Below are 106,421 nucleotides of genomic sequence, written 5' to 3'. Positions count from 1 at the left end.
ATTTCTTGAATTTCTCTTCTCATCCTCATGGTAATGAATGAATTAAATGCACTGACAACACAGAAAAATATCTCTCATCTGTGGAAGCCGTGACCAATTATTTTGTTCTACCCACACAAAACCATTGGCCGGACGACCTGCCTGTCAAAGTACTTCCTCCTTGTGAGTGCCAAGAGTAGTGGGTTTGGAGAGAAGTCAGAATGAAAGGGTGGGATGTCTTCAGTTGTTTACTTTAAAAATTGAGCTTCTTCTCGCTGGTTTTCCAGGATCGCTTACCATATTTTAACAGATTACCATTTCACCTCAAAGGGCCCTCAGAATTGAATTTACTCTGACAAACTTGCAAAAACAATACATCTAGGCCTGCTGGTGCCATGCCCAAAAGTTGACCTCTACTGCTGCCCAATGAGCAAAACTTAATTTGTGGAAAAGTGAGAGATTAGAGTGGGCAGAGAGATTACTGTGGGAGAATGACAAGGGTGGAGATAAGTGTGATCACTTCCTGGAACTGCTCAATTATCACGGCTCTCTGTTTGTTGTTACTTATGCTCTCAAACGAAGTCCCATGAAATTGTAAATCCAAAGCTGTTGTTTCAGTTTGCTGTCACTTATGTCTCGTGCTTTCATGTCACATTAAATATTTGCTTCATTTGCATAGTAATCACATAACAATAGCCTACTTTCATGCCAGGTAATGATGGTGATACATCACAATTTTATATGATATTTTCATCAGATCTTATTCATGTCTGTTAGTGATGAAAGTGCCAGTTAAATCCAGGACAGCAGTGCCAATGCATTACATATTAGTTTGTGTAAGAAAAGAAACTTATATACACTATCCATTCAGTACTTCAGCACCGTCTATTTTGCTTCCTCTTTTCTCATCCTGCCTGCCTCACTTGTTCCAAAATTTCTCTTCAAAGCACTGTAATAAATCTAAACTCACTTTCTGTAGCAATAAAGCCAATTACAGCCAAAGTAAACCCACCTTCCTTTGTAATAGCACTGTAATTCATCACGTATTCAACATGGGTTTTTCTAAAGAAACTGGGACAGTGTGTTTTTTTTATTATGCCATCTGATTTATTATGTCATCTGCTTTATTGTAACAATTCCAACTAATACATAACCAGAATTTTATCAGTAATGATCAGTAATGAGGGTCTTTAATAATGCAATAGATTTGAAATTACAGAAAATGTGTAAATGCATAAGAAACTGAACAAAAGTTGAAAATTAAAGCATATTTTATACAATTATACTTTATACGACTACTATTAAATAACTGCATTTAGGCGCGTAGGATCAGTAACACCATCATTTTGCCAGAAAGGCATCTAATGCAGAAAAAAGCATGACACTGCAGAGGATGACTAGCTGTTGTTAAATACTGTTGGTCTATGCAGAACTAAATGGTTTAAGGGCCAAAACATAATTCTGATCTTCTGCTATACATTATGAACTGCCCGGACCTCTCAGGTAATTTGGGAAATGTCTGCTTATTCTCCACAGGGTGGAGAAGCAGTATTCAATTATTATGCAGCACATGCAGTATCAAAGCAATCGCTCAAAATATCCAAGTTTTAGTTTGGTCCTTTTTTAATCAAGACCAAAGATTCTGCCTTTTATTAAACTATATTTTCCTGCTTTATGTTGTATTCAATTTATCTTGTTTTTTTATTTTCTATTTTAGTCAACATTTTAAAACCTGCTTTGGCATTTTTATACACTATAGGTTAAATGGAGTTGCCTACTGTTCTGTTCAGTCTTCCAGTAGAGAATAACAGTTAAAAGTTAAAATGCAAAAGTCTGTTTTTTGAAGCATCACGTTCATTCAACCTGTTGATCAAATCTAATATATATAAACACATTTGTACGCGCGCGAAGCTTCTAATGACGCAGTCCAGTGTCAGCGCGAGGAGGGTGCGTGCCTTCATATTTCTCTGGCGTGAGACAGAAACTTTCAGAGGAGCAAGAAGTCAAGCAGACAGAACCACTGCATCTAAAACAAACAAACAAAGAAAGAAAAACAACAAAAGATTAAAAAAAGAGAGAAGAAAAGCCGGTGACAGACAGAGATGAAGACCCTCCAGAGCCAAAGTCAACCTGCGGAGCGCGGAGCCTCCAGCAGCAGCGACGTGAATTCACTGACCGCGGCTAGGCTCACCCTCGCAGCCCTACTCATCCTCACCATCCCAGTCTGCAAAAGTAAGTTATGGGAACTATTTTATTTGAACTTGTTTTGCTGTTTACCTGTGGTACCTTGTTAAATGAGTGGGACAGAAATTGTAAATTTAATCTATCTATCTATCTATCTATCTATCTATCTATCTATCTATGGAATTTCTTATTTTTGGTTTGTTTTATTTTACAACAATAATTAAATATATAGGTAAATATATATATCTATATATCTATATATATATAGATATATATAGATAGATAGATAGATAGATAGATAGATAGATAGATAGATAGATAGATAGATAGATAGATAGATAGATAGATAGATAGATAGCTTTAGTAAGGCTTTTACCCCTGCTAATGGACATCTACTGCATCTACTCCTGTCAAGGCAGAGTCAATAAAACAGTTACTCAAGACATGCAGCCAGTGATTAAACACAGAAACAGCACCACTAACCTGTGGGTTCTACATCATCATCGTCTTGTTCCATCAGTTATTGTCTGATCTACATCTTTTAAGAGGATGACATTAAAATTGAGGCATATATCTTGAAATATCGTATTTTCTCTGTTGTATGAAACAAAAGGTGGTCCAGCAGAACTTCAGAAAACCACAACAGATCAGAGGCAGCTACTCAGCCAGGTATGCAGCTCCATTTTATCCTTTCTTTCTCTCTCATTCTTTTTTTCTCACTCATCCTCCATCATCCTGTGTGATGCTCAACAGATAGACGCTGTGTGCTCTTTGTACCTCTCTGGAGACCTGAAGTTTTGGGTGAGTGAAGTGCGATTCTGTCTTGTTTCTTCTGTAATTCTTCAAACACAAGCTTATAATTTTACTCATGTTTAATTCCCTCTGGTTATTTTTCCAGGCATCTGATGTCTTAGGGGAACTCTGTGTCTTGATGCTGGTTCAGAAGTCAAAGGTACCTCACACTTTATACTCTTACTGCAATATCATCGAGGATTTTGCACAGGGTGTTTGCCTCTACTTGCAAATAAGAGATTATTTCACACTTCATTTTATTTTAAATGACATAGTGAAATGTAGTAGAGTGACATTTTGTTGTTTTCCCAGGGACTAAAGGTGCAAGAAAATAGTAAAAGGGTGAGTAAAGCCTCTTTTTATTTCATTCCATGAAGTAGTTAGAGCCATATCAGACTATGTATGAGAGTTTTTTTCTTTCTATGTCACTGTCACAGTATGCTGCTTGATCCAAGAAAGCATCTCAGTTTGTTTTACAGTTGCACATTGGGTTTAAATGTGGTACTTTTGACTTTGTGTAACACAACAGATAAGTAAATCTAACAGAGCTATTATTTGGTAGATATACAGTACAAGTAGCCACACATTACTCCCCAAACCAAATATTGCTACATAGACATGCATAGTCCTCCCATAACACAAACAGAAAATGAAACATTATTCTAGAACTCCCTTTACTGTTTCTGTGCTCTGCATGTCAGAGGCTTACTCCTACAAACCAGCAACATGTTATGTAGGACAGCAACTGTACAATTTCAATAAAGAAGCAAGAGAAAAGTTGCAGAAGCATAATACTATATCTTGATTTTTTTTTTATTTTTAATTAATTACCCACTGAAACCACAAGAGACCTCTAAAACATCAATAATGATGATGCAGAGAGCTTTCTCTGCAGCTGCTATAAAAGTAAAGTGAAATGTTTATATTCTCTAGTGTCAGACTATGTGAAATAAGCTTTTATTACTGACATGAATTGTATGTGTTTTCCTTTGTGCACATTTCTGTTCATTGAAAACTGCCAATCCATCAAACATCCCAGGATGCACATTCACATGCCATAACAAACCACATTTCTTCACTGACATATGAAGCTCTTTCTATGCTCCTCCCTCACTGGTATGTTAAAAAATGGAGCATGGTATGTGTTTATCAAAACACAGAGGCTGCAATGAATGAATTTATGCACTGAGGAAGCAGTTGAATTATGTCTGTATTTCCTGTGTTGCATGCTGTTGTGTGTTGACTTGACAAAAACAGCCTTTATTTCTTTGTTTCTACATTCTGTACTTTTTCTCCTGCTGGAGCTGTTTCATGTTTGTGTGTGTTTGTCAGACCCTCTTTCATATCCATTCCAGGAGAGAGAGAGGACTCTCAGTGCACATTAGAACCACTCACAGCAGTTCCCCTTTCACTCAAAATATGTTGGTTTTCTTTAGTGACCACAGTCAGTGGTTTTTGATAAAAACAAAGATAAACAAGCTATAAAGCAAAGATATAAAAAAATGAAGGTGTTTTTCAACAGCAATGGGATTTTTTAAATATAAAAAGAACTAAAGTAGAAAACCATACACCGGAGGTAGTAGATTCTACTTTTGTGTGTTTGTAGCAAATATTGATACTGAAATGTGCATGCTACGTTTTTCAGTTTTCCATTTTCTAAACTAGCATGGCAATAATACTCTTTCATATCAAGCATTTCTCTTCACTCTCTGCACAAGCTCAGTCTACATTAGTTGTTCTTAACCAAGCTGAGAGTAATTATGGTCTAAAATTAGTGAATCTGACAGGTGAGTTTATCCCTTGTTGCAACTGAGTGCTGACATTCACAGAGTGGGCCAAATTGTGAGTGAGAAAGCTGGAGAATGATTGTTTTGGAAAATCCATAGATGAATGCTTGTGTTGGCAGTTTGCTTTAGCTGATGGAGTTGAGTTCCAGTAATGCTGAAAAACTGACAAGTAAGACAGGGACTTTCATCTATAAAAGTTAAATTCCATAGTTTTTGTGTCTACATAGGCTCAGCTCCAGGGACCTGGGGGAATCCAAAGCAGAGGTTACTTTCTCTATCGGGTATGGACCTCATTTATTTAAAAAAGAAAGGGGGTATTATGAACATACAATAACAATTTGTTTGCACTTGCAGCCACGAAATGGAAGAAGATCCTTAGAATATGAGTAAATTAAAGGTACAACTCTTATGATACTTTTTTGAATTTGTTGTTTTTCAACATAATGTCCAAGGGAACAGTCTTAAATAGACCTTATATTTGAAATTATAAAAGACTGCACACAAATTACACAAAATATAACTATTCATGAATGAGTTGTATGAATTTGAATGAATGCATATATCAAGTATAACACATACATTTATATTATTCTGAGATAATGCAAAAATATTAATAATTCAGGTGAGGGCCTTGTTTTTTTTAAGAAATAACACACCCCTCGATTTTTAACTGTTTTTAGTTGTACTTTTTTTTTGCTGCTGAAATCCTGTTATCTCTATAGCAGTATAGTGACTGGCGGGAATATAGAAAACTATAGACTGAAACTACCACAAGTATATAGGCTCATAATGTCACAGATGTGTGTTTAAGTATGTGTGAATGTGTTTGTTCCTGGAGTCAATTAACTGTGTATTTCAATGGTTGTTCAGTTTCCAGCTCTGAACTTTACTGTACAGAGATGACACAGCTCGAGACCCGAGCCACTGCACCAGGACTGAGTGATCCAGGCTTCAACCACAGCCCTCTGCCGCTGCTGTATAGCATATAGTAATGTCTGAATATACACAAAGAATATAATTAAAATACTGTTCATTTGTCCAGATTTTATTTTGTGTCAAATGTTTGTTCTTTGCATTATAAATACAATAAGATGGCCAGGTGGTGATTTGTTACACACTATGCCACATAAATAGGAATCTTTTATGGCTTTTGGAAAGTGTAAAAAAACTTATATGCATGAATGAATGTAGATGCAATGCAAATGTGCAAAATCAGATTTACTGAAAGTTTGTTGGACACAGGGAATTTAACTCTGGTACAGTGGATCAGTGTTCTTTGTCATAACAAAGGTACAATATATATTCATAAGTACAAAAATAAAAAATAAAAGCAAGTAGAAAGCAATAGAAATAGGTTATCAGTGGATCCCAAAGTGGGGAATATTCATGCATTTATTTTGTTTTGTTCAATAAAATGCAGTTTTGTATGAATTACAATGTTTAAAATAAATTTCATTATTAAGATTTCATCAAAGTGATGGCATGGGAGAAGAAACTGTCCTTGTGTCTGGTTGTTTTGGTGTATGGTGCTCTATAGTGCAGTTCAGAGGGGAAGAATTCAAACAGTTTCTGTCCAGGTAAATTACAGAAATTTTCTCTGTCCTCCTCTTGACCTGTGAGATGTACGAGTCCTCGATGAAGGACAGGTTGGCACCGTGGACTGCAGACTTGTGTTACTTTCGAAGTGTAAGTGTAAGTAAGCAAAGTATTAAAATGCAGTTACTACTATTAACAGCAGATGTCACCATGAGTTAAATGTAGGATCTCCTTCTACCGCTTAAAAATTGTTGGTGCAGTTAAATTGATAGAGAAGAAGATGGTAGGTTAGATGAACAGTTCCCCTTACTAGCACAATAAGCTAATATATCCTAAAGGAAATGTACTCAGAGCATTTTGGCTGTGTCTCTAGATAACAGAACAGGATAACAGTGAGCTGTGAGCTGTGTAAAATACCACAGGACTTTTGATCAACTCACTTCAAAAGCTGTTCATACTGAGCACCTAAAGTGACAGTAGCATTACCAAAACATTGCTGAAAAAGACAATCTGTGTCACAATTTGACACAGATGCAAACATTTAAGTCTAAAATTTCATGTTAGTTTTATCCACAAAATAAATGAGTGAGTTGCTACATCAATATCACCTCTGCTGCCATTTAAATCCCTGACATAAAGTCAATAGTTTATGGTGGACATAATCACTGTACAGGAGGCTTGCTGAATGCTCATATTGTGTTGCCTGCACAGAATAGGCCTACATGCAAATCCTTTAAAATCAAGTATGCAAAATCCATGTTTAGATGCAGTCGCACAAGACGATCCTTAGTCCCTGCCCCTGGAGTAAACATAACATATAAAATTATTTAGACCGATTTTAATACATAACAAATAACCAAAGCAATAAATGTACATGGCACTGACAGTTTTTCACACTAACAGTTCATCCTTGCAGTCTCCCACGCACAAAAATGTTTCAACAGCGCCACTCGCCGCTTGACCCCATCTGTGTGGCCGAAAGTGGTATTGCAGCGTTTGCCACTTCGGCTGTTGCCATGGCAACGAGCGCCACGCCGGAGACGAGGAAGCGACGAAAACAATGTGATAATCAATTCCCCCAAACAGCCGTCCAAAGGACAGACAGGAGAGCTGAAAACACTGCTCAACCTTAAAAAATTAAGTCTTTCTGCTCACAATACCTGCCTAGCATAGCCCTCAGAGGACGCAGGATTATATACAATGCTATAAAAAATATCTTCAAAATGGGATTGGCAAGACAGAGGGGTCGCTTCTCCTTTAACTTTTTTCCTATTGAAATTTTTTGCACACTAAACCCAACTCACACTAGGAAAAACAGCACTTTTGAACATTAGTCTAAGCAACTCTAAAAGGGGTCAAAGTGGCCAGATCCAGATCATAAGATAAATATTTTTTAATAAATAAAAATATCTACAAGAGATTATATTTAAATGCTGCATTTTCACGATGCTTGAGTTTAACAAGACATATTTCATAGTGGTAAAACTATGCATATTTGCACATCTGTACCTTTTAGTTAAATCCTTCTACTCCTGCTACAATAGTCCACACAATGTATATATTATACACATAAAAATCTATTTTTTTTTTCTGGAGGCTTTTTTAAATTCCTTTTCCTTTCTATGTTAAACCTACTCTATTCCTTTCTTAAAAAGTTTGACTTCTTAGAGAGTACATAGAGAGAGCTTAGTAAACTGGAGTCACATGCCTTGTTTGTATGCACAGACGTGGCCGATGAAGTTGGTTCTGGTTCTGGTTCTGAAGCAAACCACTATAATGTGTGTACCTAAGCCAAAGTGGACCAGCCTGTGTAGGTAGGCCCTTGGCTCCAGTTCCAACTCCAGCCTGCTCAGCCCTGCGCAGTCAACCGTCAGCGGCGCCACTGGGTGCAGGGATATCCCGATGAAAGCGGAGACCGTTCGGGGTAAGTGTGACATCGCTACCGGTGAACTCTGCTCCGTAATTGTATCGTCACTATCTACACCGTGTATGTGTACTATCGACGGGCGTAATGGAGCAAACGGAAGAGTTAGTCTTTTTCTTGTTTGGTGACAGACTGGCCACAGGCCCGGTGACCCACATTCTTATCTAACGTTAGTGCTGCATGTTAGCTAGCTAGCTCCGGCTAAAAGTGGGTTGACATGCACACATTGTACAGACGAGTTGCATTACATTATAAAGTCGCTCGCCAGGAACGAAATAATTGTTCGCAGATAAAGGAGCCTTGGCAGCGTGTGTCATATGTCGCAGTAAGGGTGGCAAACAATAAGGCGGTTGTTTTGCGGCTGTAATTTGGTGTTAGCAGGCAAGCTAAGCGGCGTTAGCCTTCTAGCAATCACTGTCCGGTTTGCCGACTGGCATCAGTGGCAGCAGGGAGACAGGCAGATCGATGTGCAGCTCTGTTTGTCCCTGCGAGGCGAACTTTGTTCAGGTGACTTTACAACCACACGCATCTCACCGGCACAACATTTTTTCCCCCACATCCGCTGTCTTCCTCTTAGGCTATGACGGTTTTTATTCCGGCGCTAATTAATAAGTCTGTGACAGCTGCCTTTCAGTTCAATTTCCCAGCCTCGTTCCCGCATGTCATGTTCTGCTGCTGCCCTTTCAACACATATTTATCACTTAATCTTCGACTGTGGTAGTGATATGGTTTTCTGTAACCTGTATTCATCCCTTTGACTGGCAATGGATGGTGTCAGAGCAATATAGCAATACATCGCTGTTTATCATTTCTCATCCGTCTCTGTAATAGTTTCATATTCATCTTTGACTTGATTAAGACCGTGAAGGATTTCATAAATACCCGAGTCAAGCTGAAATTAGTTTCGATTATGATGCATTCTAATGCGATGAAAAACAATGAGACAACTACCAACAGATTATCTTTCTAACCTAAACCTAAACATAGTAAGTGTTTTGCAGTTTTTAGATATATTTTTTGCATAGTGCTTTGTCCCACTCATGAATATGAAAAACGACATTGTTAATGAATACTACCTTGCAGCTGTCTTAAGACATTGTGTGCAGTTTTGATCAATTTTGACCCTATGCGATTGTTGGAGCTCTTAATGGAGAATGGAAAAATACTCTGAGACATTTTTTTTTTTGCATGTGCTGTGGTTGGCTGCAGGTGAGTTCAGGAAACAGGGACACTCTCGCCCTCTTTTTCCTGCTGTGAGTCTTGGTATGTCTATTGATGGGTATCTTTTACACATTGCAATGCATGCATCATGTTCGACAAGTTTTCCTAAGTGTGTTAGGAAATCAAAGTGACATATACTAATTTAAGTTGCATATACTAAGTTGAGTGAACAATAGTCATCAGTGGAGGACTCTCAGTTTTGTTGTCTTTAAACAGGAGCGAGTGGGAATGACAGCTTCAGCAAAAATGAGGAAAAGAGAACACACAAACAGATTATGTTATTACATGCTACGCCTAATGATGTAATTACTTTACGCCTGTCATATCAGGATTTCGTGATACAGAGGAGTGCCTGTGTTTATTCAGATGTGATGTTCTCCAGTAGTGGATTCATGCAGGCAGCTCTAATTGTTTATTACACTAAGACATAGTATGGCTACTGGTACCAGTGAGAAATGTCACATGTTGCAGCAACTAAAGTCATACATAGTTCAAGTACTTGTTACAAATGCTGTGGCCGATCACACCTTGCACTTCCTGAAATTTTTGTTTTCTAACAAAAGTATAATTCTAATTTCATTAGTTAAGGTCGACCATGTGTTTGACTCACAATCATGAGGCTAAACTGTGTTTTGACTGTGTCTTTGTCAGAGAAGTTTTTTGTAATGGAATCTGTTGTCATTTTAAAGTAAAGGTATAGTACAGAGGTTTTTAAACTGTTGCACCTTAGGAGGTTTCTGAGGAATCACACATCATTAACTGGAAAGGTGACAGTCTTTAACTTTTGGCTTAATCTTGTGATTCTTGTTGTCATTGTCTGCAGATATAAGTGGCGGCATGTGATTTTGTCATCTCGGTCATTTAATATGCTGATGTCACCCCAGAGCTCTGTTATGGCTACTGATTCACTCATGGGCCTTGAGCAGATAATGCGGTGCCACCAATATTTTTTCTGCAGTCTGTTTTGCTTAGTAATTAATGGTGTATGTTAAGATTTATTGTGTGTTTAAACTATAAATTAGATAACATTTTGAAGAGATGACTTATTAATCTTCTGCTTTCCTGTTGGTTGTTTGGCTCTAGCGAAGATTTTAAAATGGTCTACGGACCATTTGTATTCAACAGCTTTTGAGGTCCAATGAAAAGAGCTTATATTACAGAGTTTACATGTAACACACCTCCAGACTAACTAACACCAGAAACTATTCTGATCATGTTTATTCTAGTTGAAGATTATGTTGCAACAGTAGAGCCGTGTTACATATCGTTAATGTGTTGGTAGACAATAGTAAAGTTCGACAGTCTAAGCTGTGTCCGCAGTCCTTGAAAATTGATATTGGACAGACAAAAAATAAAACATTCATAAGAGATTAGTAACTGTACTCTGCTGTCTTTTCTGTTTGGCTTCCTTGAGCTCCAAGATGAGGACGTCCACTGACATTAGTTGCAGAAAAATCCTTTTTGCCACACAGGATTGTTGCTGTCAGACTGGCCTTTCTCAGAGTTGAGAGGATTTTTCCTTTTGGAGAAGTAAATCACACACAGTTATTTATCTGCGGAATTTATGATACTTTACTACGAATAATAATGTTTTATCACTTGACAAATTACATAAATAATTGTAGATTGTCTCATTACATTTAACATTTTAACAGTGATGTTGCTATTTTCAACTGGAGAAAATTGGTTACTAAGTTGAGTATCTCAAACAGATATTAGGACTGGACAATATATCTGGATGTACAAGAGTCATACATTTCTTAAAGCATGACTATGCATTGTGTTTGCAGAGAATGGCTTTTTCATTATCCAATACAAAGACTAAAATATTGTCACACTGTCAAGCCTTGCTGTTATGTGACTGTCATGCTACTGCAGCACTGTGAAAAGGAGTAAATGTGCAGTGAGCCTATTACTAAACATAAAAATGTAATATACTTAGGCTGGTAAAAGTCATCTAATGTGACTGACTGGTGACAATGCAGAGCCCATAATCTTAACTGGGACTCTGTTATACTGCCTTTTCTTTATTTCCACAAATCCTCTTTTTGATGCAAAAATAGCCACATTGCATTGCATATAGTATTTTTTCGTAGCAGTGAGTTGTGTGTAATATTGCTTTTTAATCACAATATGATTAGAATTTAAATGAAAATAGTTAAGTATAAATACACAGAATATATTTAAATGTAGATGAGCCAACCAATGTAACATTTTGTTGACCAGAAAGTGGTTGTTTTTTGGTAAAATGGAAAAAGTTGACCTACATGGAGATTGGGGCAATCGAAAACTGTCTTACAATGATGCTATCTGATTTTACGATGATGAAGAAAAATGGGTCACGTCTGTTGGGTTTTCCCTAAAAGTGTTGTGGGGTAGAGGCACGACCACATTATCTGTAGCATTAGTATCTTTGTCGACAGCTCCTTAGCATTTAAATTAGTCATTAGCAAATGAATTTGACTAGTTTGGAAGCTGCAGTTAATTGTTTTCACAAAAGCTGTTATGTGGAGATTGTTGTCATTCAAAAGAGCGTAATAAATTTACTGCACTGAGAGAATAGCAGCTAATGAGTGTTGCCTGGTGGAGCAGCAAATGCAGAAATGTCCCTAAACAGATAACAGTTGCTGAAGCTATGGGAAATATGACAAAATAAACAAACACAAATAAAGTGCTCAAACTTTACACATTTATTGTTGTTGTTATATGGTGCAGGAGGTTTACCAGCCTCCTGTGGCATCTTATGCTAAGTGACACTGCCAGGTCACTGTTTGTAGACATCCAGACAGTGCAGTATGTCAAATTATTGCCTTTTGTACACTTTAGTCTGTAAACATATCCTAGTAAATAAAAAGGCATACATTGATCTAGCAGTATTAGTTGATTACTTGATTAGTCTATGTATTTCCATTCCAACAGGCTCCGTTGTGCTTATTGAGAGACTGATCAAATGTATGGTTCTTAAATAACCATTTGTGTAATTGGAATGCAGCCAATTTGCATATCAATAAATGTATTAATTAAATGTGAATAAATGTTCCTTATTTGATGATCTATAAAGTATAGACTAATTACAGAAAACTATAGTGACTGGATGATTTGTTTTTTTGTGACTAACTGCAATTCATGATGCTTCCTGCATTAAATCATCATTAATCACACATTAGTTGAACATTGCTTAAGAATATAATTAGTACCCTTTTTATAAAGTGTTACCAAAAACATTTTTGATAATTATTTCTGTTAACAAGAAAACAAGAAACATTTTCCATTTGCAGCTTCTGATGTGTGATGATTTTCCCCCTTTCTCATTTTTACATCGATACACATTCATAAATTTGGATGGTGAATTGTTGTTTGGCCCAAAGGAGCACTTTGAATATTTAACTTTGAGTTCAGAGAAATGCGATTGTCTTTGCGAGCAGTTTTCTTACCTTATAGTTAAAAATAATTGACAGATTAATCAGCAGTGAACATAACGAATAGTTGCAGCCGCAGTCCTATATTTGGAGCGTGACTAATAAATTCTCTGACTGGTGTTCAGCCATGCCACCTAATCAAGCACTTGGTTTTGTAAAAAAAAAAAAAAAAAAAACAGTACTCATTTTCAAACTTAAAAGACAAAGACTATATAAATATTGTAGGAACTCAAATAAATGGCAATGAGCACCGTATCATTACCATTTTATGACACTGTTAGTGCTAGTATGATGAAGTCATTAAAGGTTTTAAAGTGTCCAAGTTGCTCACACACTTTCAGCACCTCTTTTCATAATAATGACACAAAGTAGCACTCAGCTTTGCATTAATATCCTTTCTGGCACAGATGCTCATGTTTGCATTGTCTTGAAGTAGATTCCATCCCATTTGATGGCCAGGGGCTTTGGTTATGGCTGAACTTATAAGAGACGTGTGACTCTGTATGTGTCAATTCAGAGCCTCTCTCTTATGTCTGCAGTGCTGTGGGAGACTCACAATGACCCAGATGTTTCTATTCTGAATCAGTAATGTGAGTTTCTGTATTTAAAGCTGCGCATTTGTAAAACTGACATTTCTCTTTCTGTTTGACAGGTGAAGATTTCAGATAAGAGTTGACTACAGAGTTGTCTGTCATGAGGTGAAGTGGTCACCTCATTAACCGTCGCCCGAATACAAAAGGTAAGGCGTTTTGGAATTGATGTATTAAGTTTTGCTTTTGGCTTCAGCTGTGGATTACTTTAGACCTTGTCACATTAGGAAATGAACAATTAAGCTTTTTGAAGCCTAATTCACCAGGAGCTATTTTTGAAATGATATTCATCCATTTTCTACATATGTTTTTGATTTGCAGTCAGTCGTTTAGAGGAATAAGATACTACTATTAAATTATAGCTCTTCTGATTTAGCTAATCAGCTTGATTAGCCTGTATTGCTAATTTTGATGTGCCTGTACTAGCTGTATTAGTGTCTTTGTGCTTATTTGATCACAAATTTTAGTACAAAAAAGGCAAACTCTAGCTTAGTAAATAAATAATATCTAAATATATCTTCTATCCAATAGCTAACCACAGTGTTAAATATGCCTCATTGTAACGTGGTGTAAAAATACACAATTAAAGAATGGCTTTATGGTTTACACAAATGTGTCTTGGTTATGGAAATGGTTTGTTCAGAACTTTAGAGTGTTAGAACTGAAATCTTTGTAAGTGATGATATGCAAAAGCTGCATGTAATTACTCATTTGTGTAATGTGTACTGCGATTCTATAAGTGTGTCTTAAAGGTCAGTTTTGCAGCTCAAAATTTTTATTTCAAGGCATAGCATTCAGGTTGCATTTTGCAATCCCATAAGTTTGAATGTCATACACAAAAATGTGCCTTTACTTTTATTGTTTTAGTATAAAAAATATTCTGGCAAGTAGGCAATATGAAGTTTGATTAATATAGTTTTGGGTTTCTTTCAAGTATGATGTTTTTAATTTTTTTTCATTAGTAATTCAGAGCGACATGTTTAGTCTGCCTGTCATAAAATGGTAACAGTTTGTCAGAACCCGAGGCATAGTAATCATTATTTCCTACCAAACTTGAAATGGTCATTCAGTTTACACTGTTAGCTATTTCATAGGTTATAATCAGTCAGTGGTTTATATTTTTGCTTGATTAATATTTAGAATTGTTGATTTATATTTTATAAATCTACTAAGTGGTTCATGTTTTTTTTTTTTTTTTTTTTTTTTTTTTAAGAGGATTTAGAGCAACAAGTAAAAGCATTTACCTCACTGCACGTCTGAATGAGCACTGTGCACTGAGCACTGAGCACTGCAGTGGCAGACCGTGGAAGTGCTCTCTTTATTTGAGATTAACTGCAGTCAGTTAAGTGTGATTTTGCCTTGGACAAAGTAGGTTGTGTGTGCCCTGAAACATTAATCTGTAGAGTTTAATATAATGTGTTGCACAGTCCCTTGGGAAAGAACAACGCCATATGTTCACATAGAGCCAAGTCAACTAAAAACAACATTTATGTAGGTTTCCAGTGTATATTGTGAGTACTGAATCATCATTCTTAAAGAAGTGTTTACTTAACATGCTTTTGCAGTGGTCACGTGCTGGTCATTTATATTGATCACAGACAGTGGACTTACAGGGCTGTGGGTCTATAGTCATCCTTGATGGCTTCCCTTTTGTTGCTACTCATCCTTCTGAACTCTTGTGACCCACTTGGCATCAGTATGAGGCTCCTGGCTGAGTTCCTGCTCCGCTGGGACAGGAGGCCAGCAACAGTCAAGGGGCCCCTGCCAACCACTGCTGCTTGCCTCTCAAACATTCCTGTCTGCGGGCTGTGGAGTGAAAATGCAAAACAAAGACTCCTTTTGTGATGCCGGTTCTGTGAATGTGTGTGCGTTAAGTGGAAACACAGCTGGCTGCCCACCACTGAGGGTTTGGTTCTTTCAACTGTGCAGCAGTATGGTGGGCAGTATTGACAGCTTATGTTGTGGATTTTATTTCTTACAGGCCAAGTGAGCATGACATTATTAAAACCATCCTCAATTGAGTGTTATACCGCATTCTTCAGGAAACTGAGGGAGTCTCTGGATGTGATATGTGCTGGCCTTGAAGCTTCAGACAGGATGTGTGACTCAGTAATTTATTTCTTGATGTGTTTTTGTTGTGTGACGTCCTTGGAAGCGAAGTTGTTGCTATCTGGCTGTAAAAAAAAAAAGGATGATCACATTATCTGTGCATGATATTTCCCAGCAGTCAGAGCACAACTAACATTCCCATCCTCTTGTTTTTGCTCCAAAATGAGTACCAAGTTGCGTTTCTGTTTTATTTGTACATGCTGAGAATACCTGAGGTACAATGTCTTCCAGAACTGATTGGGTTTGAAGTTAACATTAGGTAGAATGCCTAGTCTTTCTAGAAATCATGTAAAAGCTGTGGTCTATGTTCTGCCAACTGGGATCAGCAAGAGTTCACAAATCTCAGATGTCAGGGTGTGACGTGGATGATGAAGAAAACACAAGGGTTGCTAGGAAACCAGTTTACCTACTCATGTGATACAGGAACTACCAGATATTACTGTCTGCAGTGAATGTTAAAATTTCCTGGAAAAAAAACACTGATATTGGATAATTTGAGGTATTTTAGGGAATTTGAACAATAGTGCTAAAACGATCAATTAATTACTCAGATATATGATCCAGAGATAGCTGATACACTGCATATTATTTGCGCTTTGTGTTTAGAAAATTCCATCATTTTTGCCACTAAAACGTGTCTAGACAGGCTTTAGAATAAGTCTGTGATGCCATGATATAAAAAGTTAATTGAAAAGCCACTGCCTGCAAGAACACACTACCTGATGTGAAGCACCAGACAACTTTTGGTAAAATATCAGTGTACCATTAATCCCTATTGGGTTGACTGTCAGCCATGTATGTGTATGAATGTGTTTTATCCTTAGCTATGATATGGGTGTGGCCCTTGTAAAAGCAGTGTCAGTAAGTCCATAACTGAAATATTGCAACTGTTATAACTGTGTATAACTAATGGATGAATTTTGTACTCACATTCAATAACCCCAGAAGGTGAATTTAATTGATTTTACCAATTTTGCTTATAACTTTGCCTATAAACACCAGGTCAATGTTTTCCATAGTTTTAAAGTTTTTCTTTAATTAAAATATATTTTAAATTATTAAAAAATAATAATGATAAATAAATACTTTCTTCCACTTATTTAAGAGATTGCTGTCATAACTTGCAAACACAGTTCTTAATGCACAGAGAATGAACTGAAACGTTAGATCCCCTGAATATAGTGTCATCATCAAGTCAGAATTTTGCCTCTTATGATAACATGTTAAACTAAGATGGAGAACATAGGAAACATTAAACCTAAACAGCAACATATTAACATTGTCACTATGGACATGTTGGCATGCTAGTGTTAGGATTCTGCTCAAACCACTACTGTGCCTAAATACAACCTTTATAGAGCTCTATCATGACTGTAGACTTGCACATCATGTTATAAATTATAAATTAAACTTAATAAATTAAACCTAAATTAAACTGAAGCTCTTGATAACAGCATACACACATGCAAATTTCCCCTAAGTTTGTCAGATGATTGAGCTACATTTGAATATTTGCTATGTAAATTCAAAATGCCGCCTATTGTTTGAATTCTGAGTTTACTAGTCACGAATGAAAGCTAGCTGTGCTGTATCCTTTTTTTCATCATCCTTTTCTGTCTTCTAATTTAACAATATAGGGAGGATCTGCATTAGAATTGTAAGGATGGGAGTGATTGCTTGTACGCTGCAGAATGATAGCCACTGCATGTAGGAACAGCACAATAACATTTACACAGCATGCGTTACTGCTGTGCTGTATAAGTCAATCTATCTCAGTATTTTACATTGTTCATAAGAAAGCGTATCACTCTCTGTAGTCGAATATCTGTGTGTATGATGAAGGGTGTATCAGCTGTGGAGGAATTCAGCCGGGCTATTTTTACTCCCCACAGTAAGGCCGGTTGCTATGGTGTTGCCCGTTGGCACTGTTGCTGTGTTGGCAGTTCAGTGTGGGGTGTGGCGTGTGCGTGATGAGCAGCGCCATAGATCCACTTCAGAGTGACTCATATCCTCAGAGCTCTGCTGCCCTACATCCGAGTATGCATGCACACACCCACATACACACAAACAGACATTCAACAATGCTGTGCGAGCAATAGAAAAACAATGATAAAAATAATGTCGTCAGTCTGTGACTTGATGCGCTTTAGGGTGAAAGATGCGCTGCATGTGAGCTGTGTTCATTTGAATGCGTCTACTAGTCTCCATGGTTGGCATTGCTAAAAAACAATAATTGGCTGTTGAAAATTAAGCACCTTTACAGCTCTGGTTCTTCACAAGACATCGGCGCGTGCTCAGGAATCACCAGGAAGCCTATGAATGTCATGTGATTAAATGAAGAAATCTGATATGCAGGCAGTCTGATTTCCTGCTCACACTTTTCGTGACTCTGCCTGCTGACTAAAATGTTCAGCTTTGAAAGTCTTTGTGTTGACAGGGAATGTAGAGTTATTGGTACTAACAGGAAGGTGTTGCCTGTGGAGCTGTGATTAAGTTAGATCGGAGGAGGAGGAAAGTAGGTCATTGGGCCAGCAGGTCAGTGAAGCACAGATGACATCACAGTTATACAACCTCCGCTCTCCTGCTTACACAAGACTCACTCTGTGCTGTTGCTACTGCTGCAAGCTCTGCTAATACACGGCTGTCTGTTACTAACATTTTCCTTCCTCCCCTGCTTTTGCTCTCGTTTCTTTGCTAATGTCTCTACTGAATTTCTTGGCATCCACTGTTACTTAATCATTTTCACTGCTTTGATATTTGCTCCAGTTTCAGTAGCTTGACTGTATGAGGTGCTGTTGAACAGAAATGTAAAAGAGGTGTACTTCTTCTTCAGTAGCTACAAAGCCTGTAGGTAAAGCTCTTTACTATAGCTGTCAACTCCCTTTATAGTGCTGCCACAGTGTAGTTGGCTGATTGTGTTGACAAAACAATAATCTTAGATGAGACATTTGTTCTGTCTCTTATCTGTCTCAAAAGTCACATCAACTGAGCACGGAAATACCACTGCAAAGCTGAAGTCAATGGGCCATGAAATCTATTTGTCCCATTACTGTCATTTGTTTGTTAAATTGAAGTATTGTTAATTTGTTAATTTAAGCCACAACGCAAATAGGATTTTTTTTTTTTTTTTTTTTTTAATAACAGCCAAAGTGCTAATTGGGGTTTCCCTCAGAGATTTGTGTATTTCTGGTAAATAGACAGTTTCTCTCACAATGAGTATTTCATGAGTTTAAAAATGTATTCGCACGAGATACTCAGAGTCCATGCTGCATTTTATTCTACTAGTTAATTTATTTTGGGTATTAGGCTTTGGGTATGTATATGTAAAAATACCTTTTATTGTTTTTAAAAATGGAACACCAGTGCTAAACAGTCGGCTATTGGAGGTCCATTTTTGTGATACGTGTAGTGGTTGCTTTAGATGTCCTTCCCTGAACATTAATATGGTATTATTCCAGTTGTATATTTAAGTGCATGTGTGTTTTATGCTGTTTGGGTGCACCAAATGCTGCTCACAATAACCAATCTGTTTTAACTCTTTCTGTGAGTATGTATTAGCTAATGTACATTTTGTAGAAATCCCTCAAACAGGAAAAAAACGGAAAGGAATTTTCAGTCAGGCTATAAAAACATGTATGGTATGGTGTCTGGAAATTATATTTTACAGAATAAACACAGAATGGATTTCTTCACCAACCCTAATAGGACATTATGGTGAGAAAACCTCTCATACAGGTTCTGGTCATAATTGGCTTATTAAATAAATGGGTCACATATTTAGGCTGGAGTCCCACTGGGCTTTGTCCTTTTCTTTTAATTTGACAATCTATTGTTGGCCTACCTGTGCAAGGAGAAGAGTGGAGTCAGGTGGCAGTGGTCCCTCATTCTTTTACCTAGTGGCCCCCTGACATTTGCTGCCACTTGATGGTTGCCCTTTCATACCACATCATTAAACTGTTTCCCTACATGTAATGTTATTTGACTGGGCCTGACTAAATGATAGTCTGGCCACTACATTTAAAAATATTCTTCTTAATCCTTGGCAAATTGTGTTATCATTCCCTAACAGTTCAGAGGAAACTACAAGCTGTTGTTTGTTGCCTCTGGCATGTAGGTCTCCCAGCTCCACTGTGGTCAGATCCCAGACAGAGTACCTCACATTGTTCTGCTTCACTAAGCCCAGACCACTTACCTTTTGTTAGTGCAGTCATTAGCTAAAGGTAAACAACTGGACAGGCAGTTAGGATACAGGTAGAAAAACCCATACTGCTGAATCACTTTGACATTAGGTTGGCCGGTAAAGGTGTACTACACTGCAGAATGGATGAACTGGACTCACTGGAGACCATAGTGGAGAAAAATGACCCATGTTATCTCCCATGTTACAATGCTTTACATGTGTGTCTTGTTTGGTAGGGTTATAAATATCACATGTCCTGAGTCCATCTTTGGTCTGTAGCTAACCCCATTTTGCCACAGTGCATTCTACTGTACATGCCAGGGATGTGTTGTGCTAAAGTCTGTGTACTTTATGTACCCATCGCTGATTACCTGGTTTGGGTGTGGTCAACCAATCAAAAACTGGAAGGGCAGGGATAGTTAGGAATCCTGCAAGGCAGGACCATGGTTGGAGACCCCTGCCTTAAAGAGATCACCATTTTGTCACAGGGCTGTCAGACAAAGTCACCACTGTGCCCCCTCATGATGTTTAGCTTTTGTTCAAGCTTTCAGATAGATTCAAATGTATGATAATTTTAGAAGCTACACTATGTGAATTTGTCTGTTATTTAGCCTAGCCTCACTGATACAGGTGGTGTGTTTATAACATTTCTTACAGTATGTTAGATCAACAAAAATGTTAATAATTGTGATATAGCATAATAAGTGAGTCATGTTATGTAAATGATCACTGACTGGATAGTAGGGCAGCATGGTGGCTGAGTGGTTAGCACTGTTGCCTCACAGCAAGAAGGTCCTGGGTTCGCAGACCGGCCTTTCTGTGTGGAGTTTGCATGTTCTCCCCGTGCTTGCGTGGGTTTACTCCAGGTACTCTGGTTTCCTCCCACAGTCCAAAAACATGTAGGTCAGGTTGATTGGTGACTCTAAATTGCCTATAGGAGTGAGTGTGAGTGTGTGAGGTTGTTTGTCTCTGTGTGTCTCTATGCGGCCATGCGATGGACTGGTGACCTGTTCAGGGTGTACCCCTGCCTTCCACCCGAAAGAGCGCTGGGATAGGCTCCAGCAGATCCCTGTGACCCTGGTTAAGGATTGACTGGGTATAGATGATGGCTGGACGGATGATTGGGTAATATCTGTCTAATCGGGCTGTATTTAATGTTTAAGGAGTGTGACTCAGCATAAAGTATATATTTCAATATACTACATGTTGGTCAAATTTATAACATTACATGTTACATTTGTACTTTACTAATGACCACATTGATATTTTTCTAAACTCCTGCAGACTCAGATGTTGCTGCCATGTTCCAGACTCACGCACAAAAAACCGAACTCATTGAAGACTACTTGGCAACTTTCTACCATCTGATCGAAGAAACCTTCAGTGACTCTCCTCCAAGACTCTCAGAGCTCCACCACCACGGCCTATCCACCCAGACTTTCATAATCCAGCAGCACTTTCCTCATCCTGTCACAGGACTGGCTGTACTGTCAGTAAGGTAAGATAGATCTGAACCACTTCGAATTACTGGGAAGTAATGAAGCTGTTGCAAGTTGTCATTTTATTTTGTCCCCCCCCCACCCCTCCAGGTTTATTTACAAATGTCTACCTCACGATTAAAAGACCTCTCCCCGACACTGCGACCCTAAACAGGATTCAAAATGACCTCGAGCATTGACCGGTGAGTCACAAGTTTTCAGTTTCTTACATTTGGCTTGTTTTTATTTTTTCTGTTAATCCCATAGCCTATCAAAAGTTAAAGTTAAAAAAAGCAAAACAGTTTTAATACATGAATTTTACAGTTTTAATAGATAAATAACTTAAAACGTCTGTTATCACATTTGCTATAGATAGATTTTTGATCAACCTAAAAAAAAAAAAAGGAAAAACTACATTAAAAGATAAGGAATGACTGTTATCAAAGACTTTATTAATAAAGGTAATTTGGGAATGAATATTAAAGGATCTGTTTCACCGTTGGCTTGTTTGCTTTGCAGGGATGACAGCAGTATTTTTGATGGCTTAATGGAAGAAGATGAAAAGGACAAAGCAAAACGGTTAGGTCATTGTGATTTAAGCTCAGATGAAAGACAATCATTGTTAAAAAAAGGTTTCACATTTGTGAATTGTTCCTAAATCCACAGAGTGTCTCGGAACAAATCTGAGAAGAAACGAAGAGATCAGTTCAATGTTCTCATCAAAGAGCTGGGCACTATGTTACCGGGTAACACCCGGAAGATGGACAAGTCCACAATTTTGCAGAAGAGTATTGACTTTCTGCACAAACATAAGGGTGAGGAACTCACATGACTGCTAGATATCTCTTTTTTTACAGAGACTTTGATTTACATATTCTTCAACTGAGCTTGTTTGCATGTTTTATTAGAAATTGCTGCTCAGTCAGAGTCAACTGAGATCAGACAGGACTGGAAGCCTCCTTTTCTTAGTAATGAAGAGTTCACTCAGTTGATGTTGGAGGTAAGGCTGTTTTTTACACATGCTTTCCTTTTGCTAACATGAAAGACTAAGAGTGAATCAAAAAAGAGTATTATGTTTCTATAAGGCGTTGGATGGATTTTTCCTTGCAATTATGACGGATGGAAATATAATCTACGTCTCTGAGAGTGTGACATCCCTACTGGAACACTTACCTGTGAGTGGAATGTGCAAAGTCTCTGAATGAATAACACAAAATGAATATGACACTTTAATCTACACATGTTCAAGATATTTATTGTGTTTCAGTCTGATCTTGTGGACCAGAACCTGCTGAACTTCCTGCCCATGGGGGAGCATTCAGATGTGTACAAGGCTCTGTCCTCTCATATCATGGAGGGAGAGACCCTGACACCCGAATATCTAAAAAGTAAGCAGAATTTTTTATTTGTATCTTGGCATTTCTGTTTGTCTTCTTTTGCTATTATTTAATTGTGTATTCCTTCAATGCTGTTGTATTCCTCAATGTTTTTTTTTTTTTTTTTTTTTTTAAGCTAAAAATCAGCTTGAGTTTTGCTGCCACATGCTCAGAGGAACTATCGACCCCAAAGAACCCCCTGTGTATGAATATGTCAAGTTCATTGGAAACTTCAAGTCCCTAAATAATGGTGAGTTACACTACAGAATCTATGAGCTAAATTTTCTTGGTCCAGAGGTTAATTTTTTTGTTTTGTTCAATTATTCTCCAGTGCCTAACTGTACCCGGAACGGTTTAGAAGGAGTGATTCAGCGGTCGCTTCACTCTGCTTTTGAAGACAAAGTGTGTCTCATAGCAACTGTGAGGCTAGCCAAACCACAGTTTATCAAAGTAAGAATTTTTAGCTGTTCTTCCACTTCTCGTTTCTCCTGTTATCTTTTTCACACACATTCAGTTTCATGCTTCAGGGTTTGAGAAAGCTAGTTTTAATTAGGACAGGGCTTTACAGTACCAGTGGCCCAGTCACCCCCGGAAAACAACATTGGACTTCTTTTTCTTCCGCCTGAGTTTACTTTGATTTACAATTGAGTGTGCAAGCAAACTTTAGTGATAACCCATCAGTATCACGGAATAATACATAACACTGTGTATTATAATTGAGATAGTGAACGAAAGAAAAAACTTTCATCAGAAATTTCCATCAGAACAGTAGATGGTAGCTAACACAACAATAGGTATAACAAGGACAATAAACTTTTAAGAACATAAATGTTAAAGTTAGGCTCCTCAGACTCACCGTGTCATCATCAATAGCTTACAGATAATTTATAGATGTTTCTTTTAAATAAACATACAAAATATCTAAATACATTCTACACTTCCACCCCCCATAGGAGATGTGCACCGTAGAAGAACCTAATGAGGAATTCACCTCCAGACATAGTTTAGAGTGGAAATTTCTCTTCTTGGATCACAGGTATAGTTCTTTTTATTTGTCAGTCAGCCCTTCCAGAGAAATATTATTCCAATGTTTTCTTGATTGTGTAAACAATGATACTCAAACAACACATAATTTATTAAAGGTGCTTTCCCACCATAGTTTTTTTTCAGATTACTACCCCAATTCCAAAAAGTTGGGAAACTAGGTAAAATCTACAGAGGATTAATTTGCAAACCTCATATACCCATATTTTATTCACAGTAAAAACATAGAAAACTGAGAAAATGTACCATTTTAAGAAAAAATAAGGTAAATTTGATATTGATGGCAGCAACATGTCTCATGACAGACGCATGTCTACTATGGTGTAGAATCCCCTCTTCTTTTAACAGCAGCTTGTAAGTGTCTGGGAACTGAGATCTGTCTGTGGAGATTCTCAGTCGTCCAGGTGAAGTTATTTAGAGGTTGAGTCATGGCAGCTGGACCTTTTCTCCTCGGTTAGGACAAATTGAACCAAATTACTCACAGCATACTGTAAGTAATTTGTGTGCTGGGAAAGACACATTGCAGCAGTAGTTCAAGGCTCATCTGTGAATCACAGTACAGACAAGTCATCATGGTGTTATGCCTGAGTTCAGTGGAATCAAATTATGTGCTAACAGTCATGTTGGCAGCATGATTTGCACTTGTTTCATCAGTTATGGAAACTTGAAACTTGTTTCATCAGTTGTGGAAACTGTGATCGTGTGGATATGATTCGTAGTTTTAACAGACAGTTTGAAGATCTTCCAAATTTCAATAATATTTACTGTGTTTGTCCAGAGCTCCACCTATCATAGGTTACCTTCCCTTTGAGGTCCTGGGTACATCAGGATATGACTATTACCATGTAGATGACCTGGAAACACTGGCCAAGTGCCACGAGCACTGTGAGTACATCTTTGTCACCCTGCATTATTAAAGTAATTTGATCCCATTGTCAGCTTCTCCTACTTTTTTTCCAAATGATCAAAGTATCAATCGTTGGTCTGCTTCTCCTCACTGTATCTGTAGTGATGCAGTATGGCAAAGGAAAGTCCTGCTACTACAGATTTCTTACCAAAGGGCAGCAGTGGATTTGGCTTCAGACCCACTACTACATCACCTATCACCAGTGGAACTCCAGACCAGAGTTTATTGTCTGCACACACACTGTTGTAAGGTATGTGGAAGATTTACCTGCTATCTACATTCCTAGATAGACAAGTAGAAAAATGCATGTGTCAGATATTTTTCAGTAACCCAGATATTATATACATGTATATATGTAATTCATACACTCACAGTTATGCTGAAGTAAGAGCAGAACAACGCAGGGAGCTTGGAATTGAAGAATCACAACCGGAGGTCACAGCAGACAAGGTGAGACTTTTCCCCAACATTAATTAGACTGGTTCACTTTTTCCCCACACTGATACGAATTATACTCATGTTGTACTCTCTCACTTTTGCACATCACGAAAGTGCCAGGATTCAGGTTCTGAGTCCCAGCTGAACACTTCCAGTCTGAAGGAGGCTCTAGAGCGATTCAACCACAGCCGGACACCCTCGGCCTCTTCTCGCAGCTCACGCAAATCCTCACACACTGCTGTGTCTGATCCCACTTGTAAGCACCTTCAAGAAACAGCTGTTCATTGTCAAGAAGCAATGTGACATCCCACTTATCTGCATGACTAAATTTATTTTATATCAAGAAGTAATTTTATTAAAACCATCATCATGTTTATATTTTCCCTCTAGCATCACAGATGAAGCTTCAGGGAGATAGGAGTACACCAGGTCGCCAGTCTGTGTCTGCTGTGGAGATGACATCACAACGAAGATCATCTATTAGCAGTCAGGTGAGTCTGCTGTAAAAATTGAATTAATAATTGTCTTGTTTCATGAGGAATTTCTTATAAAGACATTTGAGTTTCTCTGAACTCTCTGCTCTTTATCCTGACTTTTTGGTGTCTGCATTGTTTCCATCAGCAGTCAATGAGCTCCCAAAATACAGGGCAGAACATGGCTCAGTCCTTGGCTTCGCAGCAACAGCAGCAGCAGCAGCAGCAACAGCAGCAGCAGCAGCAGCAGCAGCAGCAGCAGCAGCAGCAGCAGCAGCAGCAGCAGCAGCAGCAGCAGCAGCAGCAGCAACAGCAGCAGCAGCAGCAGCAGCAGCAGCAGCAGCAGCAGCAGCAGCAACAGCAACAGCAACAACAACAACAGCAGCAGCAACAGCAGCCTCAACAGCAACAACAGGTTCAGACCAACAGCCAAGTAAGATATTTATCTAGTTTGTTTTAAAGCCATCTCCTAGACTCCCACCCCAAATCCTGCTGATCGAAGCCTGTTTATTGGATTTATTTTTATTTATCCTCAAACAGAGAATTTTTGCAATTTATGTTATTGCATAGTCTTTGTGGAGCAGAACCAAATTGCATTGATAAACAGCATTTCAGCACATACAAGAAACACCTTTGCGTCAATGTGAAAAATATAGAATTACTAAGTACATTTCTAATATTCTGGAACTAGCTCAGAAATTGCAACCCAAATGTTATAGAAAATAATTTAAACATTATGATACATTATGAATACTGGCAGATACAATTGGACCACAGTTTCCATTTGTTGCTGGCTGGGGGAGCTTGTGCCCAGTTGGAGGATTGACCCTGTTTCATAGGCTTATGGAGGCTAATGGAGGAAGTGAAAATGCATATATGTTTGTACTGTATATGTGTGTTTGAGATTTATTAGAGATATCTTATTGTGTTTCCTTGTCATCTTTGTTCTTTACCAGTCAATGGTGCAGTTCTCCAGCCAGCTAGAAGCCATGCAGCACCTGAAAGAGCAACTTGAGCAGAGGACCAGGATGATTGAGGCCAACATCCAGCGGCAACAGGATGAGCTGCGGCAAATCCAGGAGGAGCTGCAGAGGGTGCAGGGACAGAGCCTGCAGGTGAGGCCGAAGAGCTGCTCAGGGGTGTGTGGCAAAAAAGTGAAGTAAATACATCAAAGCCAAATAAATATATATCTAGCTTGATTGAGTGAGTTTTTATTTCATTTCCTGATCTTTTGCTGTGGGACTGTGCGGTATGTTTCAGATGTTTTTACAGAAAGGAGCCGGAGGAATAAATCTCAGCTCTGTTCAGATGGCCCAGGGAAATGCTGTGCATCAGGGGGGGATGCTCAGCATGCAGGGCCAGGTGGTCTCTGCAGGGCCTCTACAGAACAGCATACCGCAACAACATGCTGTCCAGCCCCAATCCCAGCAACAAACACTCCTACGTGAACAGAGCACAGCACTCACACAGGTCAGACAAATGAAATTTTGCCTTGCCAATCGTTCAGAGCCAGATACATTCAAATAACTTGACTTTCCATCCACTATGTTTTTTATGTTGTCACTGACTCTGATTCTGTGTATTTCAGTCTCAGAGGTTGTCTCTCACTCTGCAGCCTCAACAAAATACACTGCCCGCATCTCTGTACAACACAATGATGATTCCTCAGCAAAGTCCTGCTAACGTGGTCCAGATTGCCACTAGCCTGGCTCAGAATACTGGACGGAACACTCCTGCTGTGGCTACGTTTGCACAGGACCATGCAACTCAGATTAGGTTTGCATCTTCATTTAAAAATCACAGCTAATTTTATTGCCATAGTGACAGTGTGCACAAGGTGAATTTGTCATTTTGTACTGTTTGTTTTACACTTATTGGCACCACTGGCCACCACTTTTATTTCATGAAGTGCTTCTGCCATGAAATTCCATCTGTTTAAGAATGAAAACTAAAAGAAATCTCCTCACCATATTTCAGTGAGATTCTGTTGCTTCTACATGGGTTTTGCCTATTTTCTGTCTCTTGCAGATTTCCTGCTGGTCCTCAGTTGCTCACTAAGCTCGTAACAGGGCAGATGGCATGTGGGGCAGTCATGGTCCCCACAACCATGTTTATGGGTCAAGTGGTGACAGCGTTTGCCCCTCAACAGGGCCAGACCCAGACCATCAGCATTTCCCAGCAGCCACCACAGCAACAGCAGCAGCAACAGCAGCAGGAGCAGCAGCAGCAGCAGGTACAGCAACAACCACAGGTCACAGCCATGCAGCCAGGGCAGGCTCCACTGGCCCAGCAGCAAACACAGTTCCTACAGGTAACTTTGCACTTTGATGCTTCCAAATAACAGTTACATGATGACTACACACTATCTGCATCAGGGTTTTATTAGTTAAAAAGAGGGTATGCATCTGATGTCACTGCACGTGAAAGACACCATTGTCACTCCTCATCGAGTGGCAAAAAGGCAACAAAAAGCATCTGCATTGTTCATTCACTGGAAGAACCAACTGAAAAGCAACAAGAGGAGAATGTTTTCTCAAACCCTTGTGATTTTGATTAGACTGGTGAGTCCCACTTTAAAATACAATGAGGAATGTTCAAGCAATTTTTAATGGAACATGTTTAAAACTTATAGAGATGCAGTATTGGGCCACCAATCATAACCATCAGTAACTTTAAAAAAAAAAAAACGTGTTAGGAAAATGACCACTTGTGTAGAAAAATGTTATTTGATTTGCACTTTGAATGGGCATAGTCACACATATTTATCTACAGTCTAATTAAGAGCTCTTGTGTGCGTAGCAGCCACATGGTATTTGTATTGCCATGACTAAGAGGTTATGAAAGCTGACACCAATGCAAACCCTCCATAAAATCAATGAAAAGGATCATAATTTCAAATGTCACAACCAGAAATGTCTGTAGTGCAGTAGAATTAAGTTACATGTTGACTTACTGTGCATGATTCATCAGCTTAATATCTGTGGTAAGACCCAGCTAATCCAAATTTTTCACTGAAGGCTCCTCGGCTTCTTCATGGAAACCAGTCAGCCCAGCTGATCCTACAGGCAGCATTCCCTTTGCAGCAGCAGGGTACCTTTACTGCCACAACCCAACAGCAGCAGCAGCAGTTACAGCAGCAGCAGCAGCAATTACAGCAGCAGAAACAGCAACTTCAACAACAGCAGCAGCAACAACTGGCCCCTCACAGAGCAGACAGTTTGTCCGAGCGCTCTGCTACGCAGCCACAGTAACTGCTAAAGCTGATGAGGAGCTGAGTGAGCCAAACCCAGGTATGGGTGCCTTTTGTGTTGGGGGTCTAAAGAGGAGTTCTGCATAAAGTGCAGCACTGAGGCCATGCCTCAGCAGTTAAAGAGCAGTTGGATAAACAGGCTGAGGCTCTCCTCCCCTAAAAGGATTTTTTTGCTTTTTGCACCTAACTCCTGAGCAGAGTACCACAAAGAACCCAGGACTGGGCTCGTTGTGGCTCTGGCAGTCAGCTATGGCTCCAGGTCAAAGCCTTTTCTTCAAGAAAACAGGGAGCCCTGGTCCTTTCCTTGTGTGTTTAGTGAGTGTGTGTGTGGTCTAGTCACTCTGACAGGATTATTTTATTCAGAGCTCTGCAGTTAATGCGGTGAAGCTTCTATAAGAGCTTCATGGACGTCCTGCAAAACAGCCAGAGACATGTTTGTTTTGGATGTTTTCTCCTATTCTTGTTTTTCATGTAAAAATAATAATGGGTCAGAAAATATTTTTAAGGATGCGGTGTAGATTGAACTTTTCTGTACAGAACATCATGTGTAATATATAATGTAAATATACTGAAAAAGAAAGAACTAATATTTTATATGATGCATGAAATGAAATGCGTAGTCTGTTATTTGCAGCTTTCAATATGCTTTTTTTCTAGTACTCTTCAGAAAAAAGATCTTAAAATGCTTGGTGGCTGATATTTTAAGACTTCCTTTCTCCTAGGGGACGTGTTTCTGTGTCTGCATAGCAGACAGTGTCGATGCTGCTTGTTGTGTCACAGTTTGTTTAATCCTTGACCCATATTTTGCCAGAATATCATGAAAATATCAATATGACAGACATATTTTAAAGATGTGTTTAAAATCTGCACACTGACAACTAAATTCAGCTTGAGTCAGATGCTGTGAAATGAAGGCCAACATTAAGATAAATGTATGTAATGATAATGATGCAAGATTTTCCACCATAATCCCTCATAGGCTCACTCATGCTGAGGTCCCTCTATGTCACAGTCATCCATAATGCCTGTGTTGTACTGAACCTATTCTATTTCTAAACATTTAGCCTGCAAAATAATATGGAAGTTCTACAAGATGTAAAATTAGTCCTGTTAATCTCTTGCTAATACATATTTCTCTGACTAAGCTTGAGGCAAGGATGGAGCTAATCAAATACATTTCTTATTGGCATGCTGGCAATTGGCAAGCATCCCACTCCAGTCCCTCTGTCACCCGTGTGCCAGCTGTGAGACGGCTCCATATCACCTAACTAGCTCCTGGGGAAGCAGTGGCTCGACACTGAGGTCGCTCTCACCCTCTGAGCAAATTGCACTCAGTGGAATAACAAAGCCACACACTCCGCATAGACCTCATTTAGAGTCCTTATATCTGTAAATGAATTATTGTAGTTACTACCTAGTGCTTTGTTATCAGTAGTAGGTAGTGGTCAAGTCTAGTGGTTAAACTAGAGTCATTCATCTAAGCTAGAAATTCTATGCATGCCCTCTCACCCTCATTTAAACCTGCAACTGCTTTTCGGCCATTTGGGAGCAGGAGGCTGACACAGGCTGACGTATTATCACTTTTGATATTATTCTAATGTAACTTATTTGCAAACTGCTACCTATTTACACTTCCAGCAAATGTAAGCTCCACCCATATGAAGTTTTAACTGGTGTGTCTCCACCAGTTTCTGAGGGAAATATCAGCTGGTTAGCTGATAAATGCTAAGCTGGGTTCACCAGCTGGTGCTTGCCAATTGGTGCTGGGCAGGTAAAACACAACAGACCTTTAATTGTAGTTTTTTTCACAGAAAATAACTGCCTGCTGCAGTTGAATGATGCAGCTGTGACAGTGAACCGAGTGTTGTGAGCTGAACAGCTAAACTGTGTTAAAATGATGGTTAAAAAAATCTGATGTTTTCCTTTACTATCAATTATAGGGAAAACACTAAGGTTGGGAAAAACTACAACAATATGTTGAAAGTTGCTATAATGCTCCATAGATCTGAGGGGAACTAGTAGCTGGTTGTAATGGGGACCACCCTCCTGTCTACTGACTGAAAGTCACCATCTGTTGAGGAGGTCACAGTCTCGCTTCACGCAGAGATGCTAAACCGGCCTAGCAGCCTCCTCACCAAATAAGCCATTCTTCATCTGGGTGAAGTGCAGTCTGAGCTCACTACATGGTTACAGGTCTGGTGAAATACACATAAGTCAACCTTTTGATTTTTGTTTGCCAAGGTTTTCTGGTGATACTATGGGCACCTGGACTATGCAGCTCCTGCGGTTTCAGAGTAGTGTTCATGATGGAGAGTGCCTGTCTGGCAGAAAAATCTAATAACAGCAGTTTATTTAAGTCTGCCTTCTTCCTCCATGTTAAATTGAATACTCAGCTTACCACAAACAGAATAGGTTGTATTCAATTGCAAATCAGTCATATTTCACACCTTTCAGTTGCACTTGAATGAGTTTAAACATTCATTCACTGTGCAAAATTTGGTTGATGCAGCCTAGATGTTTTTAAACATATCCTTGGGTAGCAAATGGAGCAATTTGAATAATAACTCTTTATTGGAGGCTTATTGATTTGGCATGTTGGACCTCTGAGCTGGCACAAACAGATATCCTTCTTTCTAACAGTCTGTCTGTAAGAAATTAAATATCACATGAAAAACAGCAGCTGTTTCTGCTGTGAGATGCCATGAAACTTTGAGTTTGAACATGAAGAAGTCAGTTTGGAAAAGATCATTTCATTTGTCTTTAATTATTATCTTGGCAATTTGATGCTTCAGTTTAACTCCAATGTGGTCACAAAAGACATTATCAGGAGGTGGCTCCCCATTATGAGTTAAAAATCATTTATTTATTTCAGAGTATATCTCGCTTATTGTATATAGTACTGGGTCTTTTTTAAAGGGACTGTTATATTGTCTTTATTGGCTAAGGTTGGCATTTGATAACTTTACTGTAGTAACTGAATTTTATGATACAGGCAAATGTGGAGTATACTATGAACACTGTCATTGTTTCATCATGTTACAATATGGCTGCTTTGTTTTTTTTATTCACTTCTCAAAGTGCTGTTGGACATCTATGGGACTGTATGAAATTATTGGAGTGGTAGAGCGCTTTATGCTTGACTTTTTAAAACAGCACGACCCTCCCCAGGCTTATTTTATATTTGCTTCGTACTCACACGTCACCTAAATCTATCTTCCTAATGTCTCACCTCAGCCCTTGTTTCAAGCTTTAAAACGTTTGATGGAAAATTTATCTTTACATAGCGCAGTTTGCACTTTAAAAGTGGAATTAGCAGCTGCCACAATAAAAAACAAAGAAAGTAGTGTGTACTGTTTATGTAGCGCTCCGTCTGCTTTCTATTTCTGAAGCAAGAGAAAATAACTTAAGTTGTCATTGAATAAAAGTTGGCCAGTGGTAAAATGCTGCACTCTTTAGAGATAATGTTCAGTTCCTACTAACTGTATCTGTTGGTTCTTAGACCTGATATATTGGTCCTGCAGACAGGTCAAAGACAAACTGTTACAGATACTGTATATTGGATATGGATACACAGCCGCGTGCCATCGATATTGTCCCCATATGATGACAGTGGAATAAAATAGAAGTCTGAGTCATTAAAGACCCACAGCTGCTTTACCAAAAATTCTAGACTGCCCTCCCTTCGGCAAAAAAAAAACTTCAGTCCCTAATTCCTGACTTTTAGAGTTCCATAGACTGTAGATAGACCTCAGTCTCTGCAGCACTCCCCTCTCTGTCCCTGTTCATCAAAATCAGTTGTGCTGCAACACACACAGCAGGTTCTCAGCTTAATGCTTGTCATGTTTCACAAACCTGCATAGTGGACCTGGTCCTGTGCTGCATGCAAACAGCACTCTGGAGTGGTGCAATATTGTATACGCACAAGAATGTAATTCAATGTCATTACCCTGAGTAATGCACACGCACAAGATGTACAACTATGGGACACTTTGCACATTGTATGATAGGACAACTGGTAAATAAGAGAACTAAATTATTTTTCTATTCCCAGAATTAAGCTCAGAGAGGTAGAATACATATATGACTCAAAGACAATATTTTAAATGTGCAAATAAATATAGGCATAAAGTCCTAAATTAAGGTTTTAACTACAGATGAAGGATCTAAACTAACTGTGACATACACATAGACTGTTGAACCTTTTTCACCCCAGAAAGTGCTGGTAACTGGTGAGTTTATGGTTATGCAAAGACTTGTAATTTTAAGGGTTGCGTTTCTGTTTTCACAAGCCTTGATTCAATGTTAACACTGAATCTTTTATTGCCAGTCAACATGTTTTTCATCATGCTGGAAGCTGTTGAAGCTGACTTTTAAAAAAAAAACAGTTAAATTTTGTTAAAAACACATAAAAATACACAGTTAATTGGCAGTTTTTGGCTTTTAGAATTGTTTCACAGAAACACAAAGGAAAATGTTTTGTTACCCAGAAGCAGATACATCAGAAGACGAGCCCCAAATGAACGGACACAGTGAATTATGTTAAATGTTGTGTAGTTCTGATGTACACATTAGAAGCTTGGATTGTCTCTGTGTGTTCCGCCACTTTCAGTTCATATTTGTGTGGTGTTTATGTTTGGCTCATTAAATTTACTACCACAGTACCCCCCGATGGCATAAACGTCTGACGTTATTTAAGGATTCATCGCATTAAATCCTACAGATTCTGTTTCTACAACTGCTGTGACATGACTGATTCAGGTGAGGCCTGGAGAGTTAAGCTGCTTCAACATTTCAAGCCATATAACACAGGCTGCTTAAAAGTTTTGATACAACTTTCTAAAAAGGGTGTGTAAGTTCTAACTAATGGCTTTATCAGCGTAAACATCATCTTGGAGTGTTTTATGAATTCAGTTATAATCCATTATGACAAGTTGGAAAAATATAACTTACCTCAAATGGCAGACTTGACGGATTAAAAGCCTTCATTAATCACTTGGTAGCAAGTGATTTCAGTTTTAGTGCTTCGCTGTCCAAGCATATCAACAACTACAAATCAATTATTTAAAACCCGTCAGCGACGACCTTGTGTCACTGCCCTGAGTAGGTGCAACTCTTGTGATATTTGGCATCTCATGCTTTTTTTTTTTTCCCTGCACTATGTTGGTCTGATATCAGTAAAACACATTATTTCTGTCTTCAAAAGTCTTTTGTATGATGATTACCCTGAACTATTCAACTAGAGAAGAAAAGCAGGGAATGCTCATTTGATTTATAAAAGTAGATCTCATATCAATTAATTAATCGGTAGATTTGATATGAATTAACTAACATTAGAGCTGTAATGTAAAAAGTATTAGTAAAGGCATTAGTTACTTTGACAAATTAGAAAGTGACAGAAAGCCCCCAGTTGAGCAGGTATGAGCAGTATATACAAAATGGGAGTTTATATAAAACACCCTATTATGTAGGTGTATTTATGTACATGTCAACACCTCCTCCTGTCTGCATCAGTAAGTGCAGGCTGGTGAATAGTAAGTAATAAATGATAACAGACTAAAGCACAGCAGTAGCGAGTGAAAATAATCTTTATAGAGGAAGGCATAACTGCTGACAATACTGTAGATTAATAAACACTTAAAACCCTTATAAAAATCTTTATATCGTTGTCATATAAAGCCATAAGGTTTATATGCTCCTATTAAGAGGAACAAAAGATAAACTGCACTTAACGTTCACTACTGCCACCTGCTGTTTGGTTTTGGTATTAAACACCATTTTAGGTTTCAGGGTTTTCAAACTGTCTCAGAACTCAGTTACTTTCTTAGAAATTATGTGAAACCCACTCTTGTGTCTGTGTAGTTGCACTTTCTCAGTAAACCATGTCCTGCTGCACCATTTCACAGCTTCATGCCACAAAGAAACGTGCTGCCTTGAGCCAAACATTCATACATTTAAACACAACCTTTTAAGGCAAACGCGTCAATAATTTGTGAACGTGAAAATAAATCTGTAGGAAACTTCTCCGGTGTTCTGTTAAGATGTGTCATTTCTTGTCATTCAGCTCAAGTAGAGATCAAAGAGTTGGTTTAGAAATCAGACAACACATGAAACATTTTTATTGATGAGAGTTTTGAGTCACTTCAATCAACCTGTGTCACTTATTTCAGTATTTCACACCTGGCCCCCAGCCTGTCAAATATTGACAATGCAGCTGTAGCCTGGTCACTTAAAAAATATTTCCATCCATGTCTAGCGTGCCCTTTCTCTGACCCCGTTTACAGTACATGTTAAAAAAAAAAAAAGGAAGAAGCTGGAGGTAAATAAATAGATACCATCTTAAATAAAAGGTGAACCGTAGGGCGTCGAGGTGTCGTTGTAGGTATAACACAGCTAGTTGTTTATGGCAAAAGAAGTGACTTGTACTGTTTGGTTTGTGTAGGATAAAACATGATTTTGTCTCTCATTCTGAACTTAACGTAGCATTCAGTCACAGTCACTTTGCAATTCAGGGCTAGTAACTAACAAACAAACGGAGGCACTGACTTTCATACTGGAAACGGCTTTAATCACATATAGGAAGAGTTTACCTGTTAAGGTGATTACAACTCTTTCTTCACACTGATGTACTTTTTGCTTCACTATCAGCACCTGAAACTCTTAGATGGAAATGTGAAGAGGTGCACATAAACTGTAGATAAGCTGTGGTGTAGCTCTCTGGATACTCTACCTACATAGGTATGGCGACACCCGAATATAGAGGTATTCTATGTGTTCAGGACTCTTTTCTCAAGAAACTCTGCTACCAAATATCATCAGTCAAACAGAAACAACAGGGAAATACCTGAATAAAGTCTGAAATATCTATCTAAAATAAAATCTTAACTTTTATTAGATCTGTACTGATGTGCTACTGGTTCTGTTTGAAGGAGTTTTTTTTTCATCACACTAGGGAACATCTTAAACAAACTAGGCCCACTTCTCATGACATTTAACGCATTGCAGTATGACATGTCACCCAGAGATCCAGGTGGAATAAACAACTGTGCAACACTAGCCTCAACTGCTTTAAATAATGAAGCTAGAAGTTCAGTGTCTGGTCACTGTTCTGCCACCTGACCTAATGTGGGCTCGTGGTAAAATCAACCGTTTTTTTTTAAAACAAAGTAAAGGTTTTTAAATGGCCTCCATTCTAGGAGGCTAGGGGAGGTGGCTGAAAGGAAAGCACTGCGTGTCCAGTTGTTTCTGATCCACAAAGAGTAAGTGGTCAGAGGGCAGCAGTCAGACAGTCAGACACACACACACACACACAATGATCAGAATACAGCTCAGCTCAGCACAGAATACAGCCAGTCTGGCCCCCTCTTCTACCAAGCCTCTGATCCACTATTCCACTATCCACTAAGTCAGCCATTTCTTTTTTCTTTCTTAGATAAAACCGATTAAACTGTTAGCATTAACCAACTACACCTCCCATGAGGAAATAGTATATACGATTAAGACTCTAGAGAGATGTTAACGGTTAATGCTAACCTCAACGCCTGTAAGAAAGCCCACTGTAGTGGAACAGAGGCTTCTGGGAAAGGAGGACAGGACTTGGGCTTTCTGTTTAGCTTGTTACACTGTGTTGGACAAGTAAACAGTCAAAACTACAGTCTCTCTACAGCCACTTAACCAAATTTGACATATACGTACTGTATAAAGGGAAACAGAAAGTCTTTCATCCAATTAAAGTCCAGTTTCTGGCTTGATGAACAGGGCAGAGAAGGCAAATGCCAGAAAAACAATTCCTCCAATGATTGTGACTATAGAAACAAAACAAGAAAACACATTCAGTTATGAGGTTTGTCATAAGCCAAAAACAAAACAAGTATATGTACTTTATTACCAAAGACCTACTGGAAGATTAAACACAGAGGATTAATATTTTCACTAAGTAAATTTGTCAATAATGCTAATGATGCAAACACCAGCCGATAACACTACTACATCCCATAGCTCCTGGGGATCCTCTGAACAAGTTCAACTAAAGGTTTGATGCCACAATACTTACTGAACAGAGTAAGTGATGTGAAAATGGGGTAAGCAGTAGAGTGACATGTTCTGAGAAACAGCTGCTGGTATGTCTCCAGTGGGGTTAGTGTTTAATACACACTAAAGGTTTTAATGAGAATGGAAAGCAGATTTTACTGGTGCTTTTTAGAACCACCCGAGCAGGACATTGAGACATAATAAACTACTGAGACAAACGCGCACAGTAAAAGTTCAGGTGTCAGTGGAAACATAAGAGTTCATATTTCAAAGCTGTTGTATGCACTGTGGGCGGGGGGGCAAAAACACATCTTACCTGTTCGGACAGATATTTTCTGGGCGATCATCCTCCCTCCTATCACGGCCAGTCCTGTACACAAACAGTGCCCAAGTGTACCACCCACTGCAACTCCAAATGGATCCTGGGAATTTAAAAACAATGTGCTTTATGTTGATGCTAAAGAAAATTATACATCGTCTTCCCAAAGACCTTAGGAAGGAGTTTATTAAGACAGTAAGGAGCATCTTATGATTGTGTTGGGGCTTAAAAAAGATAAAGGATTTGTTTTGCATGGGGGCCCACATAAGAAGAACATTCAGACATTCATGTTTTAAGACATACTGTAAAATACATAAAAACACACAGCTGCGTGCCATCGGATATATGTAACCTACCTCCCGAGCAGCTAGAATAATGGTGGTCAGCTGGGAGCGGTCCCCCCACTCTGCGAGGAAGGTGAGGGTGAAAGCTTGGAGGAAGATGGGCGAGATGATGCTGTGCCACTTTCCCTGAGGCTGAGGAGTCCCTGTTCCAGCCTCCACATCTGGAGTCCCATTAGCCAGCTTAGACCGCTGGAGCTGCACAGACAACAAAAGACAGTGATTGAAACACTGAATGTAACGCCCTGTTGAAATATAGTGAAATATGGGAGTATAATCACAACTATTATGCGTTGCCTTCCTACATGCAGTACCACCCACTGGCCTCACAGAACAATACCTGGGTTCATTGTAACTACTAGATCTGATAAGGTCTGTTTAATCATCATGGATATTTCTGATTTCATAAACAATATGTGTGCATTTCAACAGCTGTATTTCTGTCACTGCATGTACCGATGCAATTTCAGTACAAAAAAAAAACAACAGCTGTGGCTGAAATAATAAAAGACCACACTTGCAACCATTCGAGTGCTAAAAATGGTTTCTAAGCTTTTTAAAAAGGCCTTGGGTAGAGGTGGTAAAAATAAATGAATAGATTAACTTTAGATTCATTGTTTAATTTCACATTTAAATCTTCAGCCTGATATGAAATGTATCTTTGGGAGATTCCTTCTTCCTTGTGCAAAGACTGTATCATCTTCTGATAAGCAGTAACACAGTGACAGTGGAGTTGTCCCACTTCAGGAGATATCTGCACCTTTCTAAAGTGAAAATGCACCTACCTCTTCATCCTTCTTCTTGATTTCTGCCTGCACTTCCTCCAGCTCCTCCTGGCCTTCGTCTGGACTCATTTTCAACCCCTCTCTCAGCATGCGCACCCCAAAGATGGCAAACAGAGCAGTAGACACATAGTATGTATAGATTCTGGGGATGATGGTGGTTGCATAGCCAAACAGTACTGTGGAGAGGGAGCAGTGATTACTTTCCACGACAAGAAGCAGTAACTCTGCACAAAACTACAGCACCAAAGTATTTACTTCTACTAACCAGAAAGACAGGTCATGAGCCCAAGGGCCATCATAGCACCTGCCAACACGGTGAGGCGATTGTAACGCATGGCCATGATGGCAGCGATGAAAAACGTTTTGTCCCCCAGCTCGGAGACGATGATGACGGAGATAGAAGCCACGAAGGCATGGATGAAGCCCAGGTTTCCTTTGGTGGACCCATCTTCAGACACTACTGGGCTTTCTGGGTGTGGAGTGGAGGTTTTCTGCAGAGAGGAGTACCATAGTCACATACAGGTCACAATAAGTGTCAAACTTGCGCGTCTGTCCTGGATAAATAGCAACGTTGCTGGGGCCGCATGTCTCACGAACAATAACCAACATGTAAACTGAATTGGCGACGCTGTCGTGGAAATAGTCGTACGCCTGCCATTCCAATATTTTCTGGCCATATGTTCAAGTGAAGTACTAACTTCGTTCACCTGAACGCAACGTGATACGACTGTTAGCATGCTGGCTAGCTCGGACAGCTACCAGGAAGCGACGGCCCCTGCAGAGCTCAGTGTTTGTTACCGCCGCTGGGAAGAGATTTGATCGGTAGTAATGAAGTTAAAGCTTGTGTACCTCTTGTGGGGACTGCTCTTGGACAGACTTGTGCTCCTCTGGAACAGCAGCGACTCTGAGCGACAACAACACGGCGGCGAGAGGAAGCAGGACGCACATCAAATTTCTTTTAGTCCGGCCATCCACTCCGCCGAACAGAAGAGGCATTATTGCTACCAAAATACTGACTGGACACGGTTTGCGCGGTACTTTCTCTCCCGTAAATCACTTCATATAATTAGCAACCATGGTGTCCAACTTCATGCTGTAAACGTTGACGGACTCTTCGGCGCTACACGTCACAATAACACCGAAAGAGCCGATCGAAGCAACTTCAGGAAGAAGATGTTAGAATCTTGCTGCAGCACTGAGGACCAAGCCAGAGAGATGATTGGTCCGTAACCAGAATGACGTCTAACTGTGGTATGACGTACGCACTGCTCAGCCCAGTGATTGGACAGTCATGCTGTCAGTAATATTTCCATACAAACGGAATTCAATCTGTGCCGTGTTGTGTGTGTGTGTGTGTATATATAGCATGCTGTTTAATTGTGTAAATATCTCCCTTTCATTGTGTAAATATGTTTCCATAGTTAGAAAACTATTCTGAAAGGACTTTTTTATTGAAGAAACAAACCAAATTACAATTAAGTTATTAGTTATAACGACTTTTTTATTGAAGAAACAAACCAAATTACAATTAAGTTATTAGTTATAACATCATAAGCCTGCGTGTTACGTCATCATTAGATGAAAGTACTCTGTTAGAACAAAAACAGATTTTGGTGTAACAAGTGAATTTGGCTGATCATCACAGCAGTCTCTTAGAAACACAATGCTTCTCCCCTGCAGAGAGTTTTGCTGAAGGTGAATGTTCCTGCAGCATGGGCGTCTCACGTTCACACACAGTGTTTCCCTGTTTGCTAGTGAGCAGCCTCACTTGGTCGAGAGCACCATCTCAATTGACTCTTAATGAGAGGTGAGTTTGCTCCCACACCTTCAGATCCTCAAATGTTTCTGACATTTGTCAGCACTGTTCCCCAAAAAGATCCATTCACAGCACAAAGGGTATAAATGCTTTTCTGTGTGATGGGTATGACTCATACTTGCTAATGTAAAGGTCATGACAGAGCTGTGCTGCCAATGCCTGGTTGAAGAGCACATAAAGAACAACAAGCCACCAGGTAACAGACAGGCCTCCAAAAACCAAGCTCAGTGAGACGTAGATCAAAAGCTCAGCAAAGTAATGTGGGCAGGAAACCAGTTCGAACCACCCCCCCTTCGGTACTCTGTGCGCCAGCGTCTCCACTGTTCCTGTAAGATGTGATAAAAGACAAAATTCCCAGAAAATGAACACTGCTATAGCAGAAAAAGATCCAGATATTCTTCTTATGCATCTTTGAAAACAACCAGCAAATGAATTGTTTTGTTGTGCGTGGGTTCTGGATGTGTAAATTGCAAGTTTTGGGTATTGAGTTCCCAATGACAGCTTTATATCAGTGTTGTGGTTTTGGTTTGTTCTGCTGTCCCCACATGGCTAAGAAAAATAAATAAATAAAACCCAACCTAAAACTATAAATGCAGCATACTGGACCATGAAAAAGTTTTTGCATGCCACTCTGGACATTTTACCTACAGCTATACTTCTCTTAAAGTTGTTATGACAAAGTGATTTGCTGTTTTAAAGAATTTCCCTGCGGTGATAACAACACTAAGACCAAATATAATGTTCACTGTGACAGGATTCCTTTGATAAGCACATATCAAGTCTCTGCAATCATTATTGTGTTGCCTGAAAATGAGAGAAATCAATGGTAGTCTTGGAAGAATCTATAAATGATGTTACTGTGGGAAATGGTCAGCAAAAATGAACAATACGTAACTTGTAGTAAAAGACCTAAAACACACAAAATCGCTAATGTCACGTATAGACAACTGCACAAGATTACCTGACTTTCCGGTGCGAAGCCTGGCCAGGAGGACCATGGATTGATGCTGCAATAATGACGCTCCAAGGAAAAGTGCAAATCCAGCCATGTGAAACCAATCCAACTGAAAGAAGAGGCTGCCAGTCCCTAAAAAAGAACAGCAAAAATATCAATACCACATAGTGGAACCAGCGAATGGTAGATATAGAAGAAACTAATATCAGTCTGACCTTTCCCCAGACGATCTGAGCAGAGCACAGTCAACCCTATCACAATGTAATAGCCCAGGCCAAACACATACTGGACCACATGCATGGCTCCATCAGAGAAAACACTGACAAAGCAGCACTCCAGCAGCCTCCTGAGACAATGGACCCAGAGCAGCAGCTGCACCAGCACAGTAGACAGCTGTGGACCTGCAGACAAACTAACATCACACACCAGTATGAAGCACAAAAACAGGCACTAACAGAGTCGAGGGCTGTCAACTTACCAGGACTGGCAGTGCTTAGTCCATCTGTTAAATTGTCTAATAAACCAGTCAACCATGACGGGAAAGGCTGACGCTGAAATATGGACTTTAGGTATAAGGTCAGTAGAAGCCCGTTCCAGCAAACAGAGATGGCGTAGAAGTGCCAGAACCATCTGGGAAGAAAATTTACAGAAAGCTCTAGTTCGGATGTTTATGTATATTCAGCTAAATTAAGCATATACACCTTTTGGTTTTTAAAATATAACCAATACATTAGAATCCTAAAAGTGTTATAAACATGAACAGATTGGATTATAGCGTATAGTTAGCTTAGTTATCTATCTCTAACCTTTTGGGAACATCAAACACACGCAGCCAGTCGTCTCGTTTGAGGGTTTGTTTGGTTTTTCCGTAACGAATAAGATCCTGAAACATCATGTAGAGACTACATGTCTCATATCGTTTTAATATTTTGTGAACACAAAGCGCTACAAGGAAACACAAAGCCAGAAAAGACCATAACATATTAATAAAGCTCCAAACCATTTTTGAGCTCTTGTGGACACTGTTTTGTGCAACGCGGAAAACGGACCGTTGGAAAAACAATCACAACGGTTCCGGATGAAACGTGATAACTGGAAAGGCAAAAATAATTGCGTCTTAATAATTTAATAATTTCCCAGGTATTTATGTGAAACACTTTCTATGGCGGTCCCTCAGCAGACCTTTGAGTTCGACATAATTCGACTTGATTAAAAATTTAATCAATAATCCAGCAGGTGGCAGAATTTGAATCTCCCGTATTGAAGTACAAATACAGCCAACATAAAAATTTACGACACATCCAGATGCAATACGTTTCTACAGATAGGATAAAGGTACTCTTGATACTGTAATATAAGGCTCATGACTTTATCATGCATCCCATTAGTCACCACCCATATCTTTGTAAACTTGCATCAGTTTCAATATGCAAAGTTAAATGAAGTAGTGGAATCAGTTTTCCGATAAGGGCTGTTAATGATTTTCTTTCAATTGTTTCACCTCTAATTAAAATGTTTACTTAAGTAAAATGAAGATACTGTACAATTAAGACCACAAAACAAGGCAGAGGGCCATGATTGTCATCTCATCATCATATGTGTTTGGTTTCACAGGAAGATTCAAAGGAGAATAACAATGTTTCAGTGTTTGTGTGTGTGTGTGTGTGTGTGTGTGCGTGTGCATGTGTGTATGCGCAGGTGTAAAATGTGTAAGTGGGTAGTTAACGCTCTCCGGAATCAAAAGGTGCATCAGGTCATTACACTTTGATGTTTCCAAACATTATGGCCTTGGTACTTGACTCATGCTCAGTTTTTGCTGAGCTTTCTTCTCACAGGTTCACAAGTCATCAGAGTGGGTTCCTCCTCTTGACAATGCGGTAATGTGCCAAAGGAAAAGAAGTGTGTTTGTGTGAAAGACTTGGTAAGGCCTTTGAGGCATTAGATTCCAGGATACCTCTTAGAGGAGCCTCTGCAGTATCCTGCCTGAGGAAGTGTGGACCGTTTCCTGCTTCCCTCCCTTCGCTGTCCTCAGTGTCCTCCTCTTTCTTATTGTGCCAAGACCTGGACCCTGTGTGTGGGCCCCAAACACTGCAGAAACCTTTTTGCTTGCAGTGAAAATTGTCCTCCACAGGCAGAGGACTGTATCTTAAGATTTGTGTTAAATATTTAAAGGAGCATTGTATGTACAGATTCAGATTCAGTCAGAGGAAAAGGAACAAAAAAGTATAAAGTTGTGAGACAACAGACTCCTCCTCCTCTTTGAATTTGTGAGTAATTCTCCATGTTTGGGTGTTTTGGCTAGTAAATCACACAGATGCCGCTGCAGAAAGGACGACATTTCATGTAAAACCTTTTCTATAACTGTGCCTAAATAACGTCCTTTATTGTTTCTTCTGAAGATACAGGAGTTTGTGCTGTCCCTGTGTATCTTAACATATGATTTATTTATTTCTCTCTATGCATTTAGATCAGCTGTATAGTTTTAAAAGGGGTAATAAATTAGCCTGTGTTCAGTTGAACAGTGAGATCTTCTTCCTGGATACACAGATTATTCAAATTGTGATAATCTAATCATGTGAAAAGCAGATAAGAATAAATTCAACCATTTGTCACAGCTGTGAAGCTGCACTAACCGTAATTAACTTACAGTAATTTTAACGTGATAATTCAAGTTGTAATTGATTTTATTGATTAACTCATTTACTGTTTAATGAGAAAATTTCCATGTTCTTTTTTTTTACATTTCCTAGTTTTTTATTTGATGATTTTGAATTTAACATAGTTGATTTCGTATTTACTGTCTGGTTTATTGCTCTTGTGTTTAGATCTCTAGTGGTTTTGAGCTCCTACCACTAATGTTACCTTGGAATGTCATTTTTGTGTTAGTATCATTATTGTTGTGGCACTATGTTTGTCTTTGTCTTCTCTTATCTTTTGTTTTCTGTTATGAATTTCCCCTGTGGGACGTTCATAAACCTATTAAATTTATTTAACATATTCAAAACATTTCAGTCTCTTGTTTCACTTGAGTTGCGTGTCCACAGGCACCATCTTTACTGTGCCCTCATTTCAGCATCAATCACAACAATGCAGTGCAAATGCCTGCTCCCTCCCTCTTGCACTCCTTCTCAGGGCCCAAATGCTCAGTCCCAGTTCTTTCTGTATTCAACTGTGGGACACTGACCTTTGAAATACATTTGTGTGATCTCAGAGCATAAACACAAACAGTGCTGAGGCATTTCACAGCTTTTTACTTTGTTTGCATATGAGTTGTTTTCATGCAAACACAGTTTTGGGCTTTACTACGAAGAAGGGAAACGTGCTATAAAAACAAATGTTTGAAGTAAACTTTTGTATATTTGGCGTTTTGTGACTGTACTTTGTTTAATCAGTAATTTGAAATGGTATGACAACTTTTTTGCATATTGAGGAAAGACCCAAATAGATAAAGCCAATATTACACATTCAAACATTTCACCATTTGCTTTAAAATATAATGTCATATGTTTGAATGGACCACAGTTTAAAGCAATAACCTCATATTGAATTTGGAAAACAAAGACAGGCAGAAAAATGGAAAATGTTCTTTGTTTCTCCACTTTTCCATATAGGTGTATTTAGTGTCAAGTGCCCTGCAGGAAGTGCTGGGTAGGAGGGCGGTAGGTGGTCTAATAATTGCAGTGTCCCTGTAGAAGTGACCAGGCCAGGAAACATGTGAAGCACATCGCATACCACCCTGTCATCTCCCCAAACCCTCCTGAATCTCTGCCAGTATCAATACACAAACCTCCACACTGCTACCAGGTGAAAGGCTGCATTCATCACATTGAGGGCAATTGTGAATTCCTGTGAAAAACACGATCATCTGACCAACATTTTTATCTGTGTGCTATTAGTTGATCCCTAACTTTCTGTTGATCTTGATTTCCAAAACTTATCAGACATTTTTGGTCTGGTCATAAAAGCAGATCCTCTGATTATTTGGTCCCACAAAAAGAGCGCTTTAAAAAATAGTTATTTGTTTATGCCTTCCCTTCCTTTGGGCGTTTTTCTATTGCGCTTTGTTTCCAGTTCCTTTGACCTGGTTGGACATATATAACGCTGGATCCAATGCTGGACAAATATAACAAGAGTTAAAATAAAGAAATAAAAGTGAAAAATGACAAAATGTGCAGTAATAAATTGACTGAGTAAAAACAATCCCATTGCCAGTTTTGGTTCAATAGGATGATCATCTGATCATATACATCTTAAACATGTTTTCAGTACATAATTACTGAATTAGTGTTAGTATGAATCATTTCACCACTTAGATGTGACTTTATACTTATGATGTCACTTTACTTAGAGAAGGTTTCTGGGGTAAATGGCGTCATTTTGTATATACCAGGGCATGATTGCGCATTAAATTGAACATTTAAATTAAAGATTTTTCCTCTAAACGTTTTTGGTTGGTCCTACCAACGGTCAGCAACTAGTCCCGAAGTAAAGTAGCCTCTCATGTGGTAGCTTTTAGTTGCAGTAAGAGAGAGAGAGAGAGAGACGCTCCTCCCTGCAGGCTACTCGGCTGACGCGCGTCTGTCCATCCTCAGCTCCAGCTCCATGGACACACACTCAGAGCCGCACTTTACGCACCGCTGATCTCCGTGCACTGCGACCTGTTTTCATCACTTTTCGGCGAGGAAACTTTCCCTGGAGTGGAATATAAACTCTCAAACGTTAATGGATTAGCACCAGACGTGTGGGATTGTTATTACTGCCCTGACGCATTTTAGATTGACTTGGATGAAGACTCAGTCCATGTCTTCTGTCGGATGATGGCTCAGGCAGTCCCCGCCATTCACTTACTTGGGATTATCCTGAAAATCAGTTGGGTTGCTGGTAAGATTATAAATTAATACTCATCGGGTCTTCTACTTTAACACACTTACCTGGAAAAATGGAGGAGTTTTATAAGCGAAGAGAGTTATGTATAGGAGATTATTTCCTGCTGCATGTGCTATTACACTGCTTTTATTCTTTTTTTTTTATTTCAAATTGATGTACCCCCCAGTAAAGTAGTCACAGCTGTGACTTTGTTACAGCTGTGACTACAGCTGTAACAGCCTGGTCACTTCTACAGGGACACTGCAATTATTAGACCACCTACCGCCCTCCTATATTTTCTGAATACTTATTCACTGGATAAATTCGAAAGGTGAAGGGTATAAAAAGAAATTCTTTTGTAATATCTTGTTGAAAAAAGAAGAGAAATCTGTGTCCACCTGGCAAAGAAGAATTTGTATAATTAGTCACATGTCTACTTGGTGAACTTAACTTGTTAGGCTTTTATTCCATACAGTACAATGTGATCTTTAGGGCCTCACAGGGAGGCGGTGAGCAGCCTGTATCCTCAGAAACAGGAACCCCACCTAGGCCACACTGTGCTTGGCTATTGAGCCTGACCCGGCCCATCTTCCTCTGCTTCCTGTTTTGACAAAGCTCCGCCATTTGCTACAACAGTGGAAAAATGGCCCTGGGTAGTAATTGAGTTAGTTACGAAACACCGCCCCTACCTCAAATACTGGAAACTTTTTTAAATTGTACAGTTTCTATCCTGTTTTTTTTTTACCTGATTTGATTTCTATTAAGTTTTTACAGTGTGTGTCTTGGAAAAGATAATGGTGTGACCTCCGACCCCCTTATACAGAAATGATTTATTAGAGGTATACAGACCGATGTCATCGCTAGTGATTGTTTCTGTTGTCAGTCCTTGCTTTGATTAACTTGTTCTGTTGATTCCTGCAGCCATTGAACTGCGGTTTATGCCTGATCCACCAATGCTTAACATCTATGGCATTCATAGGATGAACAAATCCGAAAACCTAGAACTTACCTGCAGGTTTGCATAAATGTATCTTACCATGCACTGCACCGTACATACACAGCGTAGATACAGACCATTTATAATTCTTTGTTTTCTCTGGCAGAGGCCGCCAGTACCTGAGGTGGACCACCCCTCCAACGAGCACACGCTTCTCTACCAGTGACTGCAGTGGATCAGGACTTTTCTGCACAACACTAAGGATCTTCAACGCAACCGTCAATGAAACTGGACAGTACCAGTGCTCTTATAGAGACCTGAAAGTGGAAGACGGCAAGACTTCAGTAGCAGCTTATGTGTTTGTCCATGGTATAATTCGTTTTAACCTTGTTTCACAGTAGCTGTAGTGATTGCAGAGGCGAGATGGTGCTGTATTTTCTTGTGATGCTTTGTTATACAGAAATACTTTATGGCTGATATATGACAAAATTCTTTGGCATTTGGAAAATCATAAATAAGTACTTTTTGATTTAGGCCGTAAAGGCAATAAAATCATCTTTTACCTAATATTGTTCTTCACAACCTCAGAGACACTCACTGATGCCTGTCAACAGCCATTTGGTGAAGTTTGTATTTCTGTATGATTAGACATGTATTTTTCACAGTAATGATGAATATGAATATGTATATATACTATATACTACTCATATATTATATGAATTGAAGTGAAGCAGAGTGAAAGCTCAGTTTACCTCATGTTTCTGTGGCCATGAAATGATTTTATGCCGTGTGTTTGTTCCAACATCCAGTTATGCACAAGAAAAGTCCAAATCAACTGAAAATTAAATGTATCTAGTTTCACACTACTGTCTGATGTCTATACATGTGGTTTGATTTTTAGATGACAGGGTGCCATTTGTACCGTCCGAGAAAGACTATGAGGTGGTTTTCATCCGTGAAGGACAGCGGGTGGTGATACCGTGCCGAGGGTCGTTGGAGAATCTCAACGTTACGCTCCACACTGTAAGGACGAGTTGTTTCTGTTCTCATATCATCTTCTGTCTGAGAGAAATCCAGCATCTTAGAACCAGGAGCGACTTTCAACTGTAGGATGAAAGATGTAACAGTGGTGGAAGAATTGGGTTATAAAACATATCATTATAGATTAATATCAACTAATATCACATATATATATATATTTAAAGGGGTGCTCCAAAAATTCAGTTGCGTTTCAGAGTTAAGGGTGGGGGACTTTAATAAAAAACAAATAGTCAAACTCAAACAAACACACAGTTTTGAAGAGTAATGTTATCTTATTAACTCAGCCAGATAAGATTAATGGCACAATATGCTGTTAGTTATGTTTTTTTTATTCTTTCTTGAAATTTATGAAATTACTATCTCTGTCAGAAGTATCCAAATAAGGAGCTTCATCCAGATGGGAAGGATTCTTGGTGGGATGCCAGGACAGGTTTCACTGTTCCCAGTCATCTGATCAGCTACGCCGGTGTTGTGTCCTGTCAGACTCGAATTGGAAATGAGACTTTTAAGTCTCCGCTCTACATTGTGGCTGTTGTCGGTAAGATAAATAAATGCACACAACATGGGGACAGTGATCCTAAGTATGAGAGGGAGTGGGTCAAATGAGTGAGTGAGGGAGACTGGGTACAAAGAGAGAGAGAGTCTGATGTCTCAGGAGAACAATAGGCTGTCAACTGACTGCCGTGTCTTCCCTTCCTTTTCTGCAGGATACAAGATCTATAACCTGTCCCTGACCCCTGTGGAAGTGAGGCTGTCTGTGGGGGAGCGGCTGGTGCTCAGCTGCCTTGCCCACACCGAGCTCAACGTGGGCATCGAATTCAACTGGACACACTCTGGTCAGGCCCTGGTCAGTGCCCAAACCATTTCGGCTCTTCTTCTGTTTAATGAACTTGCATCACAACTGTCCATCAACTGACAAGACTGACAGATACCAGAAGTGCTGTATCTCACTTCCTGTGACCCTTCCACACATCCCTCACTTCCTGCTTTCAGGAATCTTTTAGCTGATCTCTATACAACGAGATCGAATTGCTGAGGTGACCAAAAGATCTAGACAAAAAGTCACTGCAGACATTTTTGGTGGCACTGCTTACGTAAGAAACATAAGCTTGGGGGACTAAAGTTTGGTTGTCTCTGTATTAAAAAAAATGAAGTCTTACCCACTTAGTTATTCTGAAGTGTTCTTTTGTTCTAAATGATCTGTTTTAAAAGTTAAACTGCATTTCTTGTATGTTTCTTGTTGTCAGACCTCAGGGAATGGATCAAGGCCCAGCCATGCAACAGCTCATAAGAAGAAGCTGTGGAACTCTCTGGAGTTGTCCAACACACTCATAGTGGAGAATGTGACGGTCGATCACACTGGAGAATATACCTGCACTGCGTCCAGTGGGCAGATGGAGAAAAGTGCCTCAGCCTTTCTTAAAGTGTATGGTGGGTGCCCTGATAACAATTATTATTATTATGGTTACATCCATTAGATTTAACATTCAGGATATGCAGTGCATCATTCTGTTCTCTCTGATGCACTGCATGTTGTAGGTTGGAGTTTGTTTCGTTTGTTTTCTTGAAACAATGGCACCTTTTTTGTAATATATGATATCTTTTAAAATATTGTATGTTGTGTGCACTGAATATTGTTTGCCCTAATTTTCCATATGTTTAAAATTTTGTCATCAATTTGTCCAGCAGAGCTGAACTGGCAAAACTGACAAATACCTAGTAAAAGGTCTCAGACAACTTTATGTGAAATGTTCAAAGTGAATTACCAACAGACTAATATAGCTTTGATTATTGAATTATTACTATGTTGATGTGTGTCACTGACTGACTTTGTGATTTTTCTTGTGTTTGCAGAAAAGCCTTTCATTGACATAGAAGAGCCATGGTTGAAGGTCTGGGAGGTAAATGTGGAGGATCAAAAGTCTACACAGATCCCTGTCAAGTACTTAGCCTACCCTGACCCCAGCTTCAAATGGTATGAATAACAGTTATAAGTAAAGTGCTGAAGACAGAGGAAACCTTTAGTTGTGATATTCTGACATTCCTCCATTTCACATACTGTATGTTTTGGATTCCTTCATAACATTTCTCTCCTCTGTCTGCCCAGGCTAAAAAATGGTCTACCACTGAAGGAAGACTATAGAATAAAACAGAGGAGTGATGCCCTTATCATCCGTGGAGTCAAAGAAATTGATGCGGGGAATTACACAATTGTCCTGATCAATAAGATTACTAAAGAGGAACAGAGACGCTCCTTCCAGCTGCTGGTCAATGGCACGTATTCTCTGTTCTTCTTCTCTTCCCTTCTTCATGAACTGCCTGATATTGTGGGTCAAGAGACAGTCATGATTACTCTTCTTGTCTTCTCCTGCAGTTCCTCCTAAAATCATTGAGAAGGAGGTTGCTGTGGACACTGATGTGCACCCGTATGGCAGCAGTCCCACCCTGAGGTGCACCGCTCGTGGATTTCCCACACCTGCACTGATCCACTGGCAGTGGATGTCCAAAGAGGACTGTCCGGAGGCGTTTGTGTAAGTTACCTTTCTTCAGTGTGTGTGAGTGAAAGATTGAACAAGGGGGGGCTTCCTAATGTGTACGCACTCAGTGTTCACGTGCTTCTCAGTCACTCATTGTCAACAGGTTGTTGATTTCACAGAGGAATAGCTGTTTTCGTGATGTTTACAAAAACAAGAGAAGAGACAATGAGAGCACGCTCTGACCCGATGCAGATCAGCGGATGTGATTCATGCTCTTCACAATGTCCATTTTTAGAAAGACATCAATTACTCAGACTCAGAATGTTTTTCCTAATTTTGTACAATTATATTTTTGCTACAAGTCATGTGCCTCTTTAGAGGAGCTTCAGATACAGACACAGTTCTCTCTGTGCTGCTTGTAGCACAGACGGGATCTCTCGACAGTTAGACAACAGCCTTCCCAGGTATGCAGTAATTTGTCGAGCGCTGATAGAAAAGAGAAGGCTGCTTTAACAATCAGCAGGTTCCTTATCTTCTGCCTGCACATCAGGACCCTTTCACTACATTTCCTGTTGTTCCCGTCGCGCTCGTTGTCAAAAAAGAGCTGCTCTTTTTGTGTACTTTCTGCCCCTCATTATCATGTACGTAGTTTTACGGTCGTGTTTGACACAATACTCAGTCTTCCTGTGTTTCTTTCAGTAATTGTGACTGACAGCTGTTTGCATGTTTTAGCAAAAAAACAAATTACATAATGTAGCAAAACAAAACAAAAAAAATTAAGTGTTTTTGTTTAAAGAAAACATATGAAAAAACAGTATAAGGCAGTTTGTGCATCAGTGAGGATTTTTTTTTTTTTTTTTTTTTTTTTAGTTAGAGTTATTTTTAGTTTCACCTGATTTCTCTCCATTTGTTCCCACCAGGTCAGGGCTGATTAAGTCTGAGATACCTCTGAAAAAATGTACCGGGTGGAGAGATATCACCAACAGCTCTGGTCATAACCCTGTAGACCGAATTGTGACTGACACTGATCATGCCCAAAAGGTAAATAACACTTGTTGATCACCCTTAATTTCCCCTGTGACCTGCCACTGCAAGACTCACATCAGATAAACTGTGGATGTTGTATTGTATTTACAAATCTGAAGTTCTTAACTAAATAACTGTGTTCACATAGAAAATTGTGAGCTCTTTGAAGATTAAGAAAGCTGAGGCTCGTGCACTCTATAGATGCATGGCTGCCAACAAAGTAGCAGAGGATTCACGCATCATCCTTTTCCATGTCACACGTGAGCACTGTGGTTTTTCTATTTTCCTGCTTTCTCTTTCTGTAATCATTTCAGTATAAATCAGGGCTTTCTCATTCTGAATTCTGTGTCCAACCCAATTAGGCGGTCTTGAGGTCAGCATGTTGCCATCCAACGAGCCTGTAGAGGAGGACCATGTGGCTTTGAGGTGTAGGGCAGACAAGCTGATCTACGGCAACCTTGCCTGGTTCCGCGTGGCCAACATCTCAAAATCAGAGCAGCTGGCGTCGGTGCAGCCCTGCCGCTCCCTGACGCTGCAGCCCCCGTCACAGTCTGTGCTGGCCACCCAGCACGGGACCAACGTGACCCTGGAGCTGCTGCTGCCCAACGCATCTCGTCAGGATGAGGGTCTGTATGCCTGTCAGGTGCAAAACATCAAGACAAAGGAACGAACCTGCCTATTACGCCGTCTTTCTCTCAGAGGTCAGAAAAATAAATTAACTTTATTGTTAATCAGAAAATTCATGAAACACAATCATTTGAGTGTCTGAAAACTTTAAGTTGTTTTTTTTCAGATATTTTAAGCAAGTTTTAAAAAAGCAAGATTTCTATTTTTCACTATGTTTGAAATTAAGTTTCTTCAATCCCAATTTTAGGTCTTGAGGCTGCACGGGTTGTCAATAATCTAACCGATCAAAAAGTTAACATTAGTGCAACCATCAGTCTTCTCTGTGATGTTGCTGGGACACCAACACCGACGGTGGTGTGGACCAAAAACAACCACACCGTGGTGGAGGGTTCAGGTGAGGCTTCAATGGCTGCTCAAAGAAAAGTGACTCACATTGCAAGGTCCCCATCGCTGAAAACACTGTTTGCTTTCAGGCGTGATCCTGAGCCAGCAGAACCATGTTTTGACCATTCAGCGTGTGAAGAAGGAGGACAGCGGCCTGTATACCTGCACTGCCTGCAACAGCCGGGGCTGTGACACCTCACAGGCCTTTTTGACGACTGAAGGTCAGTGCCTGTTTAAACAAAATCTGTGCTAATGGCGACTGAAACACAGCTCTTATAATGATGTTATAATGATGTTTGTTCATAGCATGGATGGATTATGGGACACTGTAACCTTGATATCGAAAAGGGGCCCAATCCTTCTACACCATGTAGGAGCAAGAGACCCAAACCAAAATTCATTGCGGGCACACTGTTCACAGTTGTGTAGTTTGTAGCATCACCTTGTGGTCTCTTTATATTGGTTTTGTGTTTTTGTATTCATTTAGCATCTCTATGTGTTTGTGGTAGTTGTTTTGTGTGTCCTTGTTGTTTTGAGTTCTGTTGTTTTATGTCTTTTGTGGTACTCTTCTGGCTTTCTCTTGATTGTTGTGTCACTTCGTAGTTTTTTTTTTTTGTATGTCTCTTTGTGTCTATGTGATTGACTTTCCAACAAGAGATCTTGACAGTCATGTCCCAGTAGGCCAGTTCAAAAATCCATCCATGGCTAATAATGAAAAATATCTTGTTTATGGTTCATGCAAGAGCCTTTAGCCGTAACCTCTTCACGTGTGCGGGACTCACAAAGGCCATGTATTTATATCTGGCCTCAGTGTTTCACATCACACATACAATATGTTTGATAAGATGTGGAGTAACTTTGCTCCCACATGACAGGAAGTTGGCCCAGTAAGCGCACATCCTCCTGCAGTTTCTAAATCCAAAACAATGAGGAGACTGCAGGACAAAGGGAGAGGTCAGCCCCGCACTAGCTGCAGCCTCTGCTCTCCTGTCCACCCTTTTCTGTCCTGAACGCAGAGACAAAATGACAAACAAACAAATGCACTAACTAGAACCAGGGCCTACGTGACCTGATCCCCGCCAGCAGAATACAGGCCCAGTTATAGCAGCTCCAGCTTTTCTCGCGCGCCAGCTCTGCTAACGAGGGAGGGTAACGCCGACAAGAAAATCTTTGTGAGGGAGTTTAACAGAAAAGGACAATTTAAAACTAAAGAACTTTATGAAAATCATTATGGTGGGGTGGGTGGTTGAATCTATTGTTTCATTTTATAGAAACACAACTTACTCCACCAGCATTATTAATATATTCTCTGGACCCTTCCCATGACCCTTCCCTTGACTTACAGTATACCCATACCCACTGAATATATCAAACTAAAACATTTATGGCAAATAGTAAATGGTTATTTTAGCCACAAAGGGAATAAAAGAAGCACAGGCAGCAGCTCATTAGCTTCTGATGGACCCAGAGTCCACTCATTAAAAATATCTGTGAATTGAGTCAGATGAAGCTGTAGTCTGATGTTTCTGAGATCAGAAGTCTGACCATCCACCAAATCAGTTTACTTGCCGCCAGAGCCACAGCATGTGTCTTTGATGTCTCTTCAGAATGAATGCCATCATTTACCGTAACCACATGATTTTTAAAAAAACAAACAAAGAATGAAAGATTACATTAAAAGACCAATCCTCCATCTCCCCAAAAACTTCAGACTATCTTCCCTTATGCTAAAAGTAAAAATTAAACAAGTGTTGCCTCTTCTGATCTCATCTTTCCTCCAGTGTTTTTCTGCACATTCCCTAAACTCAACTGTAGTGGAGAGAGGCGGTTCATTACACCATGTACTTATATACCACTATGACTCTGATAGGTCTTTTCCAAGTTGTCTTTGGCAGTTTGTTCGTGCTGACTCCTGACCGTTTGTTATGACTAGATAAAATATCAGTTTGCTTACAGTCCAGATTCCAACAGTTTCCTTCCTCCAACCCAAACACAGACACACACATACACATGTGTACATGCCAAAGACAATGACAAACCTGTCTGGACTTTATGCAACAGTGGCAATGCACGTCACTGAAATTCTACCCGACATTCCTCTGCAACTGTCCCATGTATTTCTCTGAAAATTGGCCCCACATTTGTCAGATTAGTTGCATGATATGTTCTTTGACACATTTTATCATCTTGAATGCTCCTGCAACTTATATTGTTGTGTTTATTCTAGGCACAGAGGAAAAGACCAATGTGGAACTGATTGTTCCTATTGGGTCAGTGGTCATCGCAATGTTTTTCTGGTTGCTGATCGTCTTTGTCATCCGTGGAAGAAAGAGAGTAAGGACTTCCTCATCCTCATCCTCATCCTCCCTTTGGCACATTTTTCCTTCCTTGGATTTTCCCTGCAGTTCCACACAGGGGAGCTGACGATGGATAAAAATATTAACTGCTAAAACACAGACACATGCATGGGCACACACACTGTGGGTGACTGATTAGAAGTGACTGGTCTGGTCCTCAGTGGCCAATCTGCTTTGTATCCAGGAACAACAGGATCACGTTCTGCTCCCATAAGTCACGTAGACCCGCAACACAGACAGGGCCCCTCTTTCTGGATGGGCTCCAGAGTCACTAGACAACTGCTCTACAGTTTTAATGCAGTGAAAGGGAGAATTGAGACAAATGATGGCTTGTTCATTTACACATTGCATGTCTGCTTGTCTCATATTTCTCACTCTCATCACTGTGTAGCCAAACGGTGGGGATCTGAAGGCAGGCTACCTGTCCATGATCCTGGACTCAGAGGACATGCCCATGGACGAGCAGTGTGAAAGGCTCACATATGATGCTAACAAATGGGAGTTTCCACGGGAAAGGCTAAAGCTAGGTGAGGCATAAATCTCATTAAACCCAGAGACTACTGTAGGCAACTAGGTGACATAGCAAGTAAAGACAAAGACAAGGAAGTGTCCTTGAGCTGAAATGCCTCTCAGAGATAGGACTCACTAATATTAGACAACTGTAACACAAACAATGAGTAGATAACATGAAATAGAAAGTTACATGTGATTAAAAATTTCCAGTTTCGTTAGTTTACATAAATGCTAACTTAACCGAACTTAATGAAAAAAGCAACAAAGTTAGATTTCCAAGTTAACTTTCCCTGAACAACTGAGAATCTACACAGACTTAGATTTCCATGACGAATCTGTGTTACATGAGCTAACATGAAGACTAAGGTTGTGTCTGAAAGCACTTCCTATTTGAGTGTGTAACTTTATGCACTATATAATACCCTCACAAATTCCATAATTATTGTGTGTTTCAATAAAACAAGACACAAATGTCCACCAACCCTTGGTGGCAGTAGAAGTAAACTCACAGCACTACCAAAGTCAATAGGAGACACTGCCTGGAGCCCATGAATGTCTGTATACATTTTAATGGAAATGCATCCAGCAGTTGTTGAGATCTTCTAGTTTAGGTCGAAGTGTTAGATGGGTCACTCAGTCCACACTGTGTTACTTGCAAGTGTATCTTCACAACACGTGTTTTGCATTAAAGGTGATCCACTGGGGCGAGGAGCGTTCGGACAGGTGGTAGAAGCAGCTGCCTTTGGCATAGAGAAAGCTTCCACATGCACCACTGTTGCAGTAAAGATGCTTAAGGGTTAGTACTTTGTCCTCCATTCTTTCCACACATACACACACACACACAACACACACATATATACCTATATATATATTTGTATACGTGTGTGTGTGTGTGTGTATTGATTGATGCAGATAGTACACTTCCAATCACACACTCAGTTAAATTTAACTCCTTATGTCACAGAGGGAGCCACATCTAGTGAGTACCGTGCCCTGATGTCAGAGCTTAAAATCCTCATTCATATTGGACATCATCTGAATGTGGTCAACTTGCTGGGAGCCTGTACGAGGCCTGGTGGTAAGTTTTTGAACCTCATCCTCTTTGTGACCTGAACATGCAGCATTCCTAAGTAATTTTCTCCTTTATGATGATAGGTGATGGAAATTCCCTGACCTAATATGGTCTTACCTTCAAACACAAAGCTATCAGTGTTTATCTTGGCTCATTATTTCCTTTCCTATAATATGCCTAATACTTCCCATTAATTCAGTTCCTGTGGTACTGTAATGGGCTGTTATGAGTTGTTGATCCTTTGATCCTTAACCTCTTTGCTGTTTCCTGTTTCCACAGGGCCACTGATGGTCATTGTCGAGTACTGTAAACATGGAAACCTCTCCAGCTACCTGAAGAGCAAGCGTGGAGAGTACAGTCCCTACAAGGTAAATGACTTGTGACCCATATAAACTAACAAATCGCAGCCAACCCTCTGATGTGGTTAACCTCAGCCCAGCCCACTGCCCCATCACATCACTGACCACAGTACTGTACTCCAGTGTCAATCCATAGCTTGTATCTAATAATCTAACAGTGTGGCCAAAACAATACCTGTATCCAGAAGAAAATGAATACAATTACTTACATGATATTGGTGTTTTCTTGTGGCCAACAGAGGAAGCGGGTGGATAGCCAGAAGTGGGTATCTGCAGAAGAGGATGTGACTGAAGGAGATCTGGGTCTGGGGAAGACTGCCCAGTTGGACATCTGCACAGGAACGGCTGTCTGCTCCACAGCTGGAGACAATACTTCAGGCAGCAACATGGACACTCAGGAAGGTGCTGAAAACAGCTCAGAATGGCACAGTTGGCATTTTACCTCATGCTTGTATACATTTGGTTGACCTGTATGATTATAAAATACCTTATGTGTTACTACAGAGAGCACAGACGATGACCATCTAACCATGGAGGACCTGATAAGCTACAGCTTCCAGGTGGCCAAAGGCATGGAGTTTCTGTCCTCTCGCAAGGTGAGACTACCGTTATCTATAAATCTCTGTGTTAGTTGTTAAAAGCTGGAGATGACAATCAGTCTAAATGAATCTGTCTATGTCTCTGTAGTGTATCCACAGAGATCTAGCAGCCAGAAACATCCTGCTATCAGAGAACAATGTTGTGAAGATCTGTGACTTTGGCCTCGCTAGAGATGTCTACAAAGACCCTGACTATGTTCGCAAGGGAGATGTGAGCTCTCAGAATGAATGCTAACATGCTCTATCAAGCTAATTCCTGTGGAACAAAAATTAATACATTAATTTCTACAGGCACGTCTCCCTCTAAAGTGGATGGCTCCTGAGACCATCTTTGACCGGGTGTACACTACACAGAGTGATGTTTGGTCCTTTGGAGTTCTTCTGTGGGAGATCTTCTCCCTGGGTAAGAATAGAAATCACTAACACACATAACACTGAGCACATATTAACCAGTGTATACCTGCAGTCACCTCTGTCTGTCTGTCCTGCAGGAGCTTCTCCATATCCAGGTGTCTGCATCGATGAGTCCTTCTGCCGGAGGCTTAAGGAAGGCACCAGGATGAGACCCCCAGAATATGCCACCACTGAGATGTGAGGGGAAAGTTAGTCTGATGGAGTTCAGCTGATTGCAAAAATAAAACTCAAGCTAAGACTCCAATTGATTTGTGTTCACAGATACCAGACCATGTTGGACTGCTGGTTGGATCGTCCCACAGACAGGCCAACATTTGCAGAGCTGGTCGAACATCTGGGGAACCTGCTACAGGCCAGTGCCCAACAGGTCTGTGTGTGTCAAAAACATAAGTATGCAAATAGCTTCAGACTTTGGGTATGTCCAGTAAGGCACAGCTGATTACAAATTCACACCCATTTACCTGAGTGTTTCCAAATCATTCTGCAAACTTTAGGAAGTCATTACCTGAAGTTGAAGTTAAAAGACCTGGCTGATGCAAACTTGTTAGAATTTATTGATCCAGTGGGTATTTGAGATGATAAACACAGCCTGTTCTTGGTTTCAGGATGGGAAGGACTACATCCCACTCACAGTAGGTGAGGCAGAAGGACCTCCAGTGACCCTTGACCCCAGGAGCCCCAACAGCAGGCCTCAGAGTGGAGAGATCTTGGAAACTCAGCTCCACTATGACAAACCACCAACTCTTGGGTCAGCAAGATGATCGCAGTTGTCACTCTGCTTTGGAGCTCTTACATATAAATGTCAAACTATTATGTGTATTCATTGACTTCTCTATGCAGACTGTCTGAACAGAGTGAGAAGTGCAGTCGGCCCCTCAGTGTAAAGATGTTTGAGGACATCCCTGTTGCTCACAGTAGCGTCATGGTGAGTGTCTGTGACTCCACAAATGAAATACATAAACCTCATTTGTAGATGGATTAAATATGGCTAAAAAACTAGAAACAACATTGATATAATTCAGTTTAGTTGTACCAGTCTTCTCTGACACCATACCTATTTGGGTTGAGTGGGTGGAGTTAATAAACTGGCAACTATATGTCCTGTACAGTAGTTTCCTATTGATCTTGAAACACTAATTTACAGTAAAACGAAGTTGGAAAGTAAAGAATGTTAATGTTTCACTGTCAAGTGCCAAACACAGGTGTTTCTTTAAATTGTTTCTGCAGGAGGGCCACACAGACTGTGGTATGGGCTTCTCACCAGAGGAGGTAAAAGGTTTGAATCAACTGCAGCTGCAAATCCCACCCAGCTTCAGGTGAGGACTGAGCATCAGCTGATAACCCACATTACATGTTATCCACTCTTAACCATATGATATCTGTTTGAGAACTCTAAACACATTGGCTTTTGGGGTTTTTCATGACAAATGTCTCCTTGCTGCTTCCTTTCTTTAGCCAACTTCTGCGCTGTAAGAGTAAAGAATCTCTAGCATCAGAATCATCCAATCAGACGAGCGGATACCAGTCAGGGTACCACTCTGACGACACAGACACCCCTATCTATGCTAATGAGGAGGTGATCATGAAGCACAACATGCTGAAGAAGCCTCCACCTCCGTCTGACAAGTTCAACATGGAGATCCGCTACAGTACACCCCCCGTCTGACCCCAAGTATCCCACCCCAGTTCACCCTCATCCCTGAGTCTTTTCATTGTACAGTACTTTACCTTCCACAGGTATTACACTTTAAGAACAATGGAAACACAAGCAATAGAAATCTGTTCACTGTGATGTTAAGATGTTTTTACATGAGATAACTTAATAAGTCAGCGGAGAAAAATGAAGGTTGTATGATAAGTCTGAAGTGCATCACTCCTTGGACAGCCAGAGAAATGCTATCATGTTTATGAGTCGAAGGCCTGGGCAACCGAGACACGTCTACTTCCTAAGGCGAAATCCTCCCAGTTCCATTGTTGCAGGAAATGGCATCTGGAATTTTTTTAGATAATTGAATCAACAAATGTTTTCTTTTTTTCATTCTCTTTGTTTTGCTGGCACAGAGAAATGGCCAGTATGGAGGCACTTCTCTCAGATCAGAAAGAACAATGCTTCTACTGTCATATTTGTACAGTTCTTGTATTCATTTAACTTTACAATATTTTATTAAAAGTGTACTAATAAACCTGTAATAAATGTAACTAGTTTTATAAAATAAAAATACTCACAGATTAAAGTGATTCCTGTGTGTTACTTTTTTGACAAAGTCTCCTTGCTTATGCCCAAACATCATCAACTGTGATTGTGTTTGTCTGTTTCATTGCATCATACACTTGTCATTTCCTTTTTCTGTTTTACGCAAAGAAAACAATACCCTCTCAGCCTTGGTCATTCACGCTGTGTGTGAGTGTGTGTGTGCATGTGAGTCCTATATGAACAATGCCCTTCCAGCCTTGGGTATTTTCTTAGTTGTATTCAGCTCACAGTGCCCATAATATCCTGGCCAAGGCCAGTGTGAGTCAGTATCGCAACAAAGTAAGGGGCTCATTTAAAAAGCAGGCAGGTCAGTGAAGAACACCCAAAAAAACAACAAAAACACAAATTTCTGGATGCATTTTCCAACTTGCGTGACAGTCACAGTACCACCTATATATATTTGTTATACAAAACAGTAAATGTGCACCAGTGGTGCTGGGCCCAGTGGCTGAGCGCATGAGAACAAAGCATGTTTTGTCTACAACCAAGGACAACAAACTTCGCTAATTATAGCATACTAGAGGAAACGACTTGCAGCCTCTGAGGAGTGGAGTGTTTCCACACTTCCACACGTAACATTGCAGGTTAAATATAGAAGGTGCTTCCCATTACCAGTGGAGGAGGCCAGAAAGACAGCTTAATGTAGGTGTATTCAACATGTAACGAAGACAGAGACATTTTTCTAATGCAGTGCCTATAAAGTGCCTGTTCACCAAAAATTGGAATACAAATGGTCTGTGAAGCTCTAAAGTCATTAGACAAATATTGTTAAAAAAGGAAGATCATTACCTCACTTTGTTTTTCTATTTCTTTGCAGCTTCTTAAAGTTAGGGCTGATGGAGCAACAGTGCCCTCTACTGAGCTAAACACGTCATCACGTTTCATTTACTCCTCTGTTTCAGTTCAGTAGGTATGACACCTGATCAATAGATGTGATATGCAAAGAAAAAAAATTAAATATAATGGCACTTAGATATACTTAGTTGATCTTCTCTTTCTGGTGCGTTTATAAAGTAGACACAGACACGACCTGTATCTGGGACAAATAAAGGACACATCTTCCACTGCAGGAACTCACTTTAATTTCCTCAGAAATGGACAAACAACCCCAAGGCAGAGCTCTGCTCTGCCAGGAAATACCTTGGCTTTCACAGACATCGCCAGTCTCAAAGTAATAGTACACACCCAATCTACCCAGCTGCCAGCTCACCAAAAGGAGCTGAAAATGGCAGACAGACAGACTCTTCCCATCAGTCAATATACATCTGGCAGTCAGTGCATGATTCCTAACAGCTGCAGTTGAGTTAGAACGGTCAGTGTGGCCAAATCACGCACTGCATTCTTCTTCCACGCCAGCTCAGAAACTTTTAATGATTCCAAGCGCTAGACTATTTGAAACTCAGAAATGATGATTTACAGTTTATACTGCATATGAACGTGGAGTCAGCAGTAATTCCTGAGTGCTGAGAGTTAGGAAACTATCAAGAACACAAGCTTAGATGTTTAATCAGTTAAGTCAAGAAAATAAATGAACATTTGAACTAGTTATCTTATCTTAAATGATCATTCTTATTGTTGAAATAGCTGACTAAAAATATTATTTAATTTTAAATAACTGAAATAATAGCCTCTGCCCTTTTCTGTCTGCATCTCTCCACCACAGCTTCCAGTGAGTCCAGCCTCACTCCAGTCACTGAACCAGCTTTTTGCACCAGTTTGTCCAGCCGCCTTGCATCCTTCTGCTTTATGCTGCCTCCCCAGCAGACTGTAGCATACAACAGCACACTAGCTACCATACTTTGGTAAGACAATTGCAGCATCTTCCTGCAGACGTCTATATCTACTATCAGCATGAAAATGTATTTGAGTATTTAATTTAAGTACTAAAAGTAAAAGTAGTCATTCTGGAAATTTAAATACCCAAGTATTATATCGATACCTTAACATTGTATTAAAGTACAGTACTTGAGTAAATCTACAGTACTTAGTTACTTTTCACAAAGTACCAGTGATGATTGAATGAAACAGAGCCAAAAGTAAGATAAGATAAGATAAGATAAGATAAGATAAGATAAGATAAGATAAGTTAAGATAAGATAAGATAAGTTAAGTTAAGATAAGATAAGATAAGATAAGATAAGATAAGATAAGATAAGATAAGATTACAAAAATTGATTACACTGACCTAAACAGTGACAGCTAAATAATATGAATAATGCTATAACAAATCCACTTCTATATAATTAATGGTCTTACGTACTATCATATTTAAAATGAGTGGGAACCACTGTAGTCTACATCCAAATTCAGACAGGATCACTCAGTAAACCTTAAGTTTACAGGTCCACTCTGAATATCACCACCTGATCTCACACAGCTATGCACAGCAGCTTTTTTTCAAGCTGTAACTCCCACCACTATGTGGTAGTAACGCTCCAACATCAGTTCCCCAAACTAAACAAAAATCTGAGATTACAAAGCGGTAGCGCAGCAAAGAAGACTTGATTGCTGTTACACACCAAGATACTGATGGTATGTAACATTTGATATGCGATCAGTAAGGACACAAGGTAATAGCTTGCAGGATGATAAGTAAACTAAATCTCCCTTGCACTTTCCACTTATCTGTCTAATCACATCCGAAAAGATTAGCTGAATCCTGGACACGTTTACGGAGCAAGACACACATGCTCACGTTAGTATGAAGCTGACAGCCCGGCCTGTCAAAGTGTCAGACTGTAATCAGCATGTCAGACAGAGATAAGAAACTGTGATTTCCTACTCCCAGGCTCTGTCATTACCCTGTCACTAACCTATCTTTAAAGACACAGAGAGAAAATCAACTACTACAAATCAATGCAGGGACTTGTAGTGTATTTTAATACACCACAATATGTGCACACAACATATAGACACACACACACGCATATTGATTTAATAGATATGCTTGTTTCACTGACAGGCCCACAGCACTGTAATCTCATATACTTCTTCTTCTTGTCATATGCCCCAAGCTTTTAATGGCTGCTTATACCAGCCTGTCACTCACTTTCTGGCAGTTCAGATTGACTTCTCTGATACACAACAAACTAAATCAACTTGTGTGGCATTTGGTTCAGAGGCGAGGATGGAAGGAGTGAATATGTATCTACATTTTTTCGGACAAAGCAATATAAGAATCATAATTTCTTATAATTAAAATTGTGCTAATAATGGAACCACAAAAAATAAAGTGATAATGATGTGGTGTGCAGGGCAGAATAGGTAGATTTATTGCAGGCTGACTGTGCATTTCATTTTGTTTTGTTGCTCTGGGTAGTGTCTGGAAGGGGAGCCGAGGTCTGGCAGGAGCAGGAGGTGATATGATGATCTGTTGGAACAGTCTGACCTGCCAGTCGCCTGCAGCATGCTTTGCTGGTTCACTGGGATGTTCTTCCTGCAACACACAAACAGCTTGTATGATCAGTGTGTGAGTGTGTGACGCCTGGCAGTAAAATTGTATTGATGCAGTTGTTCAAACATGCCCTGGCAGTGCGAAATTTCTAGTTAGGTTCTACCTGTGGTTTGTAAGCTTGGCAGTGTGGTGGAACACTGGAATTAGTGGGTATTAATGCCAGGAGGTTTGAGCATGAGCTTCCCTTGATATTGACTGGGTGCAGACCTTAGCCTGTGTCAGTATTTCAAGATGTAGGTGGACTGGTACTTATCAGCATGATGGATTAATGGTTAGCACTGATGCCTCACATTAAGAAGGTTCCTGGTTTGAAACCCAGCAGGGGCCTTTTGGTGTGGAGTTTGCATGTTCTCCCTGTGCTTGTGTGGGTTTTCTCCAGGTACTCTGGTTTCCTCCCACAGTCCAAAAACATGTATGTCAGGTTGATTGGTGACTCTAAATTGCCCATAGGAGTGAGTGTGTGTGTGTGTGAGGTTGTTTGTCTCTATGTGGCCCTGTGATGGACTGGTGACCTGTCCAGGGTGTACCCCTGCCTTTCACCCAAAGAGAGCTGGGATAGGCTCCAGCAGATCCCTGTGACCCTAAATAGGAAAAACAGCTATAGATAATGGATGCATGGATGTATTGGTAATCACTGGTGTTTAATGAGGAACCTAACCTACTGATCATTTGTTTTAACTCTTTCAGTTACAAAGTAAGAACAGGGTATGCAGGTTGAAATGGTTTACTATGTAATTGCACAGTAAAGAACATGTTGTTTCCAGTACCTCACATATCTAGTATTTCCACACTGTTACTCCCTTGTTCCCCATAGTCCTCTTTTCTTCCCCTGCACCTATATTTAAGTACCAACTGAAACCAGTTAGCATTCTATTGGTCACAAAAACAGTCTAAATTATAGGTTGTATAATGAAGTGTTACTCAGTAAACAATCTGTAAACACTGTCGCTGTCGATTAAGACTAAATGTCTTTGGCGAGTGCACCCACAGGCTGTGACATGTGTATGATCTGTAGGATGTGTGTAGTTATTTGTTATTATTTTAGTGTTATTTGCACTTCTGCCTGTTACATGCACAAGCAATCCTACATTTTCTCTTTCTGTTCCACGCATGGCAGCTCTGTGTTATGAACACTATGAAACAGCTGAACCCTGACATGCTGTTATGTCTCAGAAGTAATTAGTTCCTCACTGGCACCAGACAAAGAAATCACTGAATCAACTTGCAACACCACCCAGTGATCAATCAATGACTTATGTGTTTTACCCTCAGTGAGGGGGAAGAACCAGTGAGCAACATGCTTGTCAAGTTCCTCTAAAAAAAAAAAAAAAAACAGACAGCAGATATAAGTTTGCAGGTGTGTAATGACACACACCTGGCAATAAAGTTACCAAACATCTGCCAACACATGGTTGAATTAAAGTCATAACTTAACCCACAATGACAACTGATCTAAACCGACTCACCATTTGAAATGCAAGCTATTTGAAATATTGCTCTGTGGTTCAGATTCAAACATATGTAAACACCTGTGTAAACTCTCAACAATGCACATTGTGATTAATATCAGTGAGGGTGTACAAAAGCAGAACTAGAGGCTTTGTTGTATCTTTTTATTAAAACGTCCCTGGAGTTCAGTTTTTTTTAAATTTTTTTATTTATTATATACAAAATAGGAGGTGAAATATACAATATAAAGATGCAATTTCTTTTTGTTAATGTTTTAAAAAAGAGAGGCGGACACACGGGAAATAAACTGAGGTACCAAACAGAACTGGTCATTATGAGGCATAAATCAGAACTATAAACAAGCAGGAATTTGTACTGAATCTGATGATGATGAAGAACATAGAGTAGGATATTGCTCAGAAATGTAATATAATGAGATTAAGTAATTTTTTTAAAGCATGTGTTTCTTTTTTAGGAATGAAAAACATGGATTTAATTAAATTGTTGTTTTTTTTTTTTTTTGAGTAAGACGCCTTGAAATGATTATATTTCAGAGATAAGTCATGGTAAAATGCTTACAGATGCTCCACCGTGAATAACACAGAGAACAGCCCTCACCAAACACACTCAACAGATTATTTTAATGCAAGTTTATTTAATCACACAGGCCCTCAGATTTCCCATGGTGCTTTTTATCCACATTTTGTTGTTTGGAGAAAGTGAATGTGATGCAAGGGACATGCATAAAATAACCCAATTCCTGCCAATCATTGTTAGTTTAACACAACTATCTGCAGCTGGTATCAGGGAATGAACTGAATGATTCCAATGCAACTGCACTGTATATGCACAACAATTGATTGCACAATTATCCATTATGTATTGAGCAAAGCAGGATGTGCTGCCTTGTTATTGTGTGTCATGGTTCTAGAAGAAGCTGAAATCTGCGGAGCCAGATAACAGTACCCAGCCGGACTGTCCATTCACAAATTTCACATGAGGTCATTTAGCTGTTGGATATTAATAAGCCAGCGGGGGGTGTGCAAGAAAGTAATAATCCCCAGGATGTTTTTCCTTTCAGTCATGACAACACTGCTGGTTCCTTCCTTAAGAAAAGGACAGTCCAACAACAGTCATATCAAAGAAGAGAGAGGTATCTATGTCACTAGTACCCCTTTGCCTGTGTGTGTGTGTGTGTGTGTGTCTTTGATGAATAATTCATTCACAAGTGTTGTTGCGCTGGTCAAGCACAGCTGTACAGGAAGGAGACCCTCTCAGGTTATCACTGCTCTCACCGGACGCTCACGTCATTCCCCAGCTACACTGCAGATGTGTGTTTTCCCTGCCATCAGAGGGAAAACATGGCAGGAAAACTTCAACAGTGGCAGGGACACAGCATCACAATTCCACATCACAAGCTTAATTCAAGGGAAATTTAAAAAGAACAAAATTAAATTATTAAAACTTGGATTGTTACATATTCTTCCTGTTATTATTACTTTTTTAATAAATGTCTTTATCATTGAGAGAGTGCATCTCTGGGCCAATACCTACAGTATAATCTGGGTGAACTCAGGAACTGTACAATTAGGGCAACTACTTGCTCTCTGTGCTTAAACATTCCTTTAGTGTTCCAAACCTGTCATTATGCCATACTGGTATATTATTGGAAGATGGTAAAAAAAAGACAATTTTGACAAGAAGCTGTGAGTTAATATGAGGTACAAAGCCCCAGAACCTTATCTGGTATGCCAGGTTAGCTTCAGATCATCAAGACACAACTTTGTAATACACTCATTAAATGTGCAAGAGTTTTCAGCATAGCAGGTGAGCAGTCTGGACCTTGGGTGAATTCTTGCAATGCAACACAAATACAGAATATGTTAACTGACTTCTAATAAAGCATTAAAGCATTATTTGCAGATGTGACCTGTCAATTTCTTTTCCGGTTGTCATATTTATTAAGATTGAAGCATTGTCTTGTTCAGCAAAGGATTTCCACTTATTTTATATTTAATGCTAAACGTTTGCCTTAAATGTGTTATTCTATTGCACATATTATAAATATGCATTTTATGTGTGTGTACTGACTATCTTTGCTCTGCAGTACATCAAGCTTTACTTACTATCACTAACTTAACAAGGCAGGGGATTCATGTTTAAAATTCTAACACATATGTAAAGCTACTAGCTTCTTACAGCAGCAGGTGTCTGTACATGTACAAAATAGATTTTCACAGTAGACATCTGAGATGCCAAACAGCACACCTTTATTGACATCCAACTGAAGTAGAGCCACTTGTAGATTCCTTGCTATGATAGTAGCATACCTAGTTCAAAAACATTTAGCACAGTGTAGTGTGTTGTAACTGTCCAAGGACAGTGGTTTAGTTACCATTAGAGAGAGAGAAAGAGGGGGAGAGAGAGCAAGAGAGGAAAACTATTGCAGTGCTATCTCAGCAATCAGGGACATAAGAGTGAGGGAGACAGTGTGTGTGTGCATATGGATGTTTATTTAGCTGTAAACAGCTCAGATTGGAAGGGAAGGAAGACTGATATCCTTATTCTCAAAATAATGAATGCAGAAACAGGATGTTTGGTGTGTACTTTACAAGGTGAGGACATTGTCTACAATATCGCCAGTGAGAGGCCTGCAAAAGATGTTCATCCTCACAAGTCATTTAGGCTCAATTTCCTCTGTGAAAAAAGTATTTAGGTAAAGATGTTGACATTTAGGTGAAACCAAAGTTAAGTTAAATACAGTTGAATATATTCTTGGGAACCGCCTTTGTTGGTCAGTGACCTCTAAACATCCTGCAGTGTTTCAGATTTAGCCACAAATGCCTAAAATAACAAGAATCCTAATGACAGTCTGCCTTCAGCAATGTTAATACCTAATAATACCAAGAATTCGCTTACAATAACACCACAGCAGAACAAAAACAATCACTTATAGTCCCAAAATTATGTGCAGGTGACAAAACTCCAGGAAAGTCAACAGTATAACTGGAAGTACAGTTAAACCGGCAAATAAAGAGCTTCAGACTACAGTCCTGCCTGCCATCTGTCTGTTAATCATTTCCTCAGTCTCAGCTGCTATGGAGGGGTCTGTCATGAAACTGTGCTTTCCAAACCTGGGCACTGACTGTGAGTTGGGGCTGACACTAAATCCCATTTTAATGATTAGAGCACCAACCTTCAAAAACACAGTTTTATTGAAGTTTAATATAATCTTAATGAATATTAGACATAGGCTACCTAAGAAGGATTTCTTAAGGGAAAAGTAATTAGATTTTATTTAATAAAGAAGAAATAGCTCAATAGTTTCCTCTTTTGTTGAAGAGGTTACACCTGTTAGACATTACTGAGCATTTATGCCCAAAAGAGCCCAGAATCACTGGCTGAGAGACACCAGACATATGGAACAATGTGGTGTCAGTTTCAGATGACCCCATTCTTTTCTTCACCATGAAACCCTCCAAATGCACCATAAGAATGACTACTACTAAATCTGACATAAAAAAACCAACAGATTCAGCAATGGACCCACAATACTGAGCTGCATGCACACACACACACACATGCTTGTGTCTAACCCTACCAGTTAAGTGCCCAATTAAAACCTTTGTCTGTACTTTGACCTGATTCTAACCTTAATCCTAAAAACTAGTCTTGACCCTCAAAAGCCTTTTGAATGTGTGTGGACCAGACACAATGTCTTCCCAAAAGCATCAAACTAAACTTTCTTCACTCAGCCACTGAAAAGACAAAGCATCTGTTTTTATAAACTGTTAACTTAGTATTTAACATTTCACATTTATATATTGACATATATATTTCTTGGTATTTCAATACACTTATTTGTGTAATGGCTGACTTTAATTTTTGGAACCAATACTGAAAAGCTTATAGTTTTTAAAAATTGTCCTTAAAGAAGTTGTGAGCTTTATCCAGACTTTCTTTTTTATCTCCACACTTTCCATCTGATCTGAGCTAAAAATCAGTTCTGTTAGCCATTGTCACTGTACTCCACACATCTCTAAAACTATCTACTTGGTTTTCCAGTCATTACTGTCATTGTTACTGGCCTTTACTCAGTTTGTGTTTAGGTAGTATTAGTGTAGTAATAAAATATTTTTATGTTTGGTATTTCTCAATCATCTAAATGTGTAATGAATATCAGATTCCTCGCTTATATAGGGATAATTATTAATGATATCCTGACTCTATAAAGCCATATTGGAGGGCAAATGGTTGAATTAGACATGTGCAATAATGCTGGCGTGGCAGTTGTGGCCTAATGGATAGGGAGTCGGACTTGTAACCTGAAAATTGCAGGTTTGAGTCTCATTTCTGGCAGGAACGATTGGTGGGACGGAGTGAATAGCCAGCGCCCTGTCCACCTTCAATACCATGATTGAGATCGTATTGGACCCCCAACTGCTCCCCAGGCGCCGCAGCACTGGCTGCCCACTGCTCCGTGTGTGTTCACTGCTTTGTGTGTGTGCACTTTGGGTGGTAATGGAATTTCCCCTTTGTGGGACTAATAAGGGTAATAACTAACTAATTCTGATTAATTTCCTCCATGTTTATAACTGAACTCAATTTCTACACTCAGAACCACAACAAATATGAGTTGCCAAAAAATGCTGATACTTATCACACCATGTTGAAAGCTATCCTATTGTTTGTGGTTGTGTACAAAGGGCTTAGATGTGGAACCTGTGATAACAAATATCTGTCAGTGTCTGTCAACATCCACTTATCAAACATCACTGGGAGAGAAACTGCCTTAGGCCTTGTTTTAAATCTCTGCAAATGGCTGTATCTGCTTCAGTAAAGAAAGATGTGCTCATCACCTTCGAGCCAAAACAAGCAGAATCCTTCCACAAATGAAAACATGCACGTCTGGAATGTGACATCCATTTGAGACGGGTTAATTGCAGTTGTCACAAGCTCTGCAGCTGAGAGCTCTGAATTTACGCATGTAGCTGTGCCACACAGCCATTTATGTGTGAAATATTACACGGAAGCATCAAAACATGCTGTGAAGAGGTAGAAAAGTGCTTATTTGAACTGTAAAGCCTCTCCAGCAGTGCACAGCTGCAAACACCACATGAATTATCTCTTATATGTTGTTATAGGAAGGTATACTTTTAGTAGGTTTGCTACCAGACAGTGTTCTCACTACAGTCTACAAACTGACTTGTTGTGACAACTCCCTATTTAGTACAGCACACTGTAGTATTTACTCCTTACTATTGTGTGTTTAAATTAAGTGTGAACTTAATACACCATACAGTTCCCTCCAAGTCCCACTGTTGAACAGAAAAAAACTATCCAAACAAAGTTTCTCTGTAGATCCACACTGAATTATCCTAAAAATTCTGAAATAATAACACGCCATAAATGAAATGTGTTCTATGACCTGTCCAGGGTGTACCCCTGCCTTTCCCCCAAAGAGAGCTGGGACAGGCTCCAGCAGATCCCTGTGACCCTAAATAAGAATAGGCGGGTATAGGTAATGGATGGATGGATGGAAATGTGTTCTACTGACCTTGGTGATGACCTGACCTTGGTTCTAGCTTCACTCGTAGGTTGCTAATGTGTTTCTACACCTAGTTGCTGGATGGCCATGAAATCATGTACAGATGTTGATGGTGCTCGGAGGATGAATCCTAAAAATGGTGAGTTTTACTGCATTGTACCACTGGCATGTTGAAATTTTTTGTTTTGGGTGAAATGTCAGAACAACTATTAAATAGATTAATGTGGAATTTGTCACACACATTCATGTGCTCTTCATAATAATTGTTATTGCAACTTGTGGTCTTTTCATTCTTCATTTAACACCATAACTAGGTCATGAATTAATAAATGCATCCATTGCTGTGGCAAAACATGTGATGTTCTCATTAGCCTCAGTTAGCGTTCAGTGCAAAGAAGCAAATCTTACCACACTAATATGCTAAAAAAGATGGTGGCTAAATGTGAGAGAAATTACAATTGTTATTCTTTTGGTAATATGCCAAAACAGGGCCTCACAGAGTGGGTAGGATAGCTGTAGACTCTTAGCAGGTGTCTGAACCAAAAACTTTGTGTGCAGCTAACGGTACCCATGAGACAATGAAATATGACCCAGGAAATCCAGTTTCAGATGCCAAAACACTGCACAGCAGCTTGTGATATGCTCACACAAAATACTGAGCAGGATTTTACACCTCCAGAGAAACATCAGAGCAGAAATAATTTTTTTAGTTACTGGCCAGCACAGCAGCCCAGTAAGAAAAAGTTCGTCTTTTGATGAATGCCTCCCTCATTTTTTCCCAAACGGGTCAAAATGGGTTCACCCCTTCAGGCTGAAATGACACACCTGAAGATCTTTGTTGGACACTTGCTGAAAACATATACATAAATATAGAAAAGAAGACTATGAATTTCAAGAGAGACAACCAAATAATTCCAAAGATTTAATATGGAGTGAGGTTTAAGGCAAAGAGCTACTCATGCGTATCATCTAAGTGAACGCTTTCACACTCTGGCTCCCTGCTCTCCTAGGTTTTCTCTTTCATTTATACCATATGTGAAGGGACTATAACAAACAGCTTGATTCAATTTCCACAGTTCAATGCACTCATCACCTGAGCTACTGCAACATATGGAAGCATGCAAAATGGAAATATTATACATATGCTATACAACACCTAAAATCAACTATAAAACATGTTTGAAAAAAATGTATAAAAGCCTGTTTATAAAAATACTGTTTCTGTTCAAGATGTGCTTTGGGAGTAATTTCAGAACAAAACAGACTTTCACAAGGCAGTTTTTAAATAAATTTCAGTCACATAGCATAAACATGACAGAAATGACAGCAGTTAAAGTAATTTATGGTCAAATAACAATATAACAGTCATAAAGAGTAAAACAGTTTGGTAATATTGCTTTAAAATCTGCAGAGAGGGAAATAATCTACAGTTGTGCTCAAAGATTTCCATTACCCCTGCCACAATGTGAGAAATGCTGTCCATTCTTTTAAAAGATATAATCACACAGAAAACGTTACTTTATGAGGAAAGTGGTCAGACAGTATCTTTAGTAATTGCAGTTGTCTTTTTGATTTTAAAAAGGCAAACACATGTTCTGCATGTTCAGGTGTATATTTTCCCAAAAAATGGCTAATATTTCCCAAATTGTGTCAGGGGTGTGTCAAGTTATGAACAAAATTCTACTCAGTTGTTCTAACTATATAACTATAAAGCTGTTTGCATTTTTTGAGGTTCACAGTATAAATCAAATGAACAAGAACTGGTATGTAAATAAAGGATATTACAGGTTGGGTAATCATTAGCTCCTGTATTATAACAGTACCATGAGTGCACTTTATAAATAAATAAATATTAAATATAAATATTTCCTTCTGTAATAAAAAAGACTACCCAACTTTCCAGCACAAATTAATCAGCTGTATCACTAGTGATAAAAACATAATGTAGTATGTGATCAACTGAATTACACAATTTCTCCCAAGTCAAAATCAAATATAACATTGAAGTGAAGAATTCTGAAATTGAATGAATAGCATGTTTGACAGAGTTAACCTGGGGAAACGTCATGATCTAAGCGCCTGATACAAGGAAACTGGAGACTAAAATTAACACAATACCTCGCTTTTGTCAAGCCTGTGGCACCGATTTAATATTTGATGAGACGACAGGTGATAGCCTCTTGTCCAGCGGAAGGTTCCGGCACACAGAGGGGTTCGGAAAAAATGTTTCACAAAAGAAAGCTGCCCTTTTGATCAGCTGAATCGTTTGTGGTATATTCTGAGCCAGTCCAAGCACGGTAATAAACTGCTGATGTTTTTAGAGCTGAGAGTAGAAAATGGGCTCATTCTGTCATTCACCTTATGTGCAGAGAAACAAACACGCATCACAATATATTTCTGTTTTGAATTGACTGGCTGCCATCCAGAAATATGGGCCTATTAAAATGCAGCTGGGTTGCCACAGTGCCCTTTTGTGGAGGAATCCAGCATGAGGTGAGGAGATTGATGATTACCTGATGGATGATGACATCTCTAGGCATCTAGTCTTTCTTAAATACAGCTGTCTGAATGAATTGCCATGAAAATATGTGCAGACATACAAGTCCAGGATAAATCTGATTGACTTCAATGATTTCCTGGCTTTACATCTCAGCCCATTATGAGGTTGATATTTTCACTTCTGAGTAAAAGTTTAGTGAACCTCTCTTTTAATTTAGTAGCATTGCCAAGTCAAAATTATTAGTCAATTTATTCTTAATTTGGTGGCTTATGGTTCAAAAAAGGCACAATGAATGATATTTGCTTCTGCTGTATTTTATGCTTAATGCTAATTTGCTAATGTGCTGTGGAACATGGCAAACATTATACCTGTTAAACATAAAAAATATTATGTTGTCTCTACAATACACATTAGCATTGTGTCGGCAGCATTTATCTCAAAAGCAAACACTGTCTGAGTCTGAGTTTAAATAATCATCTATAATGGTACCATGTAAACAACCTTGTCTATCTTGATGACTTATGTCCTTGGTGAAGACAGATGTGAGAAGCAGGTGGAAATACTCCCCATCTGAAAGTAAGACTATACATGTGGCTTCATATTCATTGGATAGATGTCATCAAATGTCTGCCCCAAACAGGCATATGTCGCACTGTGTCATGAGAAAACTCTATAAAATATTAAAAATAAAAACAAAATGAGAAAAAGTTTTGTTTATTAACTTTTGCTCCATGTTATTATTTTTAATGCTTAGAGAAAAGGTCAGAGAGGTCAGTCCCAGGCAGCCCTGCCTGCCCGGAACAGAAGGTACGCTCTTTGCACATGAGGAAGTGCAGTGTACCTTAGATAAAATGTTGCCCCCAATGCTTACAAACACACACATCATCTCACCAGTCTTCTGCACCCACCCACCCCATACACACACGCACGCACGCACGCACGCACGCACGCACGCATGCACGCACGCACACACACACACACACACACACACACACACACACACATACTTGTCCTCATCCAGCCATCTCTGCCCGTTCCCTTGCGGTCTGTGTATCTGAGAGCTTCGGGTTGCCAGGCCACAGCAGCAGCCCTTCTTGGCTCTGTCAGTGTGCTCACAAGGGGGTGCATGTTTCCTGAGCAGCTTGAGCAAATATAGGAAGTGGTGATGACCCAAAAACTAATCCATATGTGGCCCCCATGTTGTCTTCAGTCCATCACATTATTTAACAGTTCTATTTCTATTTGCAGTATATGTTGTTTCCTAGATAAATTGCATACGCAGAACTTCTTCAAGCTCCAGTATGTTGGTGCAGGACAGAGTCTATGACAATGCTGGTATTCATCTCAGCAAAGCTGTGGGAGCCTGGTGGGTATGGGAATGTGTTTTTGTGTACATTAAGACAAACCTTTTTTCTAAGTAATTACTTGATGCTATCTCTCTTACATAGCAGCTCTCTAAAAAAAAGTTGGATCTTGAGCATCACATGATAAGACATGAAGCATCACATGATGGTGAGGAAAGACGCTGTGGTGTAGTCAAGGAAAGCAATTTAATAGAGGCCCTAGAGTCATGCTGTTAAAAATTTCTTTTCTCTAAATAAATTAAATAAATAAAAGTGAAGTTTCTTGGTATTTGCCATATAATCTGAATTTCAGGGAATCCAGGAATTAACAGACATGAATTCATAAAACAGAAAAAAAATCATGTTCCTGTCCAAAGTGCACCAGTCTTTCTTGTTCCTTCTCACATAAAACTTAAAAACAATATAGGAGGTGTTTCGTATTAAACTGCCAGATTTACCACAAACAGTGTCGGAAGGAGAGTGACATGCTTATCAAATTTACAACCACAGCAAGCAACCGCAGCAAGTTGAGCAATTACAACAGCTCACATTGACAAGGGACATGTTGCACAGAACACTGGGGTTACTTGTCAGTCAGGATTAATAACGTATGGCATTCTTGCTTCAACAAGTAGATTCCATGATAAGGCATATATATATATATATTTTCAGCACAGTGCACACCAATTAGCCCTCGAGGAAACCTAGGGCCTATAAATCACAGTGATCATCATGTGTTTTGAGAAGACATTGACTGGTAAGAAGAAGGGGTCATCAGGTCTTATATTGTTTTACTGTGCAACTGCTGCACAAACATGAAAGGAGCAACTGACTCTGAAGGCAATATAATAAATATAGTTAATATAAAATAGTTTATGTTTTAGTTAATATATACATGTTCATATTGTGTATGTTGTTACATGTAATATTTTATATTGTGAGAGTTTAATTGAGTATCTATGTTGTACCAAATACTAGAATAATCCTAAGTAGATACACATTCACCTCAGCCTTTTTTTCTAGACCTTCTGTAAGTCTGACTAACAAACATTTGCTTTCAACCACTCTGCATCAATGGTGGGATTTCCTGCTTGTCTCTTATCAGTTAGATCCTCAAACAATGGACTCTGCCCACGCAAATTTGTGCACCGGACTGGTCTACTCCAAGTGCTGTTGTCGTCCGTGTGGCTTTCCCCTCATGACCAGATGTCCTTTTCTGGGCTAGAGCCAAAGGATTTTGAGTAGAGCGGGAAGAATGGCTAAAAAAAAAAAAAAAAAAAATCAGATCCATCCTGTCATCCATTACCATACTTTACAATAATAGAGTCCAATAATTAAATAACCTTCATTTCACAGCAGTGTAGTCATGATCTCCATTCACATACACACAGATGTCTGGCTCTCCACTTGGATAAATATAATGATTGTCATATGTCAGCCATGTAAAGACTTCCACACATGATCATGCAGAATTAGCATGATGCATGTTTGGAAGCAAGGATTAAAAACAGGACCAAGAAAGTTTGATGGGGAATTCAATATACACATTTTATTTACAATAACATATGTAACAGCAACACGTCAAATTTACACAGTAACACTAAAGCCTTTAATAAATATTTTGCAACTGCCTTAGGTTTAAGTGGGAGGAATGACAAAAAGAATCTATCATTCTCCTACATCTTTCATTTTCCTAATCTTTACTGATATCGCCATGAATATGAGTGATTATATACGACCATTACGAACAGTGTTTCTGTGGAAGTTACCAACTGTACGATAACTGGTTGAAATGATGAATTTGCAAAATTAAAACATCGGCCAAAGCTATTCTGTTTAAGTTACCATGGTAACAGTGACAAGCAGCATTTTCCAGTTGGAAATTTGTGCACAAATAAGAAAATACAGCATAATAAAGTTGTGCATCAGTGTACCACATCTTCTTTAAGATAAACATTTTCAAAAGCATCAGCAGTACTTTACAACATATGCACATTTATATTTACAAAAAACACAGAGCTGTAAGATTTGGGTTTTTTAGTAGCTGTGGGGTTTGAAATGACTTGATGAATATTTTGTAGTGGCACCTCTTAGTAGTAAATCTTTTAATTCTGCAATCATACAGACATGCATGTGCAATCACATACTCAGACACATACACACTCACAAAAGCAGGACACTTTCCTGGTGCTCTTCACAATAACATACTGTACACCAGTGGAAAGGGGGGAATTATATTGGTCTGGACTGATACAGGCCGATACAAGCTGAGAGGTGCTGAAAGTCCCACTTTTAATGGAGGAAGCAGCTGGATACAAAGAAGAGAAGGACTACTGGGAAACCAGCTACTGGCCGGAAAACAATGAGATGACCAATTCACTGAGGCTGAGCTCTGTACCCAGTGTCGACGGCTGAACGGAGAGCCTTATAGAGCCTGCACTTTCTTCTGGCTTGTCACCTCAGGAAATTTTGCAGTCCACTTAATGGCATGTCACACAAGCAATGCCCTGAATTTAAGTATGTTATACTGTATACTGTATAATAGGGAACTACAATGGTAGCATGGGCAAACACACACCATCTGCCTGTCAGCCAAAACAGAAAAATTCCCGTTTCCTCATCCTTCATGTGGGAGAAGAAGGTGAAATGCAAAGACAACATATCTCAGAAATGGCAGTACCTGTGTCATGCTTGTAAACAAAGACCATACACTGGATGTGGCAGGAGAGGAACCATATAAACCTGAACTGTTATTTACACCATTACAAGAGAACTCTCTAGCAGTCCAGCTGTCCATAAAACAAACTACACACCTGCTTTACCTGCAAATGCATGAAAGCTAAGATGAAAGCTGACAGCTACAGGCTTCATAGAGCATCTTCTTTGTCAAATGTTTAACTTTTCCCATCTCACCATATTATAGTAATGACTATTATCATCACTTCAGGTATGTACACATATACAGTCAACAAGCATATAAATGAAGATCTAGCGTACCTTGTCTACACCATCTCTCTGAAGATAAAGGTGTGTGTAGAGTAATCATGGGCTGATCCACTGTATGTGCTAACAGATCTGGTAAAGACAGTTTTTTTTTTTTTTTTTTTTTTGCCCTCTAGGTAGTGACACCCAACATTAAAAGAGCAGAATTGTATCTCCTAATCAACTTGAAGCACTTATGGATGTTAAGCATGACCGACCATGCTGCCTAATAGCTTATATACCAGTATCTCAATGTCTCAATTTAAATTGGCCCCCGAAAAGTATCTCCTTCATCTAAACACAGACCTGAAAAGATGGAAATAATACTGACAATGAAAAGAATAAAAAAGGAAATAAAAGCTGCATTATATGGTGTATGGAATGGTGTGACGTTCAAGTGCCTTGAATATTTTGTTCTTCATCCAATAATTGCAACAGCCAAGCAAAAACAGAAATGCTACATGCATGTCCTTGACAGAAAAACATAAGAACCAAACACAAATGTAAAAAAAAAAAAAATTCCAACAGATAAAAAGGAATAGTTATATATGGAGTTCTAAAAATAACAAAACAAACTTTATGAAATGTATGAAATTTACCAGAAAAAAAAGAAAATAACAAAACTGGTAATGTAATGTAATGACGGTGTTAGAGTAATGGTTGATGTCCTTCCACCCTGCCCCGTGCCTTAACAGTTCTTTGCTGTGAGCGGGAAAGCATTTGTCCAAGTGTCCTCTTTGTCATCAGTCAGCAATTACGGTAGCAATGATAAAAGCTTTCTTGTCTCTTGTTGTTCTCGCCGCTAAAAGATGGTAATTACCTCTCCGTCTGCAATGTGACAACATTGCTGGTACTAGGGTGGCGGGTAGGTGTAGTGGTTGGGCGGTTTGTGGTGGAAGATTACAGGCACTTTATGAGGCAGCCAGACAGGTCGGTGGGTCCTTCACACCCTCTGGGCTCTGAGGGTTGTCCCCTCCAGGAAGACCTCATGCTGGACCAGTAAGGGCTGGGTTGGACCGCTGTTACTGCTGGCTGAGTTGAAACAGCTCTGAGAACTGGCCTCCTCCCTGGCTCTGGACGTAAAAGGAAGTCTGGAGCTAAAGTTCAGATAAATCTGAAGATAAGGGAGAAATGAAGAAAGAACAATTATTGAGATGCTTTCATTGTCTCAGTTTTGCAATTTCCAACATCACTGGGATTTCAGCATTCATCACATCTGCACAATTAATTTGTCTCTTTTTATTTATTCCCTCATGTAAATAAGCTAAAAAAGGGTCATGAAATGAATTATCGTATGTTCCAGACTACTCAAGCATACACAAACATTTCTATCTTCCACTTGATTTTTTTTTATAGTTCAATATGTATATTAACCTTTTACCATGTTTCCAGTTTTAGCAGCTAAATCTTAGCAGAAAAGATTAAGTATGTTTCTCAGCATGTCCATCTATGCCTTTGAAGGGCATGTCATGAGGACACTGACAAAAACACAGGAGGCCTGGTTATGTAGCATAAGCAAATTAAACAGGCAAAGAGTTCAAACACATCTGCTCATGCTATGAAAGGCCACAGGCTGAATCACTGTATATGTGAAAAATACTTTTCTATAAGAAGATGTGCTATCTCAAAACTAAAGGAAGTTTTTACAGTAAACTAAGCTTGGTGTAAAATATTTTACATAAACCAGGTCACATAGGCTTTTTTTAACACTTTGATGCCTCATAATCCTGTGAAGTCCACTTGCATCATTATTTAAATCGTGTAATTTTGAACCTTATATACTAAAAATAAACAGTATCAAAGCGGTGCAGCCTACATGCTTAGTAGTATCTGACAGTTGTTGTTCAATCCTTTCCACGACCTTCCTGAAGGGGGGTCTTTTGAAGGGGTCGGCATCCCAGCAGGACATCATGATCTGATACCTGCTCCGCAGCATACAAACAAAATAACACTTATTTGTCTACAATTATCACATCCTCTTTTGGTAATTATATGCATATTGTTTTTTGTTCTTACTTCCAACTAAAAGTTCTAACACGTCACTAGTTTTGTGAAAAGCCAAATACAACAGGATGAGAATAACCCACATCGCATTTCTTTAGTCTCACCACCTCCATCTATCCAGTCACACCATCTCTTCTATGATCATTTTAGCAACACTTTAGCATTTCACCTTCTGCACACACTCATATTTCATTGCAGTAATAGCTCACATTTCACTGGGTGCAAACTCTGGAGCATCCATTCTGTATCCTTCTTTAATCAGTTTGTAGAACTTGGCGTCCACAGGCATTCCAGGATAAGGACTGTTTCCTATAGTCAATGGAGAGATTTGGTTATATAAAGCATTTCCAAAAACACACAGACTGATAGATAAACACACATATAACGGATGGATTACCTAGTGAGAAAATTTCCCAGAGCAAGATGCCATAGGACCACACGTCACTCTCAAATGTGTACACACACTCAAATATACTTTCTGGAGACATCCATTTCACTGGCAGACGGGCCTGCAAGAAAAGCACTCAGTGAATAGGTGGAAAGCTACACTCAATCAAAGTTTGAAACCTTTTCTCAGTGGTGTTTTTTTCATAGTTTGTGCCAAATTCACTTAATGAACGGACTAACAAATGTCAGGTATGCACGGAGCATTTCCCCGAGGGCGTGGAAACAGACAGCACCTTCTGACAGATGGCTCATCAGATTTCTGTCCCTCACAGGTCTGTCTCACAGTCATTTAGGAATACCTGGTTGCCATGAGCCACAATTTAATGTGCACAATTCTTTGCTTAAAGCTAAAAAACACTTTTTAGCAGAAAAAAAACTGTGAGACAACTAAGTTACTGCAGAGACACAGAAAAAACTTGAAAAAAAAGTTGTGAGAAGAGTTCCTTTGGAAAAATGTAAACTTTGGCATAGGAAACACTAATGATCTGATCCCTTTGAGAAGTACAAATAAGATTAAAAAAGTAAGTTTGTGTTGTAGACAGGTCAAGAGGTAGGTACAATCTCTGTAGTTACAATCTCCTCACAGAGATTGATGTAACTACTAGAACGTAGACTGTGATATGTGACTGTAAATACGACAGAGTTTTACCTGTGAGAGTTTTATAAATGAACAGAAATCAGTGAGTTTATCTACAGGAATGGAGTGAAGGCCAGTTCAGCAGAGAACATAGATGGCAGTGTTTAGGGGTGAATGAGTCACAAAGCAGATCGCAATGTGGTAAATTAGGGAAGATTCTGAGGGACACCTGTAGGCTCCGTCACCATAGTCCAGAATAGGGAGCACTGATATTTTGACCAGATACTGTTTTGTGGGGTTGTGTAGAGGAGGATTTGTTGCGAAAAAGAAGCCACTGTGGGATTTGACCTTACTGAGCAGTACATTTATGTTAGTTTCAAAAGAGAGTTTGTTGTCAAGCCAGATTCCAAGATACTTAGCGCTTGTGACAAAATCAATATCAGCCATCCAGGAAGGACATTTTAGGGGCACACTCAACCTGTGGTAGATTTCTGTTGAAAACCATACACTTTTAATTTTATTTGTGTTTAAAGCTAAATGGAAACTGGAGAAAGCCAGTTGAATGCTGTTGAAACTGGCCTGTAATGTAGACAGTGCAGTAGGCAGGGAGGAACTGGATGTGTAAATACTAGTGTCGTCAGCATATAGATGTATAAGAGAGCCACCGGCAGCAAGTGCAATATTAATAGTGAAATATAAGGGGATTAAATAGTGAACAGAGTAGGACCCAATATGCTTCCTTGTGAAAAACCATTAGGCAGAGGCAGGGGGTCTGAATGAAGACCCTCTGCCCTGACTGTAGGCGACAAGAACAATAACTTCTGAACCAAGCCAGACTGTTCTCAGAAATTCCTATATCTCTTAGCCTGTCCAGCAACATTTTATGATCCACCTATTATTATTGATTACTATTATATGTATAATTCCCAAATGTTTGATTGTTAGTGTGCACTTACATTTCCTTTGACTACATAGTTGGAGTCTGTGGTGATGTCCCGGGCCAGGCCGAAATCACAGATCTTTGCCACTCTTCCTTGAGTCACGAGGATATTTCTGGCTGCCAGGTCTCTGTGGATACACTGAAAAAGATGCACCACTCTATTTAATATCTGATGATACATGGTATATACATGTCTAATCAATAATATAACATATGGGCTTTTTCTAATGAGGCTTGGTACTGAATTTCAACACTTGAATCTTTAACACACAAGCAGTGACACTGACACATGAGCTTACTGGCCACAGTATCTTTGTGTCCACAAGTGATAAATGTTTTAGCAGCATGCTCCAACATGCGTCGTAGATCTGTTTACTAGCTGTGGAAACGTGATACATGCTCCGGATTTTAACAAAAGTCAGACATCATTTGAAGTTTTGGCAGAAAACCTAGCATGATAGTTGCTGTTCTAAAATATTCACATTAATGCTCACATTTTTTGAGGCTAAGAACTCCATGCCTTTGGACACTTGGTATGAAAAGCTGAGAAGGTCCTCTGTGTCTAGAGATAGACCATCCTCATCAAACATCTCACTCTCTGGATCTGCTTCCACGTAGGAGCCGCCTGAGGGGACAAAAAGGATGAAGTTTTTTCTTCAGAAATTGTATAGGCCTTATTTCAGCTGCTTCTCTGTATATTTTAAGACTGAGAAAATTGATGAATGGCTGGCTTGCATGCCTTTGCGTAGTGAGCGTCTCTTCTCAGACGAGCTGAATGGTGGGTTGCCAGCAACAGAAGGCCTCATGGTCATGTAGCCATTCAAGCTGTCACTGTGAAAAGGAAAGGAGCAGTCTGGTCTCAGTTGAGCACAACCACACATAGGCACAATGCTATCCAAATACCCTCCCTCCTACGCACGTTCTGGATAGTAAATACTAGTACTCTCTTTTTTCCTTCACACACAATGAACCATAAAAAAACCCCTGACCCAGCTGCGTCTCTCTGAGGCTTGATGTTGTGGTAGTAGCAGTCTTCCTCCAGCTTAAAGCAGATGAACGACTCTCTTTTTCTGCGCAGAAAGTTAAGAAGGTCCCCAAAGCAGCAGTACTCTGTGATCACCAAAGTAGGGCCTGAAGACAAAGTGACATTTCTTATGAAAACTAGCTTTCAGTACACAACATGCAACTTTTGTAAAAAAATGAGGAATGTGGTGAAAGAAAGTGAAAGTAAGAATCATAAAACGATTAATCTCCTCAAATGCTGTAAACAATATTTGATGCTTCCAGTTTCACTATACAGTCTTAAATTATAATGCAGAACATGGCTGCCACACCTCCAACAGTGCAGGCTCCCAGAAGGTTGACAATATTCATGTGGTTTCCCAAGTAACTGAGGACTTTAAGCTCCGACATCAGTGCCTCTTTCTCTGTGGCATGAGCGCTTGCTGTGGAAAACAATGAGCACATTTACAAAAGGATTAGAAGTAACGTGAGCTAAAGATGAACTATGATTACATATCTTGAGATGGTACTGGCAGGATCACGAAAATAGGTATTTTAATTGCTGGAGGCTAATTCAAATAAAAAGCTACCTGTTAAATAGATGTCTGTTTGGCAGCATTGTGCAAACCACCTAACAAAAATATCCACTTCAAACCGTACCTGCCTGCAGGCAGATTATTTATTCATTATCAGTTTCTTAAGGAGTGTGCAGCTAAATCACAAATAGCTACACTGTGGTGGGCCCACAGACATACATGTGTGATGACAGTGCTTACATTTAAGCATTTTCACAGCCACTGTCATGACTGAATCTGCGTTGGAGAGTCCATATGCAGTGGCTTCCACCACTTTTCCAAATGCACCAGATCCCAGCGTTTTCCCTGAAAACAAAAAAGACACAAAACTGATATTTCCAATCCTGTTTAACTTCCACAGACTGGCTCCATGCCAGCGTTCCTAGGACAACACCAGTTTTAGCCCCTGGGCTATGTACGCAGGCACCAGGACATGCAGGATCCTGTTTAAGGAGGTTTGTTCAAAACAACACCCAGAATATGTCAACAATATTATGTTTGCAGTGAGGGAGTGGGCTTTCATCATTAATGAACCATAGAACTGGTTAGTCTGTAAACCACAGACATGGCTAAAGCCTTAATGCTGTGTCCATAAACTCAGAAAACAGAGCATCTGTCAATCAGCGTGAAGTGGCCTGAGGCTGGCAGCAATGATGTCATGCCAACTGCACTGTTAGGCTTAATTACTGAGACAAACCCCCATTATTGCCACATCACTCTGCGTCTGTGGCGTTTTGGACCTAACCAGGATGTACATTTCAGTGCTGCAGTGTGTCACCAATGGCACAACGCCGCAGATAAAACACTGCAGATACATTTTGATAAAGGAAGGCAGAGAACTCACCAAAACGCAAGTTGTTTCGAGGAAACTCCCACTGGTGATCATATGGTAGCTGGGTGGGATCGATGTACACATAGTTGTTTCCATGGATACCCTCAATAACTTTCCACTGAATCTGGTATTTGGGTTTCTGGTATGATTGTAGACAAAACAAGAGCAAATCGATCATCAATTTCACAAATGAACTCCATAGGGTGTTAATATACTGTTTATACTGTTTGTGTTTGCCATAAGATTATTATAGGAAAAAGTGCCAAACCGTCCTACCTGCATGTACTTGTAGAACAACATGATAAGAACAAGACAGAGGATGCCAGCTGCTGATACAGAGCCAATTAGCAGAGGGGTGAACAGGTCATGGGGAACGGTTCTCTCTACAGAGATAAAAAATGATAATGTTAAATGGAAGAGCAGTGTTAATCAGAGAATCTTTTGGTGTTCTGCCGTGTTTACACTCTGAATGACCTTGCAATGGGGTATTAAGGTAAGTCTGAGAAGACTAAGTCACAGTGAAGCCCCCTTTGGTCAAACTACAGCAAACTAATCCAATTAAATGTGTATGTACTATAGGGTTCTAGGGGTGTTTTTTTCTTAGTTTGCAGTTTCTGCACTTTATTATATTTAACTGCCTAAAATCCCTTTTGATTGTGCAGTACTTTACTGTATTGCTGTTGTTTTTACAGCTGTGGTAGTGAGTAATTATATATAATCAGTGTTCTGTTCCTTTGTGTCTGGTTGTTTGTGATGCCTTATTGTTTTGCTCCTCTGTACAGTGGGGTGTAATAAGCTCTTTAGCGATAAGAAGCTTTCTCTCCACTTCAAATCTGAGAATGCAGAGTCTGCAGGAACTAATCCCCTGTAAACCTGTCAGTAGCTTCAAAAGCTTTGTGTATTCTCTAGCTGCAGCTCACTGACACCTCCAAGCCACCCACAGCCCCAGAAATGTCCAGCATCGCCAGGACTCCTACTGCGCTCCACACTCTCAGTGCCTCCGCCTGGTCTGCTGTTACTCTGTAAAGCACAAAAAATCCTGGGCACAAGCTCCCATTGGCCTGTCCTGCCTTGCCGCAGACGCTCTCATTTTTCATAATGCTCGCCCACATACCCGCTGTAGTCACAGTTAGCCCCTCATGTCCTGCATAAACCCGGGTCTCCAGGCATAGACAGGACCAGATTTTGCTGTTCTTTCACTTCCTGTACTCATACCACTCTGAGGACACTGTATCGTAGATGGGGGAACCGTTGTAACAGAGCAGATTGAGTAAACAATAGACTAAAGCTAACGTGTATGTGTAGGTAACAACATCTTATTGCTGTCAATCACCGAGGTATCTTTCTGTGGTAATGTTTACCTAACAGATTACGGACCAACCTCTAGTAGTTAAGACCACATTTATGGATTAATCCTCAGCAAAATCCTGCTTTTAGTAAATATTTGAACTTGTGGAGTGAATCGCATGTGAGGAGGACTGAGGGTGAGTACTGCTAAGATGACTTTGTTTTTTTAGTTCACACAGCAGAGAGTCACATGCAGGTGACAGAATTTTTAATGTCACTGAGACCACAAGTAAATTTTACTGAAAGTAAAATCAGGAAGGGGAACCAAGATTTGCAATCTTAATGCAGGAGATTTTCCATGTATGTATATCCTCTATTATGCTGTGAGTTTGTTGCACTTCTTTTTAATCTGAAGGTGAGAACATCTGAAACAAAACAAGTGGCTAAAAGGTCTTCAGTAACACGTAGACCTGTTTACACTACCTTTATGTGGACTTACCTAAATAAATCTGAGTGTGTGTGATTTCTCCACTCACCGCTAATAGAGAAAAGTGTATAGGCCTGCTCCCCCTCCACTGTAGCCACACATTCCAGAGTACTGAACCGTCCCCTGCTGATGTTCACCCGACTCTCCACTTCCGTCTTCCCAAAAATAGGGCTGACTAGTGTGACAGTGATAACATTGTGCTCCTCCTGGGTGGCATTCACCTGTTGGGAGCATCTGAAGGCAGAATATTACACACTGGTGACAAAGTTCTGACAGGATCTTGTGCTATTCATGAATTGTCTCTTGTCAGGACACTCAAGCATCTCTCACCCAAATCTCTGCAAGACAAACATCCCTTTCCTGAGTCATAAAAACACTTATGTGAATAAATTAACTTGACAAGATAGGCGAAAGCATGGAAACGTCATCCTGTTTCTGTTCTGGCAGCAGATAGTGTCACTATTGATCATGTCCTTATAAAACTAACGTGAAATGTAAAAAATTGGCTCAGGGCTCCATATTTGACAGCACTACAACACAAAGTGCAGGCTCTTATCCAAGTGGGCTCTGGTCCTAGGCTAACTCAGGTCACATTACTTTCTGGTTCTGTATATACATTTGCCTGCCTGTATGTAAAGACAAATGGATTTGATAAGAATTTGTAAATTACTTGATAGAGTTTGGATAATTACTTATGACTCATTGCTTGTGCTTCCTGGGATTGGTGTTGCTGTAGCAACTGGGCGCTCCCCCTTCAACACACTTTAGTTTTGAAATGAGATGAGCCATGTCCAGCTATAACCAGGCAGATGTCCCACCTACTACCAATCACAAGTCAATTCTCTGCCATCCCCTGTCACATGGGGTGGGGTCATCTTCCTACTGTCAACCAATCACAAGTCAGTCGCGTCAAATCCCACAATCCCTCGTTCCACCCTCATCATCATTCCCCTATCCAGTGTGTCTTTAGTATGACCTTTAGGACCCTCAAACCACACGTCACATGATTTTGATGAACTACAAATAAAGTACAAATGTGAAATGGTGGGTGGGTGCCTTGCAGTAAATAGGGAGTGCTGCATGAAAACACAGCGCAGAGCAAAATCCCTAATTAAACATCCAGAAAAACGCAGTCCAGCCATGGCCTGAATGAGCATCAGTATATAAAGGGAATCTATTACTGTATCTACAGTTGAACACACAAACATGCATCCCTCATTACCACCGCAAAGGCCATGACATTTATTTGCATATGTAAGTCTAATAACTGTATCACTCCAGAGTATTTTGTTTGTTAGATAACACAGGACAGACCTGCGTTTAATTTTGGTTTGGCAGTTTGTTTAGTCAGTTCATAAGACTAATGACCTTTAAGGGCCTTTAGAAATCTTACCTTACATAGGGCTGTTCACAATAGTACCAGGTGATCTGGGGGGCTGGGAACCCCTCTGCCACACAGCGTACTTGTCCGTCCACAGGGCCCTCGTGAGATTTAATCTCAGGTTTACCTAACAAACACAGATAAATATCAGAACATGCCAGGTGAGATATAAACGACAAGAGAGGTAGACACACTGAAGTGTGGAATAATGAAATTCATTATGATGTGGCTTAAAGGAACAAAACCAATGATACAACTTACTGATCACAAAAATGGTGAATGTCTGATTTACTGAGGAGTCACTGTTCGAGGCACGAAAGCTGTAAACTCCACCTTCTGACACTTTCAGCCGCACCAACCTCAACTCACTGCTGTACCTGCAAAAGAAGAAATTACATTTTTAAAATAAAAGAAGTTATTGATTTTTAAGACAACATGATAATATTAATGCTCTTAATGCTTTAAATGTGCATTCAAGGCAAAAGAAGCAATTCCCTTGTCAGTGCCTATTCCGTCTGAGAAAGAACTTGAAATTTGCAGATATTTGCAAACTTTTTTTACGTGCAGCTCTTTTATGCAGAGCTGTTCACCAAATATATACACATGCAAAGCACTAATGGAAAATATTACAGACACTTTTTCAGTCTTTCTTACATTCACATATTGCAGAGGATTCCTTATAAATCTATTGTTTTCCACTGTTTGTAAAGTGAAAAGGTTGCAACAGCTGTGTTCATGCACAATCATGCTCAGTTATGACTCAAAGGTCAAGTCCTACTCTTACTAAATGAATTAAGAAATGTTTGTAACAAAACAAAGCATGAAATATGAGCTAAAGTGTATTAACAGATTATCTGCAGCACAGATGAAAATGTTATAGATATTTCATAGTGTCTATTCCTGTGAAAGCCATTTGTAGGCTGACAGTTCTCGTTTCACCAGAAGCCCTGAGGTGTTTTTAGAATTTCAGTTGGACTTCACAGGGAACTGTAATAAGTGCAGCTGTTGAAGTATCACCTGCGCTGACCTGCAGCCAAACTGGAGAAGTTAAATTTTTTTAAACCGTTTTATCTACAGTATGTGATAAAACTAGTGTAAGGCACTTAAAGCAAGTGTGTGCTTGTGTGCTGTCTCACCTATATTCATGGCTGTGTGTTGTGATGACATGGTCGGTTGTGTTCCTCAGCTTGTGGCCCATGAAGCTCCAGGAGAAGTTGTGTGGCTTTGGGTAAGCCTCCATGTTAACTTTAAGGGACAAACTCTCACCTGAGCGGACGTAGATGGTTTTGTTGCTTATTGGTGTTAAATTGATGAATCCTCTTTCTGAAAAATAAAGAAATTATTTTAGAATTTGCAGAAGTAAAATGAAGATAGCATTTTCTGTGGTCAGAACTATTTCTGTTCTGCCGATCTGAACTGATGCTTACCGTAAACATCAAGCCACACTGACTGCCTGCTGACCCCTTTTTCATTCTCAGCTTCACACTGGTACCTCCCAGCATCTTGTGGCCTGACCGCCAGGATGTGCAAAGTGGAGCTGCGCACGTGGGTGAAGTTCTCCGTCATGATACGTGAAGCACCATCAACCTTTGCTGGTTGCTGTGGATACCAGACGGCACCCTGTCAACGCCCAGAGATCTCTAGAGATTAACCCCGTCTGCATTTCTATCCCTGCCAAGCACACAAATACTGATGCAGGCACACGCGAGGCTCACTGCACGCGAGCAAAGACACACACACACGGTCACTCACACACTAATGTGCACACACAGTAGTCCACAAGGTACAGTACATGCACAGCCAAGAGCATGACAGAGTGAACTTTGACCCCTTTCACTCTTGTTGACAAGAACAGACAACTGCTGATACCATTTGCACAACAAGAAAATATCTCAATAAAATGGAAAGCAGTTTTGGAAATGGCTAAATGTAAAAATAAAATATATATATAAAAACATTATTTTTCATCCATCCATTATCTATATCTCTGGAGCCTATCCCAGCTCTCTTTGGGTGAAAGGCAGGGGTACACCCTGGACAGGTCACCAGTCCATCACAGGGCCACATAGAGACACACAAAGACAAACAACCACACACACTCACAATCACTCCTATGGGCAATTTAGAGTCACCAATCAACCTGACATACATGTTTTTGGACTGTGGGAGGAAACCAGAGTACGTGGAGAAAACCCACACAAGCACAGGGAAAACATGCAAACTCCACACAGAAAGGCCCCTGATGGGTTTCAAACCAGGAACCTTCCTGCTGTGAGGCAACAGTGCTAACCACCAAGTCACCCCTCTTTAAACTAATCAACACCAAAGTATAAGACAACAATCAAAAGTCCAACTACAATATTTTCCTACAACACAATAAAACAAAACTACACCACCAACAGAAATCTGGGTGAATCTTCCACAAACAGCACAGTACACCACAGAGGAAAGGCAGAAAGGTCTCACCGAGCCAGGTGGGGTGACCCACTGCATTTTGATTTCTCCGTTGACATTGGTGGTGTTGCAGGTGAGAGAGAGACTCTGGTTCAAGGTAAGAATCACTCTTTTGGGCACCTGCATGTCAATCACAGGAGGAGCAACAGGGACTGAAAAACAAAAAATCAAAACAAAATTATAACATTTGCATCAACCTCTGTGTGCATTTGTGTGTGTGTCTGTGTACTTGTATAGCCATCTTAGTGAGTACCATTTTTAGCATATTTCTATCAAAGTGAGGACATTTTCCTGGTCCCCACTTTTTTCAGACTCATGTTTGAGGGTTAAGACTTGGTTTCAGGGTTAGGGTTAGAGTTAGGTTTAGATTAAGGTTAGGGTGACGGTCAAGAGAAAGCATTATGTCAATGAGTGTCCTCACAAAGATAGCTATAAAAAAGTGTGTGCGTGTGTGTGTGTGTGTGTGTGTGTGTGTGTCAGATTGACATTGATAGACATTGATAGAGAAAGTGTACAAAACAACAAAACAAACAAAGGTAGCTATTCAGAAGCAACAAAGCCCAGGCATGTCATTTTACCTGGTTTCACTGTAAGGAGGTAGTCACGTGATCTGACATACTCTTTCCTGAGTATTCCTGTGCAGACATAGCAACCTTCATAAGCCTTTTGTGTGTCATGGATGATGATGCCTTGCTCTAGGCTTGAAGTATACTGGAGACCAGGTGCCAGAGCTTTAGTGGTGCATGTTTCCAGGAGAAGGTTTTCCAGACTTGGATCAGTTGCCAAGCAGGGGATGGAAGCTCTATCTCCTACACGAGTGAGAATGTTGAACACCATTGATTTTCTGAAAGGATTGTCGGGATCTGCCAAAAAAAAACAACAAAAAAAAAACAATCGTACATCAGAGGTGTTGCCACAGTTGAAAGCAGAGCTGCAAAGTTAAAGATTTTGTTTGTGAAAATCAAACAGTACTAGACAGTAACATGCACTGTTTTCTAATCATTTTAGTTTGATAAACAATAGGATGCAAAAAATCTTTCAAAACCCACTGGACACTAGCTGCTCAGCAAATGAAAGACAGGTAGTTAGGATAGTTGTCAGGTCATCAAAATGATGTATATAACAGCAGGTAGACACATAAGAGACACACACTGCTGCACAGGATGACATGTTTCTTCATTACGAAGTATATAACTCTAATATTGCAAACCTGGAAAGTGAGATTAAGGTGAGATAGGAGGTGGTTCCAAATGGGCAAAGTGTTTGCAGCTAAGTTATCTGACTGAAAAACAAATACACACATGTGCAGTTTACTCTTGTTTACTCTTATATGTTTTTGCAAAAACAACCCATTGATAGTACAGCCATGTTTACAATCATTTTTAGATATGGTGCAGTGTGATGTAGTCCATACCCAGCGTGGATTCAAATCATGTGCACAAGTGATTCTTGGAAAACAAGTATGGCTGTTATCTCACTTTATCTCACTTTCCAGGTTTGCAAATGTAGAGCAAATTTCCAGCTACTACCATTATGCAAATATTAGTAGTTATCATCTAGACAAACTGGTGGTGGCACTATTTCTCCAGTTGGATGCAATTTATTATTGCAGAAGAAGAAAGTGCACCAAGATGACAATTAAAAGAGTGACACTCAAACTGATGGAAATATGACATTTATGCTTGTTTTATTAGCAGTGGTAGAAAGTAACTGAATGCATTTACTTTTGTACTGTACTTAGGGACAATTTTGAGGGATTGATAATTCAACTGCACTGCATTTCAAGAGAAAATATTCTATTATTTAAATCTTTAACATAAATCTTTATGTATGTGAGGTTTTGCCAACTGTAAGTTGCAAGTTTCAGTAAAAAAATATTATTGTGATATTTCAAGCTGTTTTTTTATTTACAGCATTCTCACTCACTTTTTTTTTCTTTGTGTACAAAAAAATAATAATTAATTAAAATGTGCAAAAAAACATAGATGCCAATATAATGACTCATGGCTAAAGACAGATATCGGCTTGAGAGAAGCAAAGAGAGTTCTTGGAATAAATTGAATACTTCCAGTGAATGGTCACTCCACAAAGAATTATAAAACCTGCAGGGATGGCAGTGGCCCAGGAGGATGTGTGCTCGCTCAGTTGAGGAAATACAATAAGACTGTGTTCAATAAAAAGGTACAACATGCCCTGTATCTGTTTGTGGCAAAGTTATAAATGTTTTCATCTGTAAACACTCCCACACACACTGCTCCCTTTCCCTGCAGTGACAAATGCCAAAAGGTTTCGCTCGCCCAACCCTGCATGCAGTCTGTTTCCACCTGCTCTAGATTGCAGTCATCTCTCACAAACACCACACACGATACACTCCCACTTAAGCAGAAAGATCCAGCTACCTCTAACATAGACATAGATGGAGGTTTGTTCCCCAGAGCTCTTCTCCAGACAGATGTAGCGGCCCATGTGAACAGGCTGAGCCTTGGTGATGTGCAGCGTGGACATCCCATTAGTCTTTTTCTCCCCCCGCACCTTCAGCCGGTCCTCCCGCTGCCACTGCATCTCCTCCTTACCCCGACAATGCAGTTCAAATGGTTTGTTGAGATCGATGACAAGGTGGTCCTGCTCAGTGGGGGTGATAGTGGGTTTGGTGTTGGCTAAGGTGGGACACACATGCAAAAATCATGATAAGTCAAAGAAGTCAACCCCATTTTTAACCACACACTGATGGAAAAGTCCTGAAGGACTGAAATTATAAAAGGTCATCATTTTAAAATGTTTTTAAAACAATGAAGGTTAGTTAAAGGATTCTGTGACATTTTCCTACCAATGTGAAGAAAAGCCGCGTCAGCACTTTTAACCCAATAATACTCCTTAGCACCTTAGAACAGCTTAAAGGCACAACCCCTGATCCTAATGTAAACAACAGTGCATACATGGCAGTGCAGTGTTCTCAAGGATGTTGGTGAGGAGTATCTGGGAGAAAGGTTCCTTAGGAACACTAGGTATGAGGAAGGGACAAGTATAACAGAGCACGTCCAGGATGGAGGGTTAACTGTCGAATGAGAATATAGAGTTTTAGAATATAACCTTATTAGGGAATCACTTTGTAGAACAATAGGGAAGTACAGACTTAATTATCTGATTATGTCAATGATTATTTGCATTTACTTTGCATGTCTGTATAAGTAGAGGCCTCAGCCTAATAGGAAAACTCTGATTGACTGTGTTCTATTCTGGTTTGCTCCTTTCTTGCAAGAAATATATTCTGAAAAAAGACAGTCTGTCTGCACTCTGTTTATTGCTCACCCAACAGGTTTTGCCACAACAGTTAAAAATATAATTATTGTGCTAATTGTGCTAATAGAGACAGTAAAATTCTTTTTTTTAATCTATAGCTCCATTAAAAAATCAACAGACTGAATCTTTAAACTTTCATCAGAGATTCTTGGTGTAACAGCAGGAACTGACCCCTCAACCCTGTGATGTCTGCACAGATCCCGGCAAACACAAAGCCAAGGAAATCAATCTAAATTGCACACACTGAATTATTTCTGCACTGTCATCAAGTAGAAATTAAAACAAATATGTGCATGAGCTGATCAGTGATGGGTACTGCAGAGTAGATGAGATCTAAAAGTGGGTGGTGATTCAAATATTGAATTTGCTCTGCACCAGCTGGAAACAGATGTGGGACAGTGCATGAGTAATGTTCATTGTTCCCTGCAAATACATCATTGAGGCGGACATGCTAAGCCCTTTGTGGAAAGTTCACGACTGTGACCGCAGCTTCCGATAGTGAGACTACAGGGGGAGCAAGGAACAGGATTCTGCTGAGAAGGATGCTCCCTGCATCCACCCATCGATCAATAATATACAATAAATCAATACATTTCATAGAAGAGGCGCTTTGTCTCCATTCCCATTCCCTTTCATTTCAGTGACAAGACAAGGGAGCAGGGTGTGGTGGCATGACAGACTTAATTTAGAATCACATACAGCGGTCTGTGCAACTTAAGCAAACATTGGGTCATCAACATGGCAGGAGGAGAGGAAGATCAACAAGTTCTTCCCGTGAGCTACTATTAAAACGACGTCTATACGATCACAGAGCACGAGAAAACACGGTAAAAGTTCATGATGTCTGTAGCCTGTAGGCTTAACGGACTTAAGGGAAAACTTCACGGTGTGCCATGTTTTTATCACGACAGGTAAGCCTGTGCACACTGCCTGGGGACGTGGCAGTCACTCAAATTCCCTGATGATATCAAAATGGCGTGAACATCATTCACCCACGGGACGCACCATACACTATAATAAAGCTGCTGATAGAGGCAGAGGCAGTCCACCTGATGACGCCCCTGTGCGCAAAGTTCAGCGCGCTGAGGTTCGCAGTCAAGGCAGCTTTCCATAAATTTGCAAGCTATCTCAGGGGAAAATCCAAGACATTTCTTTCCTGCATAGATGAAAGAAAAAAGCTGGCCTTGGATTGTGGACTCGCAAATGAACTAATAAACAATTAAAATTGGAACATCAAATAATAATAATAATAATTCAGCTTTATCCATCTCCGGTTTAAGTATTTGTATAAAAAAAGCAGTAAAATCCAATTGTTTATGGACCTTAACCTCTGCAGCTAGACTCTGAACATGATGCCAAGACGTAATAGTTGCAGTGTGCTTTTAAAATCCCTCCACAGAACAAAGCACAACAAACCATCGCAGACGGCGTGGAAAATACTCTGAAGTGCTCTGCGCTCAAGGCACACATGAGCCAATATTTTCCAAAAAGTGAGAAATTACATAATCATGCTAAACAGTCCAGGGGTATAAAGCAGCTGCTTGTTTGCATGCTTATCTGAAATCAAACTTTGCCAATAAATTTCCATAATGACGGTTAGCCTACTGTATGTGCAGCTCGGAGGAGGAAACCGCATGAACCTGTCGCCGAGCGTACACCAGAAAGTCTCTGTGCAGCGCACTTGTATCTTATTCAGCATTCCAGTTGAATTCTACTGTTTGATTACTTTTTTTTGTTAGTGACGTCCTGTTCTCTGAATAAATGATTCATTATTAAAGTAGCCCCTTGGTGTCCTTATCGTCAGCCAAAGTATCCTCTTTCCTCATTAGGTTTCAGTGGCTTACCAGCAGCCTTGAGCTGCCGACTGCTTCTCAGAACAAAGAGTGGACCACATTCAGATCACTATGATTTGGACTCTCCTTGTCCTACTGCGCTGTAGGAAGCTGGACACCTGTAGTTATTAAAATAATATCGACAGTGTTGTTCAAAAGTGAACAGCAACAAGTTGCCTGCGTAAACGTGCGCATCGAGCGCAAATACTCAGTCTTACCTGGATGGAAGGATAACTGTAAAAAAACAGACAGAAGTATCCAGTGGTAATCCATAGTTATTATTCCATTGGGTCTAGCTGTGAAGGTGAGCCAGTGCCTTTCTGCTCAAGGTAGCTCTTCTACTCGCCGAGCGCGTCGGAGTTGTGGGAAGTTGACTGCAGGCTCTGACAGAGGCGCACTTACAAGTCTTTAAAGGCACAGATGCTCAGTATAGCTCGCGAAAGCAGCAACCGTCGCCTATCTGCAAACATGCTGTTCTCCTGGAGCGCGCCAGAGGGTACGGTACAAACCGACCAGGTATCTCTGACTGACTGTGGCGTCAACAACATGTTTTGTAGGAGTGAGCAAGTGGTGGAGCCTATTACTCACACGTTGCACACAGAGAGGGAGGTGTTTTGGACCTGTTGTCTGCTTCCCAGCCAGAAAACCGAGCCCACAGACAGAGATAAATACACATGCATCCAGTCCAGTTTCTACATGTCTTCTTCATGTGCCATGACAAATCAAAAGCACATGAATATATACATAGGCTGCTTAATACTAATAGATATAGCCAATCTAATATAAACATGCATGTAGCCTACATGTCTTATCAAAATTGGGTGTAGCCTCACTTTGACACTGAGCCTACCTGCTGACACGTTGAAAACACATCAGTGTCAGCCAAACAGTTTCATCATGATGTCATCAGGATCTTAAGCTTGATTTCAGTAGAAAGTCTCCTCCTGAGACCACATAAGACTTTTTCTGAGCACTATTCACGCTCCCAGAGGTGGCCTAGTTTTCCACTGTCTAAACGACACGCAGGGTGCCTGCTTTCTAATGGTGCGTAATGTTTGATGCTATTTTTAATGGAAAAACAACTGTTAATCGACTCTGTCATCCACATCAGGTTTGCCATGTAAATGAATTCCTTTAACTGACCTCAATCGACCTCAACTCCCTCTGTCACTTCTTTCAGGGCTTTTTTAGGAAAAACTGAAAAGGCATTTTTAGTGAATATACGTGAATTTATGTTTAGTGAATAGTAAATATGGTGTGCGTGTGTGTGTGCGTGTGTGTGCGTGTGTACAGTTCCTTCTGAGCTCTGTAATGCTCTGATGAGTAGGCTGACCTTTATGTGTAAAAGTATTAAAAGAAGCTTAACTGACTTCAAATAACTGACAATTTTCTACAAGTTGTCATTAATCCTATTCTATCAAGTTTTATAAAATTATTTTTTTGTCTAATTTGCATGAGTTGACTTCGTTTGTTTTGTTGACTGTCAGAAATACAGTGAATGCAATTTTCTGAAAAATACGATGTCCACATACAAATTGCTGGCTGTGGGCGTGGCCTAGCGCAAACCACCCCTAACCCAAACACTGAGTGATTTATATGATACTTGGTGTATGTTTAACAAATGACAACAAACAGTTCTTCTGTGGCATTTTTAATTAACCTGAGGCCAAACATGTCACTACTAACCCATTTAAACAAATGTTATGATATCTGATATGCTTGCTTACAAAGCAGGTAGTCACTCAAAGCAAAAAAAAAAAAAAAAAAAAAAAACTATGGCTAAATTGGCATGTGGTGCATTCATGTAACTTCATGTCAGGCTGTTCGGTTTGTAATCCTCAGATCTCTGAGGTAATGCTACCGTATTTGAAGTTTGGTAAAAATATGCTAGACTCTTCTCTTATTAATCAATAAACCACAGCAAACATTCATTACCTGCACATATACTGCAGTTTGTATGTATGTGCATGAGTGCCACTGGTGTGTGAATTACAAAGTCACTGCTGTAGTAATATATTTATTTATTAACATAGGTCTCCCTGCCACACCTGACATGGTTCCCCACAGCAGATTCTGTGAAACAAAATGTTAAATTAAATGTCACAACCCGCAAATGCTGCAGCAACACATTTTTGTACCCGATGAGAAGTCAAAGTGGATGGAAACACAAGTGGTTCTCACTTTGGACCCTGAAGGGGCACATTTATGAGAAACATGCTAATAAAAAAAGTAAAACTCCATAAAAGGTATGAACCATAACGCCGACCTTGAGTAGATTCCTTCTGTCATTTAATATCTTACAGAATTATTTCTCATAACAAGAGTAACACAGACCACTCTTAAAGGCTCAGATTGCTTACACACTGAAACCAAATCTCTAATTTAACTTCCTCAAAGCATTAACTTCTGTAAAACACCCATCAATTATTACACATTGATTTTTCCATTCACATAAATGTCTTTTAGAATAACAGAAAATGATATTTTGTCTGCTTAACATATGAAAACACAACAGTTTATTGGCAAATCCACCAACGACAGCATTTTTTGCTATTTATTATTGTTAGTATTACCTCTATTAATTCAGAAAATTTTTATCAAACATACAGAAACATGTTTGCTCAACAGGAAAAATTTTAAATTCCCAACTAGTTTTCAGTGGCACAGCCCAAACATTATTGGTGAAAGAATAACTCCCTGCAGACCAAAATACCAAGATGCATGGGTGACGTCAAAGACAAAGTTACTTAACCTCTGAGTAAATTTGTGATGCAAACTAGCAACTTTTTAAATACACGTCAAGTACATTTATCATAAAACTACATGCTGTATTTGTTTACCGAAAACAAATTGAGATACACAGATGCACTGGCTGTCCCTTTATCCAGCTGTCCTAGAAAAAATGTATTACATTATCTCATAAATATTGAAACCAATGATATATGGCGTATATCAAATCATATTATAATATAGATACCGAACATAAACAAATAAATTATTTTCTCCACAAAAACAGGACTGGGATGACAGAACAGTCTGTTTGATGTTGCCCCTCAAAATATCTAAAACAAAGATTCTTCTGTCTCTGTGCAAAAAACACTTTCTGTGATTTCTGTGGAAAAGAGGAGAGGCGTAGGGACAGTGGAAGAGGAACATTCTATTTTCCTCAATGCTAAAACACAGTGAGTCTGCACCTGCCCACTCACAAGAAACTGACTTCAATCATGAAGCCTGACCTTGCTGTACTGCTTCAGTGATAGTGACATAAAGGTACATAGGGGCATGTGCGGGCATCTAAGGAGGCAACCTGTTGAAATGTACTGATGTTAGGATGATACATGGGAACAGGGCTCTGTTAGCAAACTGAGGCTTGTTAAAACTTGCATGTGATTTAGTCAACAGCCCCTTAGGAGCCTTCACCTCAGAACCCAAGAATCAGAAAGCAGAACAACTGGTCTTTGTTTCTTGTCTGTAGGATAAATACAAATTGAGAAAATTAATAAATAAATTAGCTTTAGTGCTACCGCTAATGTTAAGGCTATTATCAAAACCATTAAATAAATTTAAATTGAAAAAAAAAAAAAATAGGCAAAACACTGGAAGCATTGGAAGAAGCCACCTCAGTCAGGAGAAACAGACTTCATGCTATTCATGCTATTGAATTGCCAGTTGGGGCTTCTTATCAGACTATTGTCATGGTCCGGTCGGACCCTCCCTCCTATCCGGTAAGACGATCCAGTTCACCTGTGTTCTGATGATCAATTAGTCTCACCTGTCCCTCTTTCCTCAGCTGCCCATAAAGACGCCTACCACCCAGGAACGCACGTCCGATCTCGTTAGTGACTGCTTGGCTTGTGACAACGCAGAACCTACCGCTATTCAAAGGACTCCATCCTCTCGACCTGGTTTCTCCAGAGCTCCGCACTACCTCTTCCGCCAATTGACTTCCAGCCCTCCGGTACACCGATCTCCTGACTCCTACGTTTCTCCACGGTCCCTCACGCTGCAAATAAAGACTCCTGAAACCCTCGCTACTCTGTGTCCGCTGTATCCCTTAACAACTATAGGTATGGCCCGGTCAATCCCTACTCAACTACTGGAACCTACTGGAAGGTTCAGTAGTTTGTTATCCTCCCACAAAAATTCCCTGTGATCACAACGTAAGATAAGTTACATCCTTACGTTTGAAGCACGACAAATACTCAGTTATATTTAGACATTAAAACGACTCACTTACCTTTAGGTTGTAGTAAGTTGCCCTAATCGAAAACTCTTCCTTCCTTATAGGTGTACGTCTCAACAAGTTAGAGACTCATATTGTTGTGGACAAACCCTGCAGTGCTCAAAATTCAAGCACATGTTCATGGATTAAAATCCAGCAGCATCAGGTGGTTCTTATGGAAGTCCATGGAGGACATGCTTGCAATTATTATTACTATTTTTTAATGTTGTTATCTCTCAAGTTATTATTTTGTCATCATGAGATGAGGACATAATTAATTCAAGATCTACAGGTAACACAACTGCAACTTACATGCAGCATGTCTGAGCAATAACACTGGTTGATCAATAATCAGTCCAAGATATTTGTACTGTGATACCTGCTCATTTTGTTTACCAGTGAGAGTGGTTATCGATGGAAGGTTTACAAGCTTTGGATTTTATGCTAGAAAAAGTCACAAGTTAGATGGTGGTTATCTTGAGTGTAGCCTTCACATAAAGCCCCAGTATGTAGGATTTTACCTTAAAACAACAGCTTCACTGCACAGAACAGTGTAGGTCTGTGCAGCTATCTATAGGCTACTGTTACAGAAACACCACCAGCAGTTGAAAGTGATACTCATAAAGCTCACTATCATGGTAACTGGCTTATTTTTCCAATATTAGTAGTCATGTGTAATCATGTGTACAAACCATTTTACTGAATAACCCCAGAAACACAGTGTCATATGGTAACTGTAGGCCCTAACATTACAATGTCATGTTGTGGGGGTCATGTCTGAAGATTCTCAGTTGTCCAGGTGAAGTTACCTGAAGGTTGAGTCATGGCACCTGGACTTCTAATTTTTTGCATTACATTTGTCCACAACCACCATGGGTCACTATGTACCATCGTACATCAACAACTCACTGGAGGAGCTGGCATCAGTTGACCAGACTTCAGAGCTACAGTATGGTGTCACTTTAGTGTTAACATTTTCATGGAGTTATATCATTTCCTAATAGAATCATTATGTAACAAAAGCAACATAAACAACATCAGCAGTGACTGGTGTATGTGCCGGGGTGCCGTGTATTTTTTAATTAACATTTTTGCCTTTACTGAAAAGCAGCAAGGCTTTTACAAGACAATTTCCTGCTTCCTCTTCTTCAGGCAAGATTGTATGATTTTAAGTAACTCTGAGCTGACATTGGATTCTGTCCAGTCATAGACAAAAACTGTTGTCAGTACCTTTTCTGTAATTGTGAAATGTTGTTGTGTTTTGTAAAATGTTGTTGTGCTATCTCTTTTGTTGTTGTGTTTTGTCAAAAGCTGTTGTGTTTTGCACCTTAGGGCCACCATACAAAGCCTTACATTATCTACTTTGCATGAAAACAGCACTAAAACATACTGGGTATTTTTCAGTTTCAGTTTCAGAAGCATGTTAAAACATAAATTAGAAGGGGATGAATGAACTTAATCATTGGTTAGAAAATGCACGTCTGTGACTCAGAAAACAATGAAAACATATATCCCATCTAGCTAACAAATCATGTACATTTTGTAATTTTATGTTCCACGTGCACATTTGCAAAAAAAAAAAAAAAAAAAAAAGCATAAACATAATAGACATATAGACATGGCATTCACAGTCTTCCCAGGGAGCACCTATCCTGTGCACAGAGTTGGGGTTATATTTGGAGTTATGTTTCATTGTTCCCAACAGTCCAGTGGCCAGAAGGTCACGCCGGGGGCACGTCATCTGCTGAAGTGGCCGTAGTTTGGACAAGTGTCAGAGAGTTATGTATGGCAGGCATATCTGGGTTAACAAAATTACAGTTTGGTATTTGAGCAAATGCACTGACAGGGAGAGAAAGGGGAGGATTTAGAGCATTTCCTTGGGAGTATGAATCAGAGACAATATTGCTATAATAAATGTTATGAAAACCTTTTCTTTAAGATGTGATGGAGTCTTGGCCACAACTGAAAGAATCGATCGAACGATTTGAGCCAGAAACCACTCTTAAAAAATGATTTTACAACCATGTGAAAATATCTTCCATGAGCAGGACTCAATTATCACCTAATCACACAGCCAAAAAGCTCTGGGTAACATGCAAGTTCCCTTTTCAATATCACACTATACCTTTTGTCAAAGATTGTGTCATTGTAATGTGAATACTTAAATACCTGACTCTAAAAAAAATCTTAGGTTTGAGGACAGTGAAGACAAGTGAAATATTTGACCATAAACACAACATCTACTGTAAAAACAAAGAAAAACTATGCAATAACATTGAGCATGAGCTCCTCATGGTCCTGAGGATCACAGAGTCAAAATGACTGCTGCTTTTAAAAATGTCAAATGAGAATTTATCACTCGTACTACCCTGTGGTATGAATTGTCAGCTTTACACTTCCTTCAATTTTATGCATATCACATTAGCTTGTTGCAATCTGTTCTAAATATAATACTTTGTTTGTCATGAGCCATAAAGCTATCAGCATCAGCATACTATCAGACTGCAATGAACCTATGAGGGTCACAAGAGAGGAAGTAGAAGGTCTGATAAAGCTAAACTTCAATATGGTCTGTAAAGCACTTGTACAAAGGTTGGGCCAGCTGTCATGTATTCGTCACCCTGCTGACTTTAGATCAAGTTTCCCATAAGGGAAGGAATATTTGCTTCTTGACTTCTGCTGCTTGACACATTTCCAGTGCAGCTATAACTGGACATTGCAGCCATGAGAGCTAAGATCTTTTTTTTTTATGATAGCTTATTTATTCCATGAAGGCTGTTTTTTTGTTTTACTCCAAATGTTTGCACGCATATGAATCAAAATTAGTCAACAGGTGAAAAAAAACCTATGAGAAAAAGTTTTAGCAGGGCTCTTGCAGCATTCCCTGCAGACCTCATCTCCTTATACCAATATTGACATAACCAGTGAACACACGTCTAACAACCCAGGCATAGAAATACACTGCTGTAACTTCTAGGGAACCGTTTAATAGTGAAAATAAACGTGAGAATGAATGTGTTGAAACTTGTCTGTTCAGCTATAACTGATGCAACTCACCTTCAGAAAGAGAAAACTGTCATTTTGCCGAAAGAGAAAAAAACAGTGTTGGTGCTATGTATATCCATCATTCACAGTTATTTTTTTTTTAATTAAAGGCAGTCAATGCCATCATATTTCCCCATCTTTTACAGTTTATAGTTAGAGCTCTAGTATGAATGCTTTGTGATTTCAAACAAATCAATCAAATGCAATTTAAAGCATGTGTTGACCAAGGTCTCTCAGATTGCTTTGTCTTAGAGTGGCAGGGTAACTTGATATTACAAATTTTTTCTAGTTAAACTTCCAACAAAAACATTACTGCCAGAATATGGCTTTCTCACTGAACAAGTAAAACCGAGTGTCTTTGAAGAAAAAGCTGTTGCTAAGCTGGCTGGAAAGATTCTTGGTTGAAAACTGCAAGTGATTAATCCAACAGCCCAATCATATGACTAGAAAACAAATATCATTTAGATTTTCATTACTATTCCAACAGAATGTTTACTGGCTCTTTCTTTTTCTTTTGTGCAGATAGAGTTTGAAGGTCACGCTCGTCTCCTCCAAGAGCACAAATACTTAAAAAGTTCAGAAAAAGGACTTTGCTCCACACACTCAGAAATGTGATCTACGGTATTTATCTTCAGTGGTTTTCTCGTCACGCTGTGACTAATGGTTGCAAGGTGCTCTATAAAGGTGTTTGTACTTGAATTTTCACTTGTCCCATTTTTCCATTTCAATTTTAGATAAGTAATTTTACCATAGATATGGTATTTGTATTGACTTTTTATATACAGTGTTGTATCATGCTGGTTTTTACGCAGGTTCCTCTCTTCTCGCTAAGGGGTGTTTTTTTTTCTCAGAGCTTTTATAAATATTAATGAAATTATGTTTGAACAGTCACAGTGTGGTTTTAAGCATTTGGGCAACAAGTTCAACCGAACAGAAGCAAGACATCATCAAAACTGAACATCAAAAGGAGAAACAACTTGACCACACATTTCCCTTATTAAAACAGAAAATGATAAGAAATGATAAGCATGTTCTCATCCCACAGACTTGAAACAGTTAATCGGCATTTGATAGATTCTAACAAAGTGGATTCATTTCAGGGAGATACTCCTCAGAAGATGCTGGAACTCCATATTTTTTAAATGATAAAAAGCCAAAAAACACAACATGCCATCTATCATACTATGACTGGATGCAGAAAAAGCATGTGATTAAGCAGACTGGGCATATCTCTTTGTAATAGCTGTTAAAAGAATTTGACACTGGATCATAACCACCACCTGGATCAAAATGGATCACTGGATCACTTATACTAAAAGACTGAGGATGGTGGGAAACCAGTAAACTTCTAGTATCCTCATCCTTCCCTTCCAACCTCATGGTCACTGTCAACAGCAAACCGCTAATCCTCCCAGCGTGGGAAACATGGTATCACAGGCTTTACCAAAACAACTTAAATCGAATTTCATTCCTCGTAAAATTTATGTCTCTTAGCACTTACAAATGACAACAACATATGGCCTTAATATTAACCTTAATAATCTTAGATGGGAAAAATAATGTGATCCATAGCAAAACCCCAGCAGATTCATAATAAAATCTTATACAGAGCCAAACATAACATGACCAAACATCACATTGTGTGACTCAGTGACTTAAACCTATGTGTTATCAAGTAAGCAGCAACATCCGTTATTTTGATTTTGTTAGTAATTTCATCATCCTAAAGACTTTCGTACTTAACTCTGTAGCAATAACAAAAAAAGTGACATCATTTAACTGGAAGGCGAGAAGCAAAGTCTCAGTCACTCTGTGGTTAAAGCTCTGAACCCGTCTCTCCAGTGGTGAATGGTTAATCACCAAAATGAAACACAATAGGACCAGTTTTATACGACATTAAGGGTACCACTCTGTACGCTATGGCACACACAATTTTTCGAAACTGGAGATGCCAACATTATACCCTCATAATCACTATACACCGTGTGTCCCTCTGAAACGGACACTTACCAGTCATTTAAGGCTATGGGCAGGCTCCATCCAGGTTCTGTAAGTATTTAAGTTGTACTGACATCTGGAATTCTACTCTTAGTCAAAATAAACATTTTCACTCTCTCTGTCTCTCCCACGGGGAATTGCTTTTAAGATTTGAAATGTCATTCATTCATCGTTCTGCACGTCCAATCACATTTCATGTAAGAGTTACAATGAGATCAGAAAGCAGAAAATCAATAGATTCTTTTTTAACCAGCCTGAAAAGACTCGATTGCTAGTTAATAACACTCATAAGATAAAGATTTAAACAATTTCATGGACCTTTCCACTGTAGCTGAACTACTGTAATATCTTTGGTCAGCTGTTCTTTGGATGCTGCTCTGTCAGAGGAAAACCGTTGTAAGATCAAAATCAACAAATGTGATTCTCCTGCAAACATCAAGTTCAATTTATGGTTTGTGTTTTCATTACCGTGTATTTCAGTGGTCAAACCAGACATGTTTGACTGTGAGAACTAAACACACTGCAGCTTAGGAAACATATGCAATTAGACCTGGAGTGTCCAACCCCAGTCCTGGAGGTCCACTGTCCTGCTTGTTTTCCAACTATACCTGCCCTTGCAGTTTCTGATTGAGTGAACACACGTGATCCAGGTAATCAGCAGGGGGTAGGGCAGGGATAGTTGGAAAACAAGCAGGAAAGTGGACCTTGTGGACTGGACTTGGACACCCCTGGACTAGACAAAGCACAACCAAATCAACAAGTAAGCATTTTGTTAAACATGTTTTTGCACTGTGGGAGGAAACCAGAGTACCCAGAGAAAACCCACACAAGCATGAGGAGAACGTGCAAACTCCACACAGAAAGATCCTTGCTGGGTTTCAAACCAGGACCTCCTTGCTGTGAGGCAACAGTGCTAACCACCAAGCCTACACGCTGCCTATGTTTTTCCATTTCAAGTCCAAAGTGAATAATTTATTGAGTTTTCTGATTAAACTCCAACAATGTGATGGATCTTCAGAAGGCACAGATCCACAAGAATACAGGTGACAGAACAGGTCCCCCAATGTCTAGATGCTGGTGTTTAACTGAAGCCTTGGACAGCGTCCCTGGGCATCTTGGTGGTAAACGTATGGTAGTGAACTGCAACAATGTTAAAGAACAGAATTTAAATTTCTGCCAGGACTGAAAGTAACTTCTCTAAGATCAGTTTAAAAAGAGCTTATGGTACACAAAGCAAATATGTGTAGTTAGTATGGCTAAGAATTTGAATATCTTTGCTCCACACCACATGGAGAGAATACCATGGCCATGATTTCAAACTGCTTGGGAGACAGACGCACTTTGGTGACCTCAGAGAGTTTATTTCTGTCAGCCCGGCCGCTGAAAAGAGTACATCTCCTCCACTTAAGCCCGCAGCTCCTACAGAGTACCAACACAGCCCATTGTCACTGATCACATGAATGCAATGGTGTCATCCTCAGGCCAAGGCCACAAGTCAAATAGCACATGACTACTACATTGGCACAGTAGCACACAAGTGCAGATATGCATCCACACAGGCAAGCAGACACACCAGTGCAAACACACACATACAAACTCACTCACACACAAGATACTGTAAGATACAAAAACAGTACTTCGCAAAAACAGGCCCTCACAAGTTGCAAAAAAAAAAAACAAAAAAAAAACAAGCAACACATAGAAATACTTTGAGTAAACATTGTTGTATCCAGGTCAATTCCCCCCAGGATGCAACAAAAGGCATAGTGTATGAGTCAAAGTTAAAAAAAAAAATAAGAGTGGGTTAAATGAAATGAAATAAAAAGAAAACAATAATCACTTTGTCCTGTGTGAGATGCGGGAGGAGTTAGAGGAGTGATGCATATGCTGTTGTTGCTTTGTAGAAGTTTGAAAGCAGCAGCCAGTGACAGTTTGTGACAGTTTGTCTTAAACATTTGGCCTCGGGGAAGACGAGGCAAAGAGTCGCCTGGGACAGGTACTGAGCATATTGATGCTCTAGATGTTTGAAGGAACTGTTTTGGTGAAAATGCTTTTAGTTTAGCACCAACTGATCATGTCCCTTCAGAGTTGAGGAACTACTGTAACATGAGGCAGACAGGGTGCGTTAATGTTACAGTATACTGTGTGACTGTGGTGTAGGCAGCAGTGGAACTGAATAGCTGGGTGTCTTGTATCCTCAGTAGTCACCTCTATAACCCAAGACCAAGTGATTGTTGTCAAACCTGAACTGTCAAAGACAACAGTGTTTAGGACTGTCAGCTCATAGCAAGAAGGTTCCAGGTTTGAATCCCAATCGCAATTGCATGTTACCTCCATGTCTGTGTGGGTTTTCCCCAGGTGCTTCAGCTTCCTCCCACAGTACAAAGACATACAGGTTGGGGTTAGGTAATTTGTCTGTGGGTGTGAATGTGAGTGTCAGTGTTTGTCTCTATGTGTGAGCGCTGTGATACTACTACATTCCACACTAAACTCTGTATAAATTAATTCCTAAATTGTAGAAAATCAATTCTAAGAAATCTAAAAAAAATGGTTATAAAAATCCAGAACAGTGGATGCTCATATTCTGAGTCACTGGTTATTGAACTGGAATCAGTGAAGGACAGTGGAAAAACATCACAAAACACTCACTCAAATATAAAATGGGAAAAAACGCATATTTTTACACCACAGATAAAACTGTAGAGCTAGTAGATAATGTAGAGTTACAGTCTGGTGTCACAAGACTGATTAAACAAGCTGTCTGCATGTTGACATAACCTCTAAAAAACCCTGACAAACAATTAGTTGCTTATGTTAGAAAAACAGTTACACTGATACTAAAAAAAGAGAGAGATAATAAAAATCTGTATGAAAACAATGTGAGTTTATTACATTATTTAAAGAA

General features: G+C 39.6%; 6 protein-coding genes across 12 annotated transcripts; 3 read left to right on the top strand and 3 right to left on the bottom strand.

Annotated features, from left to right (window-relative positions):
- Positions 1-1,963: 1,963 nt before the first annotated feature.
- On the top strand, positions 1,964-5,705 carry nmu (neuromedin U). The gene is made up of 8 exons (XM_026305325.1): positions 1,964-2,211; positions 2,777-2,832; positions 2,917-2,964; positions 3,062-3,115; positions 3,268-3,297; positions 4,970-5,023; positions 5,097-5,139; positions 5,613-5,705. Exons 1-7 carry the CDS (start codon positions 2,082-2,084, stop codon positions 5,130-5,132), a joined length of 408 nt encoding a protein of 135 aa, XP_026161110.1. The 5' UTR covers positions 1,964-2,081; the 3' UTR covers positions 5,133-5,139; positions 5,613-5,705.
- A 2,290-nt stretch (positions 5,706-7,995) lies between these two features.
- clocka (clock circadian regulator a) lies at positions 7,996-33,356 on the top strand. Of its 5 annotated transcripts, none has more exons than XM_026304954.1 (23): positions 7,996-8,202; positions 13,495-13,581; positions 21,006-21,219; positions 21,311-21,402; positions 21,719-21,778; positions 21,866-22,014; positions 22,108-22,199; positions 22,285-22,374; positions 22,467-22,587; positions 22,712-22,825; positions 22,907-23,025; positions 23,529-23,611; positions 24,398-24,504; positions 24,629-24,776; positions 24,901-24,976; positions 25,079-25,220; positions 25,355-25,455; positions 25,589-25,870; positions 26,394-26,552; positions 26,698-26,907; positions 27,026-27,213; positions 27,466-27,748; positions 28,455-33,356. In XM_026304954.1, exons 4-23 carry the CDS (start codon positions 21,383-21,385, stop codon positions 28,686-28,688), a joined length of 2,778 nt encoding a protein of 925 aa, XP_026160739.1. In that variant the 5' UTR covers positions 7,996-8,202; positions 13,495-13,581; positions 21,006-21,219; positions 21,311-21,382; the 3' UTR covers positions 28,689-33,356. The 5 variants fall into 5 exon arrangements, with proteins under 5 accessions (XP_026160739.1, XP_026160737.1, XP_026160738.1 ...); XM_026304952.1 differs by having other exon boundaries at positions 26,394-26,576; XM_026304953.1 differs by having other exon boundaries at positions 25,586-25,870.
- A 1,416-nt stretch (positions 33,357-34,772) lies between these two features.
- Positions 34,773-39,345, bottom strand: tmem165 (transmembrane protein 165). Its single transcript, XM_026305420.2, has 6 exons — positions 39,010-39,345; positions 38,426-38,651; positions 38,161-38,336; positions 37,391-37,573; positions 37,032-37,137; positions 34,773-36,489 (listed from the first exon to the last, which is right to left on the bottom strand). The coding sequence occupies exons 1-6, from the start codon at positions 39,154-39,156 to the stop codon at positions 36,413-36,415; spliced, it is 915 nt and encodes a 304-aa protein (XP_026161205.1). The 5' UTR covers positions 39,157-39,345; the 3' UTR covers positions 34,773-36,412.
- A 328-nt stretch (positions 39,346-39,673) lies between these two features.
- Positions 39,674-41,955, bottom strand: srd5a3 (steroid 5 alpha-reductase 3). Its single transcript, XM_026305419.2, has 5 exons — positions 41,738-41,955; positions 41,410-41,561; positions 41,147-41,332; positions 40,938-41,063; positions 39,674-40,302 (listed from the first exon to the last, which is right to left on the bottom strand). Exons 1-5 carry the CDS (start codon positions 41,932-41,934, stop codon positions 40,043-40,045), a joined length of 921 nt encoding a protein of 306 aa, XP_026161204.1. The 5' UTR covers positions 41,935-41,955; the 3' UTR covers positions 39,674-40,042.
- A 3,582-nt stretch (positions 41,956-45,537) lies between these two features.
- kdr (kinase insert domain receptor (a type III receptor tyrosine kinase)) lies at positions 45,538-59,837 on the top strand. Of its 2 annotated transcripts, none has more exons than XM_026305135.1 (30): positions 45,538-45,812; positions 46,719-46,812; positions 46,901-47,103; positions 47,636-47,757; positions 48,148-48,313; positions 48,483-48,622; positions 49,023-49,206; positions 49,630-49,750; positions 49,883-50,049; positions 50,150-50,306; positions 51,173-51,293; positions 51,427-51,538; positions 51,641-51,979; positions 52,153-52,299; positions 52,379-52,510; positions 54,517-54,623; positions 55,038-55,173; positions 55,851-55,955; positions 56,124-56,237; positions 56,511-56,599; positions 56,830-56,992; positions 57,095-57,186; positions 57,278-57,400; positions 57,481-57,592; positions 57,681-57,780; positions 57,865-57,970; positions 58,209-58,351; positions 58,444-58,528; positions 58,831-58,919; positions 59,059-59,837. In XM_026305135.1, the coding sequence occupies exons 1-30, from the start codon at positions 45,746-45,748 to the stop codon at positions 59,267-59,269; spliced, it is 4,047 nt and encodes a 1,348-aa protein (XP_026160920.1). In that variant the 5' UTR covers positions 45,538-45,745; the 3' UTR covers positions 59,270-59,837. The 2 variants fall into 2 exon arrangements, with proteins under 2 accessions (XP_026160920.1, XP_026160919.1); XM_026305134.1 differs by having other exon boundaries at positions 48,145-48,313.
- Positions 59,838-75,678: 15,841 nt separating this feature from the next.
- On the bottom strand, positions 75,679-94,793 carry kita (KIT proto-oncogene, receptor tyrosine kinase a). 2 transcript variants are annotated; one of them, XM_026304720.1, is made up of 21 exons: positions 94,470-94,793; positions 91,519-91,776; positions 89,698-89,982; positions 89,132-89,271; positions 88,093-88,285; positions 87,802-87,988; positions 86,927-87,042; positions 86,678-86,792; positions 85,334-85,518; positions 83,787-83,893; positions 83,523-83,649; positions 82,880-82,984; positions 82,436-82,546; positions 82,091-82,232; positions 81,841-81,932; positions 81,596-81,726; positions 81,118-81,240; positions 79,535-79,646; positions 79,347-79,446; positions 78,950-79,055; positions 75,679-78,247 (listed from the first exon to the last, which is right to left on the bottom strand). In XM_026304720.1, exons 1-21 carry the CDS (start codon positions 94,522-94,524, stop codon positions 78,077-78,079), a joined length of 2,961 nt encoding a protein of 986 aa, XP_026160505.1. In that variant the 5' UTR covers positions 94,525-94,793; the 3' UTR covers positions 75,679-78,076. The 2 variants fall into 2 exon arrangements, with proteins under 2 accessions (XP_026160505.1, XP_026160506.1); XM_026304721.1 differs by having other exon boundaries at positions 88,093-88,264.
- Positions 94,794-106,421: the final 11,628 nt, after the last annotated feature.

The sequence above is a fragment of the Mastacembelus armatus genome, chromosome 4 (assembly GCF_900324485.2).
Source record: "Mastacembelus armatus chromosome 4, fMasArm1.2, whole genome shotgun sequence".
In the NCBI taxonomy this organism is placed as follows: Eukaryota; Metazoa; Chordata; class Actinopteri; order Synbranchiformes; family Mastacembelidae; genus Mastacembelus; species Mastacembelus armatus.
Note: the sequence above shows the minus strand (reverse complement) of the source record. Positions and strands in the feature narration are given on the sequence as shown.

Bases quoted from the DNA above. Each gene is read 5' to 3' on its own strand.
- kdr (XM_026305134.1), top strand. From the start codon at position 45,746: ATGATGGCTCAGGCAGTCCCCGCCATTCACTTACTTGGGATTATCCTG. The intron at 51,539-51,640 runs GTGAGCACTGTG...CAACCCAATTAG, and splicing joins CATCCTTTTCCATGTCACAC to GCGGTCTTGAGGTCAGCATG. The intron at 52,511-54,516 runs GTCAGTGCCTGT...TGTTTATTCTAG, and splicing joins GGCCTTTTTGACGACTGAAG to GCACAGAGGAAAAGACCAAT.
- kita (XM_026304720.1), bottom strand. From the start codon at position 94,524: ATGGATTACCACTGGATACTTCTGTCTGTTTTTTTACAGTTATCCTTC. The intron at 87,989-88,092 runs GTAAGCATCAGT...TTTATTTTTCAG, and splicing joins AGTGTGGCTTGATGTTTACG to AAAGAGGATTCATCAATTTA. The intron at 79,447-79,534 runs GTAATCCATCCG...CATTGACTATAG, and splicing joins CTGGGAAATTTTCTCACTAG to GAAACAGTCCTTATCCTGGA.
- srd5a3 (XM_026305419.2), bottom strand. From the start codon at position 41,934: ATGGTTTGGAGCTTTATTAATATGTTATGGTCTTTTCTGGCTTTGTGT. The intron at 41,064-41,146 runs GTCAGACTGATA...GTTCTTTTTTAG, and splicing joins CTCAGATCGTCTGGGGAAAG to GGACTGGCAGCCTCTTCTTT. The intron at 40,303-40,937 runs GTAATCTTGTGC...CACATCTTACAG, and splicing joins GCTTCGCACCGGAAAGTCAG to GAACAGTGGAGACGCTGGCG.
- clocka (XM_026304950.1), top strand. From the start codon at position 21,383: ATGACCTCGAGCATTGACCG. The intron at 25,871-26,393 runs GTAAGATATTTA...GTTCTTTACCAG, and splicing joins AGGTTCAGACCAACAGCCAA to TCAATGGTGCAGTTCTCCAG. The intron at 26,908-27,025 runs GTCAGACAAATG...TGTGTATTTCAG, and splicing joins AGAGCACAGCACTCACACAG to TCTCAGAGGTTGTCTCTCAC.
- tmem165 (XM_026305420.2), bottom strand. From the start codon at position 39,156: ATGCCTCTTCTGTTCGGCGGAGTGGATGGCCGGACTAAAAGAAATTTG. The intron at 37,574-38,160 runs GTAGGTGCATTT...TTGTCTGTGCAG, and splicing joins TCAAGAAGAAGGATGAAGAG to CTCCAGCGGTCTAAGCTGGC. The intron at 36,490-37,031 runs GTAAGATGTGTT...TTGTTTCTATAG, and splicing joins GAAAATATCTGTCCGAACAG to TCACAATCATTGGAGGAATT.
- nmu (XM_026305325.1), top strand. From the start codon at position 2,082: ATGAAGACCCTCCAGAGCCAAAGTCAACCTGCGGAGCGCGGAGCCTCC. The intron at 2,833-2,916 runs GTATGCAGCTCC...GATGCTCAACAG, and splicing joins AGAGGCAGCTACTCAGCCAG to ATAGACGCTGTGTGCTCTTT. The intron at 3,116-3,267 runs GTACCTCACACT...TTGTTTTCCCAG, and splicing joins TGCTGGTTCAGAAGTCAAAG to GGACTAAAGGTGCAAGAAAA.